This window comes from Chelonoidis abingdonii, chromosome 12 (assembly GCF_003597395.2).
Source record: "Chelonoidis abingdonii isolate Lonesome George chromosome 12, CheloAbing_2.0, whole genome shotgun sequence".
Classification (NCBI taxonomy): Eukaryota; Metazoa; Chordata; order Testudines; family Testudinidae; genus Chelonoidis; species Chelonoidis abingdonii.
Window position 1 is genome coordinate 7,627,758 of NC_133780.1, and position 127,896 is coordinate 7,755,653.

The window sequence follows — 127,896 nt, forward strand, 5'->3', positions numbered from 1 at the left end:
ACCATTTAACAGCTCTCTCCTTGTTCTTTTCTTTTCTAATAAACTTTTAGTTTTGCACACTAAGGGATTGGCTGGCAGCCTGGTATTTTGGGTAAGATCCAAACTAATACTGGCAATGTGGCTGACCCTTTCGGGTCAGAAGAATATTTTCTATAGTGAGCAGAGTTTCAAATAACTTCTCACTGTACTGGATCTAAGTGCTGATTGGGAGCCAGAGAACTGGAATGCAATAAAGGGGGCTCTGTGATTTCTTTTTTTCCAGATTCTTTCTAATCAGTGTGGGGGATCAGGAGCACAGTTTGTGACTGGTTGGTGAGTTTAACTTCAGTGTTATCCACCAGTTATGTAAGAATCTGCTCTCCTTTTCAACCTGCCCTGACTGTGGCATTTTCACCGTGGACTGCCCCAGGCTCCTTGGGTTACAAAGTTAAAATGTTCCCTTTGGTTTTTCAGTTTGAAACAACTTTGTCTCAAAGTGTATTTTACATGACATTATCGATCATAATATATAATGAAAAAGTCAAAATCAGAATAGAACTCGACAATTTTATTGAAATGAAATGTTTCAATTCACCCCAAATTATAAATTTTTCTTTAGCGTTGTAGGTTGCGGGGTTTTTTCATTCTGATTCGGTACAAAAAATAAAAATGGAATTTCTCACAAAAAGGACATTCTGGTTCCTGACCCACTCCAATGCAAAGCACCAATTCCTTCTACATGTTACTAGACATATCCAGCACACTAGCCATATAGACAGCAACATCTAAAGACCTGTGATTGAAGTCCCTTGCCCACATCTCTAGCTACTCCTCTGCACCTCCGTCATGAGATAGCCAAGGAATCCTTTCCAGGAACTACACTGCATGCAGATCTGGTCATTCCTTAGCAAAAAATATTTATTTGAATTGGAAAAAGTACAGAAAAGAGCAACAAAAATTGGGCAAAAAAAAATGATTAGTGATATGGAATGTCTTCCATATGAGGAGCGATTAATAAGACTGGGACTTTTCAGCTTGGAAAAGAGACAGCTAATGGGGGGGATATGATAACGGTCTATAAAATCATGACTGGCGTGGAGAAAATAAATAAGGAAGTGTTATTTATTCCTTTTGGTAACACAAGAACTAGGGGGCACCCAATGAAATTACTAGGCAGCAGGTTTAAAACAAACAAAAGGAAGTGTTTCTTCACACAACACACAGTCAACCAGTGGAACTCCTAGCCAGAGGATGCTGTGAAGGTCAAGGCTATAACAGGGTTCAGAAAATAATTAAATAAGTACGTGGAGAATAGGTCCATCAATGGCTATTAGCCAGGATGGGCTGGGATGGTGTCCCTAGCCTCTGTTTGCCAGAAGCTAAGCATAGTTCTTAATGAATTGATTTGGTTCCCCTGTGAAATAAATGGAAAGATTCCCAATCATTTCAAAGGGTTTTGGATCAATCCCTAAGTGACTTAGTCAGTCACCCAGAGTGAAATTGACTTCATTCCAGCAACTGGGCTCTCTGCAGATAAAGCACAGGGGGTTAGGAAGGTGAAACACACTCCCAGAGGACTTTAGCATTAGAAAGCTGAATGCAGCCCATTTGCACTAGTTGGCAGTGCTGGGTTCCCGCATCCATGGTGCACTGAGGCTGCTTCCCCCCAGGTTCGGGGTTAAGTCAGAGTAGGGGATGCACTGGCTCTCCAGGGTGTGGGTGGGTTTCACCCAGGGGGTCAGAGCAGGAACTAGCACCCAGGGGATCCTTCGTCCTGTGCTCAAGTCGATACAGCACAATTCCTCCTGAACAGAACACAGACTCTGCTTACAAGCCCAAGGGAGGGGGAGATGGGAGAACTCATTAGGTACTGTACTGCCTGAATGTGCTAGAAACGCCTCAGTAGGTATAGGCGCCCTAGGAGATAAAGTCAGTCCAGAAATTACCTTGTTAATAAAGTCTTTCAACTTTTATCCTGAGCTGTAAATTGTCTCAAATGAGTGTCCAGGTCCATCTGTGCTCAGTGATTTTACCTCTAATGACTTTAATCAGCAGGTGAATGGCCCCCTTTGTGCTGCAGCTGATGCGGTGAGTGTGAAAGAGCAAAGATTGAAATCAGAGTTAGCCAGTGCTATCCTGTGTCAGTCCTGCTAGGAAATACCAGCCTTTGTTATAGAAACATTAATGTGTGGATGTTTTCACCATATGTTCTGGTTACGAATGAACAGCTGCACTCGGGGACAGACAGATATGGGGTGCCAGGAACACGGAACAAATTAGTGTTTGGGGAGAAGGTAGAATCCCCCACACCTGCCCCTCAGGTCCCCTCCACTCTTCCCTGATTGAATTGGCCTCGTTAGCACTGACCCTCCACTTGGTAAGGCAACTTCCATCTTTTCATGTGCTCTAATATTTATACTGCCTACTGTATTTTTCACTCCATGCATCTGATGAAGTGGGTCATAACCCACAAAAGCTTATCCTCATATAAATGTGTTAGTCTCTACAGTGCCACAAGGACTCCTCGTTGTTTTTGCTGATACAGACTAACACAGCTACCCTTCTGAAATCTGCTCCCCCTCCAGCTCCAGGGGTTCATCAACCCCCGCCCCCCATCTCTGGGACTGCAAGAGGGGAGGGGCAGGGGCTTGCAGAGGTCATAGTGCTCAAAGGTTGGGTAGACAGGAGTCTTCCCGGGTCATAGAGATAAGCCAAAACGCTGGGTAGATGGGAGTGCTCCAGGTCATAGGGGCTAGGAGGACTGTGGCTCGACAAGCCTATTTTTCTATTGCCAGTGGGTTGTTCCCCTCATGTCTCAGTGACACTGTCTGACCCAGGATCCCCAGAGTCCTCCTGGATCATAGACAGTGGCAAACAGGCTACACAATGCCTGGGGGGGGACAATGAGATTGGCTTCTCTACCTCGCTCAATAAATGCTCTCTGTGGATTGACAGTGCAAAGGCTGAGATCCAAAGCAATCTCCAGGGTCACAGAGACTGTGCTGTCTGAGAGTAGACAGGCTGATCTCAGGGTTCACAGTAGTATCTTTCCCACCCACCCCAGCTCAGGGATACAGTCTGAGCCGGGTGTCTGGGTCCCAGACCTGTAGCCAGGGTCGGATTCTCTCCCTACTGAATGCGGCTGGTGGGAAAGTGAAGATTGGGGCCCCGTCACCAGCATCAATAAATGTCACCTGCCCCTGGTCACAGTCCAGACAAACCCGGATCCTGCTGGGGACCCAACTCAGGGGCAGGGGGGTCACAGGGGAGGTGAGAGCACGGAACTGACCCCACCACCGGCGCACAGCCCAGATCCCCCCCTTAGGGCTACAGTTCATCTCTCCCTTCCTCCTCACAGACTCTCTGGCCACCCCCACTGCCCAGAATCGCCCACCCCCCACCTCCACCTCCCAGCAATGTCTCCCTGAGGTGAATCCCTCACAGCCCAGCACACAGGGATCAGAGTCAAATCTTTCAGGGTTGTCTTGCAGTCGCTGTCGAATGTCTCCCCATCTCACACTTTTCCAATCCTCAGACAAGATGAGGATGGCATGAGCCGTGTCTGGATCCAGAGTCACATTTACTGGGGAGAGAGAATCAGAGCGTTAGGGGCAGAGCTCAGCCCTGGGGGAGGCTGGGACCATTTCTCACACTCCCCAGCAGCCCCGTTTTGGCTGGGACAGGGCTGGATCCCAGGGAGCTGCCTCTGTCCTGGGCACCTGAGTATGAGCAGAGATGTTCCTGCAGTTCTTCAGCCTGTTTAATAGGAGCCACTTTATTGGTTTCTCATTTCCTTGCAGGGGCTTCAGCTCCCACTGCTGAGGCTGCTCCATTCCCAGCATCAGAGACCCAGCCAGGAAGGTGTCAGGAAGGTTTTAGTGAGAAAGGAGCAGAGGAGGCAGGTACCAGCTATAAACCCCAAAGCAGAAGGAAACTCCCTCCACTCCCCGGCAAGAGAAGCGAGAGAAAGGTGTAGCATTGGGGAAGAGCCGCTTAACACCAGAGAGTAGGAAGTGGCATTGTGTGGGGTAGCCCCATCTCCAGCCCAAAGAGAAGGGAGGAGCTGACAGCCTCACAGGGAGGGCGTCTCCCCAATCCAGGAAGCAGTGAGCAGCTCCAATGGGAAAGCCCAGCCCTGCCCAGAGGAAAGGCAGGATGTTGGAAAAGAGCTATGGAGAGACCTCTTGCACCAGAGTAGAGCAGAAGGATGTGGCAGCCCTTAGGGCAGAGAGCTTTGTTTGGGTGATGCTCAGTGCCACAGTTTCTATTCATCTGTTTGGGCATGAACGCAGCACCAAAGCTGATGTCAGGAGTGTTTGTGTGACTTCAGCCTGGGATCTCCTCCCTGTTTAATGCGTTTATTTATGGGGCTGCGTGTGCTGTGGTCAGTGTTGGTTTGGTCGGTAACTTTAGCTACAATCTCATGAAAATGTTTTCACTGGAATTTTCTCATGATTTAAAGACAATTTCCACCTGCAACCTTACCCTGTCTGTGTGCTCCAAGGGGTTCCCCTCTTGCCGTTTCCAGTGCAGACGGCAGAGTGTCTGGCGATGGAAAGGAGAAAAGAGACGAGATTTCAGACTTTCATATTTATAACAGCGTCCCCACTCTGAACTCATAGACAGTCTTCATCATGACAGAGAAACAGACAGAATCCCAGAGACACACTCACATATTTAATATAAACTAATCTGAAACCTTCAACTGCCTCTCTCATTCAGGTATCTCTCAGCAATGGAACCAGCATCCTTGCTGCCTCACAACTATCCCGGGACACATAATCCATAAAACAGATTTACTTTCTCCTCATCAACCCCTCCCACCTTTCAGATTCCAGCTAGTTTGTCTCATTCACTCGCTGCCTTTTGTCATAACCTAGATCCAGACCATACAAAGACTTTGACATCAAAGTAACTTTACCCACTTTGGTCCCTTTGCCACTAATTGGATGTTGAGAGTTTGCAAAATCCTGGCTCTAACCGTGAGCTGTTGGGTCTGTTTACTCAGCGTCTCTACAGAGAGCAGCACGACAGGCCCTCGTCCTCCATAGGCAGAAATAGGAATAAGAATAAAATCATTTTACCCATGTGGACATTGAGGCAGGGGGAAGGTTGGCTCGATGGGCCAGATTCACCCCAGTACATTTATACAGACTCATAGACTTTAAGGTCAGAAGGGACCATTATAGTCATCTAGTCTGACCTCCTGCACAATGCAGGCCACAGAATCTCACCCTTCCACTCCTGTAACAACCCCCCAACCTATGTCTGAGCTATTGAAGTCCTCAAATCATGGTTTAAAGACCTCAAGATGCAGAGAATCCTCCAGCAAGTGACCGGTGTCCCATGCTGCAGAGGAAGGTGAAAAACCTCCAGGGCCTCTGCCAATCTGCTCTGGAGGAAAATTCCTTCCTGACCCCAAATATGGCAATCAGTTAAACCCTGAGCATGTGGGCAAGACTCACCAGCCAGCACCCAGAAAAGAATTCTCTGTAGTAACTCAGATCCCACCCCATCTAACATCCCATCACAGACCATTGGGCATATTTACCTGCTAATAATCAAAGATGAATTAATTGCCAAAATTAGGTTATCCCATCATACCATCTGACTGACTTGGCTTTGGCCTGGTGAGCAGTTTGCTTGACATAAGGGAAATGTTGTGACCTTCATATCAAGTGATATGTTCCTAAGTTGCTATGTGGGACACAAAGGTATTTTTACCACACAATATGCTTAAGGAGAACAGACACCCAAAACGTACTGCCCAGCAGTGGGAAGCAAAGTCCTAAAATCCCTGTGTGAAGGAAAGAGTCAAAGTGAGCTGCGCATAATTAGCGGTAATAAATCGATGAGAAAAGAGAATAACATGAAAATATCTTGGAGCGCAAAGTCCTGCCAATAAGAAAGTTCATGCATGTGAATTGTATGAATTATTTAAAATATGAATATTAAATAACACTCAAAGGTGATTGGAAAAGAACTGATAAATATGTAATTTGGATATGTATAATACAACAGACATTGTAAGGGACAGTCAGACCTTCATAGGAGAAATCCCCCGTGACCTGCCTATGCCCCAGGAGAAGGGAACTGGAAAACACTTCTTTCTATATGTGATGGCAAGCAGCAAATATCCCAGTGACTGGTGATGGGGCAGTAGATGAGGAGGGCTCTGAGTTATAGAGAATTCTTTGCCGGGTGTCTGGCTGTTGGGTCTTGCCAAAATGCTCAGTGTCCAACTGACCAGCATATTTGGGGTTGGGAAGGAATTTTTCCCCACGTCAGATTGGCAGAGAGCCTGTGGGTTTTTCACCTTCCTCTGCAGTATGAGGCACGGATAGTTGGCAGATATTAATCTAGAATAAATGGAGCAAAAAGAGTCCTGTGGCACCTTATAGACTAACAGACGTATTGGAGCATGAGCTTTCATGGGTGAATACCCACTTCGTCAGATTCATGCAGTGGAAATTTCCAGGGGCAGGTATATATATGCAAGCAAGAAGCAGGCTAGAGATAACGAGGTTAGTTCAATCAGGCCTCATCCTCCCTGATTGAACTAACCTCATTATCTCTAGCCTGCTTCTTGCTTGCATATATATATATACCTGCCCCTGGAAATTTCCACTACATGAATCTGACGAAGTGGATATTGACCCACAAAAGCTCATGCTCCAATACCTCTGTTAGTCTACAAGGTGCCACAGGACTCTTTGCTGCTTTTACAGACCCAGACTAACATGGCTACCCCTCTGATACTAGAATAAATGGTGCATTCTCTGTATCTTGAAGTATTTAAACCATGATCTGAGGACTTCAGTAACTCAGCCAAAGGTTAGGGGTCAATTGCAGGAGTGGGTGGGTGAAGTTCTGAGGCCTGCAACGAGCAGGAGGTCAAACTAGATGATCATGATGGTCCCCTTCTGGCCTTAAAGTCTGTGAGTAATTTCTTACTTTAACAGTAATTGTAATGCCAGGCATGCTTTTGATAGAAATAAAGGTTTGAATTAATCAGCCTGAGTGTCTTGCACCCTACCTGTGTGGCATTCTCACCCAACAATTAAATAGACCCATCATCTAATTTTGAACCAACTGGCCAGATCCATTCTCCTCCCCGAGTCTCAGAGGCTCGTCTCAATTTCTCCTCCTAGGTCCCTTCTGATACCTTTGAACTTCCTCAGAGTCTCCATTACAGCAATAGTCTTCTGGGAGAAACCACCGAGTCTCACTTCCAGTTCAGGAGAAATCTCCACTGCCTGCTGGAACTTCCCCATCCCACATCTAGACAGAAACAACATCACATGGTTTTATTTCATGTAGTGACTCATAAGTTCTGACTATTGAGTCGCTGCTCTAATGGGCCTGGAGTTACAGTGCATCTACATCTCCCAGCCTAAGAGCAGGTGCAACACAGCCCATGGCTGGGAAACATTCCCACTTAAGGTCCCATTAATATTCTTCAACTCTCACCTGGAGAGACCAGCTCTGGAGATAAGAGGGGAATTGAGTCTCCAGGGCAAATTCACTCTTTGGCCTCCATGCTCTGAGGGACATGAGGTTCCCATGCAAAGTGCTGTAGAAATCTGTCCACTAGGAACTAGAGTGAGACACCAACTCCCCTCTCCCCAGCTCATTTCACACAGATATCAGGAGGGAAAGTTTCTTGACCACTGCAGCCCTGGGCTGAATGGTGACCGGTGCCCCAGCAGTGACAGGCCCATATTCCATCCCCACAATCCTGAGGCAGCCAGTCCCCCAGGGATGTGACATGTCTAGAAAATATTTGAGGTCAGTCCTTCCCACTGAATGGAGAATTCCAGAGTCTTCTATAAAAGGGTGAGAACCTGAGGATGAAGTTGATCAGAGATATTGGTATCTAAAATATGACCTTTCCCCACACGTTTGGCTGTATAGCCCTGTGGACATGCAGCTCTAACCAGCTCCAAGCTCTTTTCCAGGCTTGTGAAGTGCGAGGGGGAGTGACAGAGAGACACATACCTGCTCAAGGTGCTTCTGACATCCTAGTGGAGAGAGAGAAAAGAATCTCAGTCCCATCTGACACACACAGACATAGGCGGCAGGTTATATGGGCTCGAGGTGCCCGAGCACCAGGAATATTCAGGGCCGGGTGCCCTGCTCCAGCAATATTTGGAGCTGGGTCTCTCCCCCGGCCCTGCCTGGATCGGATCCCAGCCCCTGCGGGTCACCCCCGCGCTGCCACGTCTCTGCCTGGAGCAGGTCTCAGCCTCCGCCTGCCACCCCTCCCCGTGTGTGCCGGCCCCGCCCCCCCCGCCGCCACATCTCTGCCTGCTCCTGCTGCCCCAGTGGAACGGCTCCTGGCAGAATTGCTATCTGCTGCCCCATGGTCCTAGTGCCTGCCATCTAGTAATGGCAGGACAGGTTGCCCTTACCCTGCCCTTTGGCCCTAGCCCTGAGCCCTTCCAACGCTCCAAACCCCTCATCCCCAGCCACAGTCCTCATCCCCCCCCCCGCACCCTAATCCTCTGCCCCAGTCCTGAGCGCTCCCGCAGCATGAACTCCTCATCCTCAGCCCCAACTCTCATCCCTCCACACCCTGATCCTCTGCCCCAGTCCTGAGCCCCCCTCTGCAGCATGAACCCTTCATCGTCAGCCCAACCCTCTTCCCTAGCCCTGAGCCCCCCCACATCATGAAACCCTCATCCTCAGCCCCACAACCTTCACCCCTGCACTCCCTCCTATCCCCAAACTCCCTCCCAGAGCGTGCACCACCTCCCCCTTCCTACACCCCCACCCCCAGCCCAGAGCCTGCACCCAAACTCCATCCCAAAGCCTACACCCCTCACCCCCTCCTGCACACCCACCCCCTGCCTCAGCCCGGAGCCTGCACCCAGCACCCAAACTCCATCCCAAAGCCTGCACCTCTCCTGCACCCTAATCCCCAGCCCAGAACCTGCACTCCAGACCTCCCCCCGAAACCCCGCCCAGAGCCTTAGGCAGGTGGGGGTGGGTTCTGGGCACCACCAAAATTTCTACAAACTTGCTACCCATGCACACAGGGGATCCTAGGGAAGAGATTTAGCAAGTACAAGGAAAAGAGCCCCTGCCCTGACCCAGAGCCATGAATACGCTGAGCTAATGGGGCTTTTCCATCTCTAATATCTCTGTGTCTGTAACTCTCTAAAGAACACTAGTCACTCACATGTCAGGAATGCACACGCTGAGTTACAGTGAGATCTCTGACTGCTGGACCCCACTGCTTATGATTCAGGAGCCCTCCCTTCCCTGTGTGGGGATCTGGGATGTTTCTCACTCAGTCTCACCTGCAGGAATTCACTTGCTGGCTTCTGACATTTCCCCTCCATGTCACTGATCCGCTCACTGAGATGGGAAATCTGCTCAGAGAGTTTACTGATATTTTCATTCTGTATCTTCACAATCTCCTCATCCAGCTTGTCCAGCTGGGCCAGCAGGACTTGCTCTTGTTCCTCCAGGAACTGCCGCAGTCGCTGAAATTCAGACACAATCTTCTGCCTCTTTGATTCTGTCTGTTTCTAGAATAAATAAGGAAAGGGCTGGTCAGGAACATGGATGAAGCCTGAAGGCCTTTCATACAGTCCTACAAGAGAGAGTTTATTTACAATCTCAAAGACATCGGTGTAGGGACCAGGACATGAGCCGTCAGGCCTAGTGCTCAGAGCTGCAGTTGGAAGCCAGGAGCTACAGCCAAAGTCAGATCTGGAGTCAAAGTCAGGATCTCACCCAGGGCTGAGGACGGAGTTGAGATCAGGAGTCATGCCAAAGGCTGAGTCAGAATCAGTGTCAGGAGTCAGTCAGCCACGTGAAGGGTCAAGCCAGAATCAGATAACAGTACTGCAGGTCAAACCTGAGCCAGGAACAAAGGCCGGGCCAAGCCAGAGTCAGGGACCAGTCCAGCAGCAGACCAGGAGTTCACTCAGTTGTTTTCACAACTTCCCATGACTCCTGCTGATGTAACTCGTGTATCGGAACGTCTGCTCCAATCAGGAGCTTCGTAGGCAGATCCTCTGGTGGGCCAGAGTTCCACTAGCCCCTCCCCTGCTGGCTCTGGAGAGCTGCTGAGTTGTGACCCTCTGGGACCCATGGACTGGGGTTCAAAATCTGTAATCTTTCACATTGTGGTACTGGACTCTACGTTCTCATCACATGGGAGAAGATTTTCTTACAACTTCCCATTTGGCCCCCAGTGTCTCTTAAAGGGATGTCTCCATGTCTGACGTGGTTCGGACACTGTGTCTGGTGGCCTCAGAAGGTACATCTACACAGCAGCGAGCCTCCAACACTCAGGCTCTTGCAGCTCATGCTACCGCACCAACAACAGCTGTTTAGACATTGGGCCTCTGACTGGAGCTACTGGGATATAATCAGTGCAGCTTGGGAGAAGTTTTGTGAACGCCACAAGGAATAGTAATTAACTCATTAATTAAAACACATCTTAGATGCTGCCGAAAGTGCTGTTGTCTTTCTCCAGGGGAGAGAACATTTGTGATACGTGCATCTGTGTACACACACACACACACTTAGAGTATCCCATGATCATGGAGAAACACACACAAGCCCACATTCACCAAGGCCACAGAGAAATCTACCAGCAAACAACCCTTCCATCTCCATGTTCTAGCAGGTAAAGAACAACAGGCACCTACCAGATGCTCCTGGCTTCTCTTCTCTACACCCTCTTTAAATCCCAGCAGCTTTTCTCTCTCTTCCCTCAGGGTCCGCAAATGGGCCTGGATTTTTTCCTGACAAACAGAAATGATTTAATGGGTTTATTTTGAGGCTGACTGTCTGTTTGTAGGGGGTGTTTTTCCACCTAAAATGCAAGATATGTCAGTCTTCCTAGATAGACTAGGTAAGGGAAGGTAACATCTTCTATTGGCCCAACTCCTGTTGGTGAGAGAGGCAAGCCTTTGAACTTACACAGAGCACAGCTCTGGGAAACATATTCTTTCCTAGACCTTAGCTCTGTGTAAGCTTGAAAGCTTGTCGTTCAACCACAGAAACTGGCCATGAGCAGATATATACAACAGTGGGTTCTTCTACATGTAGAACATCAGAGACACCAAGGAAATGAAACCTTATTTATGGAAACTGGGAGTGTTTTATATTCAGAGTTGAGTTATTATGTCCACTTTCTCCATTGATTTAAACTGGCAGGAAACTGGTGTCACATGGTGGAGAATTTATAAAGCTGGTTTTGAGCAGATTTAAGAAACAGTGATATCAATCCCAGAAGCCTCTGGGGGAGCCATATAGGCCAGGATGCTCATAGGAATCCAACTCCATTGACTTTCAGCCCTGTACCCCTGGGGATGGGACGGGTTGGACAGCACTGATCCAAGGACTAGGGCAAACCCCATTAGATGTGTTGATCTGTGTTAGGAACAGCTGGGGTTTGCCCTAGTGCTGTCCTAGCCCCTTTCCGGGGCAATGGCCTCTAGGTAGCTCTCCCACCGTCCCCAGCAAAGGTCCCGGAAACAGTGGATTCTGGGAGATTTGCATAAGATGCATTATGAGACTAAAGGAACCACTCTGGCTGGTCCTTGCCCATGTACATAACAGAACAGGTCAGACTGACACTGGTCAGCTCCTGCCTGTGGTTGGTTTTGCTACAATCCAGTGAAATCCCAGTGGTACTTGGCATGGACCTCAGCTGTCTGGAGCCCTTTTGTGTGCGGACTCAAGGTACTTGGGGTCCACACAGCGTTTAGCCCAGTGATCTCCTCCAGTGCAGGCCAGCAGCATCTGAGTTTAACCCTTCATGGAGCAACATAGGAGTTCAGAATCCACTGGGAAACCTCATCTCCCTGCTGGGCCTGGGGCTTTTATCAAGGAGTCTTTTCCTCCTACTGTCCGCACTTCATCACTGCTCAGTGCTGCTGAGGGGGGCAGCATATCCTAGTGGTTAGGACGCTGGACCAGGCCTTGGAAAAACAGGATTTATACCCAGCTCTGCAACTGACCCACTAAGTGACTTTCGACTAGTCACTTCCCCTCACTCTGCCTTGGTTTTCTCCTCCCATCCTTTGTCTCTCTTGTCCAGTTAGACTGCGAATGACTCAGGGCAGAGATTGTCCCTTACTAGGTTTTGTGCAGGGCCCCCCACAATCGAGGTCAGATCTCAGCTGGGGTCTGTAGGGGCTGCTGGGATGCAAACAACAATAATAAACACTGTGATCCAATCAGTAATAACAGACACAGCCTGTAACTCCCCCTTCTCCAGCCTGAATGCAGCGCTCCCACATAGACTGACTGGCAGCTCTTGTGAGTCAAACCTCACTGGTCATTTAACAACTTCCACTCTGCAGGAGGCTCCCAGAGTTCACTGGTGGAAGCTGGATTTGAAAAGATTCAGCTGCTCAGAGAAAACTTTCCCACATCAGACAGTTTTTAAATCGTTCTGTTGCCTTTCTTGGCAGGCTGGAGCATCATTAATTTGTACAGCCTCTTTCATGCAATGAAGGCTACACACAACTGAATGACACAGTCGCACCTGTCTCGGGCAACTTGTGATGCCAGAAACCTGTAACTAAAAGCCTAAGTTATTACTCATTAGACCTGACAGCAACTCGGTACCTTGTACTCCTGGGCAGCTTCCTCTATGGGAACCACTGTGTGAGTGCGGTGAGCCCGGGATCTGTCACACACCACACAGATTGGGGTTTGATCCTCTTTGCAGAACAGTTTCAGAGTCTCCTGGTGTCTCTCACACACCCCATCCCCTCTAGCCCCCTTTGCTGCCTGTAAACTCAGCAGTTTGGCAATTTCTACAACATTTGCCAGCTGCCTGTTGTGCCTGAGGTTTCTCTGTTGCACATTTTCTCTGCACTGAGGGCAGGAGGCGGCTGTATCGGATCCCTCCCAGCACTGGGCGATGCAGGCTCGGCAGAAATTGTGCCCACACTCCAGAGTGACAGGTTCTGTGAAATACTCCAGACAGATGGGACATGTCGCTTCCTGCTGGAGACTTTCCACCGGGTTCCCTGCAGCCATGGCTCCCTCTGGGCAGTGGAACAGGGTAACAATGTATGTTTCAAGTTTCTGAGTTCACACTATGCCCCACCTGCAGCAACACCTGGGTGTTTCCCTTCCTGGAACTGACTCATGCTGTTGGTTAAGCAGGAATAAGCCCATTGTGAATTTCAGCCCTGGAGGCTTTAGTGAAAAAAGTACCACTAGGGCTCTGGTCCTGCAATCAGCTCTTTAGCTTGTGTGGCGGGTCAGTGGGATTTGACTGGGGCATCCCTGTCCCCCTGTGATGCTGAGCCTGCAGAAGCAGGGAAAAGAGCTTTATCTTTATCTAAAAAGATAAAGGAGAATGTTTGGTTTTATATTTAGGTTCTTAGACCTTAGCTGGAGAACTCAGGCCAGAAAACAAACTGTTTCTTTTGTTTCTGAGTGATGAAGTTTCACTCTGGTCATGTTCTGAACCTTTTCTACTATGCCATGAGCCCAAGAAGCTTCCCATTTTATTCAAATGAGAGCTGAGATTCTTATGGCATCACAGGATTCTAGGATCTGGGGATTTAGGAAACTTACTGGGTACTGAAAGACTCGAGTTGAAATCATGAGAGTTTGTGGCAGCCCCAGCATGATTTGATGTGGAAAAGAAACAGTTGCACTTCTGACTATTGAAGGTCCTTATCTACCTCCCATCCCTGTACCACGTGTTTAGCCTCACAACGCTGCTATGAGGTGGTGAAGTGCTGTGACCCCATTTCAAAGAGGAGAACACCCAGCATAGAGCAGAGAAGTGGCTGCCCGAAGCCACACAGGAAGACTGTTACAGAGCAGGAAATTGAATCTGGGTCTTCCAAGTGAAGAGTTAAACCACCAGACCAGACTTTTTGTCTGCATTAGAAGCCTGGGAAAGGAGGTGTCACTGTGTATGCAGACCCCATCCCCTTTTGGGGCAGGGCAGGGTTGTGATGCTACCCCTGTTACAATCTACCCAACTATCCCTAGGCTGAGAGCTGCATGACCCAGTGGCCGGGGGGTGACTGCCGGCCGGGATAGGGGGCCCTGAGCCCGCCCTGCTCCCCTGGGTCCTGGCCCAAGGCCCAGTCAGCAGTGAGTGCGGTCACCCCCCAGTCAGCTGAGGTCCTACCACAACATGCTGACCTTCCTCGGGTGGGAGATACCACTCACACCACCTCCCTGGGCCACTTCCTACCGTGTCCCCTGAAGCCGGGGTCTGTACGTCATTGGGGTCTCCAAGATCTTCAGTGAGGGTCGCTCCCTAGGCTTCCAAGTCCACTTCTGTGCAGGATCCTCCGCCACATGTCCTCCCTCCTTGGTGGTCAGCCTCGAATGAGTTGGGCTGCTCCCTTTTATACTGAGGCTCCACTTGGCACATACGCAGCATGGTCTGAGGGGTGCAACTTCCACCATCCATAGTGTTGGGCTAACTCTTTCTTGCCTAGCATGGGCTATGCACACCCCATCACAGGAGGATAAAGACAATGATACATGCAGGGAAAATACATCAGTAAAGTTTGTCTAATAAACCTCTGACTGACCCTCCCACAATCACTGGGCCAGCCCTGTGCAGAGTCGGGTGATCACAGTGGACAGAAATCGAGTACATGGTGAGATTGAAAACAGATTATTTTCTCAGGCCTGATCTACAATGCTCAGCCTGCCTTTGAATGCAGTCAGTTCTTTGTTCAGGGCCCAGCTGACCACAGCCCTTCCCCTCTCCTGGTCTGTTTGTGTTCCCTAGAGAAACTTCTCCACCTGTGACCGCTGCTCCTAATCAGACCCTTTGGGAGCAAGAGATGAGAAACAGAGAAACAAACATCTCTCCCTCACCCACAATCTCTGCCAGTCCCTGCTCCTGATCTGGTGGGGAAATACACTAAAAAAGAGTCTGTTTGGATTCTGAGCTGGTGAAGGTGCTTCCTCCCTAGCAGCTCCCACAGCTGGTTGGCTCCGATTCAATAAGTCAAATCGCACCTATGTGGGAAGTGCCTGAAAGTCCATATGTGGTTGCTCAGAGGCCGGGTTGGAATGTGCCGGGATCTCAGCCTGGTCCATAGTGGGGCAGGTCTCCTTGTCACACACAAACATAACCAGCAACTTCTGTGCTGATTGACCCCTTTCTCATCAGTCTCAGGGGAGAAACTAAGGGCTCAGTGGAGTGGGGAGCTCCTCTCTCCCCCAGGCAGGGTTGTATAATTTTTGGTGATGGCCTGAACAGGTCCAGTTCCCCCTCACCCCACCTGCCTAAGGCTCTGGGAGGGAGTTTGGGTGTGGGAGGGGTGGAGGCTCTGGGAGGGAGTTTGGGTACTAGGTGCGGGCCCTGGGCTGGGGATTGGGGTGCAGACAGGGGTACACGAGGGGGATTGGGGTGCTGGGTGTGGGAGGGAGATTGGGGTCCTGGGTGCAGGCTCTGGGAGGGGGTTTGGGGTGCAGGCTCTGGACTGGGGAAGGTGATTAGGGTGCGGGAGGGGGTTTGGGGTGCCGGCTTCTGGATGTGGGCTCTGGGAGGGAGTTTGGGTGCTGGGTTTGGGCTCTGGGCCGGGACAGAGAGATGGGCTGTGGGAGGGGTGTGGGGCTGGGCCATGGATGAGGAGTTTGGGGTGCAGCAGGCAGGCTGCCCCAGGGCTGAGGGCCAGAGAGGACTCCTTGCAGCCCTCTCCCCGCCAGCAGCAGCGAGCTCTAGGGGAGCAGTCCCCCTCCTCTTGCCTCCTGGCACTACACTCACCCAAGACCCTCCTGCCCCAGACCGCTGCTCAGGAGGTCCAGCCAGGATAAGCCCCCTACCTGGAGTTGACTTGAAGTTACCTGCCAAGGAGGTGGGGCTGACATGCACCTCCTCCTTCCACAGGTGTAGCAGCCACCTCAGCCTGGCTCTGGTGCTGCTCCTTTGCAGCCAGCAGCAGAGGTGGCCGGCCAGGGAGCGCAGCATGGAGCTGCAGGGGCAACTGCCCACTGCCCGGGGCAGGCAATGAAGCTCAGGGGAGGTGCGCAGGGATGGCAGGCAGGGCCAGGGGAAGAGACCTAGCCCCGAACGATGGTGAAGCCACCCTGTCCCCAGCCCTGAATTTGCTGGAGCCCAGGCACCACAGGCCCATATACACCTCTACCCTGATATAACACAACCCGATATAACACGAATTCGGATATAACACAGTAAAGCAGCGCTATGGGTGGGGGGAGCAGGGCTGCACACTCCGGCGGATCAAAGCAAGTTCGATATAACGCAGTTTCACCTATAACACGGTAAGATATTTTGGCTCCTGAGGACACCGTTATATCGGGGTAGAGGCTATTTTCCTACCAGAAAGGGAGAAATCACGTCTTTTCTGTTCTTTTCTTTCTCCAGAGACCCTGCCCTATCAACTGAGCTTTCTGATCTCTAAGGCAGAGAAAGAGGGTAAGTTTCCATGAGGATATTTTCCTACGACAATTATCAATTAAAATCTCAGGATTAATTTTTTAGAAGAAGCTTCTGAATTGAAACAAGAGAGATGTTTATCAATACAGAGTCATGGGCTCCAGGGCTAGAAGGGATCATATATCTTAACATTAGAACGGCCATACTGGGTCAGAACAAAGGTTCATCTAGCCCAGTGTCCTGCCTTCCAACAGTGGTCATTGCCAGATGCCCCAGAGGGAATGAACAGACCAGGTAATCAAGTGATCCATTCCTATTAGCCAGGATGGGCAGAGATGGTGTCCCTTGCCTCTGTTTGCCAGAAGCTGGGAATGGGTGACAGGGTATGGATCATTTGATCATTACCTGTTAGGTTTAATCCCTCTGGGGCACTTGGCATTGGCCATTGTCGGAAGACAGAATACTGGGCTGGATGGACCTTTGTTCTGACCCACTCTGGCTGTTCTTATATTTTTATTCCCTGTCGCCCATTCCCAGCTTCTGACACCATCCCTGTCCATCCTGGCTAATAGCCATTGCTAGATAAATTCATGGAGGATAGGTCCATCTGTTAAAGAAGCGTGGTCTCTCCCTGAGGGTCAGACATGCTCCCTGTGGTACAAGAGGGTTTCATTCAAACACCGTGCTCACAACTGTGTCATGTTTTCCCCCTCTTTTTCCCATGAGCACTGCTGGAGGCTGAGGAAGGGATTCTCGTCTGCACCCATAGCTACCTACCTACCTATGTCCTTGTACGGTCGCCCAGCACCAGCATCTGAATGCCCGGCATCTTTTATGCTCATTGGATAAAAAGGGAAGCTAAAGCGCGGAAATAGTCAGAGACATGCCTGAGGTGACACAGCAAGTCAGTAGCAGAGCGAGGAATAGGGTCCTGACTTCTAACCTCTACCATGTTCCCTCCCATAAATCACTGTCATGTGTTGGATGGACTTTACGCATCCAACTTGTCCAGACATTTAGTGCCACCGAAAAGTCTAATTCCCATTGTGCCAGAGAGCCTGGTGTCTCTCCAGCAGTGCAGCCCACTCCATTCTCCAGCACCGGAGCACCCACGGAGTCGATGCCTATGCTGGCTGGAAAGCACCACTGAACTCAGGCCAGGTGTTTTTGTATCTGGACAGAAAGGGCATCAGGGTTAGCACTGTGTAAGAGCCTGGCTTAGCTCTGCAGTGTGGACAGACCTTAACACTCTCCTCCTGTCTCTCTTTCTCCTCTTGCAGTGCAGGCCACTCCGGATCCAGACCTGGCAAATCCTTGTTCCCTCCTGTCCAGAGAAGAGAGTGTGATCTACAAATACAAACATACGGAATTTTTGGAGCACAGGTTTCACTCTGCTGCCTGTGTGATGGGCTCTAAGGGCTTCACCTCAGGGAAATGTTACTGGGAAGTGGAGGTGGGGAACAAATGTCTTTGGGTTTTGGGCATTGCCAAAGAGTCTGTGATACGTGAGGGAGCGATAAGCTGTACACCAGAGGAGGGGATCTGGGCTTTGCAAAGTACAGAGAATGAGTACTGGGCCCTCATCTCCCCTAAGACAGTTCTGGGCCTACCTCTTCGCCTCAGTAACATTGGGATTTATCTGGATTATGAAGGGGAGAAAGTTACATTTTATGACATTACATCTTCTGGCAGAGAGCCAATCTTTACTTTCACATCCTCTTTCACTGGGAAGATCATCCCCTTCTTTGGGAGCCGGCGTGTTGAATATCTGAATCTATGCAGAAGTGATCCCTGGAATGCATACCATTAAGACCTGCAGCAGAGAAATCACTAAATATGAGATATCTAAGGTAGAGCAAAGAGATGGGAAATGTATAAATTACAGCTATCACACCTTGCCATTCTAATCACAGACTTGCCAGCCCCAAGCATTCAAAAACTGTGTGTCAGGCCCCCAAAATCAGGAGAGTGACTTAAAAAATCTTCTTTAATATTGAGCTATTTTTCTCTGCCTTCTGGTTTCCGGATGTACTTTGCTTCCTGTTTTCATGCTTTTCTGTGCAAATGTGAAGGCTAGAAACTATCTGTAATATAACCTCAGCTTCCTTTGCAATCTATCCCCTCCAACAACTGGGACTTAAAGAAAAACACCAAGTGCTGCGAGACTCGCAATAAAATGGGGAGGGGAACAAGACTGACTTGCTCAGCATTATGCTGGTGAATGGAGTTTCTCAACCCTCTTACATGCCTGTCTCTGTAACTCTGGGACCCTCCAGACACACACGAACTGGCCAACCAGCAGACACCCAGGAGCCACTCCCAGGGTCACAGCAGAGCCTGCCTGTCTTAGGGCAGGTCTACACTTAAAATGCTGCAGTGGCACAGATGCAGCAGGGCAGCTGCACAGCTGTACCACTTAAGTGAAGACGCTGCTACGCCGATGGGAGAGCTTCTCCCATCAATGTAGTTAATCCACCTCCATAAGAGGTGGTAGCTATGGCAAGGGGAGAAGGTGTCCCGTCAACGTACCGCTGTCTACACCAAGAGTTCAGTCGGTGCGACTGCATCACTAAGGGGTGTGGATTTTTCACACCCCTGAGCGACATAGTTATACCAAAGTAAGTTTACATTGTAGATCTGGCCTAAGTTCTGACTCAATCAGGGTCATCCATCAAAGTCCTCTGCTCTTTACTTACGAATGTAACAAACATGGTGATATTCCACACACCCACTCCCCAGTTCCCGAGCTCAATGCTCCTCTTTTGCTCTGTTTGGTTATTTGGATGCTGTAGATTCAGCTGAGTAAATTCACAGAATAAAGTTTATTTCTATCTTCTGGTCTTGGACTTTGTCCCAGGGGTATTAGATCTGTATGGCTCTGCTCTGCCAGGCTAGACAGACCCACAAGCAAATGCCTGAGGGGGCTTGAGGAAAAGCAGCTGGGTAACCTCTAAGCAAAACCTCTAAAGGCAAAGCTTGAGGACTGAGTAAATAAAATAAAATCATCAAGTGATGCTTTCCCGGGCACCACTATACTCCTCCTTAAAGAAATCTTAGCAACCTCTAGCTGCCAGGGAAGACAGAGAAATTTGCAATAAAGTAGCCAGCTCATATCATCAACTGCAGTATTATGAGCTGGCACCTTGCTGCACCACTGTGTTGCAGCAGCATTTCTTTCCTAAACCAAGTTATCCCTTTTTCTTTAAATTCACATTCACAGTCTGAGTGGCTAGAAACCTGATACACCACCTGAAGGCACAGGGTAGGGTCAGGGGTACAAAGCTGGAGTCATTTGGTCAAGGGGGAGCCCCTCCCAACACAAGCTGTTTTTAAAACACAGTGAGCTAGGCATGGAATACCAGCAGAACCCTGTCCATGGTTGTTAGAGGGGGACTCGCCCAATGCACCCTGGAAACTGTCCTGGGCTGGGAGGTAGAAAAACACAAATTAACCTGTTTTGCTGCGGCTGACCCCTGTAAATATGTTTGTGTATTTCTCAATCACAGAACCCCTCGGCCTTTTGAAAGGAACCTACCCAGTCAATTAGCCAGACCTGCTGGAATGTTAGGCTTGGTGCATGGCCGAGTCGCACAACACTGATGTAAGGGTGAGTTGATTCAAGCTTAGAGCATGGCACAGACACCCAGTGCTGAGACTGGCTTGACAGCTGAGACCAGGTAGGTTCAGTGCATGGACCAACCCCCCTGAGACTGGGTGCAGGGGAGGTAGCTGAGAAGAGGTCGGCTCTGTGCATGTCACAGGCACACAGCCCTGTGAGCGGGCTGGGAGAGCTGACAGCCGGCCAGCTGAGTGTGCACACAGCTGGGGCATGACACAGAGGTAGCACTGACCGGGGCAGGGAAGATGCAAACATGTCTAGTACACAGCAGTGTGGGGGCGGGGGTGAGAGCTGGCACGCTCCATGCATGGTGCACACACAGAGCTGACAAAAGGAGAATCAGGTGAGATTGGGGCATCTGATGAGAATGGGTAGGCTCCGTGCATGACACGGACGGTGCCTTGGTTTCCCCATCTAAACTAGCTGGGCTCTTCTAGGGTAGACCCAACTTACCTTTGGCCTGCTTAGAGTTCAGTAAATAGGTTTGTCTTGTACGGGGCTCTGGCAGGGGTTCCACAATCGTCCCCCATGAGGAGCAGATGCTGTGAGGTGTGTCAGAAAGGAGGACACTGCAGGGTTGTGCTTGGTGAGATGAATTTTGGCTGATCTTCGTGTGGCCTTGATTCACAGTGGCCAGGAAGGTAAATGACATCGTGTTGGAACATTGTATCCTGCTGCAGAGCCGGCCTTGTAACCAGCCACATCCCCAGCAGAGCTCCAGTCTCTGTGCTTTTCCCACCACAGTTACATTCCCTGTTCTGGTCCCAGGCAGCTGCCTCTCCCTCAGTCTATGCCCAGATCACCCTCCTGCAGCCAGGATAGACAAGGGGCCTTGGAGACTCTATATAACCCTTTACCCTGAACAGGGCAGGGGACCCCACTGCCAGCTCCCCTCACACGCTGTCCTGGGCCGCTGGTCCTCTGCCCTGACCTGGGATGAATCTCTCTAAAGGGCAGAGAGAAGCTCCCTCTGCACTGTCCATTGAACTCTTGGCCTCTCTGCTCAGCCTCACATGGAGGGGGATGACCAGTGCAGACTTTGCTGGTTACCTCGGTGTGTGATGGGGACGCCTACACCCCGGGAACCCAGCTGAGATCCCAGTGCATTTCACACAGCTTCCTGAGCAGCTTCCCAATGGACTTTCAGCCACTGCCCCCCTGGACAGGATGTGGGTTATTAATCTAAAACAGACCAGCCAGAGAGAAGCATCGTTACTTGACCCCAACCCCAAGGCTTTGATGCTCACATTGTTCGTGAAAGCCAAGGAGTTGCGACAGGTGTATCAGAAGGTGAGAGAGGCAAGCAGTCACTGTGACGCGGCACCGCAGACATGCTGCTTTTATGAGGAGCTGCATGCTATCCTCTGCAGCGAACACCCCCATCCAAGGGCTCCCAATGGAGACATCAGAGAAGTTGGAGTCATGGGCTGAGGAGGATGAGAATGGGAGACAGGCGAGCAGGGATCCATTGTTGGATTCAGGGCTTAAATTCAGCTGGAGCTGTCAGGAGTGGAGTTCTAGTCAATATTTTCAGTCCTCCTAGAGTTTTTATAGCATGTTGGAGGGGGGCACGGGAGGTTCCAGGAAATAATCTATAGGAATTTGAGACCTGATCAGATTAAACTCTGCGGCCTAATCTAGAATGGAACGAGACTAAGAAAGAAATACCACCATCTTCATTCTGGGGTTTACATACATTAGCCCTGAGATTTAATGCTGTAGAACACTTTCCCCAATCACAAAGGTACTTTATTTGTGTCCAAATTTAAAATAGAAATGTCACATTCATAGAAAATGGCGACAGGAATGCCCCCTATCTGTCATAATGTGCTGCCCCTAGACCAGAGCATGAGGAAAGGTAGAGAAGTCGGGCAACAACTGAGCTAGGTGAACCCCTATCATCACAACTTGCTACACCTGGTCCAGGAGATGGGAAAAGGTGGAGGATGGGGAAAAGGGGACAGGTAGCAAATTGTGCAAACAGCAGTTTGTAATGTTACACTGGCCAGGAGTGGGGCGGCAGGTAGCCCTCATGACAAGGGTGATGGTGGTTTTGAGGGGGGGTTGCCTAGGATTCACTGGTGAGTTAATTCAGCCCTACAAATAACCAGAGGAACCTAGGATTACTCGGAAAGTGTGTGGCAGATCCAGGTCTCCCAGGCTAGCACCCTACCCACCGGACCCGCCTTTTCACTGTACAGGGATACTTGGAACAAGTAGCTGTATACGGGGATTCAAAGATAGAGCAGATTTAAATCCTCTAGTGATAGGGCATGAGCCAGTGACTAACTGAGAGGGTGGAGGTGTGAGGAGTACAGATTTATTAAAGGGGGATTGGTCGGCTTTGGCTTGGCCGGTTGGTATCCACCACCCCAGGTCCCCCAGTGCTGATGGAAATAAATGATCGATGCATAGATCATCTTTCCCTCGAAAGCCAGCAGGTTCCAGGTCTGGTGCCTGTCCCTGGAGGACTCTAGGACAGTTCTAGAGACCAACCTTCGGTGGGGCTTGGATTCTCCTCCAGCCCCTTGACGTCTGGGGAACAAATAGCCAAGCTGCCCACTTTCCATGGTACATATTCAACCAGCTCAAAAACCGAAATGTTAATCACCTGGCTGAGTACAGTAACTAGTGATTTAAACCACCCCAAATAAATTAAAAGTGCCTTCTATGTGCTACATAACACTCCAGGAAGGCGGCGGATCTGCGTAGCCAGCAGTACCACTGTAATAGGGCATCCTTAACCTTAAATACTAAGTGATATATTTTGGTTCCAGCCAAAGACCTGATAGAGGTCGGGTCTGATCGCATCCTGATTGAAGTGAATATTGCCATTAGAGCCATCCGCTCCATGAAGGCCTCCTGCCCAAATGATGGCTGATTAGGTAATCTCCCACGTCACACCATAAGTTCCAATAAGGCTGGTTGCCATATGAGTGCTCAGTGCAAATGTAGGTGAAAACAACAGGATTTATCAAGGTTCAATGTACAGATCCTAACCGCTGAAATCCCTGCACAAGTGATAGCAAGGTGGTTTGACATAGGGACCTGAGCAACTACTTGATAGGCACTATGCTCGTGAGCTCACATGCACAGGCACCAACTTTGTCATTTCCAGCGAGATGCTCACCCCTTCCCACCTCCGCCACACCCTTGCCCCATTCCGCCTCCTCCCCTGAGCACACGCCACCCTCGCTCTGCCCTCTCCCTCCTGCGCACTGTGGAACCACTGATTGTGGCAGGCACTGGGAAGGAGGTGGAGGAGCTGATCCAGCCCCAGAGGGAGTACCCACAGAGTCAGCATCTAGCTCACGTGTATTAAGGTCAATGGACTTGCAGGCTACCTAGCGGTGATTCACTTGTAGGTGTCAGATCTTGGACGCCCCATGTTGCTCACCCCTACCTCTCAGTGGCCAGCTGGGGGGTGTGAATGAAGCACAGGGCACTTTATGTGGCACGGCCACAGGTCAGCAGCCAGTGCATACCAGCCTAACAAGTGAAGGCCAAAAAGCTAGAACAAAGGTTTCTTCCTTTCCTTTGTTTTTTGTAGATGATGACCCAGCTGGCCCCCCCACTTGGAACCTCAGAGCTCCTGTGGCCAATCAGAACAGGGCACTCTCCTTCTAAGGCAGGGGTCCCCATGGCACCCACGGGGCCATCTAAATGCACCCTCATCCTGGGTGGCAGTGGAGCATCTGCCGAAATGCTGCCGAATTTCTACAGCGTTTTGGCGGCGACACCTCTTGATGACGTCACTTGTCAGCGGCAAGTGACATCATCGAGAGGCGGTGCTGCCGAAACGCTGCAGAAATTCAGCAGCTATGCCTCTCAATGACGTCACTTGCCGCCGACAAGCGACGTCATCGAGAGGCAGCGCAGCCAAAATGAAAATGCCGCAGAAATTTGGTGGCATTTCGGCAGGTGCTCCACTGCCACCACGGTCCTTCGTCTGGTGCCCACCAGACGAAAAGGTTGGGGACCACTGTTCTAAGGTCACTGGCATCACCCAATGGGGTCTGATTAGAACATATTTATACAAATGAAGGAGCTTCTCATTCCTGTAATTTCAGGTTGCAATACCCTTGCATCGAAAAATACATGCAGTCCGCAGGTCTGTAGGTATCTGAGGCATTACAGGTCATGGGTCAGCCCCTAGACAATATTGGACCCAGCCTGCAAAAGCCAATCGCCAATTCTGAAACCATTTCTTAAAAATGCAAAGCCAGCAAAAAGTTGGAGGAGTAATACCAAGTTTTCCATGCATCTAGGTCACTTTCCCCCAGGCCTGTGCTGTGAGACATCAGCTGATGGTTTCCCTTCACCTAGAGTGGTGGTTTTCAAACCGTGGGTTGTGACCCAGAACTGAGTCACGGAATGGAAAGGACTGGGTCACAGCCGCTCTGGTTGGCACCGCTAAGGGGACCATTAAAAGTCCCGTCGGCAGTGCTGCCCGGCTAAGGCAGGCTAGTCCCTACCTGTTCCGACACCGCGCTGCACCCCAGAAGTGACCAGCAGCAAGTCTGGCTCCTACGCTGGGTGGGGGGCCATGGGGCTCTCTGCACTGCCCTGCCCCGAGCACCAGCTCCGCACTCTCATTGGCTGGTTCCTGGCAAATGGGAGCTGGGGGGGAGAACCTTGCAGCGCTGCTTGTGTCTTGGAGCCAGACCTGCTGCTGGCTGCTTCTGGGGCACAGTGCGGTCTGCAGTGCCAGGACAGGTGGGAAGCCTGCCTCTGCACCCTGGCTGCGCTGCTGACTGAGAGCTGCGGAAGGTAAACCTGAGGCTTGCCCCAACCCCGCACCCCAATATCCTGCACCAGCCCTAAGCCCCCCAACCCAGAGCCCCCTTCTGCACCCCAAACCCTTCATCCCCAGCCACACCCCAGAGCCTGAACCCCCAGCCCAGAGCCCTGACTCCCCCTGCACCCCAACCCTCTGCCCCAGCCCTGAGCCCCTAAAAGGGTATAAAATAATGAATGGGCCAGAGAAGACTGGGAATATCTTTTTTGCCTGTCTCATAACACAAGAACAAGAGGACAGTCAATGAAATGGAAAGGGAACAAATTCAAAAACCAATAAGAAATACTTTTTCACAAAACATGTAATTAAACTGTGGAACTCATTGCGACATGAAGTTTTTGAGGCCAGAAATTTAACAAGATTCAAAAAAGGGATTGGATATTGATGATATGAATAACTAGAAACCTCAGAGTTATAATAGTTAATTTAATGCAAATAATTTTTTTGGAAGGAATAAATTGGTCAAGGTTTAAAATGATCTCTAACTATTAGGGATTAGTAACACTCTTTGTGTATGTAATTGCTTCATTTCTTTAAGTAGCATGTTGCTTGTTTGGAGGCTTTTCGGGGAGGCAGGGGGGGCTTCTGGTGTGTTGTGTGTGTTCTGAAGGTTTTTTTGGTTTGTTTTTAATTTCCCGCCGAAGAGTGTGATTGGCTCCCGATTGGGCAATCTGCTTTACAAGGCTGCTTGCTGGGTCTGGCAGGAAACGAAACTTATCCTGTTCCACGGTCTGCAGGGAGCCATGGCTGCAGCTGTGAATCCTCTGAAAAGCCTCCGAGATGAAGCTACTTGCTCCATCTGTCTGAGTTTTTTTAAGGATCCAGTGTCTTTAGATTGCGGGCACAATTTCTGCCTAGCCTGCATCACCCAGTGTTGGGAGAGACCAGACACAGACATCTCCTGCCCTCAGTGCAGAGAGACCTTTCCCCAGAGGACCCTGAGGCCGAACAGACAACTGGGGAACATGGTGGAAATAGCCAAGCAGCTGAGTGTCCCAGCAGCAGCAGCAGCAGGAGGAGGTTTGTGCAACGCGCACCAGGAGCCTTTCAAACTCTTCTGTAACCAGGACCAAGTTCTCATCTGTGTGATCTGCAGGGAGTCCCAGGCTCACCGCGCTCACATGGTGGTCCCTATAGAGGAGGCTGCCTGGGAGCACAAGGTTAGGCCATGGCTGGGCACGGGGCTGGGCGCGGGGCTGGGAGCAGAGCCCAGACCACAGCAGATGTGGCTGCAGTGGCACTGGAACAGTTTTTGGAGTGGGGGCGCTAAGCTACACCCCTCTTACCCTATCCATGCCCCATCACCGCCCCCTAGAGCCAGGGCCGGATTAATCATTTGTGGGCCCGGCGCCAAACATATTTGTGGCCCCCCCCGGAGGCAATGCAACATGGCATGAGGAGGTCAGTCCCCAGAGCGAGGGGCCAACCAGAGGCAATTGGGTATGGCATGGCAGGGGTGGCCCCGCTTCGTTCAGTCCCAGGGCACTATTTACAAAGCGGCAGTTGCCAGAAGCACAGTGGCCTGCCTAGCCATGTGCTGCCAGCATGCCCCTTCTCCTCCGGCGTGGGCTATACCGTGCCACACAACCCCCTCTCCTCCTGCCTAGCACCCCCCGACTCCCTATGGCCAGAACCCTTCCGGACCCACTATGCCCAGTGCTCCCTCAAACTCCACCCACAAATGCAAAGCACCCTGCACAACACCACCCCCAACAAATTATGTTAATCTGTGTCTGACAATTTTGTTCTAGATTAGGCTTTGTCTGCAATACAGCCTATGCCGCCAAAACTTATGTCGCTCAGGCCTGTGAATGTTTCACTTCCCTGAGTGACATAAGCGTACACGTGAACAGTGCTACGTTAGCAGGAGAGCTTCTCCCGCCACACTAAGCTTCTGGTGTTCGTGGGGGTGGGTTTATTATGCCGATGGCAGCGGGAGCGCTCTCTGCCATCAGCATAGAGCATCTCCACCGCATGCGCTGCAGCAACACAGATGTATTGGTACAGCCGCAGTGCTGTACTTACCAACGAGCCTTTAGGCTTACTGGCCTGTAATTGACAGGATTACACTGGGAGATGCTGCTGAGAGGGGTGTGTCCTAAGCCCCACCCCCTCAGAGTTTGGTATAGGAATACACCTGTGTCTGTGAGCCACACCTGGGAACCCCTCTTCTGGAGTCAGGCAGCTTAGGCATCGAAGCTGTTTCTTACACGACAGAGTTCTGCACTTGTGTCACTCCACACAAAATGGCCGGCGAGGAGGCAGCAGACCTTCTTCATAACGGTTAGCCTGGGGGAAAGATGCTCACCTGGTAGGCAGGAGACCCTAGTTCAAGTTCTCCCTTTGTCTGATGAGGAGAAGGGATTTGAACCGGAATCTCCCATGAGGCAATTGTGAGATTGCCAGATGCACCATCTGTGGGACAGCCTGAGAGGGACATGCAATGTATATAAATGTATCTGTGAGGACAGACTCCTCAGCCACCTGACCCTCTCAAACGTGTTTTTCTTGCCTCAGGATCAAATTCAAACCCGACTGAACATCCTGAAGCAAGAGAGAGAAGAACTTCTGGAGTGGAAACAAGATGGAGAGATGCAAAGCCAGGAATATCTGGTAGGTGCCCATTGTTATGGTCCAGCAGTTCCACCAGTCAGAGTTGGTATCTCTGTGTGGGGAGAGTGTCAAGCCTGGTCCATACACAGCACTGCCTGATTTAGCCATGGCTCCATCTACACGGCACAGTTCTGGGGGAGCGACCTGCAGGGTATGTGTAGCTACACAGCACAGGCTATGTCCACACTGTGGTGAGTGAATGAAAAAACTCCAGCAGGGGGAGGCAGCAGAGCTGCCGAAGCCTTTCCCCACTTCTGGAGCCTTTACCTGCGGTGGGGAAAAGGCTCTGGTGGTGCGGAGGCAGCAGAACACTACACTGCTAAAAATAGTGTAGATGGGGGAGGCCCTGCTTGAAGCCTACAGAGCCATGTATGTAGGTGTAGCAGACCGCTGACTGACAGTCACAACACCTCCTGCTGGTCACCCAGGAATTAGCTCTTTCCAGCACTTAGAGCACCTCCTGCTAGCTAGAGTCTCTCCTGCCTCAGGTCCCCCGTGTCCCTCCTGGACCCTGGTGCCCCTTACCAGGGGGTGCTGCCCCACAGCAGTACCCCCACCACTCTGGGTTTCCTTTCCTCGGGGAACCCACTCCCCCTATCCTCACCTTGCCTCAGTGGCTACTGCCAGTTGTCATCTAGCCCCCACTCACTGGGGCAGACTGCAGTACCTCCATAGGCCTTAACAAAGCCTCAGCCTGGGGAGTTGCCAGGCTGGAACTCCCGAGCTCCTCTTGCCCTACCCCAGCAAAGCAAAGCAAAGCTCTGCTCTGCTCTGCTCTGCTTCTGGTACCCTGAGCTCCCAGGCAGCTACATCCCTCCCACTCCAAGGCTGGAGTGAGACTGACCCAGCTCCTCCATTAGCCCTTATATCAGGGCCAGCTGTGGTGTGCAGGGTTCACGTTGTCCAGTTAAACTGAGATAAAATGTACTAATTAGGAGCAAGCTCAAGCTTAGATCAGGTTTAGCTATGATGTATTGGGAACCAAGAGACTTTGTCCATTGAACCGTATGAAATGGGACCACAAACTTACTGAACATCATATCTCACAAAATGAGGGTCAATCCATCATCATCATCATATCCACTCATTATACTCTACACCTGAACATAGCTATTATATGAACAACATACCCTCATATCTCAATGTCTGTACTTTGACCCATTAACCTTTTACCCCCAATCGGGGATATTGCAGATTATGTATTCCTTATGCCACCCGATCTTAAACCGAACTTCGCACCCCTTGATAATCTGTATGCTATTCCCTGATATCCAGAAACTTCGACTCTAGGGGTTCTCAAACTGGGGGTTGGGACCCCTCAGGGGGTTGCAAGGTTATTACATGAGGGGTTGCGAGCTGTCAGCCTCCACCCCAAACCCCGCTTTGCCTCCAGCATTTATAATGGTGTTAAATATATAAAAAAGTGCCTCCCCAAACAGCCTGGCCCCTGCCCCCTATCCACCACTCCCACTTCCCACCCCCCTGACTGTCCCTCTTAGAACCCCCAACCCATCCAACCCCCGCTCCTGTCCCCTGACTGCCGCCCCCCCAGGACCCTGCCCCTAACCACCCCCCCAGGGCTCCCACATCTATCCAACCCTCTCCCCGTTGCCTGCCCCTGACCACCCCCCCGAACCTCCACCCCATCCAACCGCCCCCTGCTCCCTGTCTCCTGATGGCCCCCTGGAACCCTCTGCCCCTTATCCAACCTCCCCAGCTCCCTTACCATGCTACTCAGAGTATCAGGAGCTCGCAGCTGCATGGCCCGGACGGAGCCAGCCATGCCACCCAGAGCGCTGGTGGCATGGCAAGCTGAGGCAGGGGCTAGCCTCCCTGGCTGGGAGCTCAAGGGCTGGGCAGGGCAGTCCTGCGGGCCAGATGTGGCCTGTGGGCCATAGTTTGCCCACCTCTGATCTATAACCACTAGACATGACTGCTTTCCTCTGGGACAGTGTAATTAACAGAATGCCAGATGAAACGTAAGAGCTGGAGAAAAAGCATTTTGCACAGTATGTGTTGTACCTGACGTTTTGTGTGGATAACCAGCAGAACTTTCCTTCAGTCTTCTCCACAGCTGTCTGCCAATGTATTCCTGATACAGAGTCGGACCTGCCCCCCTTCCAACCTTTCTGCTACTGGAAGAATCTAGATGATCAGCAGAATATACTAAGCCACTCAGACCTGAAGATTCATCATTTTTGAGATATTGGGTGACATTTTCAAAAGTGCCTAAGTGATTTTGGAGCCTAAGGTTTACAATTTTGCAAGTGGTTAAGGGCCAGATTCTCACATGTATTTAGGGGCTTAAAATACAGAGAGAGGCCTAGTGAGATTTTTCAAAAGCAGCTAAGTAGCACCTAATGTCCTCTGTAGTCAAGGAGACTTAGGCACCTAAGTGATACTGAAAATTCCTCTAGGGGCTTATATACCTCTTTAGACACCTAAATATCTTTTAAAAGCAGCCCCTTATACATTTCTTTAAATAGGTTTCAGCTCCTAAATGATTTTGCTGTTTCTGAAAATTTACCTTAAGTTCTATTTTCAAAAGTCACTTTCAAAGATACTTAGACTCCTAAGCACCAAAAGTAACTTTGAAAATGGGAATTGGACTCCTAAGTCACCAAGGCACATTCAAACATGTTATTCATTCAGGCCAGCTGAGAGACTATCAGAAAATCTTCTATCTAGAAACTATCAGGCATGTTCTCCTGAAATCTCGACTACATGTGTGTAGTAGGTTGATATAAAAAGAGGGCTCTAAGAACTGTTCCCAGACTCTTCCCGACTGGACGCTGAGCGCTGGAACCTGCCCCATCCCATGCTCTGTCTCTTTCCCTCGAGGCCTCACCCCCCCCCATCCTCTTTCCCCCTCTCACTGCTGCTTGCTGCTCTCTCCCCCTTCCTCCCCCTGCCAGCTGAGCAGGGCTCTGGGGGTGTGGTGGGGGTGACTGGGGCAGGGCGGGGGAGGGAGAGCTATGCTCCAGGGTTAGAGGGGTGATTGGAGCAGGACTGGGGAGCTGCCAATACCTCTCTCCCCCGAGAGCCATCCCTGAGTGCTCCTCCAGGTTCCCAGCAGCAGCTGCTGCTCTTCTCAGCCCCTGGTGTTGGAAGCAGTTACTCTGGGTAACCAGACTTCTAGTGTCCAGTCAGCAGTGCTGACCAGACACTGCCAGGTTTCCTTTTCGAAATCTGGACATCTGGTCTAGTCCCTGACCTATCCTTTCCCTGTTTGTCCCTTCATTATAGGGAAAGATAGAAGCTGAGAGAAAGAAGATTGTGTCTGAATTTGAGCAACTGCGGCAATTCCTGGAGGAACAAGAGCGACTCCTGTTGGCCCAGCTGGAAGAGTTGGAGAAGGAAATTGTGAAGATACAGGATGAAAATGTCACCAAAGTGTCTGAGGAGATTTCCCGTCTCAGTGACTTGATCAGTGAGATAGAAGAGAAGTGTCAGCAGCCAATGAGTGAATTCCTGCAGGTGAGACAGTTAGAGACACCCAGATCCCTACCCAGGGAAGGGAGAGATTCTGAGTGATTAACTTTGGAGTTTACTAAGTTCTTGGAAAGGTCTCCCTCCCCAGTGGAGACTGTCAACATTTCCTTTAGCAAAGCGAGGGAAAACGAAATTTGACATTTCTAATATTTCCAGTGTGGAAACAGTTTTGCTGTTTTAAAGGCAGACGTTTCAGGCCTTTTTGATACATCATACGTAAGCCCCTTTGTTTTCAGTTTAAACCAATTTTACCAAAAAATTCCTAGGTTTTACGAACAAGTATTATTCAGTTTTTTACTGATTTTCATCTTTCTTTTATATCATTCAGATATATAAAAAATAACTTTTTATTAGTGTGAGGTGACTGTTGCCCCCTTACAAACATTCAGTGAGGGTGTTTTGGTTGCTAGTTCCCAATATTAAAAGGGGAAGGGTCATGGGAAATCAGGAGCCTGAGACTGACAGTCCCCAGGAACAATGGGGAGAGGCCAGTGCTCCAGCTCAGCCTGACTGACAGGGCAGGCAGGCTAATCAGAGAGTCAGGAGGCCAGGGGGGTCCCGTCCTCCCTGTGAGTTGGAATTGCCTCAGTCAGACATAGTGGGGCTGAGCTAAGGAGAGAGCAGGGGTGTGGGCTGAGCTACAGGGAGCAGAGCTACAGCCCAGAAAGCCAGAGCACAGCCCAGAGAGAGCAGACCAGTCCTGGGAGGGGAGCTGCAGTAACCCGAGCCAGAGGGGCCAGACAAGCAGCCCAGGAAGCATGTCAGAGCTGGGAGCAGAGTCACAGAAGCAGCCTATAGAGCAGACCTATGCTGGGAGCAGAGCTGCAGTAACCAGAGCCAAAGGGGATGGAGAAGCAGCCTAGGGAGGTGAAGGCTGAGCAGCAGCAGCAGCCATGCTGAGGCAGAGTGGAGCTGGGGCTGGAGCTGGGGCTGGGGCAGTCTGGAGCTGGGTGCGGTGAACAGCTGGGGACAGCAAGGGGGACCCTGGGCAGTGGGCCCAGCACAGGGAGATGCCTCAGCCAAGAGGCTCTGCAGGCCAGACTTGGAGGGGGATCGTAACCCTGACAGGGTGAGGGCGATGCTGGGAAGAAGGGTCCTGTCACTAGAGCCTGAGCACGTGTGGCCACCGCCAGAGCAAGTGTCCAACCCGCAGCATCCCTGCAGCACAGCCAGGGCCTGAGAAGGAGGCCTGGGACCTACAAGGAACAGACTGTGAACTGCCCTGACGTTCCAGAGACACTGTTTGTGATGTTCCCTGCCACGGAGCAGCGTGATGTGTTTTTCTTTAACCTTTCCCATTTTTTCTTATTCTTTTTTTTTAATTAAACAACTTATATTTGCTTTAAATTGTATGAAATGATCAGTGGGTCAGGGAGTGCCCAGTGCAGAGAGAGTACCCCAGAGTGGGGACACCCTAGCCCCTGTCCTGAGTGACCACAGCAGGGTTGGGAGTCGAACCCCCCAGGAATCCTGGGCCCAGCCTTGTCAGGGTTATGAGAACTCTGCCAGACGGGAGAGTAGAAGTGGAGTTTTCAAGGGCAGGGAGGCCTCTGGATAAAGGAAGTGGGAGCGAGGACTCAGATCCTTTTGCTAGCCCACTTCACCGGAGTAGTGCAGAAGCCAGGAAAGTTCCCCACAATAGCGGGACCATTCACCTGCTTACATTAGGAAAATATAATATGTTGCATTAGATCTCTGTATTACGATAATACATTAGTCTGTGTGTATGTACAAAGCTGCCTGCTGAAGTAAGAACATATTGTTCTAGAAGATACACATCATAGACCAACAGGCATGCACAAAAGCTCTGAAATGTGTGTGCATCTGGATGTACTGATGAATCTCACACCTACCACGTACACAAATGGTGTGGCCCAATTATCAAATGTGAATATTTATAGGCTAATAGTTCTAAGTCTACTCCAGTAAACTGTTAGTTCAAATGAAAAGTTTTATTTGGGGATTAGAGATGTATTGTTTTCTTTAAACTCGGGGGGGGGGGGCTTTATATTTTGAGCTCTGTTTTAGTTCTGCAGCAAACCACAGTGGTGAACGGAATTCAAAGCATTAATCTACTGAATACGTTTTTCCCGTTTTTCCATCCCCAAAATAAACCTGATATTTACCTAGAAAAAATAATAGTTTTTTGCACTGATTTTCACCTGTTTTTGTTGTTGTGGTAATTTTTCCTGGGAATTTATCAGTGTTTGTTTAAAATAAAAACTGAAAATGAAGGGCCCTGATGATCTGGAAGCAGTAAATGGCACAACTCCAGTTTCTAGGAAGTGGGATATTAGGAAAGCAAAGTTCTTTGCAGGGCCTATTAAGAAATGGGAATGAATCCAGCTTTCAGAATTGCTGACCAGAATTGCATACATGGAGAAAGGCAAACGCTCTGACACAGCAGTTGCATGTGGAAGTCAGGGATTCATGTGCCTGATGAGTCTGTTACAGCAAGTGCCATTGGCACAGGCAGAGTAGAATTTAGAAGGAGAAAACCCACAGTCATGGTTCATGCTTAGGGGCCCCAGTCCATCAGAGTCTGTGAATGGAATTTTAAAGGTGCTAACTACAGAGAACTGCATCTTGAGCTCAACTGGGGATGGCCAAGTGAGTCCTCTCCAAAGCAGGAGCAATTGTCAGCTTGTGGCTCGTGGGACTGACCTCTTCTTTTTTTCTCCCCTCTCTTTCTCTCTTCTAGGACATCAGAAGCACCTGGAGCAGGTATGTAGCTCCTTTCCACTCCCCCTTATGCTTCATGATGTTGGAAGGGGATTGGACCCCCGGGGTCAGATTTTGCAGGGTATTTAGACACCTGACATGTAGCTAGGCTCTTAGTGGAATTTCCAAATCAGCTAAGCAAGTTAGGCACCTCCCATTGCAATCTGTGGCAGCTGGGAGCCTAGCTTGGTTAGGTGCTTTTGAAAATCCCAGGACTGACCTTTAAAAATCAGGCCTTAAGTGACTTGCCCAAGGTCATGCAGGGAGGCTGTGGCAGAGCAGGGAGTGGAATGTAGGTTTCCAGAGTCCTATAGCAACCCCTTAACCACTGGAGCATCCTCTCCCACAAGATTATGCCCTTCTCTCTGAGGGGCAGCTTGTGGATCCCTAACTCTCTAACTCCCATTTGAGGATCTAGGCATTTAAAAACTCCAGAGAGGAGGGCAGTTGACTCACCAGTGGAAGTTAGAGGCTTACAATGAGCCCAAAAGAGAGCAACCTCTGGTAGCTCTTTCTCCCAAAAGAAAGAAAAGATTTAGAATGGGGTTTTTTTTCTTTTTTCTTTTTTGTTTTTTTCCCCCCCTCTAGGTGTGAGACGGTGAAGTTTGAGAAACCAGTGGCTGTGCCAGAGGACCTGAGAGAGAGAGTTGACATCTCTTCCCAAAGAAATGTTTGTCTACAGGAGTCTCTGAAGAAATTCAAAGGTAACTTAACAGTTATCATGCTACGATGCTGGTACATTGAGATGTGCCTCTGACTGTGGAAGGAGATGGACTCTGACCTATTAGTTCTCAACTCATCCCAGCTAGACAACTTTGTGGGTGGGATGGGGAAGGATCAGGGATGATGCCAGTTCACCAGGCCTCCACTTGGATTGTCTCAGACCCAAAATTGGCTGCTTAGAATTTCAGAGACACACAATCACCAGATTTTCTAGAAAATGTTGTTGAATTTAACCTCCATGGTTGGGATTTTCCAGGGACCTATGGGATTTAGGCACCTATCTCTCTCTCTCTTACCGTCGGTAGGAGTTGGACATCACATGGCCTCAGCCCTTTTGAAAATCCCAGTCTGTACCTCAAGTTCCTCCATCTTTCAAAAGGAGGAAATAATGACCAACCTACCTTGTTGTGCTAATTAGTGAATGCCGCCCAGTGCTTTGAGATCCTTGGAGGAAGGTGGGAGATGGAAAAGAGCAAGATGTATATTTTGGATGATGATTTTACTTTAGTTTGGTCTTGCTGGAAAGGTCTCCCCATTCGAATCTGCCTCTCAATCTGTGGTCTTTTCCTTTGGGCTGTCTCAGAATTACAGCATCGTTTCATGCAGTGCTGCTGTAGCCATGTCAGTCCCAGGATATTAGACAAGATGGGGGAGGTAACAGCTTTTATTGGACCAACTCCTGTTGGTGACAGTGACAAGCTTTTGAGCTACACGGACGTGAGGAAGAGCTCTGAGTAAGCTTCAAAGTTTGTCTCTCTCAAGCACGATTCCATTAATTAACGGTAGGAATGTCACCAGAGTTAATACAACATGAAATCACCTCTTCCAATCCTTCCTTTCTCTAGAGACCCGGCCCTCTGAACTGACCTCTGAGCCCAAAGGCAGAGAGAGAGGGTGAGGACTAGATTCACAGAAGCACTTGGGGCTCTACCTGCCATTTTAGCACCTGAATCCCAGAATCAGACCCCACTGGGATTCACAAAGCCCCCTGCTCAGCTGCAACCAAAGCTTGTAGGTGCCTAAAATCACTCATCACCTCTGTTTTTGCGGTAAATGTACCTAAGCACCTATGTTTCTGACTCTGGGCATGCGCACTGCAGTTCCAGTCTAGCTATCCAGGCTCTGAAGGCCTAGAGATATACACGAATTGGGGAAAGAAAGGCGTTCCTCCTCCTAACTCACCTACAGGGCCCCAATCTGAGATGCCTGCTCTGAGCACACTTACTGGCTCAGGCCCTATATGTGAACTTACCCGAAAGAACCAGGCCCTTGGGAATGAGAAGCTCCCTTAAAATGTATAGCTCTGTGATTAGGGTATTAACCTGGGATGTGGGAGACCCCCAGTTCAAATTCTCTGTTCCCCAGAGCGGCAGAAGGGATTCCAACAGGCATGTGATGTAGGCCTCTCTGTCTCCCCTTTTTAATCTGATCCACTGCATATAAATAATTGAGCTGAGGGATAAGCTTCTGGATCTCCCACCTCCCAAGGGCGTGCTCTAACCACTGGGCTACAGAAACGTTCTTGTGATTTCTCTCTGCCTCTGGCCCAATGAATTATTGATTATCCCCAGTGGAACCTCTCCCACAGGAGAGCATGTGGGCACCTACATCAGAAAATACTACAGCCCAGAGGTTAGGGCACTCCTTGAGAGGTGGTAGATCCCATTTCAGATCCCTGCTCGCTCTGTGGCACAGGATTGACTTGAACCAGGAGTCTCCCAAAGGTCAGCTGAGTGCTCTAACCACTGGGCTAAAAGTTATGAGTGAGGTGGGTCGTCCCCCTTCCTTCCCCCCCGGTTCCTTGCAAAAAAATGGCACAGGTGCTGGACAGCAAGAGAGGGCTTGCAGCTGAGAATTCCTCGCTGAGGGAGGGACCTATAGTGCTGCCCAGACTCAGTCGCTGAACTCCCTGAGATGGCCAGGGCTTAGCACACACACACACCCTGCCCCCGCACCTAGGCATTTCCCACTGGCTGGCATAAGCAGGGAGTCCCCTAGCATGCTGGCTTTTATGAATCTCATTCCAAAGCTCATCTCTCTCCCCGTTCATGGTACAGATTGCCTGGATGCCTGAGTTCAGCTTTGTGAATCAGTGACTTTCTAGGTGCCTGTACATTGAGTGTTGTGATGCTAAGCGTCACCTTGCCTGAGTTTCTTTGTGAATCCAGCCCCATTTTCATGAGGCTATTTTCCTACAAGAAAGGGGGAAATCAGCTCTCGTCTGATCTTTTCTTTCTCTAGAGACCCTGCCCTATCAACTGAACTTTCTGATCTCAAAGGCAGAGAAAGAGGGTAAGTTTTCGTGAGGTTATTATCCTACAACAATTATTACTTAAAATCTCAGGATTCATTTTTTAGAAGAAGCTTCTGAATTCAAACAAGAGGTTTCCGCAAATACAGAGTCATGGATTCCAAGGTTAGAAGGAATCATTATATCATAATGGCCATACTGGGTTACACCAATTGTCCATCTAGCCCAGTATCCTGTCTTCCAACAGTGGCCAATGCCAGGTGCTCCAGAAGGAATGAACAGAACAAGTGGTCATTCAGTGATCCATCCCGTCACCCACTTCCATTTTGTGATGTATGAACGTGCACATACTATTTACAATTGGAAAGTAGGGTACATTTTTTAGGTCCTAATAATTAGCCTTTAGTGCACACTTGGGTCACATTTGCTGCTTCTCTCAGCAATTATAAGGACTAGAAATTTCCTCTATTTTTATTTTTTATTTAAAAGACAAGCTTCACTGCTGGAAAATGTCATTAGCACAGAGTGCAGGTTGACCATCAGTGCCTTGTACTCTTCCAGAACGTGAAAGGATCATGTATTTCAACCTCTGAAAACTGGGAAATAGAGTTAAGGAAGCATCTCCCACTAGCTCCTATGCTGTTCTTCACTCCTCCCCTAGTGTCAGGAGCATGGACTCATGTGCTGGGCTCCATCCGTCCCCAGCTGGTGGAAGGTCCCTTGGGGGGAGACTGTGCTAAGGCCAGTATTGAACCAGGCAGAGAATCAGGACTGCTGCGGCAGTCAAAAATGCAAACAGAATGTTGGAAATCATTAGGAAAGGGATAGGGATAATAAGACAGAAAATATGATATTGCCTCTCTATAAATCCATGGTACGCACACATCTTGAAAACTGCATGCAGATGTGGTCACCCCATCTCAAAAAAGATATATTGGAAAAGGGCAACAAAAACAATTAGGGATGTAGAACAGCTGCCATATGAGGAGAGATTAATAAGATTGGGACTTTTCAGCTTGGAAAAGAGATGACTAAGGGGAGATATGATAGAGGGTGTGGAGAAAGTAAATAAGGAAGTGTTATTTACTTCTTCTCATAACATAAGAACTAGGGATCACCAAATGAAATTAAAAGGCAGCAGGTTTAAAACAAACAAAAGGAAGTATTTCTTCACATAATGCAGTTAACCTGTGGAACATCTTGCCAGAGGATGTTGTGAAGGCCAAGACTATAACAGACTTCAAAAAAGAACTAGGTAAATGTATGGAGGATAGGTCGATGAATGGCTGTTAGCCAGGATGGACAGGGATAGTGTCCCTAGCCTCTGTTTACCAGAAGCTGGGAATGGGTGGCAGGGGCTGGATCAATGGATGATCTCCTGTTCTGTTCATTCCCTCTGGGGCACCTGGCATTGGCCACTGTCGGAAGACAGGATACTAATAACCATTGGTGGATAAATTCAATGAAGATAGGTCCATCAGTTCAAGGAGCATTGTCTCTCCCTGAGGGTTAGTGCTCCCTGTGGTACTGGGAACTGTACCTTTCAGTGGTTTGCCTTCCCAGACAGGAAGGAGGAGCATGGCAGAAGCTCCGTGATACAGAACCCTGGATAAAAAGGGTTTCACTCGAGCACCATGCTCCCAGCAGGATTACTGAACACCACACTTGCAACCGTGTTGTGTCCCCCTCCTTGTCCTATGAGCACCACTGGAGGCTGGGGGAAGTGGTTCTCTTCTGATCTCATAGTCACCTATCTGTGTCCTTTCATGGCCCCCAGCAACAGCATCTGAATACCTGGCATCTTTTATGGCCATTTGACAAAAAGGGAAGCTGGAATGCAGCGAGAGGAAGGGACATGCCTGAGGTCACAGAGCAAGTCAGTAGCAGAGTGAGGAATATAGCCCAGGAGTCCTGGCTTCTAACCTCTAGACCATGCTCCCTCCCCAAAATGAGTGTAGTGTATTGGATGGACTTTACACATCCCTGTAGTGTGGACATTTAGTGCCACCGCGAAGTCTAATTCCCCATGCACCAGAGAGCCTGGTGTCTCTCCAGCAGGGTTCTCCTGGTCTGAGTGGGCGGAGGAGTTCTCACCCCATGTGCTGTTCTTTCGGGCTGGGGACTTTCCACCAGGAGATGAGGGAGGAATAGGGCAGCATGAAAATGCATGAAAAGCTGAAGTTGTTGTCCCTGTTAACTTCCTCTGCCTGGTGTCTGCTGCCTCCCCTGCTCTGTTCTATTGCTGATGTGGAGCACCCCCAGCAAGGGAGAGGGATCAGGGGAGGAGACAGCGATCCCCTCTGCCACGGATCCACAGGATTGGTGCTATGGCCCCAGCTTTGGAACAGTCTCTGGGAGGAGCCCTTCAATGGGCCAGACCCCAACATCAGCCCACTCTTCCTCCAGGAAACTACAGACCAGTTAGTTTAACTTCTGTGCCAGGGAAGATAATGGAGCAAGTAATTAAGGAAATCATCTGCAAACACTTGGAAGGTGATGGGGAATAGCTAACATGGATTTGTAAAGAACAAATTGTGTCAAACCAATCTGATAGCTTTCTTTGATAGGATAACGAGTCTTGTGGATAAGGGAGAAGCAGTGGATGTGGTATACCTAGACTTTAGTAAGGCATTTGATACAGTCTCGCATGATATTTTTATCGATAAATTAGGCAAAATACAATTTAGATGGGGCTACTATAAGGTGGTGCATAAACTGGCTGGATAACGGTACTCAGAGCATAATTATTATGTCCAATCCTGCCGGAAGAGGTATAACAAGTGGGGTTCCGCAGGGGTCTGTTTTGGGACCGGCTTCTGTTCAATATCTCATCAACGACTTAGATATTGCATAGAAAGTACGCTTATTACATTGCAGATGATACCAAACTGGAGGGATTGCAACAGCTTGGAGGACAGGGTCATAATTAGAATGGTCTGAACAAATTGGGAGAAATGGTCTGGGTAAACAGGATACGTTTAACAAAGACAAACGCAGAGTGCTGCCACTTAGGAAGGATAATCAGTTTTACATATACAAAATGGAAGAGACTGTCTAGGAAGGAGTACGACAGAAAGGGATCTAGAGGTTATAGTGACCACAAACTAAATATGAGTCAATAGTGTGATGCGTTGCAAAAAAAGCAAACGTGATTCTGGGATGCATAATAACAGGTGTGTTGTGAGCAAGACACGAGAAGTCATTTCTCCGCTCTACTCTGCGTGGTTAGGCCTCAGCTGGACTACTGTGTCCAGTTCTGGCACCACACTTCAAGAAATAGATGTGGAGAAATGGAGAGGGTCCAAGCAGAGATAAGAATGATTAAAGGTCTTGAGAACATGACCTATGAAGGAAGGCTGAAAGAATTGGGTTTGTTTAGTTTGGAAAAGAGAAAACTGAGAGGGGACATAATAGCAGTTTTCAGGTAGCTAAAAGGGTGTCATAAGGAAGAGGGAGAAAACTTGTTCACCTTAGCATCTAAGGATAGAACAAGAAGCAATGGGCTTAAACTGCAGCAAGGGAGGTTTAGTTTGGACATTAGGAAAAAGTTCCTAACTGTCAGGGTGGTTAAACACTGGAATAAATTTCCTAGGGAGGTTGTGGAATCTCCATCTCTGGAGATATTTAAGAGTAGGTTAGATAAATGGCTATCAGGGATGATCTAGACAGTATTTGGTCCTGCCATGAGGATAGGGAACTGGACTCAATGACCTCTCGAGGTCCCTTCCAGTCCTAGAATCTATGAATCCAGGGTAAGGTACCCGGCTTCACCGACTCCTTAGGCTGGACCTCTGGGCCCTCTGCCCTCCTGCCTCACAACATGCAGGGCCGGCGCTTCCATTTAGGCAACTTAGGCAATCGCCTAAGGGGCCAGGATTATTGGTGGGCGTCATTTTGCCGGGGGGGTGGCAGGCGGCTCCGGTAGACCTGCCGCAGGCACGCCTGCGGCAGCTCCACCAGACCCACGGGAGCAGCGCGCAGGGCGACGAAATGGCCGTGCGCCTAGGGCACCAAAAACACTGGCGCCGGTCCTGACAACATGAGCTGTGTTCAGTGTGTCCAACTGAGACAGACCCCTGAGGGAGACTTCTGTGATCTTAGGGGGCAACACACCTCTGCAAGCACCTGCAGTGAGACACAGCCACCGCTGTCACTGTCAAGCAACTGGGTGTTAGTCCACTGCTCTGCACCACAGCACAGGGAGACCTTGGTTAACACAGAGAAATGAAGGTTACCACCATAAGCACCTACTTTCCCCAGCACAGGTGGGTGCTTGCACCCCCCTGCCCCTGGTCCTGCTCCGACTCCATCCTTTCCCCGCCCCCATTCCAACCCCTTCGCCAAAGTCACCGCCCTAACTCCGCCCCCTCCCTGCCCCATTGGACCCCCTTCCCCAAATCCTGACCTCTCCTCCCCCTCCCAGCGCCAAACAGCTGTTTCGCGGTGCAAGTGCTGGGAGCTAGGGGGAAAAAGAGGGCACGCAGCATGCTCAGGGCGTAGGCGGAGGTGAGTTGGGGTGGGGCGGGGCGGGTAGCTGCTGGTGAGTGCTCAGCACCTACCAATTTTTCCCAGTGGGTCCTCCAGTCCTGGAGCACCCACAGAGTTGGTGCTGATCATTACAGCATAGTCTATTCTGGGTAGCCGGTGCCCAGCCCTGCTGTGCAAACCCCATTGTTCAAGCTCTGTCTCCCTGTCTATCTGATCTGCTTTCTCATACTCCCGGTGTGCCCCACCATAGCCGATTCTGTAGGTGCTCTGGGGCTAGAGCACCCATGGAAAAAAAATAGTGGGTGCTTAGCACCCACTGGCAGCCCCATGGATCAGATCCTCCCTCTCCTCCCCTCCCACCCCATGGCGATCAGTTCCTTTCCCTCTCTCCCAGCATCTCCTACCCACTGCAATCAACTGTTCAGAGGTGGGCAGGGGAGCAGGGGCAGGAAGAGGCGAGGGGAGGGCCTGGGACAGACAGGGGTCAAGCACCCCCCAGGAAGTAAGCTCCTCTGCCCCCCACTGCTTCATGCAGCTAACACATAACTTCTGCTTCATCCCTCCCCCGCTTCTAGTCTTTTGTTCCCGAGCTGGGGCGATGCAGCTCAGCCACAAAGGCGGGGAAGTCTGTAGTTCTCGGGGTTGCTGGTTGCTATGTTTCTATGTATGGGCAATTGGATTTGCCCTTGTCTTCTGAGGACCTCAGGCCCCAGACATCTAGGTAGGCAGCTTAGTCTTCCCCGAGGGCAAACCATTCCCTTTTCACCCACTAGGTAACAACACTGCATACAGGGAACCCCCCGGCACATGTTGGCTTCATATAAAAATTACAGAAATATCCCAGTTTGTCACCTCCCCGAACAGTACCTCTTAGATGCCTGGCGGGAACGACAGGGACTTTCCTGCTCAGCTTCAGCCAACAGGCAGCTCCTCAAGACTGACTATCAGGGCCCACCCCGGCCAGCCCAGTGTTACTGGGAAGCATGATAAATGGTCCTAGTCTCCCCTAGGGCTGAGCCCTGCCCGGAAGGGTCTGTCTGCACTGCAGAGTGAACCCTGGGGATCGGCACCCAGGTTAGCCTAGGCTGGGTGCAAGGAGCCATGCTGCTGAGCCTGACCTCACTTACTGTGTCCTCACTGGTGTTGGCGAGTCTCTAGGACTTCTGGGAGCACATCCCATGGCTGATGGTGCCACTGTAAGCTGAGCTATTCTGTGTTTCTTTCCCAGTGATTCGTGGGGTACCCGGACTGTCTTTCACAGGGGAATCATGGGAAGACACTGGAGGGCTATTTTCCCTCAGGTCAGACTGGCAGTGACAATGAGGGGGAGGGTTTTCACCTTCCTCCACAGCATGCGGATGTGGGTGAAGTACCAGGATTATTTGGGGGTATCTCACTGAATCATTTCCCTGCATTGTAGGGCCTCGGGCACTGGTGCACCTCGGTGCCTCCTCTTCTCTGCCTGTGGCGCATAAATAGCCCCGTCTGCTGTAGGCTGTCGTGCTTTGGGCTACTGTTGGGGGTTGGGTTAGGTGGGTGCTGGGTGGGGTTGGTGGCCTGTGCTATACGGGGGTCAGATTAGATGACGTGGTTCCCTTCTGGCCTCAGACTCTCTGACTCTCAGCACTGGAGTGGTTTAGCCTGCACAGAGGTGCCGACTTCTCCAGTTCCCAGGGGGGTGCTTGACCCTCGCTCTGCCCCAGACTCCATCCCCACTCCACCCCTGCCCCCAAGCCCTCACCCCTGCCCTATTTCTTCCTGCCCTGTTTCATTCTACTCCCCGCCTCTTCCTGCTCCCGCTCCTCCCCCTCCCCCCCAGAACGTCCTGCCCACCTCTGAACAACGAATCTGTGGCAGGAGGAAGGCGATGGGAGGGAGAGGCAGGGGCTAATCGGCAGGACCTGCTGGTGGGTGCTGAGCACCACTATTTGTTTTCTATGGGTGCTTCAGCCCCGGAGCACCCACGGAGTCGGTGCCTGTGCTGGGTGGAAAGCACCGCTGAAATCAGATGATGTGTTTATGCATCTGGACACAAAGGGCATTAGAGTTAGCAGCTGAGTAAGCGCCTGGGTTAACTCTGCAGTGAGGACAGACCTTAACACTCTTCTCCTGTGTGTGTCTCTCTCCCCGCTTGCAGTGCAGGCCGCTCTGGATCCAGACCTGGCAAATCCTTGTTCCATCGTGTCCACAGATGAGAGTGTGATACACAAATACCAAGACACGAGCTATTTAGTGCCACAGAACGAGTTTTACCCTGCTGCCTGTGTGCTGGGATATAAGGGCTTCATTTCAGGGAGATGTTACTGGGAAGTGGACGTGGGGAACAAAGCTGAGTGGGTTTTGGGCATTGCCAAAGAGTCTGTGATACATGAGGGAGCGATAACCTGTAAACCAGAGATGGGGATCTGGGCTTTGCAGAAGACAAGGTGTCAGTACTGTGCCCTCACCTCCCCTGAGACTGCTCTGGGACTACATCATAGACCCAGTAACATTGGGGTTTACCTGGATTATGAAGGGAAGAAAGTTACATTTTATGACATTACATCTTCTGGCAGAAAGCCAATCTTTACTTTCACATATTCTTTCACTGGGAAGATCATTCCCTTCTTTGGGAGCCGGCGTGTCGAATTTCAGAGAACGGTACGGGGAGGCATGGCAGTAGGTGGTCACTGGCAGGCATACCGTTAACACCTGCGACAGAGGAACAGGGAGCACTCGATATGAGGTATCTAAAGTAGAGCAAAGACATAGGTAATATATACATTTCAGCTATCACACTTTGCCATTCTAATCACAGTCTTGCCAGCCTCCAGCATTCAAAAACTGTGTCAGGCCCCCCAAAATCAGGAGATTGGCTTAAAACATCTTTTTAAATGTTGTGTTATTTTTCTTTCCTTCTGGCTTCCCAGCTTTCAGGGTGTTCTTCTTTCCTTTTTTTAACCTTTGCTACTCAAACATGAAGGCTGGAAATGTATCTGTAATATAATCTGAGCTCCCTCAAATCTATCTACTTCAGCAGCTGGGACTTTAAGAAAAACACCAAGTGCTGCAAGACTCACAATAAAATGGTGAGGGGAACAAGACTGACTTGCACAGCATTATACTGGTGACAGGAGTTTCTCGACCCTCTGTGATGTTATTGATATAATCTGGGACCATATAGAACATGGTTGCAACCAAGGTCCTGTAGTGGCACCAAATCTTATGTAAAGGGGGTCATATAAGGTGTCTACGACCAGGTTATGGGTTGCAGGTTATGATTATGCTGTCTGTATGCATGTGTCATTTTGTAGTTGAAGTTATGAATATTGGCTGTATACTGTCTGTACTTCAAACTTATGCTATGCTTCTGGGAGACATCCCAGACAAGTTGGTGTTAGCTCTGCCTAGCTTGCTTGATGGCCCATTAAGGATCATAAGCTATACAACTGACCCATTGAGAGAAGGCAGATACGCCTTATAACTCAGCAAAGTATTCAGGAACTTGCCCATGTGACTCCAGACTCCATTTTGCTGTTATTTTTTACACAGTAAGGACAAAGAGGTTCTTACACCTGGAAAAGACTATAAAAGGCTAATGCCTCACCTCCATCTTGTCTTCAATCCTGCTTCTTACCTCTGGAGGAACTTTGCTACAAACTGAAGCTCTGAACAAAGGACTGAATGACCCTTCCCAGATGGGGATGTACTCCAGAGACTGGATTTGAACATGCAGTTTATTCTGTCACTGCTACAAGCCTTTGCCATTACTGTATGTAATTGATTCCATTTAACCAATTCTGGCTCTCATCTATATTCTTTTCCTTTTATGAATAAACCTTTAGATTTTAGATCCTAAAGGATTGGCAGCAGCGTGGTTTGTGGGTAAGATCTGATTTGTATATTGACCTGGGTCTGGGGCTTGATCCTTTGAGATAAAGAGAACATTTTTCCTTTATTGGGATGTTGGTTTTCATAACCATTCATCCCCAGAACGAGTGACACTGGTGGTGATACTGGGAAACTGAAGTGTCTAAGGGAGTTGCTTGTGTAACTTATGGTTAGCCAGTGGGGTGAGACCAAAGTCCTCTTAGTCTGGCTGGTTTGGTTTGCCTTAGAGGTGGAAAAACCCCAGCCTTGGGCTGTGACTGCCCTGTTTAAGTAATTGGTCTTGAATTGGCTCTCTCAGTTGTGTCCCGCCAGAACCGCATCATCACACCCTCTTACATGCCTGTCTCTGTAACTCTGGGATCCTCCAGACACACACGACCTGGCCAACCAGCAGACACCAGGAGCCACTCCCAGGGTCACCGCAGAGCCTACCTGTCTTAGGGCAGGTCTGCACTTAAAATACTGCACCGGCGCTGCTGCACCCCTCTAATGCTTAAGTAAAGACACTCCTACGCCGACGGGGGAGCTTCTCCCATCCATGTAATTAATCCATATCTGTGAGAGGCGATAGCTAGGTCCAGGGGAGAAGTTCTCCCGTCAGCGTACTGCTGTCTACACCTCGAGTTCAATCGGTATGACTGTCTCTCTCAGGGGTGTGGATTTTTCACCACCCTGAGCAATATAGTTATACCAATGGAAGTTTACAGTGTAGTCCTGGCCTAAGTTCTGACTCACTTAGGGTCATCCATCAAAGTCCTCTGCTCTTTACTTTTGAATATAAAAAACATAGTGGTGTTTCCCTCTCCCTCCAGTTCCCTAGCTCAGGGGTTCTCAAACTAGGGGTCGGGACCTTTCAGGGGGTCGTGAGGTTTTTTACATGGGGGGGTCATGAGCTGTCAACCTCCGCCCCAAATCTTTCTTTGCCTCCAGCATTTATAATGGTGTTAAATATATAACAAGTGTTTTTAATTTATAACGGGAGGGGGGTTGCACTCAGAGGTTTGCTATGTTGAAGGGGTCACCAGGAAAAACGGTTGAGAACCACTGCCCTAGCTCAATGCTCCTATTTTGCTCTATTTGGTTATTTGGATGCTGTAGATTCAGATGAGTAAATTCACAGAATAAAGTTTATTTCTATCTTCTGGTCTTGGACTTTGTCCCAGGGGTATTAGATCCGTACGGCTCTGCCCTGAAAGGCTAGACAGACCCACGAGCAAATGCCTGGAAGGAGCTTGAAGAAAAGCCGCTGGGTAACTTTAAGTGAAAGCTCTAAGAGCAAAGCTTGAGGACTGAGTAAATAAAATCAAAGAATCAAGCGATGCTTTCCCGGGCAAGAAAAAAGCAACAACATCCTCGGTGCGAAAGAAATCCATTAGCAACCTCCAGCTGCCAGGGAACAGAAGGAAACTGGCAATAAAGTAGCCAGCTCACGTTATCAACTTAGCCGCATCATTGTGTTGCAGCAGCATTTCTTTCCCAAACCAAATGATCCCTTTTCGTTTAAATTCACATTTACAGACTGATTGGCTAGAAACCTGATACGCCACCCGAGGACACAGGGTAGGGTCAGGGGTACAAAGCTGGAGTCATTTGGTCAAGGGCTTCCTGAGATACAGCCATCCCAACACAAGCTATTTTTAAAAGGCTGTGAGCTAGGCATGGAATTCCAGCAGAATCCTGTCCATGGCTGGTTGAGGGAGACTCCCAGCACACGCTGTAGCCTACAGGAGATGGCCCTGGGCTGGAAGGCAGAAGAACTCATCTCTTCTGCTGCGGCTTCTCAGCAGTTTGTGTTGGCTGAGGCATCGCACCCTTGGGGAGGTACCCGTCATCACTACCCGCTTTTTGCAGATGTGATAAAAGGATGCAGAAGGTGAACTCAGATAAAGCTGGGAAGATGATTCATAGATTCCAAGGCCAGAAGGGGCCACTGTGATCTTCTAGACCGGGGTCAGCAGCCTTTCAGAAGTGGTGTGCCAAGTCTTCATTTATTCACTCTAATTTAAGGTTTCACATGCCAGTCATACATTTTAATGTTTTTAGAAGGTCTCTTTCTATAAGTCTAATATATATAATTAAACTATTCTTGTATGTAAAGTAAATAAGGTTTTTAAAATATTTAAACTTCATTTAAAATTAAATTAAAATGCAGAGCCCCTCCCAGACTGGTGGCCAGGACCCAAGCAGTGTGAGTGCCACTGAAAATCAGCTCCCGTGCTGCCTTTGGCACGCGTGCCATAGGTTGCCTGCCCCTGTTCTAGAATGATTTTCTCGAATCCTGTGTCACACAGGCCACTGAACTTACCCAAAATAATTCCTAGAGCATCATTTTGATTTGTTTTTTCCGAATCTTGATTTAAAACTTGTCAGTGATAGAGACTGTACCACGCACCTTGGCAAATTGCTTTAGTGAATACTTACTCTCACCGTTAGAAATGTACACCTTTATGCCAGGTCTCTGTCTAATACAGCAGACCCACACTTCAATCACTGATCCCTTGGCCTTTTGAAATGAACCTAGCAGCTCAACTAGCCACACAGGCCAGTAGTTCAGGCTTGGTGCATGGCCCAGCTGCACAACACTGAAACAAGGGTGCAGTTGATTGAGGCTTGGAGCATGGCATAGACACCAGCCCTGAGACTGGGTTGACAGCTGAGAACAGGCAGATTCAGTGCATGGAACAAGCACAGCCTTGAGACTAGGGGCAGGGGAGGTAGCTGAGAAGAGGTTGGCTCCGTGCATGTCACAGGCACACACCACTGTGAGCAGGCTGAGAGAGCTGATCCGGCCAACTTCGAGCATGGCAGACACCCAGCGCTGACAACATGCAGAGTTGGGGCATGACATGGACACAGCACTGACTGGGGTGGGGGAGCTGCAAACAGTCATGCCTAGTGCACGGTAGAGACATGCAGTGCCAGGACAGGTGGGAGCAGGCACGCTCTGTGCATGGTGCAGACACACAGCGCTGACAACAGACAGGTGAGACTGGTGTGTCTGATGAGAATGGGTAGGCTCAATGCATGACACGGACTCTGTATCTCAGTTTCCCCATCTGTAAGCTAGCTGGGCTCTTCCAGGGCAGGGTCAACCTCATTTGACTTGCCTGGAGATCAAGAAACAAGTTTGTCTTGGGCTGGGGTTCCAGGTTCACAATGGCCCCCTGTTGGGAAGTGAGGGGAGGGCTCTGTGGGGTACATCAGAAAGGGGACGCTGCAATGTTGTGTTTGGCCAGATGAATTTTGGATGATCTTCATGTGGCCTTGATTCAGAGTAGAGAGGAAGGGAAATTACATCATGTTGGAACATTGTATCGTGTTGCAGAGCCATCCTTGTAACCAGCCACATCCCCAGTGGAGATCCAGTCACTGCTCTTTTCCCACAATGGTTACATTTCCTGTCCTGGGCCCAGGCGGCTGCTTCTGCCAGGCCCCCTCAGTCTGTCCCAAGATGCTCCCTCCTGCAGCTGGGCTAGACAAGGGGGCTGGGAGATGCTATGTAACCCCTTACCCTGTACAATGCAGGGCTCCCATTACCAGCTCCCCTACCCTAATAGTTACTGTCCTGGGCTATTGGTCCTCTGCCCTGACCTGAGATGAATCTCTCTCTAAAGATGAGAGAGAAGCTCTGTCTGCATGACCCGCTGAGTACATGGCCTTTCTGCTGAGCCTCACAAGGAGGGGCACGATCAGTGCAGACTTTAGTGGTTACTTCGGTGTGTGATGGAGACGCCTACACCCCAGGAACCAGACTGAGATCCCAGCGCATTTCACACAGCCCCCCCTGAGCAGCTTCCCAATGGACTTTCAGCCACTGCCCCCCTAGACAGGATGTGGGTTGTTAAACTGAAACAGACCAGCCGGAGAAAACATCTTGGTCCCAACCCCAAGGCTTTGACACTCACTCTGTTTCTCCCCAGAAGAAGGGGTTTGGGGACAGCTGAAACTTTCTCAGGTACCTCCCTGAAGGGAATCCAGAGAGAACTAGATCAGATGTAAGTCGAGCAGGGAAAGGAGGGGAGGTGGGCAGTGGGGCCAGGAAGATGAGCCCAGGAAACTCCTGTTTACAAATTGACCTTAACAAGTTTATTTGGGCCTGCAGAGCTGTGTCTTGCTGTCCTGTGCTGTCACCATAAGGCTATTGCCTGGTCCTCCTAAGGCTGCTCTGCAGATGGATGAACCAATGATTTTGAATCTACCCACACAGCGCTCACTGAGGCCTCGCTGGTGTAATTGTTCTGTCTTTTTTTCTGGCTTTCTAATGAGTTTGTCTTTTAAAAATGCCAGCATCCTAATGGGGATTTTCTGAGCTGTAGCTGACACTAGAGATTGACAACATTAGCTCCAGCATTTAGTCAAACTTTTGCCTGTGAATTTCACACCACTCCTAGGGCATGCTGGGTTCCAATTCTTACCATTGCCTGCAGGGACTGTAACTTTAACAATGGACTGACTCCAGCTCAGGAAATGTGAGTCTCTTCCAGGGTGTGGGGAAAGCCCAGTGTTTACTGCATTTGGAGTTTGTGTCCCCAGCACAGGATGCATGGGATCCAGGAACAGTTCACCCTGACTTTAGCCTGTCTGCAGATCAGAAAAGTGTCAGATATAAACATACAACTACAGGACCTGCCCAACAATTCTGAAAGATTAAATTGTTCTGTGTGGACTGGGCTCTGATGGATTCCTGGCAGGGAAACATTACTAGGAGGTGGGGAATGGGGAAAGCAGGACTACAGTGAAGAGAAAGGGATGGTTCTGTCTGAAACCTGAGGAGGGCATCTGGGCTATGAGGTTGTGCTGGAACCAATTCTAGGCTCTCACCTCCCCACAGACCTCTGTGACCCTGAGCATAAGACTCACAAAGATCAGGGTTTATTGGGGCAAGTGGCACTTTATGATGCTGATAACAAGACCCCAATCTTCATGTTCTAGTAGTTTTTCACTGAGAAAATCTTCCCTTTCTTTTCTCTTTAGCCTCCGAGATCATACCTTAAAACTGTGCCCCTGAAAGCCAATAAATGGATTTCCTTGGGTGTCCTATTTTCCCTACTGTTTACACAAGCCTCCAGTTTACTAAACTGGAAAGAGAAAGGATTTGAGCAACGTTATAAGAAAGGCTCAGATTCACAAAGGGCCTTAAGCAGCTAAGACCTGGTCTACACCACAGAGTTAGGTCGAAGTCAGGCAGCTTACACCGATCTAATCATGTCAGCGTCCATACTGCTGTGTTCCTCCCACTGACATACCTCGCCTGCTACATTGACTGAATAGCTCCACCTCCAGGAGAGGTGCAGCGCTTACGTCAACATAGTTAGGTCAACAGAGTGGCAGTGTAGATGCTACATTGCCTACATCAGCTTATGTGGCCTCCAGGAGGTGTCCCACAATGCCCCATTGTCACCCACTCTGGTCACTGGTTTGAACTCCGCTGCCCAGCAGCCAGGTTCACAGGAACAAGCCCCTCCTGTTTCATGACTAGGAATTTTTGAAATTCCATTTCCTGCTTGCTCTGCATGGAGAGCTCCCCTAGCAACTGCCCAGCTGAGCAGGCCGGCTACAGGCTCCCAACGCTCTGCTGCCTGCACTGCACAGGAGGTGTTGGATCTCCTGGGTCCATGGGGAGAAGAGGCTGTGCAGGCGCAGCTCCGATCCAGCCTTAGAAAGGTAGGTGTCTATGAGCAGATTGCTCAGAGCATGAGGGAGAAGGGCTACAAGAGGCTCCCACACCACTGCCATGTGAAAGCCACAGAGCTGCACCAGGCGTACCAGGAGGCGAGGGAGGCAAACAGTCTCTCTGGTGTGGCTCTGCAAAGATGCCACTTTTACAAAAAGCCACATGCTAGCCTCTGCAGTGATGCTGTGCCACCCCCGAGCCCCATAGATACCAGAGGAGTTGGAGTTATGGGCCACAGCAGGGAACCCTGAGGATGAGAATGGGGGACAGGCGGGCAGGGGATCAACTGTCGGATTCAGGGCTTAAATTCAGCTGGAGCTGTCCGGACCAGAGCTCTGGTAAATATTTTCAACCCCCCCAGAGTCTTTATTGCGTATTGGAGGGGAGTATGGGGGTTCCAGGAAATACTCTATGAGAATTAAACCTTGATCAGATTAAACTCTGTGGTCTAATCTATAATGGAAGAAGACTAATAAATAACATGACTTTCATTCTAGGGTTAACATACACTAATCCCAAAGTTTAATGCTGCAGAACACGTTTCACAATCACAAAGGTACTTTATTTGTGTCCAGATTTAAAACAGAAACGTCACACTCCTAGCAAATGGTGACAGTCTGTCATAATGTGCTGCCCCTTGACCAGAGCATGAGAAAAGGTAGAGGTAACACTACTGGGGTAGGGAACCCCTGCCATCACCATTTGCTACCCTGGGAGCAGGAGATGGGGAAGGGTGACAGGTAGCAAATTGTGATGGGACTGCTGCCTCTGGACTACAGGATGGGGAAAGGCACGAGGCAGCACATTGTTTCATGGCAGTAAAAGAGAGACTAGCGATGTCAGTAAGTACAGGTAGCAAATTGCGCAGGCAGCAGTTTGTAGTGTTACGCTGGCCAGGAGAGGGGCGGTGGTCAGCCTTCATGACAAGGGATGGGGACTTGTGGGGGGAGTTGCTAGGGTGCAGTGATGGGTTAATCCCGCCCTATAGATAACTAGAGGAACCTAGGGTCACCCTGGAAGCGCATGGCAGAGCCAGGTCTCCCGGGCTAGCACCCCACCCATTGGACCCGCCCTTTCACTCAACAGGGATACTTAGAACAAGTAGCTCTATACAGGGATTCAAAGATAGAACAGATTTAAATGCTCTAGCGTCAGGGCACAAACCAGTGACTCACTGAGGGGGTTGGAGGTGTGAGGAGTACAGATTTATTAAGGGGGGACTGGTCGGCCTTTGGCTTGACCTGGCTGGTATCCACCACCCCTGCCCCACTGCCAGCCTCTGGATCCCCTGTTACTGATGGAAAGCAGGTTCCAGTTCTGGTGCCTGGCCCTGGAGGATGCTGGGGCACTTCAAGGGACCAGTCCTTGGAGGGGGCTCAGAGTGTGCTCCATCTGGGGAACATACAGTCATACCACCCACCTTTCCATGGTACATATTTTATCAGCTCAATAACCAAGCAAAAGCATCAAAAATAACCCACATAAAAATGAAAAAAAAAAAACCATGAATGAACCTGAGAACTGTAACAGGATGATTTAAACCATCCCAAATAAATTAATGGCACTTCTAAGCACCACAGAGCACTCTGGCAAGGTGGCAAATCTGTGTAGCAAGCAGTACCACAGCCCCAGGGCATCCTTCACCTCAAACACCAAACATTTCAGTCCCAACCAAAGAGCTGAGAGAGGCAGGGTCAGACGCTCTCTCCTTGAAGGGAAAATTGCCGTCAGAGCTGTGGGTTCCATGAAGGCAGCCGGACCAAATTATGGCTGATTAGGTAACAGCCAATCTCTTCCCCACGCCACACGTCACATTCTAATGAGGATGGTTGCACTGAACAGTCATCTGACAAAGGTACACGAAAACTACAGGATTTCTCAGGGTTAAATGTACAGATTCTAATGCCTGAAATACCTGCATGAGTGATAGCGAGGTTGTTTGATGTAGGGCTGTTAGAGATACCTAAGCAACTACCCCATAGGCCCTGTGCTTATGAGCTCACATGCACGGGTGCCCACTTTCTCATTTCCTGCAGGGTGCTCGACCCCCAGCTCTGACCCTTCCCACCTCTGCCACACCCTTGGCCCTGCCTCCTCCCCTGAGCTCGCCCCACCCTCACTCTGCACCCTCCCCTCAGAGCCTCCTGCACACCACTGAACAGCGGATCGTGGCAGGTGGGAGACGCTGGTAGGGACGTGGAGGAGCGGATTCAGCCCTGGAGCACCCACGGAGTCAGCACCTAGCTCACATGTGTTAAGGTCGATGGACTTGCAGGCTCGCTAGCGGTGACTCACTAGTAGGTGTCAGATCTTCGACACCCCCACGTTGCTGACTCCTACCTCTCAGTGGCCAGCTGCGGGGTGTGAATGAAGCACAGGGCACGTTGTGTGGCATGGCCTGAGGCCAGCAGCTAGTACAAACCAGCCTAACAAGTGAAGGCCAAAAAGCCAGAACAAAGGTTTCTTCTTTTCCTTTGGTTGTTGCAGATGATGTCCCAGCTGGCTCCTCCCCCTTGGAACCTCAGGGCTCCTGTGGCCAATCAGAACAGGGCACTCTTCTTCTAAGGTCACTGACATCACCCAAGGGGTCTGATTAGGACATATTTATGCAAATGACGGAGCTTCTCACTCCAGTAATTTCAGGTTGCAATACCCTTGGATCCAAAAATACACGCAGTCTGCAGGCCTGTAGGTATCTGAGACATTGGAGGTCATGGGTCAGTGCCCAGAAATCATTTCTTAAAAATGCAAAGCCGGCAAAAAGTTGGAACTGGAAAAGAAATAGAGAAAAACCCATTCTACAGTCCCTCAGCCACAGCCAGGGAGGGATAGATGCTCATCTTTCCACAGGTCCTGCTCCACAGAGAGATGCCAACACACAATCTTCTGATGTCTGGAGACTCAGCAGTTCAGTTTGGAACAAATTTTTGTGTGTCACAAAAGCCTCTCAGACTGGAACTTGATTAGAGCAAAGAGTCTCCTTCCTGCAAATCACAATTTTAGCATTCAGTTTTTTCAAGCCGGCCCATTTGCCTCACAGATGGAGGTGGCATCCCATAATTCCTCCCTGGATGGGCAGGGTCACTCTGGACCTAGCTCCAGGCTCCCACGTTCTAGGTGTCTGTTCCCAATGAAGAGCTGGAGGCAGAATCTTCTCCAATTTTTGCTGTGAGAAAGAAGAAACTTGTTCAGAGGCGGCTTTACCTGTGTGAGACCCCAGCTAGGGAAGGAGGATGGGGATTAAGCTCTGGGTTCCCCTCTGCCGTGCCCCTGATGGACCCCAAACTACGCTCTGCACAGAAAACCCCAGTCCTGACAAAGGGCAGGCCTCCAGGAGTGAGTATAACAACCCTACACACCATCTCCCGGGGCTCCGGGTGCAGCTCTGCACTCCTGTCCCCAGAGTCACGCCAAGGGGTGCCCGGTGTATGCTGGGACACTGGCCGAGCTCTGCTCTCAGGGGTGACCTTTGGATGCTGTTTTGGCTCATTGGGGTTCCCTGGGTTTTGAGCAAAGTCAGCATGTGTGTTAGAGATTCCCAGAGAGTCAGGGAAGGGTGATGGCTGGGGACAGCATCACAGATTTCCACAGGCCCAGGAATTGTCAGGCCCAGAGTAACCAGCAATCGGTGCAGGGGAGCAGAGTAACCCCTCCCCCATGGTTACCCGACCCCCGCACTTCCCCAGACACAAGGCAACCCGTGACCCTGACTGCACCTCGCCCAGGCCAGCCCTACCCCAGTGACCCCCCCACAATAAGACGCCCAGCCACTGTGCCCCCAGCAGGGCCAGGCTACGGTGATCAGCCCTGCCCACCTCTCCTTGGGGCTGGGGGTGGAAGAAGCCATTCCTCCTTGGGCTAGCTGGACTGCCCCATTCCCCAGCCTCCACCCTCACCCCTCCCTACACACACATGAATCCCAGCGCTGCAGGGACCAGCTGTCACCTGCTGATTTTCTCCTCCAAAGAGTAACGCTGGACCCTACGGCTCAAGCCAGAACCAGCGCAGCCAGGGTGATGGAGACCAGGACCCAGAGGGGCAGGGGGCCCTTCTTCCCAGGGGCTGTGGCATGGAGAAGGGCTCAGGTCACCGAGGGGAGCACCCGCTGGGCCATCGTCCTGGGGCAGCCACAGGCCTTTGCCTGGAACCTCTCCCCAAGGGCCTCTGCAGAGACCTGACTTCCAGAGGAGAGGAAAGTCTGAGCCAGGAGGTGGACAGGAATGGGGCACAAAGGCTGGGCACTCTGCCAGGCACTGCCAGCCATGCACGTCACACAGCAGCTGGGCCTTTCACTTGTAATGTCATCAGCCTGTGGAACTCACTGTCGCTGGATACCACCATGGACAGAGCATCAGATTCTCTGAGGGAACAGCCGTTTCTGTGGGTCACACAAATACCCAGACTAGAAGAGTTCACGCTGATGATGGGCAGGGATATTGACCCTCCTGCTACAGGGCCTCGCCCCATCCCTGAAACTCCTAGAGGGCTGTGGCTCCCCCCTCTCCCCAGCCGTCCTATTCGCCCCACCCTTACTCCAGACAAGTACAGGCTCTGACAAGCTGCTGTGCTCTACCCGGCAGGCATAGCGGTGCCTGTCCTCCTCCTGCAGGGAGATCTCGAGGGACGACTGCATGTAGTAGGTGCCGTCAGCGTTGGGCAGGATCCCGCTGGAATCTTTTTCTGCCAGGGTGTCTTTTCCATCCCGCATCCAGGAGATGTGGATGGGACGCGGGTAAGAACCCCTGGCATGGCAGGAGAGGTTGATGGAGCTGTCGGGGGCGTCTCTGTGGGAAAGGGAGACCTTGGGGGTCCCTGGGAGGAGACCTGGGTTGTTAGCCACATGCCAGGGGCTGCGACCATGTAACAGAACAGGTAAAGGCCCTGCAGTGTGTCTGACAGACTTTAAGGTCAGAAGAGACCTTGCGGTCATCTAGTCTGACCTCCTGCACATCGCAGGTCACAGAACCTCCCCCACCTGCTCCTGCAACATGCCCCTAACCTCTGGCTGAGCTACTGGAGTCCTCAAATCGTGAATTCAAGATTTCAAGTTACAGAGAATTCAACATTGACACTAGTTGAAACCAGCAGTGAGTCATGCTCCATGCTGCAGAGGAAGGTGACAATCCCCTGGCACACACACACGAGAGTCTCTACCAGTCTGACCCAGGGGAAAATTCCTTCCCGACCCCAAATCTGATGATCAGTTAGACCCTGAGCATGTGGGCGAGACCCACCAGCCAGACATCTGGGAAAGAATTCTCTGTAGTAACTCAAGGCCCTCTTCATCTAATGTCCCGTCTCTGGACTTTGGGGATTTTTCCTACTGGCAGTCACCGATGGTCCACGCATCATCATAGGTGGACCCATCATACCCTCCTCGATTAGGCTAAACAAGCCAAGCTCTTTGAGTCTCTGCTCATAAGATAGCCTCTCCATTCCTCAGATCATCCTAATAGCCATTCTCTGCACCTGTTCCAGTTTGAATTTGAGGAGTTCTCACATGTATGAAAGACCTGCTGTACACCCGTTTGTAATTGGAGTTAGTTAATCTGGTGTCAATCCTCTCTGTTCTAACCCTTGCTCATATCGGTGTAGCTGAACTGGGTAGTTACCAGCACAAGCCTTTCCCTTTATCTAGAGCAGTGGTTTTCAAACCATGGGTTGTGACCCAGAACTGAGTTGCGGAATGGAAAGGACTAGGTCACGGTGGCTTTGGTCAGCACCGCCAATCAGGCCGTTAAAAGTCCCGTCGGCAGTGCTGCCCGGTTAAGGCAGACTAGTCCCTACCTGTGCCCCGGAAGGGGGTGGGGGATGCTCATGGGGCTACATGTACTGCCCTGCCCCAAGCAATATCTCTGAGATGGTTGGAGCAGCCCAGGGAGCAAATGGAACCGAGCAGTTTGCGGGGACGGCTGGAGAGGATCCCGGGACCGCTGGTGGAGCAGAGCAGCTGGCGGAGCGGAGCTGAGCAGTTCGTGGGGAAGGCAGAAGCAGAATCCCACAGAGAGGCAGGGCAGTCGGCCCCAGACCACGTCAGGTGCCCCTTTCTACCCAGGCTGGCAGGGGAAAAACCCCTGCAGATAGACTCTTGAACTCTGGGGCTGCACTGACCCGGGACAGAAGCTTTAGGGTTGTGGGACTTTTCTGACTGTGGGTGATCTTTGGGTTGCTGGACTCTAGGGACATTTGGGGTATTGAACTCTGGAGTCTTGGGGTGATTTTGGGGTTGCTGGACTCAAGAGCCCAGGGAAGAGGGCACGGCCCAATTTCCTGGGGTGGGTCTTTGCTCATGGTTTGGTCTATGAACTCTAGTTGAGGTGTTTTCCCAATTTTATGCTATGTTGTTTATCTCATGTTATTAAACATTTTCTGCTACACTGAGACTCTGTGCTTGTGAGAGGGGAAATATTGCATCTTCAAAGCACCCAGGGGTGTGTGTATGATTTTCCCAGGTCACTGGGTGGGGGTTCGAGCTGGTTTTGCATTACGTTGTAAGGAAGGGACCCCTATGTATTGAACTCGGCCCTTGCTGCTATCAATTTGGCAGAAGGGTTACAAAATTATGAATGGGACAGAGAAAACTAGGATGGTCTTTTCTGCCCGCCTCATACACAAGAACAAGCGGACAGTCAACGAAATGGAAAGGGATCAAATTCAAAACCAGTAAGAAATACTTTTACACAAAACATGTAATTAAACAGTGCAACTCATTGCCACATGGAGTTTTTGAGGCCAGTAATTTAGCAAGATGCCAAAAAGGGATTGGATATTTGATATGAATAACTAGAAACCCCCGAGTTAGAATAGTTAAGTTAATGCAAATAATTTTTTTGGAAGCAATACATTGATCAAGGCTTAAAATGATCTCTAACTATTAGGGCTTAGTAAGGCTCTTATGTAGTGTTTTCCCTCACTAGATCTCAAAGTGCTTTACAAAGGAGGTCCAGAAAGGGTCTTGGCCTTAAACCTGAGTCTGAGTCTATGTTTGTTCTGTGGTATAGAAAGAAAGCTGCCAGGCCTGCTCCCAGCAAGCCTCTGTTGGCTTCTTTATGGATGTAATTGCCTAGTCATTTCTTTAAGTAGCATCTTGCTTGTTTGGGGGCTTTTCTAGGGGGTGGGGGGGCTTCAGGTGTGTTGTGTCTGTGTTGATGGGTTGGTTGTTTTTACAATTTCCCGCCGCAGAGCGTGATTGGCTCCCAGCTGGGCAATCTGCTTTGCAAGGCTGCTTGCTGGGTCTGGCAAGAAACGAAACTTATCCTGTTCCACGGTCTGCAGGGAGCCATGGCTGCAGCAGGGAATCCTCTGAAAAGCCTCCGAGATGAAGCTACTTGCTCCATCTGTCTGAGTTTTTTCACGGATCCAGTGACGATAGACTGTGGGCACAATTTCTGCCGAGCCTGCATCGCCCAGTGCTGGGAGAGACCAGACACAGACATCTCCTGCCCTCAGTGCAGAGAGACCTTTCGCCAGAGGACCCTGAGGCCGAACAGACAACTGGGGAATTTGGCAGAAATAGCCAAGCAGCTGAGTGTCCCAGCAGCAGCAGCAGCAGCAGCAGGAGGTTTGTGCAACGCGCACCAGGAGCCTTTCAAACTCTTCTGTAACCAGGACCAAGTTCTCATCTGTGTGATCTGCAGGGAGTCCCAGGCTCACCGCGCTCACAGGGTGGTCCCCATAGAGGAGGCTGCCCGGGAGCACAAGGTTAGGCCAGGGCTGGGCACTGGAGTGGGAGCGGGGCCGGGGGGAGCCCAGGCCACAGCAGATGTGGCTTCAGTGGCGCTGGGACAGTTTTTGGAGTGGGGTGGGGGGGCTAAGCTACACCCCTCTTGCCCCTGTCCGCGGCCCCTCACCACCCCCAGAGCTGGGGCCCGGAGCAAGGCCATGTCTCCGGGGGGCAGGAGGAACGTGGACAGCGGTAAGGCAGCTGAGCGCTCCCCCAGGCCAGCAGCCGAGATGCCCGAAGCAAAAGCTGGGGATGCTTCAGCACCCCATGCACTCCTCCTTCTTGTGCCTATGTGTGGCTGGCACTCCCCTGCCCCCTGTGGGAGCTGGCCTGGGCCCCACCATGGCCCCCTGAACTCCCCCAGGGGGGCCCGCTCCACAGTTTGGGGACGCTGGTCTAACCAGTCAAGGTGGGCAAAGTGCCAGAGTGGGGGCTGAGGTTCAGGGAGGCACAGGCTGGGGATTCACAAAGGTACTTAAGTGCCTAAACCCCAGAGTGAGGTGCATACAGCTGGGGTTTAGACACCTGAATGGCTCCACTGCAATCCCCAGAGCTAGTGCCAAGCCCTGTAGGAGCCCAAACTCATTCAGTGCCTGTGTATTCAGGATCCAACTTCTCCCAGTGCCTGTGTTACTACCTCTGGGTATGTGCACAGCTGCCTCCCTCTAGAGACATCTCTCTGGCTGCTTATTTCCTGCCAACCCATGAGCTGGGTGAAGACAGGTGTTCTCCTGCCTCTCTCACCTGCAGGGCCTGATCTGTGGGCACCCTCCGAGACAGAGACAAAGGAATGAGAGGGACAGAGAGACACGTAAGGGGCAGTGACTTGACCAAGCTCACAAAACTGCTCAGTAGCAGAACCAGGAATTAAACCCTGGCCTCCCAACACCCATCCTAGTTCTCTGGCCACTAGATCACACAGCCTCTCACCACTCCTGTCAGGCAGGGCTTTACACTCACATTATAAACCCCTCAACACGGCTGAGTTTTGACAGAGCTGGTGCTTGGCGTAGTGCCCAGTTTGAGCATTTCATATCTGATGACCGCTGGCTGCTCTCTGGAAGCAGCAGTAAAGTAACACATTGTCAGCAGCATTCACAATGGGTTTGTTTACTGCTACTTTCTGAAGCACAAGGTTCTCTGAAAGATTTCTGCTTAAAAAAACAGCGTTAATCTGCTTAATTTTTTCCTCAAGGAAAAGCCAGGATGATGAATTCCTATTTTCCCTGGCTTGCTGAATGCTGGTCACTTTGCTGCTCTGAAGCAGAGTGGGGAGTCAGGGGAGACATAGCCCTGTGTGGCCCTGCCCAACCTCCACTCCCAGGCCCCCTCCTGCATCCCACCAGCATGCTGTGTCTATTCCCGGGTGGCCAGGTGGGGACTAGCAGGGGGCTGGCTGGCACACCTGGGTCTGGGGATGCTGAGAGCTGCACTGCCTGCTCACCGGGCTGTCACAGGGCTGGGAGGGGTGGAGCCTCAGACAGAAGGGGCTGGACTGGCCTCCGAGCCAGTGATTCACATCCTGTCCACACATGCTTCAGAGTTTTGCTTTGGGTTTATGATCACAGGGAATCACAGAATATCATGGTTGGAAGGGACCTCAGGAGATCATCTAGTCCAACCCCCTGCATGAAGCAGGACCAATCACCAAATCCCTAAATGGCCCCCTCAAGGATTGAACTCACAACCCTGGGTTTAGCAGGCCAATGCTCAAACCACTGAGCTATCCCTCTTACCAAAATTTCCTTCCCTGTAAGTTGCTCAGCTTTCATTCTATGACATCCAGATCTCTTCAGATACTGTTCCCTCTCATTGCATGGCAGCACAACACCCTATCCTAAGCTGCTGCAAAATGGATACGACTTCAACCCATTGTCCTGCAGCACTTGGAGGATTCCCTGGAGGCAAATGGCTGTCTGGACAAAGTCCCTAAGCCTCTACATCAGGTCTGGGGCCCCCAAGGCCTCTCTGTTTCCTGCCAGCATGACACATACAGCATAGAAGTAACGCTGGGCTGAGACGTCCAGCTACTATTGAAATGAATGGGAGCTGTGCTTTTAGATCCTCTGTGTGGCTCTGCAACACCTCACCCCCCGTGAATTACAGAACAAGATCCTTGGAGCACATTTTCAAAAGCACCAACTGACTTTAGAGCCGAAGTCTCATTTTCAAAGGAGATTTAGTCCTGAATCCCCAAAGGGACTTGGGTGTTATGCTGCTCAGCATTGCAATGCCTAACATTTAGGTACCTAGAAAATCACTAAGGACATAAGAACAGCTGCACTGGGTCAGACCAATGGTCCGTCTAGCCCAGTATCCTGTCTTCTGAAAGTGGCCAATGCCAGGTGCTTCAGAGGGAATGAAGAGAACAAGGCAGTTATCGAATGATCCATCCATTGTCATCTGGTCCCAGCATCTGGCAGTCAGAGGTTTAGGGATTTCTGGAGCATGGGGTTGCATCTCTGACCATCTTGGCTAATAGCTATTGATGGACCTGTCTGCCATGAACTCATCTGATTCTTCTTTGAACCCACTTATACTTTTAGCCTTCACAACATCCCTGGCAATGTGCTCCATGGATTGATCGTATGTTGCGTGAACAAGTACTTCCTTTTGCTTGTTTTTAAACCTGCTGCCTGATCATTTCCCCTGGTTCCTGTTCTGTGAAGGGGTAAATAAACTTCCCTATTCACTCTCTACACCATCCATGATTTTACAGACCTTTATCACATCCCCACCCCAACTGTCTCTTTTCCAAGCTGAACACTCCATCTTTTTAATCTCTCCTCATATGGAGGCTGTTCCATACCCCTAAAGATTTTTGTTCCTTTTGCTGTACATTTTCCTATTCAAATCTATCTTGTTTGAAATGGGGCCAATAGACCTGCATGACGTATTCAAGATGTACCATGGATTTATATAGTGGCATTGTGATACTGTCGGTCTTCTTATCCATCACTTTCCTAATGGTTCTTAAAATTGTTAGCTTTTATGAACAGATGTTTTCATAGATGACTCCAAAATCTCTTTCATGAGTGGTAAGAGCTCTTTTAGACTACATCATTTTAGATCCATAGTTGGGATTCTGTTTTCCAATGTGCATTACTTTGCTTTTATCAACAGTGAAATGCAGCTGCCGTTTTGTCTGCAATGCAGCCTATGTTGCCAAAACTTACGGTTGTTCAGGGTTGTGAATATTTTACCTCCGTGAGTGACACAAGCATTCATGTGCACAGTGCTATGTCAGCAGGAGAGCTTCTCCCGCCACCCTAAGCTTCTGCCACTTGTGGAGGTGGGTTTCTTATGCCGACGGGAGCAGGGCCGGTGCAACCATTTAGGCAAACTAGGCAGCCACCTAGGGTGCCTAGTGGTTGGGGGCTCCTAAAAGTCCCCTCAGGCGAGGAGGTGGAGTGGAGGTGAGCTGGATGGGGGGCCGTGCGGGGAAGGCTGCCCGCAGTAACAGGGGGGAGAGAGGTGCACAGGGGAACAGCTCCCCTCCCTAGATCACCTCTGCTCTGCTTCCTCCACTGAGCACACAGCCCCCACTCCAAGTCTCCTCCAATCGCCGCCACAAGCCTGGGCGGGGAGGAGAATTAGAGCAGCGCCCGTGTGCTCAGTGGAGGCAGCGGACCCGAGGTGAGCTGGGGCAGGCTACCCAGGCAGGGGTTAGCTACCGTGGCATGGGGGGGAGGGGTCTCCCGAGGCAGGGGTTAGCTACCGTGGCGGGGGGGAGGGGTCTCCCCAGGCAGGGGTTAGCTGCTGTGGGGGGATGGGGAGGGAGAGGGGTAAGCTGTCGCGGTGGGGGGGTAGCTGCTGTGGGAGGGGTTCCCAGGTGGGGGGCTGAGTTAGCTGCTGGAGGGGCGGGGGTGCAAGGTGGAAGTTTCGCCTAGGATGCGAAACTTCCTTGCCCCGGCCCTGGCGGGAGAGCTCTCTTCCGTCGGCATAGAGCGTCTCCACCGCACATGCTGCAGTGCTGTACTTATCGACAAGCCCTTAGCCTTACTGGCCTGTAATTGACAGGATTACACTGGGAGATGCTGCTGAGAGGGGTGTGTCCTAAGCCCCGCCCCCCTCAGAGTTTGGTGCAGGAATACGCCTGTCTCTGTGATCCACACCTAGGAACCCCTCTTCTGGAGTCAGGCAGCTTAGGCATCAAAGCTGTTTCTTGCACAATGGAGTTCTGCACTTGTGTCTCTCCACGCAAATCATCTGGGGAGGAGGCAGCAGACCTTCCTAATGGTTAGCCTGGGGGAAAGGTGCTCAGCTGGTATGCGGGAGACCCTGGTTCAAGTTCTCCCTCTGCCTCCTGAGGGGAAGGGATTTGAACTGGAATCTCCCACCTCTCAAGAGGTAATTGTGACATTGCCACAACCACTGTCTGTGAGACAGCCTGAGAGGGACATGCAATGTATATAAATGTATCTGTGAGGACAGACTCCTCGGCCACCTGACCCTCCCAGACATTGTTTTTCTCGCCTCAGGAACAAATTCAAATCCAACTGAACACCCTGAAGCAAGAGAGAGAAGAACTTCTGGAGTGGAAACAGGATGGAGAGACGCAAAGCCAGGAATATCTGGTGGGTTCCCATTGTGATGGTCCAGCAGTTATATCAGTCAGGGTTGATATTTCTCTCTGTGGGGAGTGTGTCAGCTCTTGTCTATACACAGCACTGCTTTGATTTAGCTCTGGCTACATCTACATGGCACACCGCTGGGGGTGACCTGCAAGGTATGTGTAGCTACACAGCACAGTGAAAAGCAGGCTGTGTCCACGCTCAGTGGTGCCAACTTTCTCCGGCACCAGTGGGTGCCCGCATGCCCTGCCCTGACCCCACTCCATCCCCGCCCCTGGCCCCGACCCCATTCCAACCCCATCCCCAAAGTCCCTGCCCTAACTCCGCCCCTTCCCTGCCCCTATTTGATCCCTTCCCCAAATCCCCACCCTGATCCCGCCTCTTCCCGCAGCATGCAGCGTTCCCCCTCCCTCCCTGCCCAGCGAATCAGCTGTGTCATGGCGCAAGAGTTGGGAGGGAGGAGAAACAGGATGCAGCGGTGCTCTCGCGGAGCAGGCAGAGGTGAGCTGGAGCAGGGGGGTGGGGCGGGGCCACGGGGAGCTGCCGGTGTGTGCTCAGCACCCACCAATTTTTTCCATGGATGCTCTGGCCCTGGAGCACCCACGGAGTCGGCTCCTATGTCCACGCTGTCATCTGTAGCTACATGTGTGAATAAGACTCTAGCAGGGGAAGGCAGCGGAGCTGCTGGAGCCTTTCCCCACTTCTGGAGCCTTTACCTGTGGTGGGGAAAGGCTCCAGCAGTGAGGAAAGGCTCCGGCACTGGGGAAGCAGCGGGAGACTGCAGTATAGATGGGGAAGGCACTGCTTGAGCGTGTATACAACCATGTACGTAGGGTTTATACCCATAGGCTTCAGGCATATTGCGACTCTACTTGCTTAAGCAATGCCTCGCCATCTACACTGCTATCTATGCCCATGTTAGCAGGGGCATGTACTCTACGTCCTCTACATTTGTGTAGTACAAATGTACCTCAAATCACTTTTTAAAGTAATATCTTTATACTGGCGTAAACCCCTGACGTGCAAACATTTTAAACGTAATTTAATTTGACCCTAGTGTGGTGTGTAGGGTTCACCTTGTCCAGATAAACTGAGCTAAAAGGTGCTAACTAGGAGCAAGGTTGAAGTTAATTCAGGGTTATCTATAATGAAGGGGTCGGCAAGCTTTCAGAAGTGCTGTGCTGAGTCTTCATTTATTCACTCTAATTTAAAGTTTCGCATGCTGGTAATACATGTTAACCTTTTTAGAAGGTCTCTTTCTAGAAGTCTGTAATATATAACTAAACTATTGTATGTAAAGTAAATAAGGTTTAAAAATGTTTAGAAGTTTCATTTAAAATTAAATTAAAATGCAGAGCACCCCAGACCGGTGGCCAGGACCCGGGCAGTGTGAGTGCCACTAAAAATCAGCTCACGTGCCGCCTTCGGCACACATGGCACAGCTTGCCTACCTCTGCTATAATGTATTGGATAACTCCCAAATAACCTCAAGTGCTTTGCCTCTTGTCCACATACCTTTACAGGATGTGATCATGTTTGTCTTTGTTTATCATCCCTCTGGTCTGACTCCTCCACTGGCTTCCATTTCGTATGTAAGCGCTGATCTTATTCCCCACACATCAGTGGGTCCAAATCCAGCTAAAAACACTGATTTGAGGGGAGAATTTTTCAAAGGCACGTATGGTGATTAGGTGCCTAATTCACATTGACTGTCAGTAGGACTTAGGTACACAGTGGCTGTTTTGTATCACTGAAATCCTCCCCCTGAATCTCCATCTATAACCACCAGACACGACTGGTTTCCTCTGGGACAATGTAATGTACAAAATGCCGGATGAAAGATGTAAGAGCTGGAGAAAAAGCAAGGATTTTGCACAGTATATGTTGTACCTGGCGTTTTGTGTGGATAACCAGCAGAACTTCCCTTCAGTCTTCTCCACAGCTCTCTCCCAATGTATTCCTGATAACGAAGTCGGACCCCCCCCTTCCAACCTTTCTGCTATTGGAAGACTCTAGATGATCAGCAGAATATACTAAGCCACCCTGACCTGAAGACTCATCATTTTAGAGATATTGGGTGACATTTTTGAAAATGCCTTAGTGATTTTGGAGCCTAAGGTTTACAGTTCTGCAAGTGGTTAAGGGCCAGATTCTCACAGGTATTTAGAACCTTAAAATGCAGAGAGAGGCCTAGTGAGATTTTCAAAAGCAACTAAGTAGCACCTAACGTCCTCTGTAGTCCAAGGAAATTAGGCACCTAAGTGATACTGAAAATCCCTGTAGGGGTTATATGCATCTTTGGACACCTAAATAGCTTTTAAAAGCAGCTCCTTATACTTTTTTTTTTTTTTTTTTAATGGGTTTCAGCTGCTAAATGATTTTTCTGTTTCTGAAAATTTATCCTAAGTTCTATTTTCAAAAGTCACTTTCAAAGAAACTTAGGCTCCTAAGCACCAAAAGTAACTTTGAAAATAGAATTTGGACTCCTAAGTCACCAAGGCACATTCAAACATGTTATTCATTCAGGCCAGCTGAATCTTCTCTCTAGTAACTATCAGGCATATTCTCCTGAAATCTCATCCGAATGTTCGTAGAAGGATGAAATGAAAAGAGGGCTCGAAGAACAGTTTCCAGACTCCCTGATAGGCTGTTCACCTTTCTCACTTGTGAAAACCGGATGCTGCGCGCTGGAACCTGCCCCGTCCCATGCTCGGCCTCTTTCCCTCCAGGCCTCCCCCCCAATCCTCTTTCCCCCTTACTGTCACCTGCCAGCTGAGTGGGACTCTAGGGGTGTGGAGGTGATTGGGGCAGGGAGAGCCACACTTCAGGGGTAGAATGATGAGGGCCTGATGAGATGCATCCTAGAATACTCAAGGAGTTAATAAAGGAGGTATCTGAGCCTCTAGCTATTATCTTTGGAAAGTCATGGGAGACGGGAGAGATTCCAGAAGACTGGAAAAGGGCAAATATAGTGCCCATCTCTAAAAAGGGAAATAAAAACAATCCAGGAAACTACAGACCAGTTAGTTTAACTTCTGTGCCAGGGAAGATAATGGAGCAAGTAATTAAAGAAATCATCTGCAAACACTTGGAAGGTGGTAAGGTGATAGGGAATAGCCAGCATGGATTTGTAAAGAACAAATCGTGTCAAACCAATCTGATAGCTTTCTTTGATAGGATAACGAGTCTTGTGGATAAGGGAGAAGCGGTGGATGTGGTATACCTAGACTTTAGTAAGGCATTTGATACGGTCTCGCATGATATCCTTATCGATAAACTAGGCAAATACAATTTAGATGGGGCTACTATAAGGTGGGTGCATAACTGGCTGGATAACCATACTCAGAGAGTAGTTATTAATGGCTCCCAATCCTGCTGGAAAGGTATAACAAGTGGGGTTCCGCAGGGGTCTGTTTTGGGACCGGCTCTGTTCAATATCTTCATCAACGACTTAGATGTTGGCATAGAAAGTACGCTTATTAAGTTTGCGGACGATACCAAACTGGGAGGGATTGCAACTGCTTTGGAGGACAGGGTCAAAATTCAAAATGATCTGGACAAATTGGAGAAATGGTCTGAGGTAAACCGGATGAAGTTCAATAAAGACAAATGCAAAGTGCTCCACTTAGGAAGGAACAATCAGTTTCACACATACAGAATGGGAAGAGACTGTCTAGGAAGGAGTATGGCAGAAAGAGATCTAGGGGTCATAGTGGACCACAAGCTAAATATGAGTCAACAGTGTGATACTGTTGCAAAAAAAGCAAACGTGATTCTGGGATGCATTAACAGGTGTGTTGTAAACAAGACACGAGAAGTCATTCTTCCGCTCTACTCTGCGCTGGTTAGGCCTCAACTGGAGTATTGTGTCCAGTTCTGGGCACCGCATTTCAAGAAAGATGTGGAGAAATTGGAGAGGGTCCAGAGAAGAGCAACAAGAATGATTAAAGGTCTTGAGAACATGACCTATGAAGGAAGGCTGAAAGAATTGGGTTTATTTAGTTTGGAAAAGAGAAGACTGAGAGGGGACATGATAGCAGTTTTCAGGTATCTAAAAGGGTGTCATCAGGAGCAGGGAGAAAACTTGTTCACCTTTGCTTCTAATGATAGAACAAGAAGCAATGGGCTTAAACTGCAGCAAGGGAGATTTAAGTTGGACATTAGGAAAAAGTTCCTAACTGTCAGGGTAGTTAAACACTGGAATAAATTGCCTAGGAAGGTTGTGGAATCTCCATCTCTGGAGATATTTAAAGTAGGTTAGATAAATGTCTATCAGGGATGGTCTAGACAGTATTTGGTCCTGCCATGAGGGCAGGGGACTGGACTCTATGACCTCTCGAAGTCCCTTCCAGTCCTAGAGTCTATGAATCTATAAGAGTGATTAGGGCAGGACAGAGGAGCTGCCTGTACTTTTCTCCCCCAGAGCCATCCCTGAGTGCTCCTTCAGGCTCCCAGCAGCAGCTGCTGCTCTTTCCACCACCTGATGGTGGAAGCCAGTTGTTATGGGGAACCAGACTTCTACTGCCAGGTTCCCTTTTCAACCGGACTTTCCAGTTGAAATCTGGACATCTGGCAACCCTAGTCCCTGACCTGTCCTTTCCCTGTTTGTCCCTTCATTACAGGGAAAAATAGAAGCTGAGAGGCAGAAGATTGTGTCTGAATTTGAGCAACTGCGGCAATTCTTGGAGGAGCAAGAGCGACTCCTGCTGGCCCAGCTGGAAGAGTTGGACAAGGAAATTGTGAAGATACAGGATGAATATGTCACCAAACTGTCTGAGGAGATTTCCCGACTCAGTGACTTGATCAGTGAGATAGAAGAGAAGTGTCAGCAGCCAACGAGTGAATTCCTGCAGGTGAGACAGTTAGAGACACCCAGATCCCTGCCCAGGGAAGGGAGAGATTCTGAGTGATTAACTTTGGCGTTTACTAAGTTCTTGGAGAGCTTCCACTCCACAATGGAGACTGTCAGGGTGTCCTTTAGCAAAGTGAGGGAAAACAAGATTTTTTACATTTCTAATATTTCTAGTGTGGAAACAGTTTTGCTGTTTTAAAGGCAGACTTCTCAGGCCTTTTTGATACATTATATGTAAGCCCCGTTTTTTCAGTTTAAAGCAATTTTTACGAAAAAATTCCCGGGGTTTACAAAAAGTAGTCGTGTTTTTTTTTCTGATTTTCATCCTACTCTTGTATCCTTCAAATCTATATAAAACATACAATACACTGCATGAGATCTCTGTATTCCGATAATACATTAGTCAGTGTGTGTATATACAAAGCTGCCTGCTGAAGGAAGAACGTATTGTTCTAGAACAGGGGTGGGCAAACTTTATGGCCCAAGGCCCACATTGGGGTTGCAAAACTGTAGGGAGGGCTGTGCCTCCCCAAACAGCCTTGCTCCGCCCCCTATCCACCTCCTCACACTTCCTGCACCCTGACTGCCCCCTCAGAACCTCCAACCCTCCCTGCTCCTTGTCCCCTGACCACCACCACCCCGGAATCCCCCATCCCTAACTGCCCCTCCTGGAACCCCACCCTCTATCCAAGCCCGCTGCTCCCAGTTCCCTGACTGCCCTGACCCCTAGCCACACCCTCGCCCCCTGACAGGGCCCCCAGGACTCCAATGCTTATCCAACCCCCCACCTGTTTCTTGACCACCCCCCAGAACCTCTGTCCCATTCAAGTGCTCCCTGTCCCCTGACTGCCCCTGGGACCTTCTGCCCCTTACCCAACCCCTCAGCCCCAGCCCCCTTACCATGCCACTCAAAGCAGCATGTGTGGCAGCTGTGCCACACAGCCAGAGCCAGACATGCTGCTCGGCAGGAGCGCACAACCCGCTGCCCAGAGCACTTCCTGCATGGCTGCGGGGGAGAGGAGATAGCAAGAGAGGGGCCAGGGGCCAGCCACTCCGGCCAGGAGCTCAGGGGCCGGATGTGGCCCGCGGGCTGTAGTTTGCCCACCTCTTTTCTAGAAGATACACACAATAAACCAACAGGCACGCGCACAAGCTCTGAAATGCGTGTGCATCTTAACATACTGATGAATCCCACCCACCACGTACACATTTCAAACTGTTAGCAGACAATGGGTTAAAGATGTGATGCACTAAAATGGGAAGAAAATGAAAATCTGCAGCAGAATACGTTTCAGAAGACACGGAAGTATTCAAAAAGGTTATAGAAACAAAAACAGGAGCCAAGGATGAAGTTGAGTGTATGCGCTGCAAATGGGGTGGCCCAATTATCAAATGTGAATATTTATAGGCTAATAGTTCTAAGTCTACACCAGTAAACTGTTGGTTCAAATGAAAAGTTTTATTTGGGGATTAGAGATGTATTGTTTTCTTAAACTCAGGGGGGCACTGTGTTTTGAGCTCTGTTTTAGTTCTGCAGCAAACCACAGTGATGAACGGAATTCAAAGCATTAATCTACTGAATACTTTTTTCCCCGTCTTTCCATCCACCAAAACAAACCCCGATATTTACCCAGAAAAGTTAAGTGTTTTGCACTGATTTTTCACCTGTTTTTGTTGTGGTAATAAACACTGATAAGTTCTCAGGAAAAACTTCTAAAATGAAAACTGAAAACAAAGGGCCCTAATGATATGGAAGCAGTAAAAGACACAACTCCAGTTTCTGGGAAGTGGGAGATTAGGAGAGCTAAGTTCTTTGCAGGGTCTATTAGGAAACGGGAATGAATCCAGCTTTCAGAATTGCTGACTAGAATTGCATACATGGAGAAAGGCAAACACTGGACACAGCTGTTGCATGTGGAAGACAGGGATTCAGGTGTCTGATCAGTCTGTTTGAGCAAGTGCCATTGGCACAGGCAAAATAGAATTTAGAAAGCAAAAACGCACAATCGTGGTGCATGCTCAGGGGCCCCTTTCCATCAAAGTCTGTGAATGGACTTTTAAAGGTGCAGCTACAAAGAACTGCTTCTAGAGCTCGACTAGGGATGGCAGAGTGAGTCATCCATCTCCAGAGCAGGAGCGATCCCCAGCTTGTGGCATGTGGGATTGAACTCTTTCTCTCCCACCCCCTTTCTCTCTTCTAGGACATCAGAAGCACCTGGAGCAGGTACGTAACTCTTTTCCATTTCCCCTTACGCGTCACGATGTTGGAAGGGGATTAGACCCCCGGGGTCAGATTTTGCAGGGTATTTAGGCACCTGGCATGTAGCTAGGCACTTGGTTGAATTTTCCAAAGCAGCTAAGCGAGTTAGGCACCTCCCATTGCAATCAGTGGCAGATGGGAACCTAGCTTGGTTAGGTGCTTTTGAAAATCCCAGGACTGACCTTTAAAAATCAGGCCTTACGTGACTTGCCCAAGGTCATGCAGGGAGGATGTGGCAGAGCAGGGAGTGGAACTAAATTTCCAGAGTCCTACAGCAACCCCTTACCCACTGGAACATCCTTTCCCTTGAGATTATGCCCTTTTCTCTGAGGGGGCAGCTTGTGGACCCCTTACTCTCTTTAACTCCTATTTGAGGATCTAGGCATTTAAATACTCCAGTGAGGAGGGCAATTGACTCACCAGTGGGAGTTAGAGGCTCACAGCGAGCCCACAAGAGAGCGGCCTCTGGTAGCTCATTTTCACAAAAGAAAGAAAAGATTTAGAGATTTTTGGGGTTTTTTTTTTCCCCTCTAGGTGTGAGAAGGCGAAGGTAGAGAAACCAGTGGCCGTGCCAGAGGACCTGAGAGAGGGAGTCGGCGTCTCTTCCCAAAGAAATGTTTGTCTGCAGGAGGCTCTGAAGAAACTCAAAGGTAACTTAACAGTTATCTGGGTTCACGCTATGGTGATGATACATGGAGATCTACCTCTGACTGTGGAAGGAGATGGACTCTGGCATATTAGTTCTCAGCTTGTCCCAGCTAGATGTCTTTGTGGGTGGGATGGGGAGGGCTCAGGGTTGATGCCAGTTCTCCAGGCCTCCACTTGGATTGTCTCAGACCCAACCCTGGGTGTCAAAATTGGCCACTCAGAATTTCAGAGAGACACAATCACCAAATTTTTTAGAAAATGTTGAATGCAACCTCCATGTCTGGGATTTTCCAAGGGAACTAAGGGATTTAGGCACCCATCTCTCTGACCATCCATGCGGAGTTGGCCCCCATATGGCCTCAGCTCTTTTGAAAATCCCAGAGTCCGTACCTCAAGTTCCTCCATCTTTCAAAAGGGGGAAATAATGGCCAAGCTACCTTGTTGTGCTAATTAGTGAATGCCGCCCAGTGCTTTGAGATCCTTGGAGGCAGGTGGGAGATGGAGAGGTGCAAGATATTATATTTTGGACAATGATTTCATTTTAGTTTGGTCTTGCTGGAAAGGTCTCCCCATTCCAATCTGCCTCTCGTTCTATGATCTTTTCCTTTGGACTGTCTCAGAATTACAGCACGGTTCCATCCAGTGCTGCTGTAGCTGTGTCAGTTCCAGGATATTAGAAAAGGCAGAGGAGGTAACAGCTTTTATTGGACCAACTCCTGTTGGGGAGAGACAAACTTTCGAGCGACAGACCTGAAGAAGAGCTCTGAGTAAGCTCCAAAGCTTGTCTCCTTCAAGCATGATTCCATTAATTAACGGTAGGAATGTCACCAGAGTTAATACAACATGAAATCACCTCTTCCAGTCCTTCCTTTCTCTAGAGACCCGGCCCTCTGAACTGACCTCTGAGCCCAAAGGCAGAGAGAAAGGGTGAGGGCTAGATTCACAAAAGGACTTGGGGGGGGGGGGTCTATCTGCCATTTTAGGCACCTAAATCCCAGAATCAGATCCCACTGGGATTCACAAAGCCCCCCGCTCAGCTGCAACCAAACCTTGTAGGTGCCTAAAATCACTCATCACCTCTGTTTTTGCAGTAAAAGTCCCATCAGCACCTGTTTCTGCCTCTGTGCATGTGCACTGCAGTTCCAGTCTAGCCGTCCAGACACATAAGTACCAGAGAGATACACTAATTGGGGAAAGAAAGGTGTTCCTCCTCCTAACTCACCTACAGGCCCCAATCTGATACACATGCTCTGAGCACAATTACTGGCTTCGGCCCTATATGTGAACTTGCCCAAAAGAGCCAGGCCATGGAGTAGGAGGAGCTCCCTTCTAACCTATAGATCTGTGATTAGGATACTCAGCTGGGATGTGGGAACTCCCCAGTCCCGCAGAGGGGAAGAATGGATTCCAACAGGGGTCTGATGTAGGCCTCCCTCCATCTCTCGTGTTGAATCTGATCCACTGTGTATAAAGTATTGAGCAGAGGGACAGGCTTCTGAGTCTCCCACTTCCCAGATGGATGCTCTAGCCACCTGGCTACAGAGGCATTCTCATAAGCTTTCTCTCCTCCTCCCCCCAATGAATCTTTATTGATTATCCCCAATGGAACATCTCCCACAGAAGAGCATGAGGGCACCCATGCAAAGGGAGGCCCCTACCATGCTACCCAGCCTCAGTCGCCAAACACCCTGAGAGGGCCGGGGCCTAGCACAACCCCTCACTGTGGTACTTTCCGCTGGCTGGCATAAGCAGGGAGTCACCTAGCATTCTGGCTTTTGTGAATCCCATCCCAAGGCGCATCTCTATCCCTGTTCATGGTACAGGGAGCCTGACTCAGGCTTTGTGAATCACAGTGACTGTCCAAGTGCCTAAATGTTGGATGTTGTGACGCTGAGTGTCCACCTCGCCTGTTTCTTTGTGAATCCAGCCAGCCCTAAGTTTTCCTGAGGCTATTTTCCTACCAGAAAGGGAGAAATCACCTCTCCTCTGCTCTTTTCTTTCTCCAGAGACCCTGCCCTATCAACTGAACTTTCTGATCTCACAGGCGGAGAAAGAGAGTAAGTTTCCATGAGGATATTTTCTTACAACAATTATTAATTTAAAATCTCAGGATTAATTTTTAGAAAAACGTTCTGAAGGCTTTTTACTAGAGTGGTTCAGCCTGCGTCCTCGCTGCAAAGTGGGCAGGTCACGAGCCCGAGTAAAAGTAGAACCCGAGCTGTACCTCAGCTCCCTATCCAAGCCAGCTGGCCTGGTTGGAAAGCGCCACTGAACTCAGGAGAGGGGTCTGTCAGGACAGGAAGGGCCTCAGGGTTAGCAGCCGAGTAAGAGCCTGCGTTACCTCTGCAGTGAAGACAGACCATAATACTCTCCTCCTGTGTGTCTCTCTCCCCTCTTGCAGTACAGGCCACTCCGGATCCAGATCTGGCAAATCCCTGTTTCATCGTATCCACAAATGAGAGTGTGATATACAAATACCAACACACAAAATCTCTGACGAAACAGAACAGGTTTTACCCTGCTGCCTGTGTGCTGGGCCATACGGGCTTCTCCTCAGGGAGATGTTACTGGCAAGTGGAGGTGGGGAACAAACATCTTTGGGTTTTGGGCATTGCCAAAGAGTCTGTGATACACAAGGGAGCGATAAGCTGTACACCAGAGAAGGGGATCTGGGCTTTGCAGAGTACAGGGAATGAGTACTGGGCCCTCACCTCCCCTAAGACTGCTCTGGACCTACCTCTTAGCCCCAGTAACATTGGGATTTATCTGGATTATGAAGGGGAGAAAGTTACATTTTATGACATTACACCTTCTGGCAGAGAGCCAATCTTTACTTTCACATCCTCTTTCACTGGGAAGATCGTCCCCTTCTTTGGGAGCCGGAGTATCAAATATCGGAAACAATTTGTTGGTTATCAGTATGAGCTATTGGATTAAAACTGTGACAGAGGAGTGGGTGTCACACTCAATATGAGATATCTAAAGTAGAGCAAAGATGTGGGAAATATATAAATTATGGCTATCACACATTGCAAGCCTATGAAAACGATGTGTCAGGCTCCCTAAAATCATGTTTTCTTAATCCTTTTCTACACAAACATGAAGGCTGGAAATGTATCTAATATAATCTGAGCTCCCTCAAATCTATCCACTCCAGCAGCTGGGACTGTAAGAAAAACACTGAGTGTTGCAATACTTGGAATAAATGGGTGATGAGAGAGGACAAGATTGAATTGCTCGGCATTATACTGGTGACAGGAATTTCTCAAACCTTTTCCATGCCTGTCTCTGTAACTCTGTGATCCTCCAGGCACACACAGACTGGCCAACCAGGAGCCACTCCCAGGGTCACAGCAGAGCCTGCCTGTCTTAGGGCAGGTCTACACTTAAAATGCTGCAGCGGCACTAACATACTGGTGCCGCTGTAATACTTAAGTGAAGACGCTGCTACGCCGACAGGAGAGCTTCTCCCATCAGTGTAATTAATCCGCCTCTGTAAGAGGCGGTAGCTATGGCAAGGGGAGAAGCTCTCCCGTCAACGTACCGCTGTCTACACCAGGAGTTCTGTTAGTATGACTGTGTCACTCAGGGGTGTGGATTTTCACACCCCTGAGTGACAGTTATACCAAAGTAAGATTACAGTGTAGACCTGACCTAAGTTCTGACTCAATCAGGGTCATCCATCAAAGTCCTCTGCTCTTTACTTATGAATGTAACAAGCATAGTGATGTTCTGCACACCCACCCCCAAATTCCCTAGCTCAGTGCTCCTATTTTGCTCTGTTCAGTTATTTGGGTGCTGTAGATTCAGATGAGAAAATTTACAGAATAAAGTTTATTTCTATCTTCTGGTCTTGGACTTCCTTCCCTTTTGTTTCTTTTTGGTCTCCAAAATCATAACTTAAAACTGCCTCTGAAAGCCAATAAATGGATTTAATTAGATGTTATTTCTCCCCTATCCTTGACACAACTTTCCAGTTTACTGAACTGCAACGAGAGCGGCTCAGATGCACAAAGGGACTTAAACAACTAAGGCCTGGTCTATACTTCAGAGTTTGGTCAGTCAGGCAGCTTCCACCGACCTAATAATGTCAGCATACTGCATACTACAGTGTTCCTCCCACCGACATAACTCACCTGCTACATCGACTGAATAGCTCCACCTCCAAGAGAGGTGCAGCACTTATGTCAACATAGGTCTACACAGTGACAGTGTAGACGCTGCATTGCCTACATCAGCTTAAGTGGCCTCCAGGAGGTGTCCCACAATGCCCCATTGTCACCCACTCTGGTCACTGGTTTGAACTCCGCTGCCCAGCAGCCAGGTTCACAGGAACAAGCCCCTCCTGTTTCAGGACTAGGAATTTTTGAAATTCCATTTCCTGCTTGCTCTGCATGGAGAGCTCAGCTTCCAACTGCCCAGCTGAGCAGGCCGGCTACAGGCTCCCAACGCTCTGCTGCCTGCACTGCACAGGAGGTGTTGGATCTCCTGGGTCTGGGGAGAAGAGGCTGTGCAGGCCCTGCTCCGATCCAGATGTAGAAATGGGGGTGTCTATGAGCAGATTGCTCAGAGCATGGGGGAGAAGGGCTACAAGAAGGTCCTGCAGCACGGTCCGGTGAAAGCCACGGAGCTGCACCAGGCATACCAGGAGGCGAGGGAGGCCAACAGTCGCTCTGATGTGGCTCCACAGACATGCTTTTACAAGGAGCTGCATGCTATCCTCTGCAGTGATGCTGTGCCATCCCTGAGCCCCATGGATACTGGAGGAGTTAGAGTCATGGGCCACCGCAGGGAACCCTGAGGATGAGAATGGGGGACAGGCGAGCAGGGGATCGATTGTCAGATTCAGGGTTTAAATTCAGCGGGAGCTGTCTGGAGCAGAGCGCTGGGTAAATATTTTCAACCCCCCTGGAGTTTTTATAGCATATTGGAGGAGGGCATGGCAGGGCTCTGGGAAATGCTCTATAAAAATTTAAGCCCTGATCAGATTAAACTCTGTGGCCCAATCTATAGTGGAACAAGACTAACACTAAATAACACCACCTTCATTCTGGGGTTTACATACAGTAGCCCTGAGGTTTAATGCTGTAGAACACTTTTCCCAGTCACAAAGGTACTTTATTTGTGTTCAGATTTAAAATAGAAATACCACACTCTAGCAAAAGGTGACAGGAATGCCTCAGTCTGTCATAATGTGCTGCCCCTGGCCCAGAGCATGAGAAAAGGTAGAGGTAGCACCACGGGAATAGGGAAACCCCTATCATCACAATTTGTTACCCTGGGACCAGGAGATGGGGAAAGGTGACAGGTAGCAAATTGTGATGGGAATGCTGCCTCTGGACTACAGGATGGGGCAAGGCAGAGGCAGCACATTGTTTCACGGCAGTAAAAGAGACTAGAGATGTCAGTAACTACAGGTAGCAAATTGTGCAGGCAGCAGTTTGTAGTGTTACACTGGCCAGGAGAGGGGCGGTGGGCAGCCTTTAGAGCAGACAGGATGGTGGACTTTAGTGGGGGTTGCCTAGGGTACAGTGCTGGGTTAATTAGCCCAACAAATAACCAGAGGAACCTAGGGTCACCCTGGAAGCGCATGGCAGAACCAGGTCTCCCGGGCTAGCACCCTAACCCACCCTTTCACTCAACAGGGATACTCAGAACTAGCTGTACACAAGTGAGTCAAAGAGAACAGATTTAAATGCCCCAGCATGAAGGTACAAGCCAGTGACTAACTGAGGGGGTTGGAGGCGTGAGGAGTATGGATTTATTAAGGGGGGACTGGGCAGCCTTTGGCTTGACCTGGGCTGGTATCCACTACCCCACCCCACTGCCAGCTTCTGGATCCCCTGTTGCTGATGGAAAGCAGGTTCCAGTTCTGGTGCCTGGCCCTGGAGGATGCTGGGGCATCTAGGGACCAGCCCTCAGTATGACTCAGAGTCTGCTCCAGCTGTCTGGGGAAGAAACAGCCGAACCACCCACCTTTCCGTGGTACATATTTTATCAGCTCAATAACCGAGCAAAAATGTCAAAAAAACCTCACATAAAAATGAAAAAAACATTAATGAACCTGAGTACAGCAACAGGATAATTTAAACCATCCCAAATAAATTAAATGGCACCTTCTAAGCGCTACATAACACTCTGGGAAGGCGGTGAATTCATGGAGCGAGTAGTACCGCAGTCCCAGGGCATCCTTCACCTCAAACACCAAACATTTCAGTCCCAGCCAAAGAGTTGATAGAGGGAGGGTCAGACGAATCTCTGGTTGAAGTGAAAATTGCCTCAGAGCTGTGGGTTCCAGGAAGGCAGCCTGCTCAAATTATGGCTGATTAGGTAACAGCCAATCTCATCCCCATGTCACACAATGTCATGTTCCAATAAGGCTGGTTGCACTGAACGGTCATATGACAAACGTAGGTGAAAACAACAGGATTTCTCAAGGTTAAACACCTGAAATACCTGCATGCATGATAGCCAGGCTGTTTGACGTAGGGTTGTTTGAGGTACCCGAGCAACTACTCTATAGGCGCTATGCTCGTGAGCTCACATGCACAGGCGCCAACTTTGTCATTTCCTGCAGGGTGCTCAACCCCCGCTCCTCCCCTTCCCATCTTCGTCACACCCCTACCCCATTCTGTCTCCTCCCCTGAGCTCGCCCCCCCCTCGCTCTGCCCCCTACCCCTAGCACCTCCTGCACACCACTGAACAGCTGATTGTGGTAGGCAGGAGGCGCTGGGAGGGAGGTGGAGGAGCTGATCTAGCCCCAGAGCACCCACGGAGTCAGCACCTAGCTCACATGTGTTAAGGTCGATGGACTTGCAGGCTCGCTAGCGGTGACTCACTTGTAGTGTCAGATCTTGGACGCCCCACGTTGCTGACTCCTGCCTCTCAGTGGCCAGCTGGGGGGTGAATGAAGCACAGGGCACTTTGTGTGGCATGGCCAGAGGAGAGCAGCCAGAGCAAACCAGCCTAACAAGCCAGAACAAAGGTTTCTTCTTTTCCTTTGGCTTTTGCAGATGATGACCCAGCTGGCCCCTCCTCCTTGGAACCTCAGGGCTCCCGTGGCCAATCAGAATGGTAAACTCTCCTTCTAAGGTCACTGGCATCACTCAAGGGGATCTAATTAGGACATATTTATGCAAATGAAGGAGCTCCTCACTCCAGTAATTTCAGGTTGCAATACCCTTGCATCCAAAAATACATACAGTCTGCAGGCCTGTAGGTATCTGAGGCATTGGAGCTTTTGGGTCAGTCCCCAGAAATCATTTCTTGAAAATGCAAAGCCAGCAAAAGTTGGAACTGGAAAAGAAATAGGGAAAAACCCATTCCACATCCCCTCAGCCACAGCCAGAAAGGGATAGATCCTCATCTTTCCACAGGTCCTGCTCCACAGAGAGACGCTAACAAACCACACTCTGATATCTGGAGACTCAGCGGTTCAGTTTGGAGCAGAGTTTTGTGTGTCACAAAAGCAGGTGGCATCTCAGACTGGAGCTCGATTAGAGCAAAGAGTCTTCTTCCTACAAACCACAATTTTTGCATTCAGGTATTTCAAGTGGGCCCATTTGCCTCACAGATGGAGGTGGCATCCCATAATTCCTCACTGGATGGGCAAGGTCACTCTAGACCTAGCTTCAGGCTCCCATGCTCTGGGTGTCTGTTGCTGATGGAAAGTTGGAGGCAGAATCTTCTCCGATTTTTGCTGCTGTATGGAGAGAGAAGAAACTTGTTCAGAGGCGGCTTTACCTGTAGGGAGACCCCTGCTAGGGAAGGAGAATGGGAATTCAGCTCTGGGTTTCCCCCCATCATGCCCCCAATGGACCCCAAACTACACTCTGCACAGAAACCCCCTATCCTGACAATGGGAAGGCCTCCAGGAGAGAGCATAACAACCCTACGCACCATCTCCCAGGGCTACGGGTGCAAGCCTGCACTCCTGTCCCCAGAGTCATGCTAAGGGGCGCCCAGTGCGTATTGAGACGCTGGCCGAGCTTTGCTCTCAGGGGTGACCTTTGGATGCTGTTTCGGCTCTTTGGGGTTCCCTGGGTTTTGAGCAAAGGCGTCTTAGAGATTCCCAGGGAGCCAGGGAAGGGTAATGGCTGGGGACGGCCTCGCAGATTTCCACAGGCCCAGGACTTGTCAGGCCTAGAGTAACCAGCAGTCGGCGCTCATCTCCAGTCACTGCTCCCCTCTCCCTATAATGCATTGGGGCATCTGGGCTCAGGTCACCAAGGGGAGTATCCGCTGGCCCATCCTCTTGGGGCAGCCACAGGCCTTTACCTTGACTCTCTCCCCAAGGGCCTCTGCAGAGACCTGGCCTCCAGAGGAGAGGAAAGTCTGAGCCAGGAGGTGGACAGAAATGGGGCACAAAGGCCAGGCACTCTGCTAGGCACTGCCAGCCCTGCACATCACACAGCAGCTGGACCTTTAACTTGTAATGTCATCATCCTGTGGAACTCACTGTCACTGGATACCACCATGGCCAGAACATCAGATTCTCTGACGGATTGGCCATTTCTGTGGGTCACACAAATACCCAGACTAGAACAGTTCACACTGATGATGGGCAGGGATATAGACCCTTCTGCTATAGGGCCTCACCCCATCTCTGAAATTCCTAGAGGGTTGTGCCTTCCCCCTCCCTCATCCCTCCCACTCCTGGATAAGGCAGGCTAGTCCCTACCTGTTCTGACACTGCACTGTGCCCTGGAAGGGAGTAGAGGATGCACACAGGGCTCCGCGCATTGTCCTGCCCCAAGCACTGGCTCCGCATTCCCATTGGCTGGCACCCGGCCAATGGGAGCTGCAGGGGGTGGTGCCTGCGGGCGAGAGCCTCACAGCACTGCTTATGTTCATCCATCTAGGAGCTGGACCTTCTGCTGGCCGCTGCTGGGGTGCATCACGGTCCATGGCGCCAGAACAGGCAAGACGCCTGCCTCTGCACCCCAGCTGCACCACTGATCGGGAGCCACTGGAAGTAAGCCTGAGGCGCTCCCCAACCCCACCCCACCCCTAAGCCTCCCCAAACCCAGAGCCCCCTCCTGCATCCCAAACCCTTCATCCCCAGCCCCACTCTAGAGCCTGAATCCCCAGCCCAGCCCCAGCCCCTTTCCATACCCTGGATCCTTCATTCTCGGTCCCACCCTGCAACCCTCACCTCCTCACCCCAACCCTCTGCCCCAGTCCTGAGCCCCTCCCACACCCCAAACCCTTCATCCCCAGTACCGTTGGGTCGCAGGCATCAGCAATTTTCTTCAGCTGGGTCGCCAGATAGAAGTTTGAAAACCACCGACCTAGAGTACTGTGTGCAGTACTGGTCACATCATTTGAAAAAGGCTATTGCAGTATTAGAGAGGATTCAGAGAAGGGCAACGAGAATGATGAGGGGCCTGGAAAACCTCTTTTGGTGGGAAAGATTCCAAAGAACGGGACTGTTTACCTTGGAAAGGAGATGACTAAGAGGGGAGAGGCTAAAAGGGTATAAAATAATGAATGGGCCAGAGAAGACTGGGAAAGTCTTTTCTGCCTGTCTCATAACACAAGAACAAGAGGACGGTCAATGAAATGGAAAGGGATCAAATTCAAAACCAATAAGAAATACTTTTACGCAAAACCCGTAGTTAAACAGTGCAACTCATTGCCACGTGGAGTTTTTGAGGCCAGTAATTTAGCAAGATGCCAAAAAGGGATTGGATATTTGATATGAATAACTAGAAACCCCAGAGTTAGAATAGTTAAGTCAATGCAAATAATTTTTTTGGAAGCAATACATTGATCAAGGCTTAAAATGATCTCTAACTATTAGGGCTTAGTAAGGCTCTTATATAGTGTTTTCCCTCACTAGATCTCAAAGTCCTTTACAAAGGAGGTTCAGAAAGGGTCTTGGCCTTAAACCTGAATCTGAATCTGTGTTTGTTCTGTGGTATAGAAAGAAAGCTGCCAGGCCTGCTCCCAGCAAGCCTCTGTTGGCTTCTTTATGGGTGTAATTGCCTAGTCATTTCTTTAAGTAGCATGTTGCTTGTTTGGGGGCTTTTCTAGGGGGCGGGGGTGGGGGGGCTTCAGGTGTGTTGTGTCTGTGGTGATGGGTTGGTTGGTTGTTTTTAGAATTTCCCGCCGCAGAACGTGATTGGCTCCCGGTTGGTCAATCTGCTTTGCAAGGCTGCTTGCTGGGTCTGGCAGGAAACGAAACTTATCCTGTTCCACGGTCTGCAGGGAGCCATGGCTGCAGCTTTGAATCCTTTGAAGAGCCTCCGAGATGAAGCTACTTGCTCCATCTGTCTGAGTTTTTTCACGGATCCAGTGACTATAGACTGTGGGCACAATTTCTGCCGAGCCTGCATCGCCCAGTGCTGGGAGAGACCAGACACAGACATCTCCTGCCCTCAGTGCAGAGAGACCTTTCCCCAGAGGACCCTGAGGCCGAACAGACAACTGGGGAATTTGGCAGAAATAGCCAAGCAGCTGAGTGTCCCAGCAGCAGCAGCAGGAGGTTTGTGCAACGCGCACCAGGAGCCTTTCAAACTCTTCTGTAACCAGGACCAAGTTCTCATCTGTGTGATCTGCAGGGAGTCCCAGGCCCACTCCAGTGCCCAGCCCTGGCCTAACCTTGTGCTCCATAGAGGAGGCTGCCCGGGAGCACAAGGTTAGGCCAGGGCTGGGCACTGCAGTGGGAGCGGGGCCGGGGGGAGCCCAGGCCACAGCAGATGTGGCTTCAGTGGCGCTGGAACAGTTTTTGGAGTGGGGTGGGGGTGCTGAGCTACACCCCTCTTGCCCCTGTCCGCGCCCTCTCACCGCCCCTCCGAGCTGGGGCCCGAAGCAGGGCCGTGGCTGGAGGGGGGACGTGGACAGCAGTAAGGCGACCGATCGGGCACCTGGCGGAGCCCCCCCCTCCAGCGCCGAGCGGAAAAAAGGGAGGAGAGGCACTGAAGGAGCAGTGACCTGACGAAGCTCACAAAGCAGCTTAGTGGCAGAACCAGGAATTAAACCCTGGCCTCCCATTGCCCATCCTACTTCTCTAGCCACTAGACCACACAGCCTCTCACCGCTCCTGTCAGGCAGGGCTTTACACTCACATTATAAACCGCTCAGCAGGGCTGAGTTTCGACAGTATATTAACCATGTCATACTAATGGTGATGTTAATAAGGCAGTGCACTGATACTGGTCAGTGCTGAAGAGAGGATGTTCATTTTGCAGTTATCACCTCACACTACATAAACCGAATTAGTGCTTTTGTGCACACTACTGTAGCAGCACTAGCTACGTTTTTTGTATTAATTTTGATACTGTCAGGATGGAAACTCCAGCGTAAGATTGCTTATTTCAGCAGTACTCGAATATGCCCTAGAATTTTAAGCGCTGGTCTTTTCAGTAATGTTGGCCCTGCATGTAGGGAAGTACTGTTAGTGTTTACGCTTCACTTTGATAAGTACTTCTCAGCACAACATTTTTAGAATCCTAATGTCCAAACTGGGTACCCTTCTGTTCCAAAATGTAACCGTGACGCCATTATCAAAATCTGAACGATTGAAGTCAGAGGGCTTATTAGAAGTGCTGCAACTTCTTTGGGGGCAGGGACTGTCTTTTTCTTCTGTTTGTACAGCCCCTGGGATTTTGGGGTCCTGGCCCATGCGTGAGGCTTCTAGATGTTATGATAATACAATTAATAAATAATGAATAATAATCTCCCACCTCTCAAGAGGCAATTTTGACAGCCTGAGAGGGACATGCAATGTATATAAATGTATCTGTGAGGACCGACTCCTCAGCCCCCTGACCCTCTCAAAGGTTGTTTTTCTTGCCTCAGGATCAAATTCAAACCCGACTGAACATCCTGAAGCAAGAGAGAGAAGAACTTCTGGAGTGGAAACAAGATGGAGAGACGCAAAGCCAGGAATATCTGGTAGGTGCCCATTGTTATGGTCCAGCAGTTCCATCAGTCAGAGTTGGTATCTCTGTGTGGAGAGAGTGTCAGCCCTGGTCTATACACAGCACTGGCTGATTTAGCCATGGCTCCATCTACACGGCACAGCTCTGGGGGCGACCTGCAGCGTATGTGTAACTACACAGCACAGTGAAAAGCAGGCTGTGTCCACACTCTGGTGGGTGAATGAAAAAACTCCAGCAGGGGGAGGCAGCGGAGCTGCCGGAGCCTTGTCGCACTTCTGGAGCCTTCCCCTTTGGTGAGGAAAGGCTCTTGTGGCGTGGGGGGGCAGCGGGACACTACACTGCTCTTTTTAGCAGTGTAGATGGGGGAGGCCCTGCTTGGGGGCGTATAGAGCCATGTCCATAGGGTTTATACCCAGAGGGTTCAGGCATCTCGTGACTCTACTTGCTTAAGCCATGCCTCGCCATCTACACTGCTATCTATGCCCAAGTTAGCAGGGGCATATAGTGCACGTCCTCTAAACGCCACCATAACATTTGTGTAGTACAGCTGTACCTCAAATCACTTTTTAATGTAATGTCTTTATACTGGTGTAAACCCCTGACATGCAAACATTGTAAACCTAATTTAATTTGACCCTAGTGTGGTGTGGAGAGTTCACCTTATCCAGTTAAACTGAGCTAAAAGGTGCTAACCAGGAGCAAGGCTGAAGTTAATTCAGGGTTAGCTGTAATGTATTGGATAACTCCCAGATAACCTCAAGCGCTTTGCCTCTTGTAGACACACCTTGTGAGGGTGTGATCATGTTTGTCTTTGTTTATCATCCCTCTGGGCTGATTCCTCCACTTGCTTCCAGTTTCAACTCTTAAGCACTGATCTTATTCCCCACACATCAGTGGGTCCAAACCCAGCTACAAACAGTGATTTGAAGGGAGATTGTTTTCAAAGGCACGTATGAGTGATTAGGTGCCTAATTCACATTGACTGTCAATAGGACTTAGATACCCAGTGGCAGTTTTGTATCACTGACATCCTCCCCCTGAATCTCCATCTATAACCTCCAGACACGACTGGTTCCCTCTGGGACAATGTAATGTACAAAATGCCGGATGAAACATGTAAGAGCTGGAGAAAAAGCAAGGATTTTGCATAGTATATGTTGTACCTGGCGTTTTGTGTGGATAACCAGCAGAACTTTCCTTCAGTCTTCTCCACAGCTCTCTGCCAATGTATTCCTGATATGGAGTCGGACCCCCCCTTCCAACCTTTCTGCTGCGGGAGGACTCTAAATGATCAGCAGAATATACTAAGCCACTCGGACCTGAAGACTCATCATTTTAGAGATATTGGGTGACATTTTCAAAAGTGCCTAAGTGATTTTTGGAGCCTAAGGTTTACAGTTTTGCAAATGGTTAAGGGCCAGATTCTCAAAGATATTTAGGACCTTAAAATGCAGAGAGGCCTAGTGAGATTTTTTCAAAAGCAACTAAGTAGCACCTAACATCCTCTGTAGTTAAGGGAACTTAGGCACCTAAGTAATACTGAAAATCCCTCTCAGGACTTTTATGTCTCTTTAAACACCTAATATCTTTTAAAAGCAGCTCCTTATACACTTCTTTTAAATGGGTTTCAACTCCTAAATGATTTTGCTGTTTCTGAAAATTTACCCTAAGTTCTATTTTCAAAAGTCATTTTCAAAGAAACGTAGGCTCCTAAGCACAAAAATAACTTTGAAAGTGGGAACTGGACTCCTAGGTCACCAAGGCACTTTGGAACATGTTATTCATTCAGGCCAGCTGAGAGACTATCCAAAAATCTTCTCTCTAGAAGCTATCAGGCATTTTCTCCTGAAATCTCAAACGTATGTTTGTACTAGGTTGATATGACAAGAGGGCTTTAAGAGCTGTTCCTCTCAGGGACATGGGGAGAGTCTGGGATGCCCAACTTTCTCATCTGTGAAAACCGGATGCTGAGCGCTGGAACCTGCCCCACCCCAGGCTCTGCCTCTTTCCCTCCAGGTCTCGCCCCCCAATCCTCTTTCCTCCTCACTGTCGCTTGCTGCTCTCTCCACCTCCCTTCCTCTGCCAGCTGAGCTGGGCTCTACGGGTGTGGTGGAGGTTACTGGAGTGGGGCGGGGCAGGGCAGGGGAGGGAGAGCCATGCTTTGCGGGTAGAGGGGTGATTGGGGCAGGACGAGGGAGCTGCCCGCACTTCTCTCCCCCGTCCCCGAGCCATCCCTGAGTGCTCCTCCAGGCTCCCCTGGTGTTAGAAGTCCGGTTACCCAGAGTAACTGGCTTCCAATATCCAGTCAGCAGTCCCGACCGGACACTGCAGGTTTCCCTTTTGACTGGACTTTCTGGTCGAAAACCGGACATCTGGCAACCCCAGTCCCTGACCTGTCCTTTTCCGGTTTGCTTCTTCATTATAGGGAAAGGTAGAAGCTGAGAGGCAGAAGATTGTGTCTGAATTTGAGCAACTGCGGCAATTCCTGGAGGAACAAGAGCAACTCCTGCTGGTGCAGCTGGAAGAGTTGGACAAGGAAATTGTGAAGATACAGGATGAAAATGTCACCAAACTATCTGAGGAGATTTCCCGTCTCAGTGACTTGATCAATGAGATAGAAGAGAAGTATCAGCAGCCAACAAGCCAATTCCTGCAGGTGAGACGGTTAGAGACACCCAGATCCCTGCCCAGGCAAGGGAGAGATTCTGAGTGATTAGCTTTGGAGTTTATTAAGTTCTTGGAAAGGTCCCCCTCCCCAATGGAGACTGTCAACATTTCCTTTAGCAAAGCGAGGGAAAACAAAATTTGACATTTCTAATATTTCCAACGTGGAAACAGTTTTGCTGTTTTAAAGGCAGATGTCTCAGACCTTTTTGATACATCATACATAATCCCCTCTTCTTTTCAGTTTAAAGCAATTTTTATAAAACATTCCTGGCTTTTACAAAAAAGAGGTATTCATTTTTTTTCTGATTTTCATCCTACTTTTGTATTATTCAAATATATATAAAAAACTTGTTTTATTAGGAAAATACAATCCATTGCATGAGATCTCTGTATTACGATAATACATTGGTCTGTATGTATATGCAAAGCTGCCTGCTGAAATAAGAACATATTGTTCTAGAAGATACGCACAATATCCAACAGGCATGCACACAAGGTCTGAAGTGCGTGTTCATCTGAACGTATTGATGAATCTCACCCACCACGTACACATTTCAAACTGTTAGCAGACAATGGGTTAAAGATTTGATGCACTAAAATGGGAAGAAAATGAAAATCTGTATCAGAATACGTTTCAGAACACAAGGAAGTATTCAAAAAGGTTATAGAAACAAAGACAGGAGCTAAGGATGAAGTTGAGTGTATGCGCTGCAAATGGGGTGGCCCAATTATCAAATGTGAATATTTATAGGCTAATAGTTCTAAGTCTCCACCAGTAAACTGTTGGTTCAAAGGACAAGTTTTATTTGGGGATTAGAGATGTATTGTTTTCTTAAACTTAGAGGGCCATTGTGTTTTTTGAGCTCTGTTTTAGTTCTGTAGCAAACCAGAGTGATGAACAGAATTGAAAGCATTAATCTACTGAACACTTTTTTCCCATCTTTCCATCCACCAAAATAAACCTGATATTTACCTAGAAAAGTGAATAGTTTTTTTGCACTGATTTCCATTTGTTTTTGTTGTTGTGGTAATTTTTCCTGGGAATTTATCAGTGTTTAACTAAAATTAAAATGGAAAATGAGGGGCCCTAATGATCTGGCAGGAGTAAACGGCACAACTCCAGTGTCTAGGAAGTGGGAGATTAGGAAAGCGAAGTTCTTTTCAGGGCCTATTAAGAAATGGGAATGAATCCAGTTTCCAGAATTGCATAAATGGAGCTTTTAGCTTGTGAGAGGCAAATGCTCTGGACACAGCAGTTGCACATGGAAGTCCGGGATTCATGTGTCTGATGAGTCTGTTTGAGCAAGTGCCATTGGCACAGGCATAATAGAATTTAGAAGAAGAAAACCCACAATCATGGTGTGTGCTTAAGGGCCCCATTCCACTGAAGTCTGTGAATGGAATTTTAAAGGTGCAACTACAGAGAACTGCATCTCGAGCTCAACTAGGGATGGCAAAGTGAGTCCTCTCCAGAGCAGGAGCGATCAGCAGCTTCTGGCTCATGGGACTGAGCTCTTTTTTTTTTCTTCTCCCCTCTCTCTCTTCTAGGACATCAAAAGCACCTGGAGCAGGTACGTAGCTCCTGCCCACTCCCCCTTACGCTTTGTGATGTTGGAAGGGGATTGGATCCCCCGGGTCAGATATTACAGGGTATTTCGACACCTGACATGTAGCTAGGCACTTACCTGCTTTGGAAAATTCCAGCAAGCAAGTTAGGCAGCTCCCATTGGAATCAGTGGCAGTTGGGAGCCTAGCTTGGTTAGGTGCTTTTGAAAATCCCAGGACTGACCTTTAAAAATCAGGCCTTAAGTGACTTGCCGCAGGTCATGCAGGGAGGCTGTGGCAGAGAAGGGAGTGGAACATAGGTTTCCAGATTCCTACAGCAACCCCTTAACCACTGGAGCATCCTTTCCCATGAGATTATGCCCTTCTGTCTGAGGGGCAGCTTGTGGACCCCTTACTCTCTTTAACTCCTATTTGAGGATCTAGGCATTTAAATACTCCAGAGAGGAGGGCAATTGGCTCACCAGTGGGAGTTAGAGGCTCACAGTGAGCCCACGAGAGAGCAGCCTCTGGTAGCTCATTCTCCCAAAAGACAGAAAAGATTTAGAATGGCTGGTTTTGTTCTGTCTTGTCTTGTTTTCCCCCTCTAGGTGTGAGAAGCTGAAGTCTGAGAAACCAGTGGCTGTGCCAGAGGATCTGAGAGAGAGAGTCGGCGTCTCTTCCCAAAGAAATGTTTGTCTGCAGGAGGCTCTGAAGAAATTCAAAGGTAACTTAACAGTTATCTGGGTTCATGCTATGGTGATGATACTTCGAGATGCACCTCTGACTGTGGAAGGAGATGGACTCTGGCCTATTAGTTCTCAGCTCGTCCCAGCTAAACATCTTTGTGGGTGGGATGGGGAGGGCTCAGGGCTGATGCCAGTTCTCCAGGCCTCCACTTGGATTGTCTCAGACCCAACTCATGGTGTCAAAATGGGTCACTCAGAATTTGAGACATGCAGTCACCAGATGTTATAGAAAATGTTGAATGTAACCTCCATGGCTGGGATTTTCCAAGGGACCTATGGGATTTAGGCACTCATCTCTCTCTCTCTGACTGTCAATAGGAGTTGGCCATCACAGAGCCTCAGCTCTTTTGAAAATCCTAGTCTGTACCTCAAGTTCCTCCATCTTTCAAAAGGAGGCAATAATGACCACCCTACCTTGTTATGCTAATTAGTGAATGCCGCCCAGTGCTTTGAGATCCTTGGAGGAAGGTGGGAGATGGCAAAGTGCAAGATGTGTATTTTGGATGATGATTTCACTTTAGTTTGGTCTCGCTGGAAAGGTCTCCCCATTCGAATCTGCCTCTCAACCTATGGTCTTTTCCTTTGGGCTGTCTCAGAATTACAGCATCGTTTCATGCAGTGCTGCTGTAGCTGTGTCAGTCCCAGGATATTAGACAAGATGGGGGAGGTAACAGCTTTTATTGGACCAACTCCTGTTGGTGACAGACAAACTTTTGAGCTACACAGACCCGAAGAAAAGCTCTGAGTAAGCTCCAAAGCTTGTCTCTCTCAAGCACAGTTACATTAATTAACAGTAGAAATGTCACCAGAGTTAATACAACATGAAATCACCTCTCCAGTCCTTCCTTTCTCTAGAGACCCGGCCCTCTGAACTGACTTCTGAGCCCAAAGGCAGAGAGAAAGGGTGAGGGCTAGATTCACAAAAGGACTTGGGGGTCTACCTGCCATTTTAGGCATCTAAATCCCAGAATCAGACCACACTGGGATTCACAGGGCCCCCTGCTGAGCTGCCTAAAGTCACTCATCACCTCTGTTTTTGCAGTAAATTTTCCCTAGGCATCTGTGTTTCTTCTTCTGTGCGTGCGCACTGCAGTTCAAGTCTAGCTGTCCAGACACATAAGCCCCAGAGAGCTACATGAACTGGGGAAAGAAAGGTGTTCCTCCTCCTAACTCACCTACAGGGCCTAATCTGAGATGTCTGCTCCGAGCACGCTTACTGGCTCAGGTCCTATATGTGAATTTACCCAAAAGAACCAGGCCCTAGGGAAAAGCAAGCTCCCTTATCACTTATAGCTCCGTGATTAGAGTAAAGAGATGGGATGTGGGAGACCACCAGTTCAAATCCCTTGTCCCGTGGAGAAGAAGAAATTCCAATGGGGGTCCAATATGGCCTCTGTCTCCACTTTTGAATCTGATCCACTGCATATAAATAATTGAGCAGAGGGAAAGGCTTCTGGGTCTCCCACCTCCCAAGGGCGTGCTCTAACCGCCAGGCTACAGAGATGTTCTTCTGATTTCTTTCTGCCTCTGGCCCAATGAATTATTGATTATGCCCAGTGGAACCTCTCCCCCAGGAGAACGTATGGGCACCCCGCATCAGAAAATCCTGCAGCCCAGAGATGAGGGCACTCCTTGGGAGGCGGTAGATCTCATTTCAGATCCCTGCTCCCTCTGTGGCACAGGGTTAACTTGAACTAGCGGTCCCCCCAAGGCCAGCTGAGTGCTCCACCCACTGGGGTAAAAGTTATGAGCAAGGTGGGTTTTCTCCACCCCTGCAGGCTTCTTGCCAAAAAAAATGGCACAGGTACTGGAAACCAAGAGAGGGATCGCAGTTGAGAATCCCACACCGAGGGAGGCACCTACGGTGCTGCCCAGACTCAGTGGCCGAACTCCCTGAGATGGCCAGGGCTTAGCACACACCCCTACACCGCCACACCCTGCACCTTGGCCTTTCCCACTGGCTGGCGTAAGCAGGGAGTCGCCTAGCACGCTGGCTTTGTGAATCTCATTGCAAGGCGCATCTTTTTCCCCGTTCACGGTACAGGGAGCCTGACTCAGGCTTTGTGAATCACAATGGCTTTCTAGGTGCCTAAACTTTGGGTCATGTGATGCTAAATGTCACTTTGCCTAAGTTTCTTTGTGAATCCATCCAGCCCTAAGTTTTCATGAGCCTATTTTCCTGCAAGAAAGGGGGAAATCAGCTCTCCTCTGATCTTTTCTTTCTCTAGAGACCCTGCCCTATCAACTGAACTTTCTGATCTCAAAGGCAGAGAAAGAGGGTAAGTTTTCATGAGGTTATTATCCTACAACAATTATTACTTAAAATCTCAGGATTCATTTTTTAGAAGAAGCTTCTGAATTCAAACAAGAGGTTTCCACCAATACAGTCATGGATCTCAAGGTTGGAAGGAATCATTATATCATAAGAACGGCCAAATTGGTTCACACCAATTGTCCATCTAGCCCAGTATCCTGTCTTCCAACAGTGGCCAATGCCAGGTGCCCCAGAGGGAATGAACAGAACAGGGGATCATCCAATGATCCATCCCCTGTCACCCACTTCCATTTTGTGATGTATGAACGTGCACATACTATTTACAATTGGAAAGTAGGGTACATTTTTTAGGTCTCCCAATAATTAGCCTTTAGTGCACACTTGGGTCACATTTTGCTCTTCTCTCAGTAATTATAAGGACTAGAAACTTCCTCTGTTTTTATTTTTTATCTAAAAGACAAGCTTCGCTGCTGCAAAACGTCATTAACACAGAGTGCAGGTTGACCATTGATGCCTCGTACTTTTCCAGAAGATGAAAGCAACCTGTATTTCAACCTCTGAAAACTGGGAAATAAAGAGTTAAGGAAGCATCTCCCACCAGCTCCTATGCTATCCTCCCCTCCTCCCCTAGTGTCAGGAGCATGGACTCATGTGCTGGGCTCCATCCATCCCCAGCTGGTGGAAGGTCCCTTGGGGGGAGACCATGCTCAAGCCAGTACTGAGCCAGGCAGAGAATCAGGACTGCGGCAGCATTCAAAAAAGCAAACAATTTTGGGAATCATTAGGAAAGGGACAGAAAATATCATGTTGCCTCTCTATAAATCCATGGTGCACCTACATCTTGAATACTGCATGCAGATGTGGTTGCCCCATCTCAAAAAAGATATATTGGAAAAGGTTCAGAAAAGGGCAGCCAAAACAATTAGGGTATGGGACAGCTGCCATATGAGGAGAGATTAATAAGATTGGGTCTTTTCAGCTTGGAAAAGAGATGACTAAGGGGAGATATGACAGAGGTCTATAAAATCATGACAGGTGTGGGGAAAGTAAATAAGAAAGTGTTATTTACTTCTTCTCATAACTTAATAGTTACTAGGGGTCACCAAATGAAATTAATAGGCAGCAGCAGGTTTAAAACAAACAAAAGGAAGTATTTCTTCACAGAACACACAGTGAACATGTGGAACTCCTTGCCAGAGGATGTTGTGAAGGCCAAGACCATAACAGACTTCTTTTTTGAACTAAATAAGTGTTTGAAGGACAGGTCCATGAATGGCTGTTAGCCAAGATGGACAGGGATAGTGTCCCTTGCCTCTGTTTGCCAGAAGCTGGGAATGGGCGACAGGGGATGGATTACTTGATGATCACCTGTTCTGTTCATTCCCTCTGGGGCACCTAGTACTGGCCGGTGTCGGAAGACAGGATACTAATAACCATTGGTGGATAAATTCAATAAAGATAGGACCATGAGTTCAAGGATCATTGTCTGTGCCTGGGGGTTGGTGCTCCCTGTGGTACTGGGAATTGTACCTTTCAGTGGTTGGGCTTCCCAGACAGGAAGGAGGAACATGGCAGAAGCTCTGTGATACAGAACTTTGGATAAAGAGGGTTTCATTCAAGCACTATGCTCCCAGCAGGATCACTGAACACCACAAGCGTGTTGTGTCCCCCTCCTTGTCCCTTGAGCACCACTGGAGGCTGGGGAAGGGGTTCTCTTCTGATCTCATAGTCACCTATCTGTGTCCTTTCATGGCCCCCAGCAACAGCATCTGAATACTTGACATCTTTTATGGCCATTTGACAAAAAGGGAAGCTGGAATGCAGCGAGAGGAAGGGACATGCCTGAGGTCACAAAGCAAGTCAGTAGCGGAGTGAGGAATAGAGCCCAGGAATCCTGGCTTCTAACCTCTAGACCATGCTCCCTCCCCAAAATGAGTGTAGTGCACTGGATGGACTTTACACATCCCGGTGCTGTGGACAGTTAGTGCCACCAAGAAGGCTAATTCCCAGCGCAATTGGAGTTGCCGTTGTCTTCTGAGGACCTCAGGCCACAGACAGCAACGTGGGCAGCTTAGCCTGTCCCAAGAGCAAACAGTCCCTTTTCACCCACTGCATATAGGGAAACTGAGGCACATACAGGCTTCCTAAAAAAAATTACAAAAAAATCCATTTGTCACCCCCCAAACAGTACCTCTTAGATGCCTGGCGGGAACGACAGATACTTTCCTGGTCAGCTTCAGCCAACAGGCAGCTCCCCAGGACTGACACTCAGTGCCCACCCTAGCCAGCCTGGGGCTGCTAGGGAGCATGAGAAATGGTCCGAGTCTCCCCAAGGGCTGAGCTCTGCCTGGAAGGGTCTGTCTGCACTGCAGAGGGAACCATGGGGATTAGCACCCAGGTTAGCCTGGGCTGGGTGCAAGGAGCCATGCTGCTGAGCCTTACCTCACTTACTGTGTTTTCACTGGTGTTGGCAAGTCTCTAGGACTTCTGGGAGCACATTCCGTGGCTGATGGTGCCACCATAAACTGAGCTATTCTGTGTTTCTTTCCCAGTGATTCGTGGGGTACCTGGTCTGTCTTTCACAGGGGAATCATGGGAAGGCACTGGAGGGCTATTTTCCCTCAGATCAGGCTGGCAGTGACAATGGGGGGGAGGGTTTTCACCTTCCTCTGCAGCATGTGGATGAGGGTGAAGTACCAGGATTATTTGGGGGTATCTCACTGAATCATCTCCCTGCATTGTGGGGTCTCGGGCATTGGTGCACTTTGGTGCCACCTCCTTCTCTGCCTGTGGCACATAAATAGTCCCGTCTGTTGTAGGCTGTCATGCTTTGGGCTACTGTTGGGGGTTGGGTTAGGTGGGTGGTGGGTGGGGTTGGTGGCCTGTGCTATACGGGGGTCAGATTAGATGACGTGGTTCCTTTCTGGCCTCAGATTCTCTGACTCTCAGCACTGGAGTGGTTTAGCCTGCACAGAGGTGCCGACTTCCCCAGTTCCCAGGGGGGTTCTTGATCCTCGCTCTGTCCCAGGCCTTGCCCCCAAGCCCCCACCCTTACCCCATCTCTTCCTGCCCTGTTCCATTCTGCCCCCTCCCTCCGCCTCTTCCTGCCCCTACTCCTCTCCCTCACCCCCAGAACCTCGTGGCCACCTCTGAACAACGGATCCGTGGCAGGAGAAAGGTGCTGGGAGGGAGGGGGAGAAGCTGATCAGTGAGGCCCGTTGGCCGATGGGAGGTGCTGTGGACAGAGGGGGGGGAGCTAATTGGCAGAACCTGCCTGTGGGTGCTGAGCACCACTATTTATTTTCTGTGGGTGCTTCAGCCCCGGAGCACCCACAGAGTCGGTGCCTATGCTGGGTGGAAAGCACCCCCGAACTCAGATGAGGTGTTTATGCATCTGGACAGGAAGGGCATTCAAGTTAGCAGCTGTGTACGCACCTGGGTTTACTCTGCAGTGAGGACGGACCTTAACACTCTTCTCCTGTGTGTCTCTCTCTCTCTCCCCTCTTGCAGCGCAGGCCATTCCAGATCCAGATCTGGCAAATCCTTGTTCCATCGTGTCCACAGATGAGAGTGTGTTACAGAAATACCAAGACACAGGATATTTAGTGCCACAGAACAGGTTTTACCCTGCTCCCTGTGTGCTGGGCTGTACGGGCTTCACCTCAGGGAGATGTTACTGGGAAGTGGAGGTGGGGAACAAAGACGAGTGGGTTTTGGGCATTGCCAAAGAGTCTGTGATACATGAGGGAGTGATAAGCCATACACCAGAGGAGGGGATCTGGGCTTTGCAGAATACAAGGTATCAGTACTGCGCCCTCACCTCCCCTAAGACTGCTCTGGGCCTACGTCGTAGACCCAGTAAGATTGGGGTTTACCTGGATTATGAAGGGGAGAAAATTACATTTTATGACATTACATCTTCTGGCAGAAAGCCGATCTTTACTTTCACATCCTCTTTCTCGGGGAAGATCATCCCCTTCTTTGGGAGCCGGCGTGTCGAATTACTGAGAAGGTTACGGGGAGGCATGGCAGTAGGTGGTCACTGGCAGGCATACCGTTAACACCTGCGACAGAGGAACAGGGAGCACTCGATATGAGGTATCTAAAGTAGAGCAAAGACATAGGTAATATATACATTTCAGCTATCACACTTTGCCATTCTAATCACAGCATTCAAAAACTTGCCAGCCTCCAGCATTCAAAAACTGTGTCAGGCCCCCCAAAATCAGGAGATTGGCTTAAACATTTTTTTAAATTTTGTGTTATTTTTCTTTGCCTTCTGGCTTCCCAGCTTTCAGGGGGGTTCTTGTTTCCGGTTTTCAATCTTTGCTACACAAACATGAAGGCTGGAAATGTATCTGTAATATAATCTGAGCTCCCTCAAATCTATCTACTCCAGCAGCTGGGACTTGAAGAAAAACACTGAGTGCTGCGAGACTCACAATAAAATGGTCAGGGGGAACAAGACTGACTTGCTCAGCATTATACTGGTGACAGGAGTTTCTCAACCCTCTTACATCCCATATAACTCTGGGATCCTCCAGACACACACGAACTGGCTAACCAGCAGACACCAGGAGCCACTCTCAGGGTCACCACAGAGCCTGCCTGTCTTAGGGCAGGTCTACACTTAAAATACTGCACCGGCGGTGCTACGTCCCTGTAATGCTTAAGTAAAGACACTCCTATGCCGACAGGAGAGCTTCTCCCATCAGTGTAGTTAATCCACCTCTCTGAGAGGCGGTAGCTATGGCAAGGGGAGAAGCTCTCCCGTCAACGTACCGCTGTCTACACCGGGAGTTCAGTCGGTACGACTGTGTGAAAAATCCACACCCCTCAGTGAACACAGTTGTACCGACTGTACTCCCGGTGTAGACAGCGGTATGTTGATGGAAGAGCTTCTCCCTTGCCATAGCTACTGCCTCTTACAGAGGGGTGTGGATTTTTCACCGCCCTGAGCGATAATAGTTCTATCAATGGACATTTATAGCGTAGACCTGGCCTAAGTTCTGACTGACAGGGTCATCCATCAAAGTCCTCTGCTCTTTACTTATGAATATAAAAAACACAGTGGTGTTTCCCTCTTCTCCCAGTTCCCGAGCTCAATGCTCCTCTTTTGCTCTGTTTGGTTATTTGGATGCTGTAGATTCAACTGAGTAAATTCACAGAATAAAGTTTATTTCTATCTTCTGGTCTTAGACTTTGTCCCAGGAGTATTAGATCCATACGGTTCTGCCCTGAAAAGCTAGACGGACCCACGAGCAAATGCCTGGAAGGGGCTTGAAGAAAAGCCGCTGGGTAGCTTTAAGTGAAAGCTCTAAGAGCAAAGCTTGAGGACTGAGTAAATAAAATCAAAGAATCAAGCAATGCTTTCCTGGGCAAGAAAAGAAGCAACAACATCCTCGCTGTGAGAGAAATGCATTAGCAACCTCCAGCTGCCAGGGAACAGAAGGAAACTGGCAATAAAGTAGCCAACTCATGTTAGCAACTACAGAATATTATGGGGTGGCACTTAGCCACACCATTGTGTTGCAGCAGCATTTTTTTCCCAAACCAAGTGATCTCTTTTTCTTTAAATTCAAAATCACAGTCTGATTGGCTAGAAACCTGATACGCCACCTGAGGGCCCAGGGTAGGGTCAGGGGTACAAAGCTGGAGTCATTTGTTCAAGGACTTCCTGAGATACAGCCCCTCCCAACACAAGCTATTTTTAAAAGGCTGTGGGCTAGGCATGGAATTCCAGCAGAATCATGTTCATGGCTTGTTGAGGGAGACTCCCAGCACACTCTGTAGCTTACAGGAGATGGCCCTGGGCTGGAAGGCAGAAGAACTCACTCTCTTCTGCTGCGGCTTCTCAGCAGTTTGTGTTGGCTGAGGCATTGCACCCATGGGGAGGTACTCGTCATCACTACCACCTTTTGGCAGATGTGATAAGAGGATGCAGAAGGTGAACTCAAACAAAGCGGAAGATGATTCATAGATTCCAAGGCCAGAAGGGGCCACTGTGATCTAGACTGATTTTCTAGTCTCCTGTGTCACACAGGCCACTGAACTTACCCCAGATAATTCCTAGAGCATCATTTTGATCTATTTTTTTCCAAATCTTCATTTAAAACTTATCAGTGACAGAAACTCTACCATGTCCCTTGGCAAATTCCTCTAGTGCAGGGGTCTCAAACATGCGGGCTGCATGCGTTAGAAATGTACACCTTAATGCCAGGTCGCTGTCTAATACAGCAGGCCCACACCTCAATCACTGAACCCCTCGGCCTTTGGAAATGAACCTACCAGCTCAACTAGCCACACAGGCCAGTAGTTCAGGCTTGGTGCATGGCCCAGCTGCACAACACTGAAACAAGGGTTCAGTTGACTCAGGCTTGGAGCGTGGCAGACACCAGGCTGGTTCAGTGCATGGAACAAGCACAGTCCTGAGACTGGGGACAGGGGAGGTAGCTGAGAAGAGGTCGACTCCGTGCGTGTCTCAGGCACGCAGCACTGCAAGCGGGCTGGGAGAGCTGGCAACCAGCCGACTTGGGGCATGGCAGACACCCAGTACCAGTCACTGCTCTTTTCCCACCATGGTTACATTTCTTTTTCTGGGCCCAGCTGGCTGCTTCTCCTAGGCCCCCTCAGTCTGTCCCAAGATGCCCCCTTCTGCAGCTGGACTAAACAATGGAGCTGGGAGACACTGTGTAACCCCTTACCCTGTACAATGTAGGGGTCCCCATACCAGCTCCCCTCATACACACTGTCCTGGGCCATTGGTCCTCTGCCCTGACCTAGGATGAATCTGTCTCTAAAGGTCAGGGAGAAGCTCTGTCTGCACAATCCATTGAGTCCATTGCCTTTCTGCTGAGCCTCACGTGGAGGGACACAGTCAGTGCAGACTTTGCTGGTTACCTCGGTGTATGATGGAGAAGCCTACACCCCGGGAACCAGGCTGAGATCCCAGCACATTTCACACAGCCCCCTGCGCAGCTGCTCAATGGACTTTCAGCCACTGCCCCCATGGACAGGATGTGGGTTGTTAAACTGAAACAGACCAGCCAGAAAAAAGCATCTTTACTTGGTCTCAACCCCAAGGCTTTGACACTCACTTTGTTTCTCCCCAGAAGAAGGGGTTTGGGGATGGCTGAATCTTTCTCAGGTGCCTCCCTGAAGGGAATCCAGAGAGAACAAGGTCAGATGTAAGTTGAGCAGGGAACCAATTCCAGGCTCTCACCTCCCCACGGACCTCTGTGACTCTGAGCCTAAGACTCACAAAGATCAGGGTTTATCGGGGTGAGTGGCTCTTTACGATGCTGATAGCAAGACCCCTGTCTCCATGTTCAATTATTCCTTCACTGAGAAAATCTTCCCTTTTCTCTTCAGCCTCTGAGATCATACCTTAAAACTATGCCCCTGAGAGCCAATAAATGGATTTCACTAGGTGTCATTTTTTCCCTACTGTTTCACAAGCCTCCAGTTTACTAAACTGAAAAAAGAAAGGATTTGAGCAAAGTTAAAAGAAAGGCTCAGATTCACAAAGGGCCTCAAGCAACTAAGACTTGGTCTACACTACAGGGTTAGGTCGAAGTCAGGCAGCTTATGCCGACCTAATAATGTCAGCGTTCATACTAGTGTTCCTCCCACCAACATGCTAGGTTGACTGAATAGCTCCACCCCTCCAAGAGAGGTGCTGCACTTACGTCAACATAGTTAGGTCAACACAGTGGCAGTGTAGATGCTGCGTTGCCCACATCAGTTTAAGTGGCCTCCAGGAGGTGTCCCACAATGCCCCATTGTCACCCACTCTGGTCACTGGTTTGAACTCCGCTGCCCAGCAGTCAGATTCACAGGAACAAGCCCCTCCTGTTTAAAGACTGGGAATTTTTGAAATTCTATTTCCTGCTTGCTCTGCATGGAGAGCTCCCCTAGCAACTGCCCAGCTGAGCAGGCCGGTTACAGGCTCCCAACGCTCTGCTTCCTGCACTGCACAGAAGATGCTGGATCTCCTGGGTCTGGGGAGAAGAGGCTGTGCAGGCCTGGCTCCGATCCAGCTGTAGAAATGTGGACGTCTATGAGCAGATTGCTCGGAGCGTGGGGGAGAAGGGCTACAAGAAGGTTCTGCAGCACTGTCCAGTGAAAGCCACAGAGCTGCGCCAGGCATATGAGGGGACGAGGGAGGGAAGCAGTTGCTCTGATGCCGCTTTTACAAGAAGCTGCACGTTATCCTCTGTGGTGATGCCATGCCACCCCCGAGCCTCATGGATACTGGAGGAGTTGGACTCATGGGCCACCACAGGCAACACTGAGGACGTGAATGGGGGACAGGCGAGCAGGGGATCAATTGTCAGATTCAGGGCTTATATTCAGCTGGAGCTGTCCAGAGTGGAGCTCTGGTAAATATTTGCTGCGTGGGCCCACAGCCCAGCTCCATGCACATTCCCACACCTTGCCCCCTCTGTCTACTTCCCTTTCTATTAACCATGCTAAAGTAAGGGGCTTTCCATGGGTAGTGGATAGAGATTTAAGGTCTGAATTCTCAGTAGCACAGTCTTGCCAATCCCAAATTTTTAAAAATCATGAGTCAGGACCCCCAAAATGACGTGACTGCCTCTTGTGAGAGAGAAAAATAATAATAAATGCTGAGTTCTTTCAGTTGCCTTCTGGTTTCTCAGACCTTTAGGCTACACTCAGATCACATTTATAAGTTTTTCTCTGCACCCAAGAGAGCTAGAAACCTCCTTTGTTTAGGAAAGGAAAGCCAAGAGTCTCACCTCATCCCATGCTTCCAGGAGCTGGGGCTTTAACAAACGCACCAAATATCATCAGACTTATTATAAAATTGTGAGCGTTGGTGACACTGAGGCTCCTTTACACTGAGCCACAGCAGCGTTCGTGTCCATGAGAATCAGGCCTTTGAAACATCGATTCCAGCTAAACCAAGTTTTTTGACTGTGAATTTAAAATGACTTGATTTGGAAGGATTAGATTATATCAATAAGTGTCTGTAATCGTTGGTTTCACTTTGCACACAAATTGATGAAAGAATGTTTCCATTGATAGTAACTTAAATTTACAAATAGGCACAGTAAGAAAAATGCAGCATGAGAACTTATTAGAGTTTGATTGAAGGATGTTTACTTGGTATATGTTGAAATGTGGTGCTGTCAATTTGTGTTTTAATGGTTACAAAGTTTGAACTTTCTGAATCTCAGTATCGACTGTCATTAAATAATTATTGTATGCCCAAAATATTGTCTGACACCCTCTATAAATTCCCACAGCTGTGAACATTTAAATTGATCAAAACTGTGCAACTGTGGAAGTTGAAATAGATAAATATAAAAAAATATTTTAAAATAAATGTTATCTGTCAAAATTTTATATTAAATAAAATGAACTCTGCCCAAGCCTAAATATCACTTCTTAGACAAACAGTTCTGCAGGCTCATCAGGACAGGTGGATGGATTCTGATGTCCTCCATGGGAAGCCCCAGTGACCCTCCACGGCAGCACAGGGGGCTGATTGCAGGATCAGAGCCCTAGTGGGCTACATTTTTCATGAAAGCCTCCAGGGGGTAATGTTACCAGCTGGAAGTTGGCTCTTTCCAATTCAGCAAACAGAGTGAGTCAGTTCTAGGAAGGGAAACACCCCCTTGTTGCTGCAGGCGAGGCATGGGGTGAAGGCAGGACATTGAAATTTACCCTGTTACACTGCCCAGAGGGAGCCATGGCTGCAGAGAACCCTGTGGAAAGTCTCCAGGAGGAAGTGACATGTCCCATCTGTCTGGAGTATTTCACAGAACCTGTCACTCTGGAGTGTGGGCACAATTTCTGCCGAGCCTGCATCGGCCAGTGCTGGGAGGGATCCCATACAGCCGCCTCCTGCCCTCAGTGCAGAGAAACTGTGCAACGGAGAAACCTCAGGCGCAACAGGCAGCTGGCAAATGTCCTAGAAATAGCCAAACGGCTGAGTTTACAGGCAGCAAAAGGAGCAGGAGGGGATGGGGTGTGTGAGAGACACCAGGAGGCTCTGAAACTGTTCTGTGAAGATGATCAAACCCCCATCTGTGTGATCTGCAGAGAGTCACAGGATCACAGAGCTCACACAGTGGTTCCCATAGAGGAGGCTGTCCAGGAGTACAAGGTAGGGAATTGCTGTCAAGTTTAATGGGTAATAACTTTGGATTTTAATTAAAGGCTGATTTCACTGAATGTTACCTGTCACAGGTGTGATGCATCATTCAGCTCTGTAAAGCCTTCATTGTATGGGTGATGTTATAAAAAGTAGATGATCAGCTAGCATGGCAAGAAAGGCAAAAATTGAAGTCTTTAAAATATCTGATATGGGAAGATTTTCTCTAAGATTCTCAATCCTTTTCAAAATTACCTTCCACTGTTAACTGATCAGTGAGGTTTAAATCACAAGAGCTGCAGGTCAGTCTATGTGGGTGTGTTACCTTCAGCCTGGAAAAGAGAAGGTACAAGCTGCTGTTACAGATTTGTTTAATAAAATTTATTATTATCTTTATTTGCATCCCAGTAGCCCTAATAGACCACAAATGAGATCTGGGCCCTGCACAAAACACAGTGAGGGACAATCCCGGCCCTGAGCAGTTTACGGTGTAAATAAGCAAGACGAACAAAGGGTGGTAAGGGAAACTGAGGCACAAAGGGCAGTGAGTTTCCCAGGGTCACCCAGCATGTCAGTGGCCGAGCTTGGCATAGAACCTAGCTCTTCCCTGTCCCAGTCCAGGGCCCAAACCACTAGACCATGCTGCCACCTCATTATTGGCCCCCTGGTGAAGAAGTTAGGGGCAGGGGATCCCAGGAGGGGACAGTCAGGCGACAAGGAGAATGGGGGGTTGGATGGGTCAGAGGTTCTGGGGGGGGGGCAGGAAGTGGGAAGGGGCAGATAGGGGGCAAGGGCCAGGCTGTTTGGGAGGCACTGCCTTCCCTACACAGCCCTCCATACAGTTTTGCACGCTGATGTGGCCCTCGGGCCAAAAAGTTTGCCCACCCTTGCTGTAAATCCAGCTCTATTTCCTTCTCTTTCTCTCATTTTCACCGGACAAAGACACATCCAGTGCTGTGTCCCTACCGGACAGGGATAGTGCTCCACAAAACTGCGACTGCGCAGCTTCCAGCCAGACGAATGGCCTCCCGACGTCTCATGGGGTTTGCCCTGGTGCTTAGACCAGCTGTGTCCAACCAGTGCAGCCCCAGGGCTTCAGGGCTGAACTCCCAGCCCATATTTAAACCCTGGTGGCTTCTGGGATTTGTATCACTTTGTTCATTAAACCTTCTCAAACACAGATTTATTGATTCACCCCATGTGACTCCAGAGTCCTGCTATGCGCTACACTACTAATCAGTTCATAAATACCAAAAAAGCTTGGTTATAAATGAGATCTCTCTCTAATTACAAAAAAAAAAAATTGAACCTAAATTGGTAACAAGTCTGAATATGACACAATCCCAGTCTGCACTGATAAAGTTTCATCTCCTTGGTGGTCCTGATGTCAAAAATGTGATTAGAACCAACCAATCTGAGGCTTTGGGTGGAAAAACACCCAGCTCCGCACCCCTCTCAACCCTCCAAATAAAACCTCCCAAATCATGTCTGTTTCTTCAGGAAAAAATCCAGGTCCATTTGAAGGCTCTGAGGGAAGAGCAAGAAAAGCTGCTGGGAGTGAAAGCGACTGGAGAGGGGAAAAGCCAGGAGTATCTGGTAGGTGCCTGTTGTTATGATCCAGCAGGGACTGGCAGTGGGAGGTCTGTTTGGAGGTAGATTCCTATGTGGCTTTGGTGAACTTGGGCTTGTGTGTGTTTCTCCATGATCATGGATTGCTGGGTTAGATTCATGTGTAGACAAGCCCTAAGCTTCCATTGCAGTTGATGAGTTAATGTCTAGCTCTTGTGGCTTACCCAGAAATCCTCCTCAAGTGAACTGAATGTCAGCTGTGAAGTGCTGGCCACTGTGTCTGGTCATTTCATGCATTAACATGTTTGATTCTTTTTTCTCCCCTGTTGTCTCTGTCAGTGTAATGCTGAGTCCTGCCTCCTGCTGCTCTGGGTCTGAATTCCCAAAGGCCATAAATAACAGAATATGCTAACATGGCAGACATGGAAACCTCCCTTTCAGAGATGCAGAGGCCAAAAGGGAAGGTGTGAGAGAATCCTCTCCTTAGTACCCATAGGGTAGAGTAAAATGTCAGATATCTGAGGATTTTCAACAAAGTTCTCCCTCCTGCACACTCAGCTCTCCATGAAAGGACCCCAGGCACCATTCATGTACCTGACCAGCCCTTTCCCTATTTTCCTGCAGAAACAAACACAAACCGAGAGACGGAAGATTGTGTCTGAATTTCAGCAACTGCCGCAGTTCCTGGAGGAACAAGAGCGACTCCTGCTGGCCCAGCTGGAGAAGCTGGACGAGGAGATTGTGAGATTCCAGAATGAAAATGTCAGTAAACTCTCCCAGCGGATTTCCCATCTCAGTGAGCTGGTCAGTGAGCTGGAGGAGAAGTGTCAGAAGCCAGCGAGTGAATTCCTGCAGGTGAGACTGAGTGAGAAACGGAGATGCAGACTCCCTGGCTCCATGGCTGGAGCACCCATGGAAAAAAATTAGCAGGTGCTTAGCACTCACTGGCAGCCAGCACCCCACCCCCCCAGCCTCTTCCCTGCTTCTTTCTGCCCTTTCCCCCGAGCACACCCCATTCCCGATCCTCTCCCTCCCTCCCAGCACCTCTTGTCTGCCACAATCAGCTGTTCCACAGTTTGCAGGAGAAGCTGGGAGGGAGGGGGAGGATCGAGGTGTGTTTGGGGGATGGGGCAGAAAGAGGCGGGGAAGAGGCAGGGTGGGGACAGGTAGAGGAGGGGCAGGGGTGTGGCATTGGGGGAAGGAGTGGAATGGGGGCAGGGCCTGGGGTTGAGCGCCCAAAGGGACAATTGGAAGCTGGCACCTGTGGTTAGAAACATCCCAGATCCCCACACAGGGAAGGGAGGGCGCCTGAATCATAAGCAGAGGGGTCCAGCAGTCAGAGATCTCACTGTAACTCGCATGTGCATTCCTGTTCTTTGAAGCGTTACAGACACATTGATATTAGAGAAGGAAAAGCCCCATTAGCTCAGGGAATCCATGGCCCTGGGGTCAGGGCAGGGCCTCTCTTCCCCATATTTGCAGAATCCCTTCCCTGGGATCCCCTGTGTGTGCGTGTCAGATGGGACTGAAATTCCGCCCCCTCTCTCTGTCCTCTAGGATATCAGAAGCATCTTGAGCAGGTACGTAGCTCTCTCTCCCTCCCTATCACATTTCACAACGTTGGGAAAGAGATTGGTGGTGTGACTTTCAATACCTTGGGGGAACACTCTGTAACCCCAGAGTCCTCATTTACATATAATCGTGATATTGCGTATACAGCATGCCATGTGAGGTATCATGGAGAAGGTTATGATCTGCTGAAACACTGTGTTCCATCAAAATGTGTATATTATGAATACCTATGAAGTTATGAGAATGTGCTGTATGCTTGTCACTAAGATAATCTGTGGGTTTGGGAGGCGCCCAGATACTAGCTCTCCAGAGAGAACGACAAGGGAGGTAACCAATACCCGAGTGTGTACTGAACAGACAACACCAGCCCTTGTCCAGCAAGGGAGCTACAATGCAGTGACTCACTTGCATAAGGCCACACCAGAGGAATTGCTCAACCTTGTCTGGGGTCTCAGCAATGCCCACCAGAGACATGCCTGGACTTGTGTTCTCCAAGCACATGTGCTAAGGGTATAAAACAGAACACAGGGGGGCATGCTTGGCCTTTCTCCTGCCCCCACCTATACTGCAAGCAACCAAGGGTATGTCTACACTATGAGATTATTCCGATTTTACAGAAACCAATTTTAGGAAACAGGTTGTATAGAGTCTAGTGCACGTGGCCACACTAAGCACATTAATTCGGTGGTGTGCGTCCATGTAGCCCGAGGCTAGCGTCGATTTCCAGAGCGTTGCACTGTGGGTAGCTATCCCATAGCTCTCCCATAGTTCCTGCTATCTCCCCCACCCTTGGAATTCTGGATTGAGATCCCAGTGCCTGATGGGGCAACAAATATTGTCGCTGGTAGTTCTGGGTACATCCTCCCCCTCCCTCTGTGAAAGCAGCAGCAGACAACCATTTCGTGCCTTTTTTCCTGGATGAACTGTGCAGATGCCATACCACAGTAAGCATGGAGCCCTCTCAGCTCAAGACAGCAGTCATGAACATTGTAAACACCTCGCTCATTCTTGTGCAGTTTATGCTGAACCAGGACCTGAAAAACCAGGCGAGGAGGAGGCGGCGATGGCAGCGCAGCGACAAGAGTGATGAGGACATGGACACAGAATTCTCTCAAACCACGGGCCCTAGCGCTTTGGAGATCATGCTGTTAATGGGACAGGTTCTAATCGTGCAATGCCGATTCTGGGCGTGGGAAACAAGCACAGACTGGTGGGACCACATAGTGTTGCAGGTGTGGGACAATTCCCAGTGGCTGCAAAACTTTCGCATGCGTAAGGGCACTTTCATGGAACTTTGCGACTTGCTTTCCCCTGCCCTGAAGCGCCAGAATACCAAGATGAGAGCAGCCCTCACAGTTCATAAGCGAGTGGCGATAGCCCCATGGAAGCTTGCAACACCAGCCAGCTACCGGTCAGTCGGGAATCAATTTAGAGTGGGCAAATCTACTGTGGGGGCTGCTGTGATGCAAGTAGCCAAAGCAATCACTGACCTGCTTCTACCAAAGGTAGTGACTCTGGGAAATGTTCAGGTCATAATGGATGGCTTTGCTGCAATGGGATTCCCTAAATGTGGTGGGGCAATAGATGGAACCCATATCCCTATCTTGGCACCGGAGCACCAGTGCAGCCAGTACGTAAACATCAAGGGGTACTTTTCAATGGTGCTGCAAGCACTGGTGGATCACAAGGGACATTTCACCAACATCAGCGTGGGAGGCCGGGAAGGGTTCATGATGCTTGCGTCTTCAGGAACACTAATCTGTTTAACACCTGCAGCAAGGGATTTACTTCCCAGACCAGAAACTAACAGCTGGGGATGTTGAAATGCCTGTATTTATCCTTGGGGACCCAGCCTACCCCTTAATGCCATGGCTCATGAAGCCATACAGGCAGCCTGGACAGTAGTCAGGAGCTGTTCAACTACAGGCTGACCAAGTGCAGAATGGTGGTAGAATGTGCCTTTGGACGTTTGAAGGGATGCTGGCGCACATTACTGACTCGCTCGGACCTCAGCCAAACCAATATACCCATTGTTATTCCTGCAGTCTCAGTGAGAATAAGGGAGAGACCTTTATGGTGGGGTGAGAGGCTGAGGCAAATCATCTGGCCTCTGATTACACGCAGCCAGACACCAGGGCAGTTAGAAGAGCACACCATGACGCGGTGCACATCAGAGAAGCTTTGAAAACCAGTTTCATGACTGGCCAGGCTACAGTGTGAAAGTTCTGTTTGTTTCTCCTTGATGAAAACCCGCCCCCTTGATTGACTCATTCCCTGTAAGCAACCCACCCTCCTCCTTCCATCACAGCTTGCTTTCTAAGGAAATAAAGTCACTATCATTTAAAAATCATGTATTCTTTATTAATTGCTTATAAAAAGAGGGAGAGAACTGACAAGGTGTAGCCCAGGTGGGGTTTGGGAGGAGGATAGGAGGGAAGGAAAAGGCCACTAAAAAAGTTCAAAGTAATGACAGCATTTTGCTTGGGCTGTTCACTGGGGTGGAGTGGGTAGGTGCACTGAGCCTCCCCCCACACATTTTTACACGTCTGGGTGAGGAGGCTATGGAACTTGGGAAGGTGGGACGGGGGTTATACAGGGGCTGTAGCGGCACTCTGTGGTCCTTTTGCCGTTCCTGAAGCTCCACCAGATGCCGGAGCATGACAGTTTGATCACGCAGCAGCCCCAGCATTGCATCCCGCCACCGCTGATCTTCCCGAAGACACCGCTGATCTTCCTGCCGCCAACTCTCATTTCGAGCGTCCCTTCTGTCCTCACGTTCACTGGCATCTTTCCTGTACTTTGTCACCGCATCCTTCCGCTCAGTCAGATGAGCTCTTTCATTGCGGGTTGATTCCATGATTTCAGTGAACATTTCGTCTCATGTCCTTTTTTTTCCACCACCTTATCTGAGATAGCCTTCAGGACGGAGGAGGGAGGCTTGAAAAATTTGCAGCTACAGGAGGGAGGGAGGGAAAAAAGGGAGAGAGTATTTTAAAAGATACATTTTACAGAACAATGCTTATACTCTTTCATGGTGAACAACACTATTCACATTACATGGCACATGTGATTTCAGTACAAGGTTGCATTTTGCATCTTAATATTGAGTGCCTGCGGCTTTGATGTTAGAGATCATAGACGCAGGTCTGGGCAACAGAATTCGGCTGGCATGCAGCCATGGCAAGCCATTGTCTTTCAGCTTCTGCAGCCTTCATATATCCTGTGCTCTCTTTTCCCACATACCAAGCAAAGCCCATTGAGTGCTGCGGCTTTCCTGTTAACGTGCAGCAGCGGAAGCCAAACTACCCCTCCCACCTCCAATTCTCTGGGATGATCGCTTTTACCCCCTCCCCCACCACCACGGCATGGCTGGTATCATGGAAGATCCCTGCTAGCCAAATGCAAAAAAGCTCAGCTCCAGTCACGTCCCCCTCTCCCCCCAGCTTGGCTAACTGCAGGGAAGGATTTCCACCACCACCGCATGGCTGGTATCATGGAAGATCCCTGCTAGCCACCCCCCACTGCGTGGCTGGTATCAGGGAAGATCTCTGCTAGCCAAATGCAAAAAAGCTCAGCGCCAATCACGTCCCCCCTCTCCCCCCAGCTTGGCTAACTGCAGGGAAGGATTTCTTTACAGCCACAGGCAAACACAGCCCATTAGGAATGGCCACCTCTGTCCCCATAATTAAATTCTCATATTTCAACCAGGTTACCATGAACGATATTGCTCTCCTGAGGATAACACAGTGAGATAAAGAACGGATGTTGCTTGAATGCCAGCAAACACCAGGACAATATGCTGCCAGGCTTTGTCATGCAATGATACCAGATTACTTGCTACTAGCATGGCGTGGTCAAGTGTCCTACCATGGAGGACGGAATAAGGCTGCACTGACCAGAAACCTTCTGCAAAGGCTTTTGGAGTACCTCCAGGAGAGCTTCATGGAGATGTCCCTGGAGGATTTCCGCTCCATCCTTTTCCAGTAGCTGTACTGGCCGCGAATGCATCCCAAGTCTGGGCTGCCAGAATTAATGGCAGGGAGTATTTGGGACAGAAGGATACAGGGCCCCAGATCTCTCTGGTTAAGCAGAGTGTGATCCCAAAGGCCAGTATGCTACCTGACCAAATGACAGAGATTGTGGGGGTTGGGCAAAAGCAGATTCCTCATACCACTAGCTAAAATCCATTTGGTGTGTGGGAAGGTTTGGAAAGTGTTTTCACTGTACGGGTAATAGAACACCTGCTAGCTGCTTCTTGGTAATGATTTTTTCCTTGTAGCTCAGGTTAAAGTATTTGCCTGCAGCAGGAGGGAGTTTTATGCTGGGATCCCCAAGGGACAGGATAAGGTCTCAGGAACTGCTGAGGGAATGAGAGAGATCCTCCTTGATTCCTCTGCAGCAGGGGGAAGCCACATGTTTCCAGGTGTAGGGTGGTTGAGACCAGCTTCTGCACTGCAGCTGGAGGCACCACCACATCAGGAAGAGATGGGGGTGTAATGCCTGTCAGGGACAGAACTGTCCAGGTTGTTAGCTGCCACATTTAAGTCTGTTACTGAGTGGCCAGAGAGGTTGAAGTGTTCTCCTACTGGTTTTTGAATGTTATGGTTCCTGATGTCAGATTTGTGTCCTTTTATTCTTTTGCATAGAGACTGTCTGTCTGCTTTGGCCAGTGTACATGGCAGAGGGGCATTGCTGGCACATGATGGCATAGATCACATTGGTAGATGTGCAGGTGAATGAACCCCTGATGGCATGGCTGATGTGATTAGATCTTATGATGGTGTCACTTGAATAAATATATGGACAGAGTTGGCATTGGGCTTTGTTGCAAGGATAGGTTCCTGGGTTAGTGTTTTTGGTGTGTGGTTGCTGGTGAGTATTTGCTTCAGGTTGGGGGCTGTCTGTAAGCGAGGACTGGTCTGTCTCCCAAGATCTGCAAGAGTGAGGGATCATCTTTCAGGATAGGTTGTAGATCCTTGATGATGCACTGGAGAGGTTTTAGTTGGGGGCTGAAGGTGACAGCTAGTGGCGTTCTGTTGTTTTCTTTGTTGGGCCTGTCCTGTAGTAGGTGACTTCTGGGTACTCTTCCAGCTCCGTCAATCTATTTTTTTCAGTTCAGCAGGTGGGTACTGTAGTTTTAAGAATGCTCGATAGAGATCTTGTAGGTGTTTGTCTCTGTCTGAGGGATTGGAGCAAATGCGGTTTTATCTTAGAGCTTGACTGAAGACAATGGATCGTGTGATATGTCCTGGATGGAAGCTGGAAGCATGTAGGTAAGTATAGTGGTCAGTCGGTTTCCGGCATAGGGTGGTGTTTATGTGAAAATCGCTTATTAGCACAGTAGTGTCCAGGAAATGGACACTATTAATTAGCCTATATATATAATCTTCTTACTATATGTTCCATTCTACGCATCTGATGAAGTGGGCTGTAGCCCATGAAAGCTTATGCTCAGATAAATTTGTTAGTCTCTAAGGTGCCACAAGTACTCCTGTTCTTTTTGCGGATACAGACTAACATGGCTGCTTCTCTGAAACCCAAGACACCAAAATCCCAGAACCCTGATTAAATTAAGAGCCTACACAGTAGGGGACACTGAAGGGAAAGTAAAGCCAATGACTGATTACATGGGAGGGAGTCAAAAGACACCATGGGTGTTGTACAAACCAACCTCAAACCAGACTAAGAGCATCGTGTCATATACATACTTGTAAACACCCATCTGTGATAAAATTTTGGTATTAATGTTAAGTCTTGGAATAAGAATTTTGATACCAATGTTAAACCTTATGGTAATGTTACTTCTCAGTTAATACTGCTAAATAGATTTAAAGCTCACCACAGCAGAGAAACCATAAAAAATACGGTATGCTATGTGAAGGGGGAAACTGAGACATGCCGCCTCATGGCCTGGATGGTTGGATGTCAAAAGAACCATAACACACGCTGCCTTCGAGATAGTCAGTGACTAACCCTCTTGCACTAAACTAAGAGTGGAGGTGTGACATTCTATACCTTGGGGGGAACACTCTGTAACCCCAGAGTCCTCATTTACATAGAATGGTGATATTGCGTATACAGCATGCCATGTGAGGTATCATGGGAACGGTTATGATCTGCTGAAACGCTGTGTTCCATCAAAATGTGTATATTATGAATACCTATGAAGTTATGAGAATGTGCTGTATGCTTGTCACTAAAATAATCTGTGGGTTTGGGAGGCACCCAGATACTAGCTCTCCAGAGAGAACGACAAGGGAGGTAACCAACACCCGGGTGTGTACTGAACAGATAACACCAGCCCTTGTCCAGCAAGGGAGCTACAATGCAGTGACTCACCTGCATAAGGCCACACCAGAGGAATTGCTCAACCTTGCCTGGGGACTCAGCAATGCCCACCAGAGACACGCCTGGACTTGTGTTCTCCAAGCACATGGGCTAAGGGTATAAAACAGAACACGGGGGGGGCATGCTTGGCCTTTCTCCTGCCCCCACCTATGCTGAAAGCAACCAAGACACTGAGGGTATGGCTGCACTTGCAGCTGTACAGCACTGGGAGTTAAACCTGTCTTCATACAGTTGAGTAGGGAAAGCGCTGCAGTCTGGCCACACTGACAGCTACCAGTGCACTGTTGTGGCCACATTTGCAACATCTGTAGCAGCATTGGGAGCGGTACATTATGGGCAGCTATCCCAGCGTTCAAGTGGCTGCAACGTGCTTTTCAAAAGAGGGGGGTGGGGCGGAGAGTGACAGGAAGCGTGGGGGAGAGAAAGAATGGATTTTTGGAGCCGACACTGTGTCACCAGCTGCCTTGGAAGTTCCGACCCCCTCCCACACCCCTCTCTCACTCACTGAAAGCAAACAGCAGTTTTTTTCCTCACAGACCAGATAAGCAGCCGCTCCAAAACGGACCCCCCACCCACCCACTGCGCTGCTTTTCTCCTCAAGCCCCCTCCCTCCCCCTCTCTTCAAGCAAACACTAGCTGTGGGCGTTCCAAAGGGAGCCCCATGCCTGCCTCTGCTCCTTCACAGCAACCAGGGGCTGTGTTTGGTTTTTTGATAAGCAGCTCCAGAGCCCAGAGTTCACAACAAAACAAAGAGAGTAATCCTCACTTAAAAGGATTATGGGAAGCCTCCAGAGGTCAGGCACAGCATACTAAAATTATTCCCTGTTTACACTGGCACCCCAGCACTGCAGCAGCAGCGCTATACTCTTTATTCCTGTTATGGAGGTGGAGTACGAGCAGCACTGTAGCCACGGAGATACAGCGGTGTATGTGCCTTGCCAGTGTGGATGGGGAGTGAGTTACAGTGCTATAAAGCCACCAACAGCACTGTAATTCTCTAGTGTAGCCAAGGCCTGAGAAGACTTAAGACTCCAATGAACTACATTATCCAGTGGGATGAGAAAACTGCTTAATCTAGATGTTACCCCGTCTAATAGTGTTGAGAGTTTAGACTGCGTTCTTATATTTTCTTTTCTTTTGGTAACTAACTCTGACATTTTGTCTATCGCTTATAGTCATTTAAAATCTATCTTTTGGAGTCCAAAAACTTCTTTTACTGGTTGTCTTTACCAGTGAGATTGCCTGAAATGTGTGGTAAATCTGCTCAGGTTTTGCAAAGGCTGGTGTATATCCACTTTCCCTTGATGAAGGGGTGAACCAATTAATAAATTAGACGGTATATTCCTGAGGTAAAATACTGGGAGCTGGGGTAGGGATGTGGGATTTGGCTGGTGCCTTTCTCTGTGTGATTCATGAGTGGCACTGGGATCATTCATGCAATCTAGCTGGGTGTGGAGCTCTGCATGCTCTTGTGCTGAGTGATAACAATGCCTGGAGGGGTTGGCTGCTTGTCACTAGCAAGGCATTGTGAGAGACAGCCCAGGCTGGAGAGAGTTAAGGGGGTGCAGTGGTCCCACAGTCCCAGGCTGCACCCTGGGGAACCCGTCACAGTTAGCACCGCATCTCCCCAGGGCTCTACAACAAATTGTGTGGTGAAGATCACATTCTGGATACAAATGTCTCTGGCCAACTTCAGCCTGAGGTTCTCACTTTTGTAAAGAAGACTCTGGCATTGTCCATTCAGTGGGAAAGACTGACCTCAAGTATTTCCTAGAGATGTCACATCCCTAAGGGACTGGCTGCCTCAGGATTGTGGGGCCTGTCACTGCTGGGGCCCTGGTCACCATTCAGCCCAAGGCAGCAGTGGTCAAGAGTCTTCTTCACCTGAGGACTGTTTGGAAACCTGTGTGGAATGAGCTGAGGAGGTGGGAGTTGGTGTCTCAGTCTAGTTCCTAGTGGGCAGATTTCTACAGCACTTCGCCTGGGAACCTCCTGTCCCTCAGAGCATGGAGACCATGGAGTGAACTGGCCATGGAGACTCAATTCGCCTTTTATCTCCAGAGCGGGTCTCTCCAAGCCAGAAGTGAAGAAGATTAACGGGTCCTCGAAGGGGAAAGTTGCACGGCCATGGGCTGTGTTGCACCTGCTCTGAGGCTGGGAGAAGCAGAGGAATTCTAACTCCAGGCCCATTAGAGCGACGACTCACCAGCAAGAACTTATAATAAGCCACTAAATGAAATATAATCACGTGAAATTGTTTCTCTCCAGGTGTGAGAAGGGGAAGTTCCAGGAGTCAGAGAAGATTTCTCCTGAACTGGAAGAGCAAGTCAGTGGTTTCTCACAGAAAACTATTGTGCTGTTGGAGGCTCTGAGGAAGTTCAAAGGTACCTAGAAGGGATCTAGGAGGGGAAATTGGGATAAGTGTCTGAGACTGTCAGAGGTGAATGGTGCTGGTCAATTGGTTCATAATTAGATTATGCTTTTATTTAATTGTTGAGTGCGAATGGCACATACTTGGGGTGCAAATCACTCAGGTTGATTAATTCAACCCCTTATTTGTTCCAAAAGCATGGCTTGCTATTACAATTACTGTGAAAGTAAGAAATGACAGACATACTGAAAGAAATAGTGCCCAGTTACCTTCTCCTGGGGCACAGGCAGGTCATGATGCATTTCTCCTATGATGCTCTAACTACCCCTTACAATGTCTTACATATTATACACATCCAGATTATATGTTCTTTTCCAAAGCCAAGTCAGGCAGTGCAAACGCACAATCTCAGTTTGTCCAAACTTATGCATAAGAAATGACCCTTGTACCAGTTCTCAAAACTTAACCTAATAACTAGTGGAAAGCAGACATTTTGAGCAGATGTAGCAGAGGCCCAGGCATCAGGATGTCTTCCATTAATTCATGACTTACCAAAGGTCACAGCATTAAACCTCACGAATAGCAAAATGGTCAAATTTGGGGCACCTGAGTTTCTCTCTCCCAACTAGAGGGCTGCAGGGCAGGTGCTCCAGAGCTGTGCAGCCTCCACAGCTGCAGATGGAGTCAATGGGAGCTGCAGGTGCCCAACGCCTCTGAGAACCAGGCTCCAGGTGCTTAAAGGTCGACACCCAACATCTAGACCCCTAAATTAAAGGCCACTTCTTAAATCTGGACCCAGCCCATCACTGGGCTCTGGTCCTGTACGGCAGCTAGTCTGGGCCAAATGGGCCATAGGGAAGGAGAAAGCCCCTCCCCCACAGTGAGGGATCCCTCCAGCACAGGAGCCTCTTGTACCTCCTCCCCAGCAGCTGCAGGCACAAGGCGTGTTCCTGAGAGGGCTGGGAATGGGGTTGGGGTGGTGAAGGCAGGAGGAAGAGGGAGGGGTGGATGAGGGACAGACAGACATGGGCAGTGTAAAGCTGGGCCTCTGACACTCTGCGCTCTGGGCAAGACACACGGGGGCCCTTGAAATAGGGATGTAACTCTGACTGGCTTCAGAACTTCCTCAGCCTGTGCCAAGGTCTGCACCAGCCCCTGCAGCCACTGAATAGCGGAGTCACTAACTGCCTCCCCTCTCCCTTTATGCCGGTACAGGGGTGAATCTGGCCCCTGCAGCCAACCTTCCCCCTGCCTCAATTTCCACATGGATAAAATGATTTTATTATTATTGGTATTTCTGCCTATTGAGGACGAGGTCCCATCGTGCTGCTCTCTGTGGAGACGCTGAGTAAACAGACCCAACAGATCACAAGTAGTGCCAGGATTTCGCACACTCTCAATATCCCGTTTGTGTCAAAAGGACCCAATTGGGTAAAGTTACTTTTATGCCAAAGTCTTTGCATGATCTGGGTCTAGGTTATGACAAAAGGCAGCAAGTGAATGAGAGAAACCAATTGGAGTCTGAAGGGTGGGAGGGGATGATGAGGAAAAGTAAATCTCATTTACATATTGTCTGTCCTGTCCAGGGTTGGTTGTGAGGCTGCAAGGACGTTGGTTCCATTGATGGGAGCGGCCTGAATGAGAGAGGAAATAGAAGATTTCAGACCATTTTGTACTAAATACCTGAGTGCGTCTCTGTCTGTTTCTCTGTCATGATGAAAACACAGGTCTATGAGTTGAGAGTGGTGATGCTGTTATAATATGAAAGCCTGAAATCTCACCTCTCTTATGCTTTTCCCCTCCAGACACTCTGCCATCTGCACTGGAGACAAAAAGAGGGGAATCCCTAGGAGCACACAGACAGGGTAAGGTTACAGGTGGAGATTGTCTTTAAATTATGAGAAAATTCTAATACAAACATCTTCATGAGATTGTAGCTAAAGTTACCAACCAAACTAACAGCAACCATGACACACAGCCCTACAAATAACACAGTAAACAGTGAGGAGATCCAGGGGCACTGGAACAGGGGGGACTAGAGGGCCAGACCATACCACTTTTAAAAGTGGGATGATCAGGCCCCCCCCAACTTTTTAACATGGGCATAGTTTGGGGGCAGGCAGTGCATGATTTAGAGTTAGTGGGGCCCGGTGAGCAGCTTCATTTTGCCCCCCCGTGGGACCCAGCCAAAAAAAAGAACATTCTCTCTTATCTTCCCCCTCCCCCCCGTCTTTCATTCTTTTTTCCTTCATCCTCCTCCTATATTATAAGTAATAGGAAGTAAATGAAAATAAAGAGAGGTACCTTGATTGGGGCAGGGGATTGCGGTGCAGGAGTGGGTGTGGGGGTTGGGCTCTGGGAGGCAGTTTGGGTGTGGGCTCTGGGCTGGGGCAGGGGGTTGGGGTGGGGGGGTGAGGGATGCAGGTTCTGGGAGGAAGTTTGGGTGCAGGCTCGGGGCAGGGTGTTGGGGTGTGGGAGGGGGTCAAGGGGCGGGGCTTATCTTGGGTGACGTGGCTGCAAAAGCAACTGGCACACCCCTCTGGCAGTGGCTCCTTGGTGGGGGGGGCAGGATGGTCTCTGAACAGCACTACCAGCAGGCGCCACCCCTGCAGCTCCCATTGGCCGCAGTTCCCGGCCAATGGGAGCTGCGGAGTTGGTCCCTGGGGCAGAGGCAGTGCATGGATACACCCACCTCCTCCAGGGGCCACAGGGATATGCCGGACACTTCTGGAAGCAGTGCAGTGTGGAGGGAGGGAGGCAGAGGAAGCAGGGAGCTGCCTTAGCCCTGCTGTACTGCTGATGGCACGTCTCTGCGTGCCCCTTGCGGGGAGGAGGAGGGCAGGGGATCAGGCAGCGTGTAGAGCCGCCTCCCCCTCCACACACTCCCCCCGCCAGGGGCGAGCGGAGACGTGCCAGGAGGCAGCCACTTCCGGGAGCGGTGTGGGGCACTGGCCAGAACATGCAGGCAATCTGCCTGCCTGAGCCCTGCTGCGCTGCTGCATTTTGGGGTCCCCCCTGTCGTTGGGGGCTCTGTGGCACTGCACGGTGTGTTTAATGGTAAATCCACTCCTGGGGGCAGGGGACCATGTTGCCCCCGAAACTGCAGGCCTGGGACAGGCCTGGAGCCAGGGCCATCCCTAGCCAGTCTGGGGTTCTATGCAGCCCCCCTGTGGGGGGCTTGTGGGGGGCCCCAGGCCTCCATGGGTGGGGGCTGGCTTGGGGGGCAGGTGGCGTGGCTCGGGCCTGGTTGCTGCACTTCCTGCTGCCAGTGAGTGCAGGCCCAACCCTGCTGTGGTCCTCAGGCAGTGGGGGCGGGGCTGGGACAGGGGCTTAGGCGAAGGGGTGGAATGGGGGCAGGTCTGGGTTGGAGAATAGATTGGAAGGGTGGGGCTGGAGGAGAGATGGGAAGAGGCAGAGGAGGGGCAGAGGCCATGGGAAGGAGGTGGAGCAGGGTCTGGAGCAGCACATACCTGCATACTTGGCATATGGGTAAGGACAGCCCTGCCCAGAGCTTCGCAGACAGTTTCTGTGCTTCATGGTACGGCAGCTGATCAGCTTTCCCCCATGATGCACAGACCCTGCCTGTGGCACCAGCCTCTTCCTGGTCCTGGCCCCTCTCCATGGCTCTACCCCTTCTCCTCTTCGCCCAAGGCCGTGCCCCTGGTCAGGCCACAAGCTAGAGGTGGGTTCTCACCGAGGGAACCCGGGACACGCTGGGAAGCCCTGAAGCCAGTGGTGAGCAGGAGCCGGTTCCCACCAGTTTGTGGGAACCGGTTGTTAAATTTAGAAGCCCTTTTAGAACCGGTTGTCTCGCAAGGGACAACCGGTTCGAAAAGGGCTTCTAAATTTAACAAAAGCCCCAGCAGCTCCCTGCCCTTTCCCCAGCCCTAGCTCACCTCACTCCGCCTCTGCCTCCTCTCCTGAATGCTCCCCCGGCTTCTCCTCCTCCTCCCTGGCTTCCCGCGAATCAGCTGTTTGCGCGGGAAGCCTGGGAAGGTTAAGAAGGAAACGGCAGCTTCCTGCAGGTGAGCTGGGATAGGGGGGTGGGAGCGCGAGGAGGGCTCCAGGCACTGCATGGCTCCAGCCTGGCCTCCAATCCCGTCCCTAGGCGGCGCAGCTCCAGCCCGGTCCCGATTTTGGCCGGGCGGGGCTGCTCCGGCCCGGCCCCTGGGCCCAGCCAGCCGAGAGGCACGGCTCCGGCCCAGCCCTGGTCCCAGACAGCTGGGTGCCCCAACACCAGCCCCGGCCAGCGCCCCAGCTCTGGTCCCAACCCCGGCCGAGTGGCCCAGCCTGGCCCCGGCCCAGCCCAGCCCCCACCTCCAGGCAGCATGGTAAGGGGGCAGGAAGCAGGAAGGGGGTGTTGGACAGAGGGCAGAGGAGTTCGGGAGGTGAATTAGTGTTGGGGCGATCAGAGGGCAGGGAACAGAGGGATTGAATGGGGACAAGGGTCCCGGGGGGGCAGTCAGGAAGGAGCAGGGGTTGGATGGGGCGGTGGGGGCAGGCAGGGGTTCCAGGGGCAGGCAGGGCACAGAGAGAAGGGGTCGTTAGATGGGGCAGGGGTCCTGGGGGGGCCATCAGGAATGAGAGGAGGGGTTAGATGGGGCGGCGTGGGGTGGGGGGGGTGGATGGGACAGGGATCCTGGGGGGGGAGCTGTCAAGGAATGTGGGGGGTTGGATGGGGCAGGAGTCCCGGGGTGGGGCATGACCCCCTCGTGGGGTGAGGAAGAGGGAACCGGTTGTTAATATTTTGGCAGCTCATCACTACCTGGACCCTCCACCTGCCCTGGGTGGCACACTCCAGGGAGCGGGACATGGGCCAGGGACTGCTCTCAGGCCCCCTGGACCTCGGCCCAGGGCAGGTGGAGGATCAGGGGCACTCCACAGCAGCCAAGGTTCCCAGTCTTGTCTGGGGAGGCGGGACCTCGGTGGGAATAGAAGGTGTAGGATGGGCCCATGGAGGGGGTGGGGCCACAGGCTTCGGGACCTCATGCCCCCCCACCCCCCAATTCTACCAAGTTCAGGAACTCCTGGGTAGATCCCAAGCTGATGTCACACAAAAAATCCTGACACCAAGTTTAGTGCTGAGTTCATGCCCATGCTGATGAACAGAAACACTCACTGAGCAGCCTGTGAACAGAGCTCTCTGCCCTGAGGGCTGACACATCCCTCTGCTTTACCCCGGTGCAGGGAGTCTTCCCCCATTGCTCTTCTCCAAAGTCCTGCTTTTCCTTTGGGCAGGTCTGGGCTCTCCCATTGGAGCTGCTCACTGCTTCCTGGATAAGGGAGATGCTCTCCCTGTGATGCTGGTAGCTCCTCCTTTTTCTCTAGGCTGGGGATGGGGTTACCCCACCCAATGCCACCTCCTACTCTCTGATGTTAAGCAGCTCTTCCCCAGTACTGCACCTTCCTCTCTGTTCCCTGGCCTGGGAGTGGAGGCTGCATTAGGGGAGGGAGCTTCCCTCTGGGGTTTAAAGCTGGTACCTAATTTTTCTGCTCCCTTCTCATTAAAAGCTTCTGACACCTGTCTGTATCTGTGCTGCTGGGAATGGAGCAGCCCCAGAAGGGGGAGCTGGGAGCTGAAGCCTCTGCAATAAATGAGAAACTAGTTAAGTGGATCCCATTACAAAGGCAGAGCAACTGCAGTGACATCGCTGCTCAGTCTCAGGTGCCCAGGACAGAGGCAGCTCCCTGGGATCCAGGCCAGGACTGTTCCAGCCAGGACGGGGCTGCTGGGAAGTGTGAGAAATGGTCCCAGCCTCCCCCAGAGCTGAGCTCTGCCTCTAACGCTCTGATTCTCTCTCCCCAGCGAATGTGACTCTGGATCCAGACACGGCTCATCCCCAACTCGTCCTGTCTGGGGATCGGAAAAGCGTGAGATGGGGACACATACGGCAGGATCTGCCCAACAACCCTGAGAGATTTGACCCTGAGCCCTGTGTGCTGGGCTCTGAGAGATTCACTTCGGGGAGACATTGCTGGGAGGTGGTGGTGGGGGATGGGCCATACTGGGCTGCGGGGGTGGCCAGAGAGTCTGTGAGCAGGAAGGGAGGGATCAGCCATAGCCCTGAGGGGGGGATCTGGGCTGTGGAACGGGACTGGAGTCAATTTCGGGCTCTCACCTCCCCTGCGACCCTCCTGCCCTTGAGCCGGGTCCCCAGCAGGATCCGGGTTTGTCTGGACTGTTACCAGGGGCAGGTGACATTTATCGATGCTGATGACGAGGTCCCGATCTTCACTTTCCCACTGGGCTCTGTCCCTGGGGAGAGAATCCGACCCTGGCTCTGGGTGTGGAGAGCCCGGCTTAGCCTGTGTCCCTGAGACCTGGAGGAGAATATTCCACTGGGGACCCTGAATAAGTTAAGGAAATTAGTTAGGGAAGTGGATTGGATTGAAGAACTTGTGGATCTAAATGCAGAGGAGGCCTGGAATTACTTTAAGTCGCAGCTGCAGAAACTATCGGAAGCCTGCATCCCAAGAAAGGGGAAAAAAACCATAGGCAGGAGTTGTAGACCGTTTGTATTTCTACATCCTTACAATAAAAGAGCTCAAACAACCTTTTTCTCTCCAAAACAAAATGTTATTCAGTGCATGAAGGGTTCAGACGGCATAAAAGCTTCAGTTCTCAAATTCTGATTCTAAAGAAGCGGCTTATTTTGATAACATTTTAATTTTACCTATATATGCTAGTTTATTCACATGTCCTAAAGAATACCCTAAGAACGGTAGAGCAGTCATACTGGGTCAGACCAATGGTCATCCTAGCCCAGTATCCTGTCTTCCAATAATGCCAATACCAGATGCTTCGAGAGGACTGACAGAAGAGATAATGAGGTGATTCTCCTCTGTCACCTATTCTAGCTTCTGGCAAATAGAGGCTAGGGACACTTCAAGCATGGTTTTTGCATCCCTGCCCTGTGCACTGTTGTAGAGATAAGACGTACTGGGATACTTTTAATCTCTGCAGCTTCCTTCCTTTGATTAAAGGGCATTCAGAAGCGCAGTAGCAACTTCTCTCATTTTTTTCATCAGGTATGAATGTTGTCTTAGTAACATAATAAAATAACACCGACCACTCATTTTTTGCTCACTCTTAGTGCTTTAACTTACATTTATTATTTTATATTAACTTAGAGTCCAGTCAGGATCAGAGTGAGTGTACCAATACATGAAGATATGGGTGAAAATGCTGGTCCGACTGAAGTTGATAGAACTCATCTGTGCTTGTTATTTGAAATGGTTGCAATCTAAGAATGACACTGTGGTTCTTTTCCACCTGCCACAAGCAAAGATCAGCTGGTGCTTGAGCTAGAGCTTATTTGGTATGAACATAGAAGTCTTGCTGAATGGGTATTCTTTGTATGAGTATATCTACAAGTACAGAGTGGGACCTGGACTTGTGGACTCAGTTTCCAAGTCCCACATTTTGAGCATCCATTGCCAATGGAAACCATGGCTTCACAACCATTCTGGCATTCCATGCTGTTACACAGCCCCAAGTCGGAACTTCAGCTTCTCTGGACATGTACTATTGTATCCCAGGGTTTCTAGCTAAATCTGCTCTGGTTGGGAGAACTTGTCTATATGTCGCAGGAGATGACAAATGTGTTTTACCCATGATGCATCCAGGTGAACCATTTGTCTATACGCCCCTGAGGAGAGCTTCTCTACCTCATCCTCTCAGTCCTATTTTGGGACCCAAGGCAATGAGTCTATAAGATGCGGAGGTCTTTAGTGGTTTTTGAACTGCTGAAGCACCTCTCAGAGGAGTATACTGACATGTCTGCAACCCAGCTGATGCTGCTCATGCCCGTTTTTGCCTTAGCTACAGATTTCCCTCTGTGTAGACCATTGCTTCTGAGAGGCTACAAGCACAGAGTGGTAGATCGACATGTCATGCAGCCTGTGATGACCAGCATGGTCCAGAACTTTTTGCATGAAGAAGCAAACATTCCTGAGGTTCTGATCAACTTTTCCCTACCTCCAGTTCTAGACACCCACGGAGAGCAGCTATTCCTGTCCAGAAGCAGATCACTATAGCCATCTGGAAGCTGGCACAACCAGACTGCTATATGGCCATATCTAACCGTTTGGAGTTGACAAAACAGCTGTAGGGGTGGTTGTTGTAAAGGTTTGTGAGGTAATCAGGATGGTGATGAACCCAAGGTGGTGGGCTATTACAAATGTTCCTAAAATAATTGCTGGTTTTCGAGAGAATGGTCTCCAACTCCACCGGTGCCATTTGTGGAATTATGCACCTAGTTTCTCTCGCAAGAGCATAAGAGTACCTGAACTGATAAGGATCTACTGTATCAATTTGCAGGCTGCAGTCAACCCAGGGGTAGAAACGTGGATGCTAATGTGGATGCATGGCAGGATACTTGGGTGTTCCACAGATCAGGATTTACCTTCATGAAGGAAATCGGACATTTTTCCCACTGCATGCATTGTATAAATGGAGTCATTGCCCTGTTGTTTTCTAAGGGAGCCCACTTAATCCCTGTTCCAATGGCCTGGTGAAAGGATGTTCAGTTTACACACTCAGTAAGCTGTAGGATGGCGGTGGAATGTGCATGTGGCAGCAGTAGATAGTACATTTGAAATTCCATTAGCATGTATTCAAAAATATTGGGTGCTAGTGTCCTTAATGTAGTCCACACTATGTGGCTTGCTGGGCTCTGTAGAATCTTGGCAAGAATGTTTAAGCTTGTGAGTAGTCCCACGGACTTAAGTATATTTGTCTCTTGTCTGCAGTCATGGAGTCATCATGCTGTGCACTGTTAGAGCTTCTGTGTTCTATCCCAGAGGTGTTTCACTTCAGTGGTAGATGAAGCAATACTCTGTAATACACTTCATAAATTATCTTGAGATCTGTTCACACGAGATGTTATTGAGGGCTTTCCTGGCCATACTGGCAAATCTTTTTTGTACTTGTCAATCACTATATAAACAGGATTACTTTCTACTACTGCTTACTTCTTCCAATACAAAAGAGGAAAATGCAGTATAATAATAATTTCTACTGATTCATGCAGAGACCTTAATACATGGAAAATACTAATAGCTACTTGAAGAGAAATAAGTTTCTTGAGGATAATGCATTGAAATGTTAGCCCATGAATCTCAGTCTCTTAATTTGCATCCTCTTATTCTGCAAAGAAAGAAACTATAATCAGAACTACATTTATAGTCATTCCTCGTCAAGTTCCCTGGAAATACAGGCATACGAGAAGTTTTAATGCATTGTCAGTATCATTAAAGTGCCTCTAAGTTGAAATTAATTTTCTTGCCCTGAATGGAAGCTTATAAAAATTATAACTCCTCTACAAAGATCTCTAGATTTCTTCAGCTATAGAATGCCTTTCAGAGGTGCACCAGAGGCAAAGCGTTTGATCGGCCAGATGCTATAAAGAGTCAATGGAATGCTCATGGTTTACAGGGTTGGACCTAAGAGAGTGGCAGACATAGGGGGATGGAGGGGGAGCTTGCAAAGGTAGAGACTACATAGGAAAATTGTTCAGTTAATCAACCAAATATCGGTCAACAGATCTGGCTGGTACCTTTAGTAATCTAATGTAATGGGTTTGGAGGGAAAATACTAGAGCTCTGGAAGTGTAGTAACAATTTCAGTAGGAGGCATCCCTAGCTGACATAGCTATGCTGGAAAAACCTCAGTGTGGCACAGCTATGTTAACTGAACAGTGTTTTCTGGCAGTGTAGCTAATGCGTTCGGGAAGGTGACATTACTATGCTGACAGAAATACATCGGCTGGCATAGCTGAGTATAATGCCAGGAGGCTCTGCCAGTTACTATACCAGCCCATTTATTAGTGGAGATAAGCCTTAGTTACACATAAAAATTTCTTTCATTTTTACTTAGATTTCAGTCTTATTCACTCTGTATCCATAATGTGTTCTTGTATTTTAAGATGTATATTGAAAACCATGCACAAAGTGAACTTTGTTTAAAAGCACCTCTACAGACAGGCACATTTGAACGGTAGACTCGTTTCCAGCCTCCAACTATCCTGTATTGGGCTTAAAGATTTGAAAGTATTGACCACTTAGGTGTCAGGCAGGGACCATAGCTGACACCCTGATTGATTAGACCCCTTGGTTAGCTGAAAGGTTCATGGTACCTGCTCTTAAACCAGCAGCAGCACCAAGCCAGCAGCTGCTCAATGCTTACAACTGCAGCTATGATCATCCTATGCCTCCTTTCCCAGCCTTGCTCTAACCCTTCTCCTGCCTTGCCCCTGCCTTGATTGTATCCTGACTCCAGTTCTTACTCCTGGTCTCTGGCTCCAACAACGCATCCATGACATTAGGTTTCTGCCTGATGCATTGAATTATTGATCCATGCTGAACTTTAATGTGAAATCAGGAAATCTGACTTTCTTAGATCTTTCAATTGAACGTTTTGAACCAATTTTTTGCCCATGCTCCCTGTTCAGCTGCTGCCATTTGATAGGTGATTAAAACTGGGCATCTAACCCCATGGAAGTATTTCACTTTCTGTATCCTCTCACTGGACAGAGAAGGTGAGAAATTAAAGTTCAGGCAGATTGTTGCAAATGTATATAATTTTGTATTTTGAGTTTACAGCTATGAAGGAAAGCAGCCCTGCACATTACTAGAAAGAAAGGGGGGAGGGGAAAACACTGCCCATCACTCATTAAAATGTCTGTCCAATTACGGCTTTAGTTTTCTTTTTCTCATAAACACAGATGAGAAAAGTTTATAACTTGTTTGAATTCAACAAAATATTTAACAAATTTTGCAATGTCCTTTGAAGAGAGAGAATGAGTTAGACTGGTGCAAAATTCAGAAAACTATGACACCAGCGAAAATGGATTGTGTTTTTTTAGATTCAGGCAGTATTTTCTGTAAGTAAAATTACAGCTGGTGAAAAGTGGTGCAAGACCCAGGCATTTAGGCTCTGATGGAACAGAGCTAGAGAAAATTTTCAGAAACAGGTTCTCAGAGGATTGCTTGCATACTCTCCTGAGTCCTTCCCTTTGGGAGGCTTTCTGAAAACAAAGAGAACATGGCTATGGTCTACAAAAGACACTGCATTGTGCACTGGACCACAGCATTGGAATGCTTCCTTCTGGACTTTTTAATTAAATAATGTTCAGTAAAATTTACCTAGTCTGCAAGGATTACTAGTGGATGTAGAGCTGTGACTCTGAGTGCACTGTAACTCTGTACTGAGGAAGACCATTAGCTGGATGCTGAGCAACACATTCCCCTCTCTCACAGACAGTAAGAAAACATTCAGCTTAATTTCTTTTCAATAAATAGCAGTGAGTTAGTTTAGTTCCTCTTTCAACCTTCTGTGTTTACAATGTTCTTGCTTCAGAAGTCATGGTAAATATACTAGCTCGTTCTCTTTTTCATTCCCTTTCCCCTCACCAAATTACAGTGCTCCATTGAATTGGGGGTGGATGCCAACAATGGACTATATTCAGCCTGATGTGAGTGGACCAAACGCCCACTGAAGTCAGCAGGAATGGCACCTGCTTATATTAAGGCTGAATATCTCTGAAAGTGACATGCATATTTTGTTCAGAAAGGGCCTTGGACCCAATAATCATTGCACTACAGCCATTTACACCACTAAGCGGTGTAAATGGGCCACACCCAAAGGTAGGCATAAAGTCCTCTGGGAATTCCTTCGGTGCAGGGGTCTCTCCAGGAGTCCAGGACACAGAGGAGCAGAGCATAAATGTGGGTAGAAGGAGGGAGGTGGCAGAATTTGGGATGGGAAAGGTGTATAGCTAGGGCAGATCCACACTTCTTGAAAGCTGTATGGGGAGTCTTTGAAGAAGTGGAAAGTTAAGACAGCCGGAGGATTTTCCTTGTTGCACAAGAGGCCACACTCTTCCCAACAACCCAGATATGGAGGTTCAAGCTGCACCGTTTTCTCCTGCATCTTAGGATCCATCTTCATGCTGAATAAAAGTGTGGGCCAAGTGTCACAGTTCTCCACAGGGGAATTGGGAAATATTGCCAGTTTTCACAAAGGAAAAAATGTCACAGATCCAGTGTTTCCAATTTGTAAATTACTCGCTCAATTCTGGGTCTGGGGAAAAGGAACCTGTTTTCATTCTGAAAATTTTTTCAGAGAGAGAACTTTGATTTTTATACAGTTTTGCATGATAACTGGGGGTTGTGTGTTTCTTCATATGTAGAGTGGTTCCAGGAAGTGATTATTAGTGCATATATATATCCATAAGTGTAGTTATGTTGGCTAGACAGTTCATCCTGACCAAAACCTACTAATTCCAAATGAAATGCTAGAAGCAGAATTAGATCCTATTTTTGTAGTTACTTCTGTTTAATGGCTTTCTTTATGCCTGTGACCAAGTAGCTAAGTGCTGACAGGTAAATTAGATCCCAACATAGCAAGGTAAAGAGTAGAATGTAATGGAATGTTCTGCTTTTCACACTTTCCTAGGTTCTAGGTATTTGCTTAGATTATGAATTGGTTTTCCTTTTATGGTGGGAAAACTTTTATTTAAAAGGTGAGTTTGAAGCCTATTTGGAAAGTGGTCAATTTAGACTGACCTTGCACAACGAGTGGGAATGTGCTAATAAAGTTTCCGGATGACACAAAGTGGGGGTATTGCTAACACGGAGAAGGACCGGGATACCATACAGGAAGATCTGGATGACCTTGTAAACTGGATAATAGTAATAGGATGAACTTGAATAGTGAAAAGTGCAAGGTCATGCACTTAGGGATTAATAATAAGAATTTTAGATACACATTGGGGACACATCAGTTGGAAACAACAGAGGAGAGAAGGACCTTGGAGTACTGGTTGATCGCAGGATGATTATGAGCCACCAATGTGATATGGACGTTAAAAAAGCAAATGCATCAGGCGAGATATTTCCAGCAAAGATAAAGGAGTGTTAGTACCGTTATATAAGGCATGTGAGACCCACCTGGAACTGTGTGCAGTTCTGGTCTCCCATGTTTAAGAAGGATGAATTCAAACTGGAACAGTTCAGAGACGGGCTACTAGGATGACCGAGGAATGGAAAACCTGCCTTATGAAAGGAGACTCAAAGACTTGGCTTGTTTAGCCTGGCCAAAAGAGGCTGCGGGGGGATAGCTTGCTCTATATAATATATCAGGGGGATTAATATTGGGAGGGAGAGGAATATTTAGGCTTAGTACTAATGTAGACACAGAGACAATGGTATAAACTGGACATTAGGAAGTTTGACTTGAAATTAGACCAAGGTTCTAACCATTAGAGGAGTGAAGTTCTGAACAGCCTTCCAAGGGGAGTAGTGGGGGCAAAAGACTTAGCTGGCTTAAGACTAAGCTTGATAAGTTTATGGAAGGGATGATAGATAGGATAGTTTAATTTGGGCAATTGATCTTGGATTATCAGCAGATAAATCTGCTCAATGGTCTGTGATGGGATGTTGGATGGATGGGATCTGAGTTACTGCAGATAATTCTTTCCTTAGTGCGGCTGGTGAGTCTTGCGCACATGCTCAGGGTTTAGCTGATCGCCATATTTGGGGTGGAAGAATTTTCCTCCAGAGCAGATTGGCAGAGGCCTGGAGTTTTTCGCCTTCCTCTGCAGTGTGGGGCAGGGGTCGCTTGCTGGTGAATCTCTGCACCTTGAGGTCTTCAAACACCAAAATTGAGACTTCAATAACTCGGACATAGTTAGGGGGGTTATAAGAATGGAGTAGGGTTCTGTGTGCCTTGCCTTGTGCAGGAGGTCATACGATGATCATATGGTCTTCTGACCTAATGAGTCATGAGATTCAGCCTCTGTAGCCTCACACATGAAGGACAGAAATCCACACCATGTAGAGTCAAGCATAGAGTTTATTACACACAGCGCTGGCGAGTGCACCCATTGCTAATAAACTCAAGACACTGCCAATCAGTTATTACAATAGAATATATAGATTTTTGCATGGCAGGGGAAAGTGACAGGGAGCAGTTCCAACCCCAGGATAGGTTTTGCAACAAGACAAGATAGCACATTAGCCAGTGGTTAGAAGGTTAACATAATGTCATCCGCCCATGGTCTCAAGTTAGCAAAGTTAACATTTAGTTAATACTTTGATAAAATGTTATTAGTATAAAATAATAGTTGAATTCTGATTTGGGGTCCATAGGAAGGAGCAAGTACTATTGATTGTCAAACAGTACATTCTGGGGTTAAAGCAAAGAAACAGTGAAAGTATATGGCAATACAAATTGTCTCCTTTATTGCTTAAGGCAGGGCATGGTCCCTGGAAGAGAGGTGGAAGGATGCCATATCTATACCGACTGCCAATTTTCGTAAACTCAAGTTGGATCTATGGGAAGAACGCCCTACAGAAGAGACTGAATACAATAGAACATCAATCTGAACATTGATGAAAAAAATTATTTCAGTTATGCTTCAAGATCTGGCATTTCTCCTGACCAAGCATATTTAGCAAAGGCAAGTTATCTTGGTTACCCTGCTTCTCTTAAGTCTGATCACTATTTGCTAGGCCTCGGTCTCTGTGACCAATCTGGAGTTTGGGTCGAAGAAAGAGCTGGCACAAATCCATATACCAGGTGTTATATAAAATGCACATGAGATTTAACCCTTTACAAACCATGAGTCTCGTGATCATTGCTGTGGACTTTCTATCAGCCGTCCCTATGACCCTGGAGGTTGCTACCCTCCAACTCTGCACTGTCTGGACTGTCAACACATGGAGAGCATTGAGTAAGCGAGGTAGAGAAAGTGAATCGCATCACTGCCCCAGGATTGTGCAGCCTGTTTGCCTCTGTTATCTATAATCCAGGAGGACTCTGGGGATCCTGTGTCAGACAGTGCCACTGAGACATGGGGCGGGAACCGTCCACTGGAATGAAAAAATGGGTTTCTCTAGTCATAGTCCTCCTAGCCCCTATGGCCTGGAGGACTCCTGTCTACACAATCCTCTGGCCTCTTAAACTCTATGACTCCTGAAGCTCTCTCCCTCCCTCCCTGCAGCACCAGGGATGGAGGGGGCGGAGGGGGAAGAACCCTGTGCTGCAGGAAAGACAGAGGGGCCTGAGGGCAGAAGTGGGGGCTGCAGGTCAGAACTGAAGAGGGGCTGGGGGCAGAAGTGATGTGGGGTAGAATTAACGAGCCGAGGCTGGGGACAGGCAGATGTGGGGGTGGCCGGGACAACAGAATAATTTGGGTTTGGGGAGAAGCTGGAGACCCACACCAGCAGGAACTAGCAAGGCGAGCCAGGGACTGAGGAGTGTGCATCACCCCAGTATCCAGATAGAAATATGCCTAGCATAAGACACATCCTACATTGACAGAGAGCCAGTAGTTAGGCAACAAAGAATCTTCCCTTGACTTATCGCATCTACATGGGGTTAGATCGACCTAACTAACATACCGGTGAGGGTGTACATTTTTCCAGTTTCAGCAATGTAGCTAAGCTGAGCTAGGTTAGGGTGGACAGGCCTACGGATGAACAAGGAATGTCTAACATACAGTGAATAGAGGGGCACTGCTACACACGCTAGCTGGTCTCCTGAAGGGCCCTAGTGTAGATGCATCCTGCATTGACAGAAGGTTTTCCATCACTCTAGTTAATCCAAGAGTGAAAGTAATTGTACAGGATTTACTGGACTGCTGGAGTCCTGAGGGGGGGTGGCCTCATCCAGAAGGGCATGGCCTCATTCAGAAGGGGCGTGGCCTCTCAAGATTTAAAGCCCTGGGCACTGCTGTGGCTGGAGACCCAGGGCCCTTAAATCAACACGGCTCCAGCTGCAGAGTGGCTGGGACCCCCTGGGGCTCACGGGCAATAAAAGCCCCGGGGCCCAGGGCGGGGGAACCTCGAGCTTTGCGGGGCTGAGCAGGGATTAAAAGGGCAGAGCTCCTGCTGCTGAGGGGTAGCCTTGAGCCCCTTAAATCCCGGCCCCAGCCCGACAGCTGGAGCTGTGGCGGGATTAAGACTCTGGGGGTTCGACCCACTACCAATAGCAGTGTGGCCGCAGCACCAACGGGCGCCTTGTGCTAGCCGCTGGAGTAGAATCCAGCCCACCACTGCCTGGACACCTACTGTGCTAGACAGACCTGACTCTAAGCTTTGTCCTTGTTGTTTCTTTCCCCTCTTTCTTTTCATTCCTTCGTGTTCTTTACAC

The 127,896-nt window shown here is 49.5% G+C and overlaps 6 protein-coding genes and 1 long non-coding RNA gene across 9 annotated transcripts in view; 5 read left to right on the plus strand and 2 right to left on the minus strand.

Moving 5' to 3' along the window:
• Positions 1 to 45,625, minus strand: part of LOC116830653 (E3 ubiquitin-protein ligase TRIM11-like) — a 394,044-nt gene extending 348,419 nt beyond the window's left edge. Inside the window, exon 1 of the mRNA XM_075071689.1 lies at positions 45,617 to 45,625. The gene's annotated coding sequence lies outside the window, so the exon portion shown is untranslated. The remainder of the gene's footprint in view (positions 1 to 45,616) is intronic.
• LOC116825580 (zinc finger protein RFP-like) lies at positions 3,045 to 13,009 on the minus strand. The gene is made up of 7 exons (XM_075071624.1): positions 12,574 to 13,009; positions 10,644 to 10,739; positions 9,282 to 9,512; positions 7,978 to 8,000; positions 7,145 to 7,260; positions 4,465 to 4,524; positions 3,045 to 3,562 (listed from the first exon to the last, which is right to left on the minus strand). Exons 1-7 carry the CDS (start codon positions 12,988 to 12,990, stop codon positions 3,045 to 3,047), a joined length of 1,461 nt encoding a protein of 486 aa, XP_074927725.1. The 5' UTR covers positions 12,991 to 13,009.
• Positions 16,293 to 19,175, plus strand: LOC142047655 (uncharacterized). Its single transcript, XR_012656913.1, has 2 exons — positions 16,293 to 16,375; positions 17,617 to 19,175. It is a non-coding gene; the product is annotated as an uncharacterized LOC142047655 (long non-coding RNA).
• LOC116825577 (zinc finger protein RFP-like) lies at positions 25,467 to 44,124 on the plus strand. Of its 2 annotated transcripts, XM_032781707.2 has the most exons (7): positions 25,467 to 25,913; positions 27,271 to 27,366; positions 30,613 to 30,843; positions 33,560 to 33,582; positions 34,168 to 34,283; positions 36,544 to 36,594; positions 43,179 to 44,124. In XM_032781707.2, the coding sequence occupies exons 1-7, from the start codon at positions 25,497 to 25,499 to the stop codon at positions 43,727 to 43,729; spliced, it is 1,485 nt and encodes a 494-aa protein (XP_032637598.1). In that variant the 5' UTR covers positions 25,467 to 25,496; the 3' UTR covers positions 43,730 to 44,124. The 2 variants fall into 2 exon arrangements, with proteins under 2 accessions (XP_032637598.1, XP_074927718.1); XM_075071617.1 differs by lacking the exon at positions 27,271 to 27,366.
• Positions 45,626 to 57,815: 12,190 nt separating the features above from the next.
• LOC142047638 (zinc finger protein RFP-like) lies at positions 57,816 to 74,500 on the plus strand. Of its 2 annotated transcripts, XM_075071621.1 has the most exons (7): positions 57,816 to 58,286; positions 62,790 to 62,885; positions 67,505 to 67,735; positions 69,936 to 69,958; positions 70,529 to 70,644; positions 72,649 to 72,699; positions 73,044 to 74,500. In XM_075071621.1, exons 1-7 carry the CDS (start codon positions 57,867 to 57,869, stop codon positions 73,577 to 73,579), a joined length of 1,473 nt encoding a protein of 490 aa, XP_074927722.1. In that variant the 5' UTR covers positions 57,816 to 57,866; the 3' UTR covers positions 73,580 to 74,500. The 2 variants fall into 2 exon arrangements, with proteins under 2 accessions (XP_074927722.1, XP_074927723.1); XM_075071622.1 differs by lacking the exon at positions 72,649 to 72,699.
• Positions 74,501 to 80,828: 6,328 nt separating this feature from the next.
• LOC142047644 (zinc finger protein RFP-like) lies at positions 80,829 to 94,948 on the plus strand. The gene is given in 8 exon segments (XM_075071659.1): positions 80,829 to 81,252; positions 81,254 to 81,281; positions 82,445 to 82,540; positions 84,953 to 85,183; positions 86,743 to 86,765; positions 87,348 to 87,463; positions 89,714 to 89,764; positions 93,271 to 94,948. Coding segments are annotated over 8 exon segments (1,491 nt in total). The 5' UTR covers positions 80,829 to 80,857; the 3' UTR covers positions 93,822 to 94,948.
• Positions 94,949 to 97,947: 2,999 nt separating this feature from the next.
• LOC116825576 (zinc finger protein RFP-like) lies at positions 97,948 to 118,086 on the plus strand. The gene is made up of 7 exons (XM_075071706.1): positions 97,948 to 99,892; positions 101,381 to 101,476; positions 102,074 to 102,304; positions 103,007 to 103,029; positions 111,638 to 111,753; positions 113,546 to 113,617; positions 117,547 to 118,086. The coding sequence occupies exons 1-7, from the start codon at positions 99,476 to 99,478 to the stop codon at positions 118,056 to 118,058; spliced, it is 1,467 nt and encodes a 488-aa protein (XP_074927807.1). The 5' UTR covers positions 97,948 to 99,475; the 3' UTR covers positions 118,059 to 118,086.
• Positions 118,087 to 127,896: the final 9,810 nt, after the last annotated feature.

Coding starts and splice junctions, on each gene's coding strand:
- LOC116825580 (XM_075071624.1), bottom strand. CDS start 12,990: ATGGCTGCAGGGAACCCGGTGGAAAGTCTCCAGCAGGAAGCGACATGT. Junction 10,740..12,573: donor AAGCTGCCCAGGAGTACAAG/GTACCGAGTTGC, acceptor TCTGTTTGTCAG/GAAAAAATCCAGGCCCATTT. Junction 9,513..10,643: donor AGAGAAGCCAGGAGCATCTG/GTAGGTGCCTGT, acceptor TATTTATTCTAG/AAACAGACAGAATCAAAGAG.
- LOC116825577 (XM_032781707.2), top strand. CDS start 25,497: ATGGCTGCAGCTGTGAATCCTCTGAAAAGCCTCCGAGATGAAGCTACT. Junction 25,914..27,270: donor AGGCTGCCTGGGAGCACAAG/GTTAGGCCATGG, acceptor TTCTTGCCTCAG/GATCAAATTCAAACCCGACT. Junction 27,367..30,612: donor TGCAAAGCCAGGAATATCTG/GTAGGTGCCCAT, acceptor CCTTCATTATAG/GGAAAGATAGAAGCTGAGAG.
- LOC142047638 (XM_075071621.1), top strand. CDS start 57,867: ATGGCTGCAGCAGGGAATCCTCTGAAAAGCCTCCGAGATGAAGCTACT. Junction 62,886..67,504: donor CGCAAAGCCAGGAATATCTG/GTGGGTTCCCAT, acceptor CCTTCATTACAG/GGAAAAATAGAAGCTGAGAG. Junction 69,959..70,528: donor ATCAGAAGCACCTGGAGCAG/GTACGTAACTCT, acceptor TTTCCCCTCTAG/GTGTGAGAAGGCGAAGGTAG.
- LOC116825576 (XM_075071706.1), top strand. CDS start 99,476: ATGGCTGCAGAGAACCCTGTGGAAAGTCTCCAGGAGGAAGTGACATGT. Junction 101,477..102,073: donor GGAAAAGCCAGGAGTATCTG/GTAGGTGCCTGT, acceptor ATTTTCCTGCAG/AAACAAACACAAACCGAGAG. Junction 113,618..117,546: donor CAGACAGGGTAAGGTTACAG/GTGGAGATTGTC, acceptor CTCTCTCCCCAG/CGAATGTGACTCTGGATCCA.